Source organism: Argentina anserina, chromosome 6, assembly GCF_933775445.1.
Source record: "Argentina anserina chromosome 6, drPotAnse1.1, whole genome shotgun sequence".
Taxonomy (NCBI): domain Eukaryota; kingdom Viridiplantae; phylum Streptophyta; class Magnoliopsida; order Rosales; family Rosaceae; genus Argentina; species Argentina anserina.
The window spans coordinates 26,460,035-26,574,908 of NC_065877.1; the positions used below are offsets into that span (position 1 = coordinate 26,460,035).

General features: G+C 38.5%; 8 protein-coding genes across 16 annotated transcripts; 4 read left to right on the forward strand and 4 right to left on the reverse strand.

The window, feature by feature from the left end:
- Positions 1–3,968: 3,968 nt before the first annotated feature.
- On the reverse strand, positions 3,969–5,635 carry LOC126800972 (mitochondrial import inner membrane translocase subunit TIM23-2-like). The gene is made up of 2 exons (XM_050528402.1): positions 4,943–5,635; positions 3,969–4,243 (listed from the first exon to the last, which is right to left on the reverse strand). Exon 1 carries the CDS (start codon positions 5,561–5,563, stop codon positions 4,991–4,993), a length of 573 nt encoding a protein of 190 aa, XP_050384359.1. The 5' UTR covers positions 5,564–5,635; the 3' UTR covers positions 3,969–4,243; positions 4,943–4,990.
- Positions 5,636–6,540: 905 nt separating this feature from the next.
- LOC126797179 (U-box domain-containing protein 35-like) lies at positions 6,541–9,922 on the reverse strand. The gene is made up of 8 exons (XM_050523849.1): positions 9,748–9,922; positions 9,235–9,332; positions 8,857–8,978; positions 8,557–8,775; positions 8,209–8,482; positions 7,873–7,974; positions 7,365–7,793; positions 6,541–7,269 (listed from the first exon to the last, which is right to left on the reverse strand). The coding sequence occupies exons 1-8, from the start codon at positions 9,920–9,922 to the stop codon at positions 6,541–6,543; spliced, it is 2,148 nt and encodes a 715-aa protein (XP_050379806.1).
- Positions 9,923–29,379: 19,457 nt separating this feature from the next.
- LOC126798772 (protein phosphatase 2C 16-like) lies at positions 29,380–33,179 on the forward strand. Of its 3 annotated transcripts, none has more exons than XM_050525824.1 (5): positions 29,380–29,533; positions 29,642–31,151; positions 31,872–32,231; positions 32,324–32,429; positions 32,597–33,179. In XM_050525824.1, exons 2-5 carry the CDS (start codon positions 30,306–30,308, stop codon positions 32,935–32,937), a joined length of 1,653 nt encoding a protein of 550 aa, XP_050381781.1. In that variant the 5' UTR covers positions 29,380–29,533; positions 29,642–30,305; the 3' UTR covers positions 32,938–33,179. The 3 variants fall into 3 exon arrangements, with proteins under 3 accessions (XP_050381781.1, XP_050381782.1, XP_050381780.1); XM_050525825.1 differs by having other exon boundaries at positions 29,419–29,533; positions 29,638–31,151; XM_050525823.1 differs by having other exon boundaries at positions 29,420–31,151.
- Positions 33,180–33,510: 331 nt separating this feature from the next.
- Positions 33,511–36,253, reverse strand: LOC126799319 (uncharacterized). The gene is made up of 4 exons (XM_050526500.1): positions 35,795–36,253; positions 35,428–35,577; positions 34,401–34,712; positions 33,511–34,120 (listed from the first exon to the last, which is right to left on the reverse strand). The coding sequence occupies exons 1-4, from the start codon at positions 36,221–36,223 to the stop codon at positions 33,713–33,715; spliced, it is 1,299 nt and encodes a 432-aa protein (XP_050382457.1). The 5' UTR covers positions 36,224–36,253; the 3' UTR covers positions 33,511–33,712.
- Positions 36,254–36,386: 133 nt separating this feature from the next.
- On the forward strand, positions 36,387–39,858 carry LOC126799028 (60S ribosomal protein L18a-like protein). Of its 2 annotated transcripts, none has more exons than XM_050526137.1 (5): positions 36,387–36,537; positions 37,770–37,824; positions 38,317–38,443; positions 38,520–38,637; positions 39,384–39,858. In XM_050526137.1, the coding sequence occupies exons 2-5, from the start codon at positions 37,815–37,817 to the stop codon at positions 39,450–39,452; spliced, it is 324 nt and encodes a 107-aa protein (XP_050382094.1). In that variant the 5' UTR covers positions 36,387–36,537; positions 37,770–37,814; the 3' UTR covers positions 39,453–39,858. The 2 variants fall into 2 exon arrangements, with proteins under 2 accessions (XP_050382094.1, XP_050382093.1); XM_050526136.1 differs by lacking the exon at positions 36,387–36,537 and adding an exon at positions 36,554–36,893.
- A 5,330-nt stretch (positions 39,859–45,188) lies between these two features.
- Positions 45,189–47,017, forward strand: LOC126797180 (formin BNI1-like). The gene has a single exon (XM_050523850.1). It carries the CDS (start codon positions 45,290–45,292, stop codon positions 47,015–47,017), a length of 1,728 nt encoding a protein of 575 aa, XP_050379807.1. The 5' UTR covers positions 45,189–45,289.
- Positions 47,018–72,499: 25,482 nt separating this feature from the next.
- On the reverse strand, positions 72,500–78,020 carry LOC126797809 (aminopeptidase M1-like). The gene is made up of 19 exons (XM_050524537.1): positions 77,546–78,020; positions 77,298–77,443; positions 77,034–77,136; positions 76,654–76,840; positions 76,485–76,578; positions 76,211–76,364; positions 75,974–76,078; positions 75,732–75,848; positions 75,502–75,615; positions 75,149–75,331; positions 74,782–75,076; positions 74,421–74,542; positions 74,235–74,332; positions 73,939–74,116; positions 73,731–73,845; positions 73,554–73,621; positions 73,393–73,470; positions 73,147–73,224; positions 72,500–72,972 (listed from the first exon to the last, which is right to left on the reverse strand). Exons 1-19 carry the CDS (start codon positions 77,768–77,770, stop codon positions 72,790–72,792), a joined length of 2,643 nt encoding a protein of 880 aa, XP_050380494.1. The 5' UTR covers positions 77,771–78,020; the 3' UTR covers positions 72,500–72,789.
- A 3,172-nt stretch (positions 78,021–81,192) lies between these two features.
- On the forward strand, positions 81,193–112,503 carry LOC126800472 (midasin). 6 transcript variants are annotated; one of them, XM_050527842.1, is made up of 74 exons: positions 81,193–81,643; positions 81,742–82,058; positions 82,878–82,962; positions 84,054–84,334; positions 84,933–85,127; positions 85,244–85,443; positions 85,972–86,081; positions 86,155–86,274; positions 87,115–87,193; positions 87,734–87,856; positions 87,932–88,031; positions 88,108–88,204; positions 88,290–88,424; positions 88,503–88,550; positions 88,651–88,827; positions 88,914–89,039; positions 89,128–90,927; positions 91,269–91,318; positions 91,408–91,603; positions 91,756–91,860; positions 92,205–92,972; positions 93,173–93,308; positions 93,510–93,608; positions 93,719–93,819; positions 93,929–94,018; positions 94,098–94,163; positions 94,275–94,439; positions 94,520–94,727; positions 94,812–95,695; positions 95,840–95,978; positions 96,012–97,336; positions 97,424–97,604; positions 97,684–97,743; positions 97,836–97,924; positions 98,034–98,282; positions 98,591–98,726; positions 98,801–98,886; positions 98,962–99,047; positions 99,742–99,886; positions 100,012–100,077; positions 100,414–100,606; positions 100,861–101,015; positions 101,295–101,402; positions 101,891–102,049; positions 102,155–102,337; positions 102,422–102,610; positions 102,764–102,868; positions 102,954–103,160; positions 103,235–103,357; positions 103,716–103,797; positions 103,883–104,013; positions 104,106–104,270; positions 104,481–104,553; positions 104,644–104,759; positions 105,140–105,219; positions 105,314–105,427; positions 105,525–105,593; positions 105,708–105,906; positions 106,459–106,622; positions 106,715–106,812; positions 106,935–107,116; positions 107,217–107,411; positions 107,496–107,705; positions 107,785–107,943; positions 108,035–108,244; positions 108,404–108,700; positions 108,784–108,930; positions 109,142–109,345; positions 109,432–111,156; positions 111,244–111,525; positions 111,614–111,793; positions 111,906–112,013; positions 112,128–112,253; positions 112,337–112,502. In XM_050527842.1, the coding sequence occupies exons 1-74, from the start codon at positions 81,545–81,547 to the stop codon at positions 112,367–112,369; spliced, it is 16,293 nt and encodes a 5,430-aa protein (XP_050383799.1). In that variant the 5' UTR covers positions 81,193–81,544; the 3' UTR covers positions 112,370–112,502. The 6 variants fall into 6 exon arrangements, with proteins under 6 accessions (XP_050383799.1, XP_050383797.1, XP_050383795.1 ...); XM_050527840.1 differs by having other exon boundaries at positions 95,840–97,336; positions 109,435–111,156; positions 112,337–112,503; XM_050527838.1 differs by having other exon boundaries at positions 95,840–97,336.
- The last annotated feature ends 2,371 nt before the right edge of the window (positions 112,504–114,874 follow it).

Consider the following 114,874-nt stretch of genomic DNA (forward strand, 5'->3'; position numbering starts at 1 on the left):
GATACTCGTAGTATACACTTTGTGGACGCCACTTTTCTTGATCTTATGTTTACATGTTCTATTATTGTTGATCTTGCTGAGATTGTTCACTTTGTTATATTTTACTTTGATTATAGTATTTTACAACTTCATCTTCACCCGTCCCTTGAATATTAGTGTTACTTAATACTGTAATTGATGATTAAACGAATGACTGAGATTGGCAGGGATAATCTCATCGTTAAAGTGTGCCATGGCCAAGTTGCTTCTAATAAATATATTTTGCATTTTGAATTGGCCGGCAGTAGGGGTGTAAATGGGCCGGGTCGAGCCGAGTACTTGATTGTTTATGTTTGACTCGTTTTCATTCGATCGAGTTTGAGTCGGGTTAAAATTTAATTTTTTCCTTCATGTTTAAGCTCGGCTCGGCTTGAAAAAACTCGAGTTGGGCTCGGGCCGGTTTGAATCATTTGAAATTAACATTTTAAAATCAAGAAATTTAAAATTTGATATCATAGCATCATATAAAATCTCTTTTAATTTAAAAAGAATGGAATAATAGAATACATGTTTGTGGCTCTATGACGAATTAACGATGAGAGTTGTTTGTTTATTTAGGGTTTGACCATTTGGGGTGGTGAAAAATTTATGGAACTGATCGAATTATGGCTCCTAGTAAACACTATTTATGTAGTGTACACTAAGATTAGAGTTTCATTTAATTATTATTTATAATACATTTTAATAATATTTCTTATATATAAATTATACTATATATATTATAAAAGTTATTAAGTCAAGCTTAATAAACTAGCCGAGTTTTTAACGAGCTCGAGTTAGTTCGCGAGGTCAACGAGTCGAACGAGCCGAATATTTGTTGTTCAACCTCGGTTTATTTTCAAGATTGGGCTTAATATTGAGCTCAAGCTTAGTTCATTTAGCTTTACGAGTTCGAACCGAACTGGCTAAAATCGAGCCGAACACGAAAGGCTTGAGCCTACTTACAGTCTTAGCCGGCATGGATAATGAAGCTGATTTCCTTAGTGAAATTACTACAAAGATTTCAGCAGAAGTAGCAAAACGAAGTTATTTAAATGTGGCAAAATATCCAGTTGGAATAGAGTCTCGTGTACAAGATATGCTTGAGCTTTTAGATGCCAGGGGAGATGATGTTCGCATGGTTGGATGGGGTATTGGCGGGATAGGCAAGACAACAATTGCTAAAGCTATATACAACATAATCCGCCATAAGTTTGAAGGTTGGTGTTTCTTGGCAAATGTTAAAGTAGCTTCAGTACCCCATCCGGGCCTAGTTTAACTACAAAATAATCTCCTTTATGAGATTTTAGGGCGTCAGGAAATAATAAACTATGCTGATAGAGGAATTGTGGTGATAAAGGAAAATTTATGTAGAAAAAAGGTTCTCTTAGTTCTTGATGATGTGAATGAACTGAATCAGTTGGAAACATTAGCTGGAGGATTGGATTGGTTTGGTCCTGGCAGTGAGAAATTGCGTATCACTGGAAAGAATTTCAAAGCTGAAAGCTATCAAACATATTGAAACATCAAGAATCACAAATGTTTTGGGAATATATTGGACTTGAGCAACTGCTGGAGACTGTGACAATCTGGTTCGGGAGGAAGAGAAGAAAGGTTTTTTTTGTAAATGATGATCCTCAGGTGGAGGCTAATCTGTTCTCTCTTTTTCTCTCCTCTCAGAAGTCTACATTCAGGGTTGTATTACCACGAAGAAGTCACGAAATCTCAAAGTGGTTCAGCTGTCCAATGGATTTCAAAGGGAATGGACGGTCTTAATTTCATATTCAAGTCCTTACAATTTTCAAATGGGAGAGCACAGGATTGGCTTTATGTGTTGTTGGCGAAAATATGCTACATATGAATTTTGGAATTTTCATCAACGAAGTACCGGTGACGACTAACAATCTTAGTAATCATATCCAGTTTGATGGTGAAGCTGATTTGGCGCGTATGTTGCTGCTCATCCGTTTGGTTATAAGCGTCCGGTGCCACCTTTTCAATGTCGGGTTACTATTTATCGAAGTGTCTATACTAAGAAGGCTCCCATGAAAAGCTGCGGAGTGAATCTGGTAATGCCACCAAATGAAGCGTGCATGAAACTATCCCAGGCACTGTGCCACACCGATACAAACAAAGCAGGTATTTTTAGTTATACACATGCATATTGATCGTAGTGTTTTCTCAGTTGGACCAGTAATGCGCGCTGGTCTGATAACTTCTTCCCTTTTTGAAACAGAGGACGTGTGTTGATGAAGTCGAATCAAGTGACGACTATGATGATGAACTTGAATCAAATGATGACTGTACTGATGAACGCGAATCGAGTGATGAGTATGTCGATGAATAGCAATAGAGAAGAAGGGCCGTCAGGAGTCCCATCATTAATTGGGTTAGTTCTTCAAATTTATCACCATTCCTAAGTGTTGTATAGATCTGTGTTTTTAAAAATGTAGAACGTTTGAATTTGTATGGATTTACCCATGCTTTGAGCTCTTTTATGTTCCAATCACATTCGCTGTGTAGTCAATTTTATGATCCCGTTATGTTCCTTGAAATAACTAGGAGCAGTTTTTCATCACCGTATTTTAAAATTCCATGAGATTCTCTGCATTATGTTTTGGTTTCTTGGCCTGATACTTGTTGCTTATCATGAAATTGACTTTTACAACTGCAGATTAATTGGCTGGTCACAGCCTCACATGATTGCTGGTGATGAACGACCAAGTGTAGCCAATATCTGTAGCATCAGCTGCATCACTGCGCTTGCTTTAATGCATCACTAGATGAAAGCGTAGGTACTAATTCTGTCTTCAGTCTTGTTAATCAAGTGAGATGTTAATCCAGCGTGAATTAATGTACGGACACTTTCAAGTTTCAGCAGTGTTGTGACGTCTCTGTATCACAATGTATACTCGATTGTTGCCCGCGACAGCACAATCAAGATCCTCTTCTGCTGGATTTTCTTCAGGCTGTAATTTTGTTGGGATCTCTTGTTTGGTTAGGACTTATGAGGTTTATGTTTTAGCTTCTTTTATATGCACCCAAGTTCGGTCGTGTGCAGTCTTCTATTTTATGAATTGAAACTCTGTTCAATTAGTCACCGAGTTGCAGTTAGATCTATTTACTTCCTATCACAGCTCAAATATGCTGAAAATGATTTGGTTATAACCAGAAGGAAGAATTGCTCTGAATCAACTGTGCACATGAATGTACTTGCTCATCGCAAGGTTAACAAAGGACAAAAGAGTTGAGTGAAATGAACAAAGGGTGAAAGTGGCCAGAATCAGGTTAATTTTCCAACAGGTTCAAGTATTTGATCAGTGCATTTGATGTTGTTACCACTTACTAATCACAACCTAAAACCCTTTGTTGAAAACATCGCCACCAAAGCGTTTATCTTATATTTCTGTTTTCATATGCAAACCATCACGAATGCCCCCCTCCTAGGTTTGTCTCATTCTCACCAAGAAAACTTGTCAAGGAAAGGAAACTGATAACATACATGCAAAACTCTCAATCAACTTCACCCTATTAACTTGGAATCTAATTTTTAACCACAGCAGGATGCCAAAACCTGATAATTCTATGAAGTAGAACCGTGCAAATATTTGCAAAACCCTAGCGTTCCTCGCATGCCAGGAAAACAGCAGTTAATGATCAAAGGTGTGACACTGCTTTAGACTAGATCAAGTCTACTGGAGATAAAGTAAATATTAAAGATAAAGACACTATAATCACAGCATGTGATTTGTGATAGAGTACTGCAAGGTTTTTTGGTACAAACAGAGTGCTGCATGTTGAATAAACAGAACTCTACAGATGACCAACAGAAATTCTTGATTCAACAACCAATCGAAATATTAAGCTTGTTTTCACATTCTATCCACAGCACCTACAGTAGCTAATGTATACTTTCATGTCCTGGGAGTAATGACAAGTGGCATAACAAGAAAGTTACAGCTTATTTCAAACCAGCTTTCGAATGCCAAGCTGATTCAAGATGCAAAAAAATTGCAGATAACAAAGAAATGACATGATTCAACATTTGTGGCAGAATTATGAAAGTAGTTCATGTTTGTATAGACATGCATATGCCTGGTGTTTGTGCTTGTGTGTGTTTCACTTACAGATGGATGCCATCTACCATCAACAGAAAACCATAGAGAAAGCAACTTATCATCCATCGTCACCGAAACTCAGTGTCCCCTCAAACGCCACCTGTAGACTGCAAGCCGTGCTCGGTAAAATTTAGCTTTATCCGCCATCCCCGATTTCATATGATCAAATTAACTAGACCTGACCTTCAGGCCTCTATTGCTTTCTGGTGATATAACTACATAAGATAAATCTATATGATGAAAGACCATCACCCAGAAGACATTCAAGTTTTCTGAGATTCATAGAGACACACTAAACAACACTGCCTAAAGATAAGAGCTAAAGAAACCCTCTTTATCAAGCATTCATACAAGAAAGTCCTTCAAAAAAAAAAAACAGGTACAAGGCAAGTCCCTTAATCAGAACAAGCAGGAAATTAAATGGGAAGCTATCAACCAGCAGAAATGAAACAAAGGCACAGACTTTAACCAGCCATCATCCACAGCAGAATCAAAACTCGCCAAATTTATACGACACACTAAAGATTGCATCTTTGTATACCATGAACACCCAGTACTCTAATTGCATCCCAATTATTCATTATTAGGACAATTCGACAGATTACATCCAAACTCTAACAAAAAAGAAAAAACTACAACTGCATGCTCAAACTACTTGTAAATCAATAATTTCATTTTAAATTTAAATTCCAGATATGATTAGCAATATCAAGCATTGCCCCAATGTAAACAAGTTCATCAATTCCAGATGCCCCTAATTGGTACTATCAAAATTGCTCGAAAACTAAACAAAGCAAAGCTCATACCATCACTCACATCCAAACCCTCTTCTCTTCTCCTCAATCTTCATCATATCATATCGGCACGTATCGCTTCAATGCCTGCTTTGCCCCTACAGCCAATCCCACCAGAGCTCCCCCAACCGCTCCGGCCACCGCCGCAGACCTCACTCCCCTCGCCGCCCTGTACACCGCGCCGGTCGCCAGCCCCGCCGCGACGCCGTTCCAGACATCGTCAGTATCCCTCATGGCCTGAACGCCGCTCTCCATGCCCGCATAGAGCAACCCGATCACGCCGAGGCGGTTGGCCCAGACCCGACCCGTGTGGCCGGAGGAGTTGAGGATCCGGGTGACCTTGAGCTTGGAGGTGTCGCCGGCCTCGAAGGAGCGGACGCCGGAGACAAAGCCGGCGGAACCGCCGCCGAGGGCGCCGGCGAGGTAGGTGCAGCCGGTGTAGAAGGTGAGATTCTCGCCCCAGGAGCGGCGCTGGCGGCGGGCCTCCTCGACGAAGAGGAACTCCGGCGAGGTGGGGAGCTTGTAGAGGTTTTGGATTGGGACTTGGAGGTCTTGGTAGGGGTTGTAGAGGCGGGTCGGGACCGGGTCCGGGTTGTTGTGGCGGTCGTGATCCGAGGAGGTGGGGTGAGACATGGTGAGAGAGAGAGATTTAAGAGGGGAAGAAGAAGACGAAGAAGGCTTTGGTGTTTGAGTTTAGGGTTTGAGTTTGGCGAGAGAGAAAAAGGGGTTGATTTTTCGTGCGAAAAAAGAAAAGGAGGAAATTATAAGGAAAATGTGTTGGGGAATCATTTTGGGCCGGTGTTAAAGACTTAAAGTGGGTCGGGTCGGGTCGAAATGAGGGTGTGTGCTTCGTATGACGTGTTTCCATCAGATTCTGATGGAAAAAATCATGAAACACTTGTTTAGTTAGTGTTTAGAGTTTAGGTTGTGTACTTGTGTTCTTCATTCTTGAAGTTTGATTTGGATTCATGGATTTTTTTTATGAAGTTTTACTTTTCATGACGGCAAGTTTAACCCGGTGTAACATTGTTATTGTCCAGAATAGGTAGATATAAACAACAAGAGGTTTACAGATTATGGACAGTGAAGAAACTAAACGCTGCACTTATTTATTTTTAATTATACATAATAATTAAATTATACTTGAGACTATTATTTGAAGTTACATTTGCTTTAGAAATGCTATCTCATCTAAATGTCAATGTAAAGCAACATGTAAAACTAATCAATCAACCCTAGCTGGCTCTTTCTCATGTATATGTGTCAGCTCCCCTCCTTCAAAAGCTTGCTCTAAAATCTCTGTCGATCAAAGATGGTTTTTAGTTTTTCATACAAATATAACAGATAACCTATCATCGGTTTACTAAGTGGCATGATTGTTCTTTAATTTTCGATAAGAGTTTGTGGTTAAGTTGAGAACAATATCAGTGCAACAGAAGATGCGGCATAACTAAAACTAGCTAGTCATGTCCGGCCTAAATTATCATGTATGTGCTTCAAGGAAATCAGTCCAGTGACTTGTTTACTAAAGGCAAATTACTGAAATTAGTCTTGTTAATTTACATAGAAACTAGCCTGACTTGTAGTTGCGGTTGATCTCACTACTGGTACTAGCCTTCCATGGGAACAATGGCATAGTTACTGGCTTCCTCCCTATTCCCAAGATCTCTTAGCCGTTTCAGCTCAGGCAAGATGACTGAACCGAGATCAGGTCTGTCTTTTCTCCTTAGCTCACAGCACTTTAAAGCCAGTTTTGCAAATGACAAAGCCTCTTCAACAGGCCAGTCTGCCACTACAGGGTCAAGTATATCCTCAAATGTATCATTTTCAATGGACTCCTCAACCTTGTGGGACAAGCCTATTGCAGGCCTTGATGTAATGATCTGTAACAGCATGATTCCCAGGGAATATATGTCTGATTTTACGCCTAACATTCCTGTTTGCTGATATTCCGGGTCAATGTAACAAAATGTACCGGCAGCTGCTGTAAGGCGGTATTGAGTGACACTATCAGCTACTGATGCTGGAACTAGCCTGGCTAAGCCTACATCAGCAATCTTGCTGACATAGTTCCGGTCTAGTAGAATGTTTGCCGGCTTGAGATCACGGTGCACAAGGGGTTCTGGTTTTGTCTGGTGAAGGAAAAGAAGGCCAGTGGCAATTTCTGCAGCTATTTTGAAACGGAGGGTCCATGGGATTGGAGGTGTATCACCCTTCTGAAAGAGCCGGTCTTCTAAGCTTCCGTTTTCCATGTACTCATATATAAGGCATCCATACTCGGGGCAGGCACCTACTAAGAGAACCATGTGTGGATGCCTAATGCAGCTTAGAACATCAACCTGCATTAATATAATGCTTATACAGTTATACATTTGTTTTGGACAAATGTTACACCATCTGCCTTCTGTAATAATGAACAAATAACATGTTTTACCTCTTGTTGGAATTGTTTCTTCCCCTGTGACATGTCTGGCCTCAAGACCTTGATGGCAACTGCGGTGTGGTTAAGCACACCTTTATAAACAGGTCCATATCCACCTTCCCCAACCTTGTTTGACATATTAAAGTGATCTGTTGCTACTTCGATTTCTTCAATGGAGTATCTCCTATACATAGCTTGGTTGTGTGACAGATCATCCATTGCTTTCCTTCTTTGTCTAGACTCCTCCTTAGCTCTCATTTCTGCCATTTTCCTCTTCTGTGTCTCCATCTCTGCTAGCCTTTGTGCCAACCAAGCTGCATCCATTGCAGCCTTGCTTTTTTGCCTCTCCATGTCTGCTAAGGCCATAGCAGCCTCTTCGGCAAGTTTAGCTTCCTCTAACTTGCGCTCTTCCTCTGTCTTTCTTTTTTGGAGATCCCATGCCTGAATAACAATTTTTATGTAAGTGTTTTCATTGAATAAAATATAAGATAATGATAACCATCTCTCTACACATTCTTACTCTCTTCTTAGATGCTAAAGCTTCTTTGCAAGCTGAAGTGTACAGGTCCATTGTTTGCTTCAATTCCTGCCTTAATCTCATCATCTCAACTTCCAAGCCAGACTGTAAACGTATGTAACAAAAGAAGTTCAAACGATGAAAACTGACACCTATGCAAGTAATTGTCATCATCGCTCATTATAAAATAACTTTCAGGCTGCTTCAGTATTCACTGTTTTTTTTTTCTTCTTTTACAGCGTTAAAGACTAATTTGATACACTCCGGTATAAAACTTATCGTCCGGATGTTCTAAATGATAAAAGAGATGCCCTAGAACATTAGGGATGGTGTACTTACCTGAGTTTGTGAGCATATAGAGTTCATGTTAACCTCATTGTTATCTGAGCCATTTGATTGGAAGCTAAGTGGCCCTGAAAAATCGCTGCTTGATCGTGAATGTTGATGGGACGAAGTTTCTGATGTAAGGCTGTCAACTGATAATATTGGTGAATTTGTTGATGACCGTCGCACTTTGTGGGGAGTTATCGGTTTAAAGTCAGAGAGCCTATCAAAAGATATTCTGTCTGAGGAAGTAGTTTTTGAACTTGAACTTCCATGACTAAATTGTGATCTGCAATGCAGGATAAGTTCACCACCAAGTGACATAAACTGATCGAAGGTAGTGAAGTTGAGGATATTATATACCTGCTGATGTCTTCAGAGTCCGGTCCATCATGAGTATGAGGATGGAGATGGTGGTCATAAGAATTATCTCTGGGAGGCTCTGCGTCACATTTCGGTGTTTGAGGTTGAGTTGCAGCCCGTTTAGTGTGAAGTCTTCCTTTGGACGATACAACATATACTGCACAGGTATCCGGTGCATATTTTAGTAGGCTACTTGGCACATCAAAGTCTTTAAATTTTCTGCACAAAACCATGATTGTTAATCCCAAAAATGTGCTTTTTATCACAGCCAAAATGAACTCAGAAAGTATCGAGAGAAACCTTGTTAGAGCATTACGATTGGAAGCGCCTACAACAATATTGGAGATGGAGTTGTGAACAATATAATGAACAAGTGCACTTGGAACATCAATGTCATGGAGGATCACTTCCTTGGCTGTAATCTAAAATGCTCCGGGTAAAAGATTGAGACATCAGGTCACTTTGATCTTAATATATCAGGCAAATATCCATGTTAAAAAGATTTAATCCATTCACACGTACAATCTGTAAATTGATCACTTCCTTATCTCAAGCAAAGATTGCATGTAATTATTCTTCCTCTTTGAAGTGCAGACTTTTCAACTAGCTAGCTCTAAGGTTCAAAATAATTTAGAATCAAATGGTTGGTTTTTGTATAATACTGAGTTATATACTAACCCCTTTTCGTGCACAGAATCCTCGGTAGGGTAGAAAGAATTGTTGCAACTCGGCTTCAGTTGGTGGGCGACCTTCTTTGGGGATTGCACCAGCATCTTCTGCAAAACCAAATAGTATGAGCTGCAAATATCTTAAGCTGTTAATAAGAAACAAGTCAATATTAATCTCTGTCAGCCATGATTCGTATGAACACGATACGAATCTAAGGGTGCCAATTAAATGAGGCAAATGCCTTAAACCCCATAATTCTCAAAGGCCTAGCTAATTTTTCTTCCATATTTAACTTAGTATACCACGTGAATATATGTGATTTGTGAAAGATCGAGGGCCATGCATAAAAATATGGCTTCTCGATCGTTAGGACCGCAGAATTTAGGATGCGCGCGCCTAAAACCAAGTTGATTACTTAAATATAGATGTAATCATGTAATGTCTCCCTATATATGTCTAGTAAAACATGACAAGGGTGGTGGTGGTGGTGGTGGTGGTGATACCAAAGAGAGGGATACCTACGAGGATGTAAAAAGCTTTTGTTTCTAACATGAATGAGGATGATGCAGTTGGAGGTTCTAATCAGATTATCAACTGCCCATTTGACTGCACATTGGCTGTGTTTATCTTTGTCGATGGCCACCAAAGTCAGGCCGGTGTCCTGAGCCCCTGAAATTGATCGGAGAAACGCCGCCATTCTATCAATCAACACCTTTCAGAACCGCCACCAAGACTGTGGCTGCGCGCAAGAGGAGGATTAAGAAACTAAGAAAAATGGAAATGAAAGTAGGTACGTAAGTAGGTAGCAAGCTGACGATATGGATGTTATGTGACTATTAAAACGAGGAGAAAAACCAACTCAAACAATCTCACCGCGTCTTCTTGGCTTATCTTGTTACTGAATTCGGTAAGTGGTGCCAACTGAAAACCTATTTGAAAACCCTACGGGCCATTGCTAAAAGCGCGTGAAGTCCACATGCCCCGACGTACATTTGAGAAATGTAGACAGTAGTTTTCACGCGGTTTCTAACTGATCAAGACTCAATTACTCTTGATAGTGGAGCTTTTTTTTTGTGAAATCTTTTTTTATTTATTTAACAAAGGAGGAGGAGGGGAGTGGAGCTGTTCTCTAAATAATATTAAAGTGATTTCTTTTTATAGTTATACTATGTTTTTCTGGTCTAGGCCTTCTGCTGGTTGATATAAGTTGAATATTAATGACACTAGAATTTCTAACTCTAGGAAAATTGGTGTTGAATGGGTGATTAGAGATCAACATGGGCATTGGATTTATGGTTTTCAAATGAACTTGGGGATTGAGGAGATTTTGGATGCTGAGGCTTTAGGTTTATTTTTTGGTCTGAAACTCATTGCCAAACATTACAGTGGAAATGTTGAAATTGAGTCTGACTCTGTTATTCTTATCCAACTTATGCAAAGGGATAACACTTCTATGCATCATCTTGGGTCTCTCTTGCTAGTTGTGCTTCTATGATTTCCAAACTACAAAATGTGAAACTCTCTCATATTTTTAGAGAATGTAACAAGGTTGCTGATGCCTTGGCCAAACAGCATATTTCTCATGAGTTTGGGCTGATTGAGTTTGTTGATCCTCCTACACATGCTGCGCAAGATTTCTTGAATGATCTAACTAGTGTTGCTAGATGTATGCGCACATGAACCTGCTTTAATATTTAGTCTCTGTGTTTTTTATTTCTGGGCCTTTTAGGTCTCATTTGTAACAAAAAAAAAACTCAATTACTCTTAGATGAAAAGAAAACAACTCTATTTTAATATAATTTTTGATAGACCTACTACGGTGTCATGGAGTGTCGAGTTCAAGCATTTCTCATGGTACGGATTTTGGTAAAACATGTATTGGTTTCAATTTAGTGCTAGGCTAATACGTAGAAAAGTTAGAATTTTTTGTTTATCAAATATAATAATAAGTATGCTACATGTGACCTCTCACCTACGAGAAGAAACTTATATCACTAAGCTGATTGATACTGGGCATAAAAGTTAGAATCCATGTGTATATTCTTAATTTTTTTTATAAGATATTCATAATATTTTAGACTTTTTATAGATAATATTATGAGAAAACCCACAGTGTTGACCTAATAGTCAAATTCTCGAGTGCACGTAGCTTTTACGAAATTGCAAGGAAATAGGGGTGTTCTTTCTTGTGAATTAATTAGGAGGTTTTTACAAGGAAGAGTTGACCTCTGGTGCGTTTCATTCTATGATTATGTATAAAGGTAAGCTTGGAACGAAAATGTCATGCAGACCGCATACGCCATATTCTGATACACACATTACACCGGCAGCAGGCAGCAAACCCAGTTACAGCTTGAGAATGGCAAACAAGAAGCAAGTTTCATTTTCTCCATTCTAGTACTCGTCATCCTTGCAATGCAACCGTCGACGATGGGTAAGGCTGAACTGCCATCTACCCTTCCGCATAAATCTGTTCCCTTCAATGAGACAACTTACGACGATATCTCCTTCGCCAAGTTCGACAACATCAGGTGAGTATGGTACATTAGTATCCACAAGTTAATCAATCTGAATCTGCAACTTAATGAGAATAATCGATTTTTTCTTCTCTGTCAAACGCAGAGCATTGAAGAGCTAGCTGATCGTTTTGTCGAATTCCCACAGCCTTATGGCGGTATTCAGTCTGGTCTTTTTTATCCCCTTGACCCCTTGTGAACCAGGGGATTTATATGAGCGTCAAGTCTAAGTTAGATACTGGGAAAATTACAAAATAGAACCAGGCTGGAGCTGTATATTCCGCAACAAACTAGGCCTTGTATAATTCCGTCATCGATTGCTGTTACTCAGACACACACGTACCTTTTGAGTTAAGACATGTCATCAGTTTTAGTTAGTTCTTATCCCATGCATATGCATGTTGAATTGTTCATTGAGCTTGAAATTTACATGTCTGTGTATGTTCTACTGAAATCTCTTAGTACAAACTAAAGTAATTGCATGTATCTATCATTTTAAATATTGGATATATATATAATATATTATATATATAAGGGAGGATCGAGAGTGGACGTTCGCAAGTGCGAACATCGGCGATTCTGGCGACCGCCGACGCGAATGGTGTCAGATGTGCTCCCCTCCTCCCGACGCTCATGTTTGTACCGGCCAGAGCTCCATTGCCGGTACACAGCAGCCGGAATTTACAAATTTCGGCCACTATAGGCCGACGATAGAGCTTCCAACCGGCAATGCGCAATGACGGCGCGAATAGTGTTGATCGTGCTCCCTCCTCCCAACACTCCTGTCTGTACCGGGCGAAATCTGTAAATTTCTAAAATTATCCGCGCCGTCGTTGCGCATTGCTAGTCGCCGGAATGAGCGAATCAGCACCGTACAGACGTCTACTCCTAAACTTATATGTATATATATGTGTGGCTTCTCGGCTGCAGACGTCTGCACCGTCTGTACGGTGCGGATTCAGCGATTCCTGCCACCGGTGACGCTCAATGACGGTACCGACCAGCATAACGCACTCCCCTTCTCCTGGCGCTCCTGTTAGTGCTGGCCGAAATCTCAAAATTTCAAGTTTCTGGGCATCGTGCGGAGATTTCGAGATTCCGACCACCATAGGTCGGCGCTACAGCTCTGGCCGGCACATACAAGAGCGCCGGGAGGAGAGGAGTGCAATTGTGCTGGTCAGCGCCGTCGTTGCACGTCGCCGGTGGCTGAAATCGCCAAATCAGCACGTTGGATGTTGAGCTTTGTCTCCTTGTATCTTCTAATGGTGATCTGGGTTTGTAGGAAGAGAAGATGGGAGCTAGATAATTTAATTATCGTTCATACTTCGATTGTTTGTCCGTTATTCTAGGTTCATCAATTGGAACTTGTAAATACAAAATTTCAAATCAATCTCTCTGCTTAATCAACAAGGGCATAAATTCATCGAGGCCCTCTTCAATTGGGTAAGTAATATAATTGGGTTTGGTTTATGAAATTGAATCCTAACAACCCAGTTCAACAATTTACTAATTTAATACCCGTTTAAGAGGGATTGATCATTGATGCCTCCGGCTTCTTTCTTTAACCTTTTCATTCACTGGTATGGGTTCACAACAAGCTTTTTGAAAGCTTGAGAATTATCAGGGCACCATCTTCACCTTCATTCATGCTCTCTGACGTCTTTAAATCCAATTAATTCCCTGGATGCCCAGAAAAGGTATCGATGGAGCGTCGGCATCACTCTTATCTTCTGTTGAATTCCCCAAATAAAAAAATAAATAAAATAAATTCATTATGAAGAACAAAAAGAACGATAAAATGGTAAATCAGTCGTTCGATCGTCAAAAACTACTAGATGTCAATCTCCGTTTCGGAACTAACGGAGCTAACAGAGCCAAACACTAATGTTAGATAGAAGATAAAACGTTAGATACCATTTTGAAATTCTTAAAACGTAAGACACCAAAATGCATATTTTACAAAAATGGATGTATAATATCTAATTGTGTAACGACCCTAAAATTTCAAGCTTAAAAACTCAAAATTCCAAAGTCGTTAAACACTAAACAATTTCAATGAAATCGAAATCGAAATCATTTACAATGCACAGCGGATCATTACTGAGTTCTCAATACAACTCAGAAAACCAATTATTACAACCCAAATTTATAATTCAACATTACATAAGATGGAAATGTAATAATCCTCACAATCTCTCACAAAACTCACAATAACTCCACACCAATTCTCACACTCAAATCCACGCTAGAAACCTCACCACAAGCAGGATACGAACGACTTCGAGTCTCCGGAGTCATCTCTCGATCTTTACTAATCAACACCTGCGGAATTATCCCCTACACCATCGAATTGGTGCACCGGGATTGTAAACACAAACCCGGTAAACTTATAGCTCGTATGAGTAAAATGAAAATATAATTCGCATATCAATACATACGAAAATCACAAATCAACAAATATAAATGCTCTCATGAGTTAATGGACAGCCCATCTGGTTGTCCCAAAAACAATATATGAAATGGAAGTGCTCATGAGAAATCGGGCAACCCTTCTGGTTACCCAAAAACATTTAAAATACGGGTACTAATGAACGCTAGTACACATCCGTTACCCCTCACGTAGTACACCGCTGAAATTGGATAGCCACCCGCTACCCAACATCCAAACAATCTGAGTACCCATGAGCCGATAACCACCCGTTACCTCACATCCAGTACTACGGCAGACATACTAGAGCTCTAACTGTATCGTAACTTTCGCCTGGCCAAAGGCTAGGTTCCGACTTGCCAAACACGTACAATAATCTCACATCATATTGTACAAACATCAAGTCCGAAGACATATCAATATTTTAACAATCTCCATGTTAAAATCACGTACAATAATCTCACATCATATTGTACAAATCAAAATCACATGCTCGATAAAATCTTGTCATCGAAATGACATCATCACGATAAAATCATAACAGTACATTATATAGCAAACTATATATATATGTACTTATTTACCATTTATACAATATATATAATCCACTATATCGTATACGTGTCATAATTCGTAAACACGTCCGAAGACAAAACGTTTAACAAACAAATATTAAAATCACATACAATAATCTCACATCATATTATACAATTTAATTCACATGCTCGTCATATAATTCTCGTCATCGAAATGACTAATTCCAATAAATTCATAACAGTATATAATATAGCAAACTATATATATAAGTACTTATTTACCATTTATACGAATATATATATTCCACAATATCATATACATGTCGTATTTCAATATTTAAAACTCTTGCAAAAATCTTGAATTCACCGCAAGGGTAGATTCGTAAATATGTGAGATTTTACTCACCTTATCGACTCGAGCGTAATTCCACAATTTCCGAAGATAATTCATTTTCTTGATTTATCAATCACCTTGAAAAGATAAGAAAAGAATTTAGAAACGTTTCGTAAACCTTTAAATGCCGAAACAGTAATAATCGGTTACTGTTCAGCATTTTTTGGTTTTACGAATTCACTGTTCACTGTTACAATTCACTGTTACTATTTACTGTTCACTATACAAATACACATCCAATACGTATCTCTGTACGAGTACATACTGTTTATGTATTTCTGTACGTATAAATACTATTCAAATGTACGTACGGTCTCAGTAAATAATAATTACCGAATTACCCTTCCAAAATTACTTTTTACCTTTACTAAAAGTAATTTACATTTACAATTAACGTACGTAAATAAAATTTACATTTACATTTACCGTACGTAAATAAATTACAAAATTACCCTTTTCGGAAACACTGTTCACGCCGCCGCACGTGGCGGCGCGTGGTGCTCACGCGCCACTCACTGTGGCAGCGCGTGGGGCCCACGCGCCGTGCCCAAAACCGGCGCGTAGCACGCCACCGCCGCCCCATTTCTCTCATTTTCTTCCTCCTCTTCCTCCCCAGGGCCTCACGCCGCCGCTAGGGCACTCCACGCCCCTACACGCGCCGCCCTAGGCGGCGGTATCTCCCCTCATCCTCCTCCTATGATTTCGCCACAAAACTTCATCAAATCGATCCCAAAATCATCCACAAACATCACAACATCGATTAAAATGGATTCCTTACCCGTATAATGCCCTTAAATGGTCGGAGAACTCGGAACGTCGGTGGAGTCGAAATCGAGAAATCTGCGATTTTGGGCGATGTGATTCAAGCTCCGGTCGCGCCGTTGGTGGCTCTGGAAGTGAAGAGTGGCGGAGGGGATGAGCACCGAGGTCTGCGTTGCATGGTGCGGAGCATGCGGCGGCGAGAATTGTAGGAGGCTCGGGTGTTGCTCGCTGCTTCACGATGACAAGGCGGGTGTCATGGGCTCGGGGTCCGACGCGGAGGTCCTTGCGAGGTCGTGTGGCGTGACGGTGAGGACCACGTCGCTCCGTCTGAGGAGATCGCCGAAGGCGATTTGAGGGAGAGGTGAGATCGGGGAGAGTGAAAGTCGCGAGGGGCGAGAGAGAGGGAGGGGGAGGCGGATGAAGAGAGAGAGAGGGTTTTCTAATTATGGAAACCCTAATCTCAAAAATACTCTATTTATACTTGTTTCCAAAATCGGAAACTAACTTCCGTCGTTAATAACTTTCACGTCCGACTTCCGATTCGGACACATGAAGTGTCCACGAACTCGTAACGACGAGCTCTACAACCTTCGTGAAGGATATTTTCACAAACGATCGACGGAGAAAAAATATGGTAGATTAGCGGATATTTATATCAGTTAATGAAAGAGCCCAAAATCTTTAACCCTCCCCCCTCTTACTAAGACTACAGAATGTTCTTGTAAATTATGTGGGGTGACGGAGGGATCGTACCATTCGAGCCTTTTTTTTTCATGTAACTATTTTACGTCTTTGAGCACGTATAAAGCCTTTAATTAGGTCTCCTAAAAAAAAGATAAAATTATAAGAATAATTTATATTATTAACGAAAACCTTCTAATTCTGCAAATTGCGCCAATTCCAATTTTAGCAATTACTTACTGTTAGTTCTCTAAAATTGAATTTAATAGAACTTCTTCAATGAACTTCTAAAATTAAAAAAAAAGGGCGAGACAACCAGAGGCGGAAGGAAAAATACGGGGTACTTTATTGTTAGACAAAAGCTTAGAAAAAAAGCATTTATTCGAAATTCTTTTTTATTTCTTTTTAGCCTATTCTTTTTTTTTATGCTTATGGACGAATTCTGCCTATTTTTATATTTATGATTCATTTTCTAAAATATGCATTAGATTTAATGAAAGAAGGAGGAGAATTAAAAATGCGAGATTAATCCGTTGTACGAGTTTTTCGTACCGAGGGTTCGAATCCCTCTCTTTCCGTTTGAACATGCTCAATTTCATTTGATTGAATAGTTGACCCAGCTCCTTGTTGCATAAAATAAAAATAACAGGTACAAATATTAAATCCTTTCCGGCATCATCCCATTTCGAGGGCTCAATAGTTACATACAAGTCTATATAACATAGAAAAGCGGGATGCCCATGACGAATTGTTCAACAAACAAGTGATCCATTTTCTCGATACCGATAGATCCATATGATCATTACGCTTAAACCCGGTTATTCTATTCCACCTCTTAGCAAAAATTGGGTGCTATCATATAGCTTTGTATCCGCTAAATTCGCGAGTTGGTAGTAAGGGGTCTAGCTCCGACACTTAAATGGATAAATATCCGCAATGCAGTTCATCCAACGATAAACTCCTCCAAAAATAACTTCCCCAGTCGGAGAGCGCATTAGATATTTAAGAAGTCCGATGGGAGCAATACTTGAAATGGCAATCCATAAAAAAACACTATCTTTCTAAGACAAAAATGAATAATTCTCCAATCAAAATATTTTCTATCCAAAAATGGATTTTTTTGGAGTAATAACAGTATAAACTAAATAATGTGAATCGGTTTAATTCAACGCCATTATTCTTGAACAACTGAACAACTTGGCATGAAGAAATTAACGATACTTCTTTATCTTTTGAGTTGTTCTGCTGGATCGGTCGCTCTTTTTACGTCGCGGAAACGTAACGTTTTTCTAAATAAACGTTTCGATAACGTTTCCATTTTCGATTTACCGCTTCGCTAGCAACAAAATTCGTTTAATTAAATTTCACCAATTTATAAACTTAAAAACTATCTAATACTCGTTCCGAAAAATCGGGTTATTACAAATTGTAACTAGACAATTTGAAATTAAAACTCAACACTTTAAAGGTAATTAAGTTGAGACAATATCAATATATTTGTGATCCACATGTCACGCTTGTTCATGTGCAACACCGGTTATCTTGTATGGAGAACTTTCAGCCAAACTCAGGTGCTCCAAGCAATGCAGTTTCTTCAAATGTGAGACCCCAACCACTGTACGTAATTGATAGAACGTTCGTTTAGAACGTCTATAAAATACCCTGAAAAACATCATCGTTAGTATAGAATAAGCAGGGATCGTTCAGTCCGGGGAATCAAAAGGGCCTCAACACTTATCATGTTATTGGGGGATTTGATTTGGATTCTAAAACTACAACTTAAAATAAATCCTAAATTACTTATATACAATTGATCAACCATTCATCACATAAACAAAACACGAATTTCACTCAAGAAAACATGTATGACACGCATAGAACAACATATAGGCAGCAAATTATTTCGATTCTTTCTAAGTCCATTTCAATTCCAATTCTAATTAGAGTCCGAAGCGGTTCATCTAATCGTTAAGACTTCTTATTTATCTAGAATCAACGAAGCGTTCAATCCTAAACATATGCTAAAGAGAGTTCAACATAACGAAGCGTCTAGTTAAACAACAAAGTAGCACATAAGCACATTAAGTCGAATTGGAGACATGTTACACAAGCATGGCGTCACTCATCTTGATTAAACATGCAAATTCCTAGAACTATCACAGCCCTATATAAGTATCCATAATTGAAACACGAAGCGCATATTCAATCGAAGAACACTTTGGTGAATTAAATCGCAACCCTAGGAGAACCATGGCCTTGGCTTCCTCAAGCATTGATTTAGATGTACAAGTTCAAGGAACTAATTGAAATAAAACCTAAAATTATTTCGAGACCTACTGCCCCTTTGTCATTATACACGGCAAACATACAAATCTCATGAATTCATACAATCAAAACATAAAACCAAAGAAGTCTGAATTTATGTTCTTCATATATAAAACCGAAAATCACATCCAAGAATTCATACAATGAAATCGAAAATTGCAGAAAACCAAAAGAAAAATTACAAGCCATGGATGAATCACACTTTAGAAACCTTCTAGGATTCGGCAAGAATGGATTCGATTTGGGAGAGGAGGAAGATGAGCACGGTTTGGTGATGATGGATGAAGGTTTTGTGGCTTGAATTTTCTGGTTGTGTTTGGGCAGCAATTCGGCTAGCTTTGTGAGAGAATGGAGATGAAAAATATGAAGGGAGGCCGAGCTATATATAGAGGAACCAAGGGAGGAGGCTGCTAGGGTTTAGGATGGGCTGATCCATGTATGCACGGCTGGGATTTCTTCTTTTTAATTGGATCCAATGGCTGCCCTTGCTTTCCTTGTAGAAGAAGCTCTTATCTCCTTGTTTCTCTAGGGTTAGCATGGCATGGGCTGGGCTCTCTCCTTGGCTGATTGGAAGGCACGGCTGAAACTCCTTCTCCATGTAGTACACGGCCTCCTTAATTCCCTCCTTGAATTATCTCTTCAAATCTGAAAATAAGAAAAGAAAAATATAAGTAAAAGATAATTCATTCGAAATTCATGTCTTAATCTAGACAATTGTTGTCTTAAAAAGACACATGTAATAGATGAGCTCAACTAGATTAGGAAAGTTTCTAATTTGCAAAAAGGAAACTTACTAGAATAAGGAAGTTACTAGAACAAGGAAGTTCATTTAGGAAAGTTTCGTAATAAGAGTTTGAGTTCAAGTAGGACTTTCCAAAATGGTACGTTTCCTAGTCTAACAAGGATTCCTAATGCAAACATGACTCTCAAGATATCGCCAATGCGACCAAAACATAGAAAGATGAAGACTCCTAATTCAACTAGGTTTCCTAGTCCTATAAGGATTCCTACTCAAACTAGGACTCTAGACCAATTCTTCGTTTTAAACTCGTTTCAGCACAAAAACACATCCATAACCATCCAAGACTCCTATTGTGACTCAATGACTCGATATTACAACAATAAGGGTTAAGCAAAGTACAAATGGAGGTAAAAACATATTAAGAACGTAGCACAAAGTGCTCCTATCAGTAATACATTAATATAGTTCATCCCATCAAGGATCAATGTCTTTAGGCCTTGTTTGGGGGTAGGATTTTAACTTTCAAGCATGAAGGTACGGTAGTCCCAGCAGTGCTTGGAGGGCATGCATGGTTTGCTCTCCACCGCTCATAACTCTCCCTGATCGCAAAATTTATCTTCTTAGTTGTCCCTTTTGAATTTATATTTCTAAACCTGTGTGGATCTCAGGTTGGGGTGGTACTTTGGGGAACCATATTACAAGGTAAGTCAATTTGTCGAACCTTCTTAAGTGCGTAAATTTTTATTTCTTTAAATAAAAATTGAAGAAACAACTCAAATGTTATAATGAACTCTCAAGTCTCAACCATGCATCCACTTACAAACTCATTGCATCTAGTCACTAGGTCTGGGTGTGTTAATACTTAATACTTAATAGTATTGCTTACTGAAGTATAATATATTTGGTGTTCCGGGAGAATTACTATTCTACCCTTGTATGTGTCTTAGCCTAATAGGTTTCCTGTTAAGAGATATAGATTAGCATCTCCGTAATAGATTAGGACTCCTAATCCTACGGGATTGTGGTTTTGTAATACCTATATATAGGCCCCCATATCATTCAATAATACACAATTATTTCATCCTGAAACACGTTATCAGCACGTTGCTCTAAAACCCTGAACTTTTAGAGCCCTAGAAATTTTTTCTCTTCTCCACCGCCGGCCACCGTCGTCTCTGGCCTCCGACATCTTCCCGTCGACGTTCCTCGTCGGCGCAGCCCCTGCTCGCCGTCGCTGCAGCCCCGCTGCCTCTGCACGCAGCCCCTGCGACCCCCCCAGCTGTCCCTGCACGCTGCCCCTGCAGGCCCCCTGCAGCCCCGCATGCAGCCCCTGCATGCTGCCCCTGCATGCTGCCCCCGCAGCCCCGCGCATAGCCCCTGCATGCTGCCCCCGCAGCCCCGCGCGCAGCCCCTGCATCCTACCCCCGCAGCCCCACACGCTGCCCTTCCCTGCAGCCCCCGCAATGCAGCCCCTGCATGCTGCCCCCGCAGCCCCGCACGCTGCCCTTCCCTGTAGCCCCCGCAACGCAGCCCTGCACGCAGCCCCACACGCATCCCTGCACGCACCCCTGCTGCCCCCGCATCGTAGCCGCATGCAGCCCCGCACGCAGATTCTGCCATGCGGCCCCTGCTGCCCTGCAGCCCCTACGACCCCCCCTGCTGCCCTGCACGCAGCCCCGCAGGGTATCCTCCGCATTCGCTCCGCAAAAACATCTTTTTGCCCCGAAAAACCCCGCATCAGAGGATTCAAAATTGCTCCTCCCGCATATATACGCAATGAACGCGAACTGCACAAGCAAACTCTTCGCTCAAGAGAAGCTACTCCCGTCTTCTCTACCCTTTTGGGCCTTTAAACTATTTCTCTTTTTTCCTTTTTATTTTCCTATTGCTTATTAAATCGTTTATTTGCACGTTTTCGTTTTCTAACTATGTTTCACGTGCTTACATAGGAAAAGTGATCACTCGTCGTACTATGGTGATGACATTCATGCCGAGATGGACGATACTTTTGTCATCTACATATGATTTTGATCGTATCCTCCCAAGATTTTTATGTCATCGGACGAAGATCGAAAAGGAATTCAACAAGCAACTTCATGCATGACGATCGATTTGCAGAGCAATTTACTTATATGCGGTCTATTTGGCAGACCAACAAGTATGTTTTTCTTAAAGTTGCTGCTTTTGAACATATATATATAAATTATCGGGCGCTATTAGCCTTTTTTTTTCATGTCTTCTTTTCCGGCCTTTCTTATAACGCCGATGAGACCAAAGAGGGATATGATTCCCCTCTTGGTCGACGTTTTTCGTGTGACGGTCCTGGGGGAGTCACGTTATTATTTAAAAAGGAAGATATCGATTTCGTGTGGTCGCCTGAGTGCACCGCTGTTTTGGGTGCGATCATGAGAATCGCCGATATGCATCGATTATTTTGTGACCATATACATCACAACCCTTCTAATTCCGGTTACATACTTGAATAGTTTCGATTATTTGAAACCTATACAACCCTCGTTTCTTATGGATGCGTCGCCATCGCGACTGTTATTTGAATGTTTGAGTTTTCTTAAACTCATGTCTATAAACGATAATCTCAAGGTCTACGTACTCATTTATTTGAGTTGATTCATTACTCTGATGCAGCACTATTTGCTGACAAAAAGATCCCAAAAATAACGAATTCTATGGGACACACTTAAAAGTGATTTAATGAACGTCTATGACGACGTATTACCAGAGTTGACCTTGAAACATGCTCCACATCCGAGAAACACATGTCATTTATTGGCACCTGTATCTATTTCTCGAGGGAATTTTGGAGATGGAAACGTAGCATTCTTCCATTCTCAAGTAAGAACATTTTTGAGCCTCAGGCTAAGGCTCCGCCCAATCAGATATGCAAGATTTTGTTGCTACAGACTTTTGATTAGTCAATCTATTTTGACTATGTCTTCTGCTTACTATTTTTCAAGTATGACGTTGGCATTGCCATGATTATTGCTCGACTTTAGCTTAAGTCGTCTATTGGAATTGGAAGCTTGTTTGTGTTGTATTAAATATTGACATATTCTATAAAATCTCTCGTATTTCTTGTTTACAAGATTGACTCGTGAGAATTTTATTTGCCTTGGCTTAGCATGCATGGTCAACGTTGCAACTCACGTGGTTTTTAAATTGGCCGCTTTTGGGTTACATGGGACCCCAATAGCACTACATTGTGATTTTGGACTTTGAAATTTGGAAAACGGACCTCGGAACGTCAAAATTGACGTCGTTTTTCCCGGTTACTCTTCCGGCGTTTTCGGAACGTTTTTTGACGTTTTACCGGCGTATTCGCCGCCTTCCGGCCATATTCCGGTGTTTCCGGCACCGCCATCCGGTTCCGGACGGCGTTCCCTGTCGGACCTGAAGTTATGGCCTCCATACCGGCCAGGTCCGGCCACTGCCGGCCACTGCCGGCCGGATTTCCGGCTATCAGTGCCGCCGGCTTCCGACGTTTTTTTTTCCGTCGTTTCTCATCATGTTTTCCGCATATTTCAGCAGTTCTTGCTGTCACGTTTTCCCAGTCCAAATTTCACCCGGTTTTGAGTTAATTTGACATGGTTTTCCGGTTAATTTTCCGGTTTTCTCCAAGTCGTTTCATAGCTCAAATGATTTTATTATTATTGGTGACCACCCGCACCAAATGGAAGGTTTTCCACCGTAATTGTTTGGTATTCAACTGCTCCAATACCATGTTTTTCCAACTCTTGAGTTGAAGAATGTAGTTCTATTGCCATGTGATACATTCGATGGGATTTCCATTTGTTTCAATCCCCTCTCTTACAATATCCTACGGCGTATTGTGTAGAGAAGTTCACCGCGTTGTTGACTCTCTTAATCTTCATTTTGAAAATGTCCCACCGTGAAATCGAGTGTCTTGCTAATTGCGTAACCACTCACACTGTCCTACGGCGCAGGTAGTTGTTTTACGGATCTCGTGCGGAGATTGTGTTGTATATCTTCGTGCCTTGCTAAGTTTTAAAGGCCATTCATGCCAATGATGGATTTTCATCTTGATATTTGTGTTAAGAATGGAGAGGAATAAATCTGTCAGATTTCATTGACAGTATCTTTTTCAAGCTTCGACAGTAGCTTTGTTAGCCTGGAGACATCGTTTTGCTTGCCTGCAGCAGTAGCTTTATGTAACTCAAGATTCTTTTGAATCATGGGTTCAGTTTTACTGTCTTCTCGGTTTTGACATGATCGTTTTTTGGTCATTTTGAACAAGATATGATGATTCGAGTTCTTTGAAATTCACATTATCATCTATTTTTCATGTTCACGAAGCGATTGGAGGACCACCTCACCCATGCTCCACACGGTGAGGCCGAGCCTATCCGTGCCATGCACGGTGAGGCCGAGCCTGCCTATTTCGGCGGCTCCATGGCATTAAGGCCGTCGGTGGCGGCATCCCCTCCTTCACATGAGCTTGTGATGCCTCCCGTGTCTTCTAATGCCTCCATGACAATCTCTGATACCAATCGCTCATTTTGCAAAGCTTGTTCTTTTACTAGATTTCAAGGAAGCCCTTATTTGCTAAGGCTCCAACCGAGAACATTCCATTCTTACAAAGTATTTAAGGTGACATTAGTGGACCCTATCCAACCGAATACGGACATTTTTCGGTATTTTTATGGTATAGGTTAAGAGCATCGACGCGTTGGTCACACGTCGCTTTGCTTTCCACAAGAAACGCTGCATTCGCTAAAGTTTTTAGCTATGATCATCATACTAAGGGCTCACCACCCTTCCCATCCTCTCAAATCTATTTGATTGGATACCGTTGGAGATTTCACCTCCACGACTTTGATGATTTCGTTTTGCATATCTACTGGGATCGTCGTTGAACATATTATTCCTCATGTTCATTCACTGCACGATCTAGCAGAGCTCGGACTTGGTTATGGGTACTAACCTGCCGATTTTTGCATGGGGATATGTAATGATGTTGCATGCAGCGACACTTATTCGTTTTAGACTCACAACTTGCCAAGCGTTTAGTGTGTACCAGATGGTTATTGGATACGATCCCAACGTTCTTTTCCTTAAACGCCTATTTGGTTAAAGTTGTTTATGAATCACTTACACTTGTCGGCTATTTCCAATCTACAACCGTTGATCTCTATCATGCGATATTAGCAGACGGTCACTTTGATGAGACATACTTCCCGTCGTTAGGGGGAGATATGGAATGCTCCCATTCTGGTTTTAACGCCAGGAATTGACGTGGTGTGGCACTATATCTCATTAAGATCCCGCACTACTCAAAGTGAGCAAATGTGCAACGCATTATCGACCTCCAGAAAGTCAAAGATTCGATGCTCAATGACTTTACCGATATTACGAAAGTGACGAGATTGCACATAAATGTTGTGATGTGCCGGTAAGGTTGGAACTCTCAGAATATGAGAGAATTTCATATGACCTGGTCCTAGCACCGTTGGCACTATCCCTGACAGTGGGAAGGAAGCCGGCGATGGCACCATCGTACGCTGTGGTGTTGTCGGCGCCCGTGGCATTGCACCACAAAACAAGGGCGGCAAATGCAAAGATGGACTAGTAAGGGTCATAGCTTCGGTCTTGGCTCCTGCCTAGATGAGGGGGAGACCATTATTCTCTAGAATCAAATCTAGAAAGAAGCGAAGTGCGTAGGCACAAGTATTTCGCCCATCATCAAGAGATATCCTCTAAACATGTGTATCAACTAAGTTTCTGTGGGACGCTACAGACTCATTTTGTTGATGTTAGAGAAGAATAGAACTCTCACGAATTGATCGTATACAGCGCGCGCGTGTGTTTAATGTATTGATCTCCCATGATTAATGATGTATTCGCTTATGCTCTTATTCCGTTGTAAAGCATCAATGATGAGCAATTTGACCGAAGTGGAAAGAATCAATACATGCTGAACTAGACTTGTTATGTTGGTCATTGTTCGTAAGTGTAATGAGAAAGATGAAGTCATGCGATATACGCAGGACTTATGGTGCAAACATTGTCTCATTATCCTAGTATTGAGTACGATGAGTTATATTCTCTCGTTATGGACATAATTGCTTTCCGCTACTTGATCAGTAGTAGTGTCCATGAAAACTGATTTGCAGCATATGATAGTGGTCATAGAATATCTGTAAAGGGATCTTGACGCAGATATGAGAGTGCCTGAGGGACTTTAAATGCCTCCAGACCACGGAGAGCTTATGTAATCAGATTGCGACATTCGAGAGAACGTAGTACAATCGGTTGCAAGAACTCATACCCATATGTGTTCATATGAAGCTAATTCTTGATTCTCTATTCCGTCTAAGTATAGACGATGAAGAGATTCAATGAGCTATAAATTCATACATGCTAGTGTTGTTGGGACACTATTGCTTTCATTATGACATGATTAACTATGCGCCAATGCATTGTCATTGGACTTGCATTGCTTCTTTGACATGGGTTTAGTTCTACACTTAGTGAACCAACACAAATCTTATCCACACCAACGCCGCCAGCAGCTCCAGCAACATCAACATACGCCTTGGTGTAGCAGTCGACACTGGTAGCGTAGAGGATGCGTACGGTTCCGTCTTGGACCAAAATCAGTCCTTCATTGGTCCATTCCCCCATTCTTTTCGCGAAAGACACATTAAATGTGACAAATCAGAATCTGTCCAGTTTCGTAAGTCAACTTCAACGAGACCTACAGGACAGCTCGCTCGATGAAATATGGTGAAATTAGTACCGTTGGAAAGGTCTATGTGTCTACTTTCCAAGGACACCAACCATTCGTTCATACCTATCATATTGAGTGAGTTATGGCCGTTTTAGAAAAGTAGGACAGTCCTGTCCGGAAATTTGCAAGTCAGTCAACTTCGATAGAGCATTGTGAACTGCTCCGATCGGATGAGGTTGTGAACCTTATGTCACTGGAAAGCCACGGGTGTCTACTTTTCATAACATTTTACGGTTCGCTGATATCTATTTTGACGAAGAAGTTATGGCCGTTTAAATGAGTGAAGGTCATTCTATCCGAGAATCTGATTTTCATTGCAAACTCTTGTTTTGAGTTGTTATGCAATCTTGTTTCATAAGATCTAAGTTTAGCTAAGTATAGCATGAATGATCTAAGGATGTGTGGCTAGATTAATGATTAATCATTAGCCCAAGACTACGTTTGAGAAGCATGTAATGAACGTTGTATACGTTGTCCTTTGTACTCCATGATTATGGCACTAATCATGGGAGTTGTTTCGTAGACTTCAGGGGGAGTCTACCTCACATGATGCTATCAAATGTAGACGGTGTGTTGTGCTCTTTTTCCCTTCGATCAAGCTTTTGTTTTTACCCAAGAGGTTTTTATTTTGCTTGACAAGGTTTTTACCGAGGCAACGATGTGTGCACCATGCAACCTAGGCATGCGACACAAGGGGGAGTGTTCCGGGAGAATTACTATTCTACCCTTGTATGTGTCTTAGCCTAATAGGTTTCCTGTTAAGAGATATAGATTAGCATCTCCGTAATAGATTAGGACTCCGAATCCTACGGGATTGTGGTTTTGTAATGCCTATATATAGGCCTCTATATCATTCAATAATACACAATTATTTCATCCTGAAACATTTGGTTATTTTTATTAAACAAATTAATTTTTTTTCGCCAGATTAATACGTTCACTAGCGGCCGACTCAAGCCAAGATAGTGTCATAGACAAGCCCATACAGATACTCCGATCCTAGAACATTCTCTCATCTATCATGCCCTGCATTACAGTTCATAGAGAAAAATTGATGACTGAGTTCAAATTTTCCAACTCTACATAGCTAGTTAGTTTCACCAAATCGGTCAAACTCATGAACATTCATATAATATAAAATCGAATCTTGGATTAGGAACCAACACCGACTATTCTAAACGCAACAAAATGAGTTGATAAGTCCAATGAATTGATCTCCATTACACGTTGCAATACATAATAGAAAAAACACTTGACACAACAATTTAGTACAAAACTAGTCCACAAAAATTGGTCAAAAATTTGTTTTGGGAAATTGGGGGCATGTTGCCTGTGGCCTTCTCCCCTATCACCGAAAATCCTTCCCAATGTTCTAGATTGTGTAGACCTGATCCACAAGATAAAATTTGTCCGGTAATATTTACTTTGATTAGTAATTGACCAAAGAAAATTTCACTCGATCACTCATTTCTCGATAATGATTATGTTAGAAAATTAGTGAATTTCACTATTTATTCTAAATCAATTTAATTAAAAGAATTTGAGTGTATGCACTTAAATTTGTAATGATAATATGAACTTGGATTCTATGGTATTAAGAGCTACAAAACTTATATTTATCTAGTTAAATTAATTATAATGTGAATAAACAATTGTCACAAAAAAATGAAACTATTTGAATTCTGGAATGTGTGACGACTTAAGCACTTTGATTTTGTAATGTCATAATTCAATACGATTAAATTCTATAACGACAAATGTAATGAGATTGAATTCATTGTGTAACAGTTGTAACGGATGAAATGAAATTCATTGAGATAACTGTCGTAACGTTTGAGAATTCATTACGTAACGTATGAAAATTCATTGAGATAACCGCTGTAATTTATGATAAGAAATTCAATTCTGAATTCATGAGAATTCATTTAGTAATCCAAGTTTCCCTCTATAAATAGCGATCCATTCTTCCATTCTTGATAATAGATAACAAAAAACAGATTTAGAACTTGATTCAGCAACACAATTTAAAAACACATTTAGATTGAGAAACTTAGTCTCTCTCTCTCTCTCTCTCTCTCTCTCTCTCTCTCTCTCTCTAAAGTTTCATCATTAGTTCTCTTGTTCTGGTGATATAAATGGTTCATTCAAGTTCGCTGGTATTGTTGTAGTAGTGCAGTTTCAAGGATTTGCAAGTCGTTGTATCTTGAGAGAATAGCGTCATTGTAGCGATAGAGGCGGCATAATTATCTTAAGGACAATATGGTATCATACACGACTCGACTTTTCATTCTATTTGTTCGGATTTGGTTGAGTTATCGTTTCTAATTCTCTTAATCTTTTGTTCCCGCATAGTTATTTTCTTATTATCTTTATTTCATAATGTAATGTATTATTTATATATTTACAATATCGCGCCATTTTTATTTACATATTAGGCTTCATCGACTCAAACCCTATTACAAACTTACAATCAGAATTTATTAACTGATAAAAATCAAACAACTTCATAGAAAAGAAGTCATTATATCTCACGTCTAAACAACCAATTTAATTACTTTTAATATGAAAAATGAAAATTAAACGATTGAAAACAAAACAACTGCCTCAAGAATATTTTATCCACTCCGATATACTTATAGAATAATTAAGCATATATTCGTATTCGTTACTATATTATTTGATGCTAGAAAATTTGTAACTAATGTAACGTAATTAGGTACCGACCGACGAACGAGGAAGGCAGCGGTCACTATATGAAAGGGCGTGTAGTGCAGGTAGTAGGAAGGTGCATATATAATTAATTGGTCGTTCCCAAATGTCCTCGTCACATTTGTCAGTCCCCGGGGACACGTGTCCACCTAAAAGTTTGTCTCATAAAAAGTCCATGGCGTGGGGGTAGTTGCCTTCGTGTCAGCACTGTCTTCTCAAAGCTCACCATTTTCTGTGTCGCTAACACATCCCATGACCTCACCAACAGTACGTGTACCCTTCATACGTGTGCCCCCTTTAGCAAAAGCCTCTCTCTCTCTCTCTCTCTCTCTCTCTCTCTCTCTGTTGCCCCCAAAGAGAACAAAAGAGGTTAGGGGAAAAGAGGAGAGGGGGTCTTTCTTCACTGACAGCTAACTATTAAGGTTAGTCCTGCTGTTCTGTTTCACCTGGTAAGATTAACTTAAAAACCCAGTTTAAGGTTCTTGTCTGATTTATGATCAAGATCATGTTATTATTGCATTAGCTCAGATGGTGATTTGTGTTGTTGGTTTAGTCAGATACTGTGATGATTGTTGGTGATTTGGGGTTGACTGTGGTTCTTGGGAGGAGTAGGAGGAGGAGGAGAAGGAGAAGAGATAATGTAAAAGGAGATTCTTTAATACTAGATTGAGATGGATTGCCTTTAGATCCAGGATAACACCCCCCCCCCCCCCCCCCCCTCCAGTTCTATGCGAAGAAAAGGTGGATCCTTTCTTGTGATTTTGATTAGAGTTGTTCTTTCTCATGATCCCTTTGCTTTCTCATCTTGGATTTATAGATATGGATAGAATCTGGATTGCAGTCATTTTCATGTATGCGTATGTGTATATTTGAGGGTTGGTGGTGAGGATAGGTTTTTGGTCCTATGTGGCTGAGTCTTGGCCAGAGGGAGAAGTGTTTGCTAAGCTTTATAAGGAACTCAATTCACCTGTGAAGTCTTCATATATGTGTCGTTTGGAGTTTTGATTTGTTGTTGCTCGTCAGATCTGTTAACCCTTTTTCATTCTCCTCATGTTCATCAAGTAGCCCCATTTCCTGTTGGATCATAGTGGTGTAGAATTGTGTTTGTATTACTACAGTTGTGAGAGAATTAGTGAATCCTGCAAAGAGAGGGGTTGTTGTCTAAACCTTAATAAGAATTGTTAATTTACCGAGGGGGGTTTGGAGTGACTGTTGAATTGTATGAAGACAAGGAAATTAATGGAGGACATGTCTCCAGCAGTTGCGGTGACACTTAGTTTAGGTAATACTGTCTGTGATAATTCCGCAATTGCAACCAACGTGGAGTTTGCATGGCTAAAGCTAGTAACAGAGCCGGGAAATTTGTCATCGGATACCACTACGCTGGCGCCTTTGGAGTTGATTTCAAATGGAAGTGGTAATGATGCTAGGACTGAAATTAGTGTGGTAACAATACCATCACTAGAAGATAACATTGGAGGAGCTGATTTGTTGAAGTTGCTCCCAAAGAATGGAAACAGTTTGGGTCGGAAGGATTCCATGGTTAAAGAGAGTGAGGAAGAAATCTTATCCTTTAGATATGAGACTAATGAAATTGTTACTGAGCAATTGGTAACGTTAGAGGTGGTCTCTGAGATAAGCTTGACAGATGTTGTGGAGATAGGAAAGTCTGGCGAGGATAAGATTGTTGCAAATGCTATAGTCTTGGTAGAATCTACTATAGGGCAAGTGCCTTCTGGTGAAGTCATTGTGGCAGCAGTAACTCCAGTTTCTGAGATTAAATTAGCAGCCTCTACAGAAGTAGTTGTGCAGTCAAATGGGGAGAATAATGTTTGTAAAGCAGCCATCCGAAGTGTTTTTGAGCTGGACTGTACTCCTCTTTGGGGTTCCGTTTCAATATGTGGAAGAAGACCAGAAATGGAAGATGCAATTGCTGCTGTACCTCGGTTCATAAATATTCCAATTAAAATGCTTATCGGCAATCATGTGTACAATGGAATGAGCCAGAGTTTGACCCACCTAACCAGTCATTTTTTTGGCATTTATGATGGGCATGGAGGAGCTCAGGTATATATACCTTCTTCCTTACATATGTATTCTTTGTTGAAGTTTATAGTTTATCGCTATTGGATGTATTTCACTAAGGAAAATACTTGTATCCATACCAGTATGGACGTGTGTGTCCAAACTCTTCTTATTTCTATACTTCTGGTAATGTGGATACAAAATTTTAACCGTTCAAAAGTTTTGTCAATCAATAAAGATCACTTTTGTAAAAAAATCAATGTAAACAAATATCGTTTGTTTAGCCGATTGTATCAAACAAACAAACGGCTGATTATGAGACCACTAACTTTCACAATAACCGTTTATTTGTTTGATTTAATCGACATAGCAAACGATTTTTGTTTCAATTCATATTTTACAAAAATGATCTTTATTGATCGATTAAACTTTTGAACGGTTAATATTATGGAATCACACTACTAAAAATATAAAAATAAGAGAGGGTATAAACGTGTGCATCCATACTAGTATGGACACAAGTATTTTCCTTTCACTAAATCTTTGGGGCTTATGTGTCGTGTATTTTTTTTTGGTTCAGTAATTTAAAAAAAAAAAATTAATACCAGGGTGGTGGAAAGGCATACTGGTAACTAATTGAAGCATAATGTATACTAAACAGATAGTGATGGCAGTACAAACATTTAGGTTCAAATATCCCTTAATGGAACACCAAACAGATTTATGAATCTGTTAACCTGATCGCCATGGACACTCTTGCAGGTTGCTAACTATTGTTGTGAGCGCCTTCATTCAGCTTTAGCTGAAGAGCTTCAAATAATTGAGGATGATTTAACCGATGGAATAATGGGAGAAACTCAGCAGGTGAAGTGGGAGAAAGCATTCACTACTTGCTTCCAGAGTGTTGATGATGAGGTAGGAGGAAAAGCCAGCATAGGCATCAATGGAAGTAGTGAGGATGCTTCCGGGCCCAGCTTTGAGCCAGTTGCGCCAGAAACTGTGGGATCTACAGCTGTTGTTGCATTAGTCTGTTCTTCTCATATTATAGTTGCAAACTGCGGTGACTCAAGAGCTGTTCTCTGTCGTGGCAAACAAGCAGTACCATTATCAGTAGATCATAAAGTAAGTGCATGTTTGTGGTAGACTATTTTATTATTGAAAACCCAAGTTTTATCATTTTATAAGACTTTTTTTTATTTTGTCACTTCAATTAGCCAAACAGAGAAGATGAATATGCAAGAATCGAGGCATCTGGAGGGAAGGTCATACAGTGGAATGGACATCGTGTATTTGGAGTTCTTGCAATGTCAAGGTCCATTGGTATGGTCTATACTCTACCCTGGTGTGCAAACCTAAAAGAAAAAAGAAACTGTTATCATCTGTTCCTTTGAGTTGCTTGAAATGTCTGAACAAATGCATGCATATGTTGTGAGGGGCATCACAGATTTAGAGTGACTTTGTTTCTTTCTTTTATTATTCATCTACAGGGGATAGATATTTGAAACCCTGGATTATTCCAGATCCAGAAGTTATGATAGTCCCTAGAGCCAGAGATGATGAACTCCTCATTTTGGCTAGTGATGGATTATGGGATGTGATGACAAACGAGGAAGCTTGTGAGGTAGCTCGTAGGCGCGTACTGCTGTGGCACAAAAAGAATGGAGTAACTCCACTGGCAGAAAGAGGCACAGGTGTTGATCCGGCAGCGCAGGAAGCGGCATCATATCTTTCAACTCTTGCCCTTCAAAAAGGAAGCAAAGACAACATCTCTGTAATTGTGGTTGACTTGAAAGCTCAAAGAAAATTCAAGAGCAAAAATCTTGAATGAAGGTGGTCTTGTGGCCTATTTTCTTATATCTAATATATATAAAATTATATTGATGGTAGTCTACTCCTTTTCCTCGTGGGCTCTGGGTGTGTACAATTATAGGAATATGAATGTACTATGTACTACTGTACCAATTGTAATGCAATGGCATATGTGCTTTTTGTGTACTTTGCAACATTCTAGTTACGCTGTATCTGAACATATACATATTCACTCGAGTAATGTAAATTATGCATTTTGCATTGTTGTTCCCTGAATGAGCCTACTTATACACTGAACCACATGCAGCACAAGAAATGTCAATAGCATTGATAAAGCGAGACCCCAGAGGTCATTCTCTTTTTTTTTTTCTTTTTTTTTTCTTTTTTACAATTTATGCATATATTTATAAGTTGTGTCAACAGGGTTTCGGGTTTAGAATGCGAATTGTTGCTAGTTTCGAGAAAGGGTTAAATATCGGCCATAACGAAGCAAAATTTGCAGCCATTTTCACCATCCATTTCAAAGAACCATGGATGTCAAACTCAGATTTGTTTGTACATGAGCACAATGCCGATATGCCTAGAGAATAAGAGCCAATAAAAGAATGCATTGACAAATTCTATATAGCAACGAAAGGCAATGCCAACCGTCCATTAAAACATACCGCTACATAAAAGCACAGTAACATAAAACATACAAACAGATTATAAAGGTAAAAAACATGTTCTGAGCCAAGAACCAATATTCTTCCATCTGCTGTCAAACGATCACAAAGACAAAAATTGTACAGAGATCACTTGTTCCGTCGCTTGAGCCTCGCTGTTGGAAATTTGAGGGGCACAGGAAGGGTAACGGTTGATACATCGTTCTTCTTAGACACCTTGCAACCCAAGGTCTCGTAATGCGTCCTTATAGTTGCATTAGTCATTCTCAGATCCTTCCCTATGTCTGTCATACTTGTTTGGAATTCATCCGCAAAAAGAGTGAGCACCAACACATAGCTAATGAGGAGATTATTTTTCTCAGTTGATAGCCTCTTTGACACTGCATCAAACATGGTTGAAAACTTATCCTTTATAATGGGCGGGAATCTGTGGCCCTTTGCAGACGTATACCCATCCATGGAATGCAGATCTTTGAACTTTATAAGATGCGTAATATATGAGAAAATACAAGAAAGCTTATTCTTCTTGTCTTCATCCTACAAACATAGAAAAAAAAAAGAGAGTTCAACTTATTTATAGTGAAACTGATAAGAGGAAACACCATGATTTCTTAATTCACACTAGATCAAGAAGTTACCATGGCTACATAATAATTCTTTCCTTTTCTTAAGCTATTAGATTGCACTGTCCATATTGACATGAACATGCAAGCCTTAAGGGGCAACATTAAAAACTGAAGTTCACAAGAACAAAAATGCTGGAAAAGAATGCTGCAGTTTATGGTAAAATACTACAAATAGCATTTTCACCCTTTACCTCGATCAGCTGCAGTTTATGGACCCGGTTGCAAACAAATGCTGGAAAAGAATCCCGTGATATTTCTGTTCCACCTTCTGAAAGCTTATAAATATCTTGTAGGAATTTCCACTCTCCTGTGGCGATGATCTTATCCAGGGGATAAGCATCCCGGGGAGTGGTGGCAGAAGCATTAAATGGTGGGGTATTGCGATCTATATGGGCTTCAGAGGCTTCAGAATCCTCCCTTTCCATCATAACTTGTTTGATTGCATCCAAATCATTTTGAGCATCAGGATCATCTTGTTGCTTCAAGGTTTGCATTTTCTTATTCTGCAATGTCAAAGAAGAAAAAACTTTAACCAATGCTTCTGTTCAGCTTAAGATAAAGTTGGACAAAGAATTAGAAAAAGTCTCAGTTGCAATATCATGAACCTCACATAGATCTAGTTGATATCAAGTCCTTTGACACATTTCTATATTAAATTTTAAATCATTGAAAAACGAGTAAATTCAGGAAGAGAGTTACTATCCGTAACATCCACTACATCATGTATTTCTAATTAACATTGGTTTTTTCACATATATTTTTTCTTTAACCATCTTTTTGAACAAAATTCTCAATTCTGGCGAAGTCAGAAATAATTGACCACCAAACAACTCAGTGCACAAATGAAGAGTAAGTACATCAGAAACATGTCCATACAAATAAAATAAAAAATAAAAAACATGGTTTCCTTTGCAAATAATAATTTAAATGAATAGCTTTAATATAGTTTACAATCACTATAATAAAATGAATTCTATGTTACTAAAACAGACATCTTGTCACTATGTGAAGTACAATTTTATCAGAGGCATTATTTCAAGTACAAAAAAAATCCTATTGTTGTGTTTATTTAATTCGAATCACTGAATCTTTTTACTTTCTTTTAACTGAACTACATTTACAATTACGAACAGATAATCAGACAAGACACCTGGAATTTCACAAATGCCAGTGAGAGATCCCTTAAAGAACTACAGCATTGAGGATTTGAGGTCTTACCTGCCGTATTGACTTCTTTGTTCCATAACGATTATGAAGGTCTATACGTTTCGCTGCCTTCTCAACTGCAGAAAGTTCTCCAATTGCTGAACTTGCTGGCTCCTTACCAGCTAAATCAAGGCCTTGAACCTTTGGTTCCAATCTAAATATCTGAAATTTCACACACCATGTAATATCACAAGTTATATCCTCACAATGACATCTCCGAAAAAAAATCACTCATTAGCCTATATAACACATGCTCTTCTATCCTAGCATTTTCAAGTAAAGTTCTCATCTAACATCACACATCATACAACTAAACTCAGATTAAACACACATAAACAAAACAAATCAGATGATGCAATAACCATTGGTCCTAAATTACCTTGTTGCCAGCAATGGGCACAATCTTCAATGTCTGGGTGGCCTTATCAAGTATCCCAAGTCCATAAGCGCAAGCCTCCCCAGCCTGAGCCTCACCAGCATAGCTAGTCCCAACAAAATCAACCTTAGACTCCTTACTTGGGGTCACCACAACCTGAAGCCTAGTCCCACCTCTCTCCTTGTGCCTAAAGACCCCAGCTTTGGTCGAACCCGGGCCTTGGTTCCGGGTCGGGTCGAACCCAGATGGGAAATAGCCCACCAGAGGTGGGATCCGCTCTGGGTTCCCGGGTATGATCCTAATGGTGGCTTGGACTTCTGGGTCGGGTTCTTCTACCACCTTCTTCCTCTTCTTGTGCTTCTTTGATGGTGTGGATGGCTCTGCTTTGGTTGCCTTCATTTGGGACCTGGTTTCTTCCGTGTCTGAATCCATCGGGGGCACCAAAGGTTGAAGCTTTGAGGGTTTAAGAGCTTATAAATTGGGGGTTTTGGTAGGGTTTGTTTACCTCATTTACGACATGCCGTTTTTGGTTTTGTTCTAAAACTGTTGAAGCAGTGGATTAAAGTAAATGGGGAGAGAGAAAGAGAAAGAAAAAGGTTGGTGCTTTTAAACAGCAGGGGAGAAAACCACTTCTTACCCAAAATCCCAAATTCCTTGCTTGGCACCAGCTATTGCCTTTTCTATCAGCAAAAAGCTTAATCTGCTCGATGTGGTGATTGATCTCTCGGCTACTGTTGGCTTCTCAGGTAAAGTTTCAAACTTTCAGTCTTTTTTGGCTCAAGATTGGAAATTTTGAGTTGGGTTCGTTTCTGTTGCTTTTGTTGTGTTGATTTTCAGGTCTAGTGGTGAATTTTGATGTTTTAGGGTATTTTATGGTGTTTTGGATGTGGGAATTCTTTGCCCAAATGTGGGTTTTTATGTTTTTCTTGTGGTTGCTGAACATAATTTTGTCTCTTATTTGAAGTTTGTTACTGTTGCGTTGTTTTCTGGTTAGGGATTTGCATAATTATTCCATTCAAAAGTCTGCTATGAAAATCTGAAGCAAGGTTTTTGGGTATTGATCATAATGCTGTTTAGACCTACAGAACACTTGTGTTTCTTGGTATGTTTGTTTTAAATCGAGTGTTTGTTTATCAATTTCTATATACTTGATTGATTCTCAATTAATGTCTTTTTTGGGTGCTTGAAACAAATAGTTTGATTCCTGAATATGTTCTACTTTGAGTGGCTAAAGAAGTGAAGTAAAAATCTTTCATTTTGGCATATTAAGCCACAGCAACTCAGCAAGAGTGGTAGTTTGGAGAGCAATTAGATAGAAGTAGCTCTTTTTTCTTTTGTTTTGGCATGATGCTACTAAGGATCAGAATTGATAAATTCGGGTAATTGCTACATATGACAGTATGAGGGGAGTAGAAAAATGTTTTTGTAGTTATTTGAAGTACAAGTCTATAAGTCTATGTAATCTATTAACATAGTAGGGTTCTGTAAGTCAAAGATGTTAATGCAGTTACTGTACCAGTTGTGAAATATTAGTAGGCTTTGAATGGGATGATTACATTTTAGTGTTATAGATGTTAATGCACTTACTGTACCAGTTTGAGTCTTAGTATGCTTTAAATGAGATGTTCACATTTTACTGTTTTAGTGGTAACTGAAAGGGTAACGATCTCTTAAGAGTAAAAATTGCTTCAGTTATTATGATCTCATGTCAGATATTCAGTTACCATAATTGGAAATATATGCATTCTAAGACTTGAGGCTTAAAAACCAAAGTGATATGTGTCACATGGTTAATAAGTAATTTGAATCTCTATTAAATAGCATGCCTGCTTTTTGTGTGAATATTCATTTCCACAACTATATGGGCCCATTTTGTGTACTCACCTCCTTTTTATTTTGTCTTGGATGACTGATGCTGTTTACATCTCAAGTGCGCGCATACTTTAACTTATATTCACTTGTATGATTCTTCATGTAGTGGTTACCTCTGAGGCAGAGAGGAGAACTGAGATCTCTCGGACACATGGATCAGAGTACGACTTCCTCCTTGCTGCTATGTTTGTATAATTTTCTATGCCCATCTATTGGTAGAAGGAACACATGTTTTAAATTTTGCAAGCACCCACCATATGTGGTTTTGTACCCAAATATCTATGATCAGTTTTGTTTATAATTCCCAATTGAAATGCTGTTGTCTGCTTCTTGTTGGCTCTCAAGATTCAACCTCAGTTGGCATAAAAGCTATTGGGGGATCTCATTTATATAGGATGCTTATTTCGGTATTGCCTAAAGGTTATTATGCAGCTTCCCAGTCACACCATTCACTTAATGGTTTTCGGAAGACAACTAGAAGTCCTTAACATCTGGGAAATTTCAAAACATTTACAATATTATATATATATTGTATAAGTATAATAATTGGTGATTAAGCGTGTACAAGAAAGAATATAATAATTGATCATCTTAATGATAATTTATGGTAAGATGTTTTAGGTTAATTTCTGACTGTGATTTTGTGAGCACAGAGCTTTCAACAGATGCAGTGAACCGTAAAAATGGCAACTATGTTCTTATTGGTGGTCCAGAGAACCCGGAGTTGGAAAAGTTCGACAAACCACTTCCTTATTGTGGTTGTGGAATTGGATGGTTTTCGTGAGTCCTCCTGCTTTCACTGTTCTTGTTTTCTCTACTTCCTGTCTCTCCTTCTCTCATGGATGGGCTTTTGCAGATTTCTGCTTGGATTTGTATTTCCAGTGATGTGGTACTATGCTGCATTTCTCTACTTCTGGAAATATTATGATAAAGATCCGAGGGAACGATCTGGGCTCGGCGCTTCAGCAGTAGCTGTAAGTTTTATGCTATAAATATTGAAGTTGAATCTATTTATATCCTTCAACTCCCTGCACCCATGAGATAGTGTTATACTCAAGTTTCTCTCATTTATTCAGGTTTGAACTCTGAAAAAGATATAAAAGATTATCTTATCCTCTTCTCCTTTTCTCCTGTTCCCTTCTCCCTTGGAACCTTGGTTTTTTGTATGGGACTGGGTGTTGCCTGGACCAGGCAATTTATAATATTTAAAATTAGGAGAAAATACAGAATATGAGAGGTTAAATTATAAACTTCTAAAAAACTTTTTGTGTGAGGGTATGATGAGGATACAAGATACTAGAGCGCCTAAAATCAAATTATAAATTGTATTGAGCAGTTATAAATGATCTGTTGTAATCCTGTCTCAATTCTTCCTTTTGTCCGCAAGATCTATGTTTTTTCACATTTGAGTGTTATAGCGCTTGGCTTCTTTCCTCATATTTATACCTTTATGATCATAGTGTGGTAGAGAGACCTTCACTAGTTAACATCTTCTGTGCAGTGAGACTGGCATACTTTATTAATGAAGTAAAGCACCATGTAGTAGTACTTCCTGTCATGGGGACTAGTCTTATTTTTATGCTTCCTTTTTGGCTGATAACCATGTCGTGTATCGAAATATGTCTTACCTATTGAACTTAATAAAGCAACTTTGTAATGGTGCGGATTATGCTCTGCATCACCCTATCACTGAGAACACACGTCGGGATTGTTGTTGCAGGCTTTGGTATGTACAGTTGGTGTCTTGGTAGCTGCAACTGTCATTGGTACTAAATCCTTGCTGCCATAAAAGTGGCATCAAATGAATATCCCAAAGATGATGTTTAGATCCAGCTGTCCTCCCATCATTATCTTATGGCCAACAACGCAAAACTGGCATCATGGAATGTTAAGGTACTAGTTTCTGAAGATTGTCAGGCTCTATGTAATTAGTTTGCATGATGCAAACCCTGTACAGTAGCGTGCTACGGCTTTAGCTCCCATTTAGTGGGATATTTATGTACAGACAAATTGTAGAATAGTAGTACTTAATTACAACATATTAGAGAGAAACTTTCTTTTGACATATTGCTCGATCTCTTTTGTGAAGCAACTGAAGTCAAAGTGCTAGAAGCTGCCACTTTAATCCTTTTATGTGTAGTTCATATTTGGTCCATTGGTAATTATCAGCAGCTTAAATATAATTCCATTATATTCTCTCCGGCCTACTATTCTTCTGGAAAGGCAGACAAGCCGGGATGATCATCTCCCATGGTAATGGGATCCTTCATTCTGTGATGTGACATATTACAGTATAGAAAATTTAGGATAAGCCCCAGTCTTGAAAATGTTGCTTTTGTTTGATTACAAGCACCTAAAGTTCATTTCCAAAAAAAAAAACACCTAAAGTTGTTTTCCACTATTTAATTTGAGCTATTGTGAAGCCCTGCACTCCCTGCTCTTTCAGTTTTCAACAAATCTGAAAGCCAACTCCATAAGATACCTCCTCATTAGTAGCCCTGCTCTATTCAAATTAATAATAGTTAATTTCTTTGGGATGTTATGCTTTTCGCATGTATTACATGCAATGTTTTAAATATCCTGATATATCCTTGATATATCCCCGACAAGGAACACAATCTCCCCGATATCTCACATTTTTAAAAAAACTATATATCTTAGGGGTAAATATCTTATTTTTTCCCGTATCTGCGATATTTCTCCGATAACATAAAATATCTCCAATATTTCTCCGATATATCTTCGATATTTTAGAGAAATATTTGAAAATTTTCACTTAAAAAAATTTAACTCAATTTGAGGATGTCTGAAACTCTCCTTGACCTGGATTTTCTGATTAATTAATCACCTCGAGACTCGAGGAATATAAAAAATAAGACTAGAAGAGTAGTTTTTCAATCGGCTAATTTTCAATTTTTCGTAAAAGATATCGAGAAGAGGAGTGAAAGTTCAAGTCTTAACTCTTAAAAGTCAAGCCATATCAGTGACCAGTGCTCTCATTGACCTTCAGATAATCCAAAATAAAGGGTCACAACATAGTCTCACACTCTCATGACGATCATAAGAGAATATCCGGAATTTTAGTAACAAATGTTCTCCTCGAGGAATATAGAAATAACAGTAATCTTTATCTTCTTGACGTCTTCTCAAAGGATATCTAGATAAGGAGTGTTCTCCTTGAGCACTATTGGAGAAAGTAAGAAAACATGAGTCACATTGTAGTCTTTGTATCCTAGAAGTTCCCTCATACCTTCATAGATTGCTAGCAACATGTGAACCCATCATGGAAGGATGATAATACTGAAATTTGACATGCGTATTTTAGCACAAACGGCTTCCTCTTCTGCTTGTGAAAGAAAGTGAAGTACTTTTGCTCTTATTCATACAAAGAAAATGAACCGTCTTGCATATCAAAAGTTGGAAAAACTCTTATGCTACTACTATAACACGAAGTTACGACTACGTGATAAATGAGCAAAGGATAATGTGATCAATGAAAATAACTATATCGATCTACTTCATGTTGCTATGAACCACTTCAGAATGACATTGATCATCTTCATGATTGGATTATGCATGTCACCTTGATGATGAAAATGACAACCCTCCTCCACATGTCGTAGAAAAGGCAACTGATTTTGGAATTGATGTAAACAAGGTATTATCTGATGAAGTTGGAGACCCGGGAGATGATTCTGATATTGCTAGTGTGTGGGGCGGTGTAGCAACTCTAGATAGTTCAGATAGTGATGATGGTGGTGGTGGTGGTGGTGGTGGTAATGGTGATGGTAGTGGTGGAAGTCGACAAGGTGTAGGAGATACAAGGTTTGGATATGGACAATTTTATGTAGGTGGATAATTTGAGCAGTTTACTTGTGAAAGTAATTTTGATCATATTACCCAAGATGAGAATCATGGATCTAGAGCAGGCGATCATGGTGCACAACAGAAAAATATGTGCAGGAGGAGGACAAAAGGAGCCATTGATGATCAAAATATTTCATCTGATGTTAGTTCAGTTGCCTTAAGTTTTGATTCTATCAGGTTAGGCACATAGCACAGTGGGATGTCAAACGAATCACATGAAGGCAACTATCAATCTAGTCATCCTATTTACAATTATGGTCAGTTTGGAGACGTTTATGATCAATTATCGAGTTGGGTTCATCCTTACTATCTCATTCTCGGAGAAACTATTAGTAGCTCAAAAGAGATATATGACTATCATGTTAACCATTACAATTCGTACTATATGGCTCGTATATCTTGGGCAAAGTATTGTAGTTTTGTTGACCAACGTGCATCTTTTCAAGCACCTATATATTCTTTCTAGTACTAGATAAAATTAATAATTGTATTTGTTTGTATGTAATTCAATAATAAATAAATAAATAATTTCGGAAGAGGAACAATATTTTTTTTCCAATAACCCCGATATATCCGATATCTCCATTTTTTAAAAAAACGATATATCTCCCGATACCGATATTTTGAACCTTGATCCCCGATATATCACCGATATTAAGAAAACGATACGATAAGTTGCTTATCGGTCTATTATATCGGTCACCCGAAAAATCAAGTCAAATGACGATATATGAGGTCAAACCGAGTTTGACCCGATGTATCAGTGTTTTTATTTTTATTTTTTTAAACCACGTCGTTTTGAAAAATAATTTAAAAAAAATGAAAGTTTCGTCGATGACATTCGATGACGAGAGAGTTTATGATGAATGATCACCTATATTTTTATTAATTAATACTATTTATGTATTTTAATTATCAAAACAATCAAATATTTTTTTATGAAGTTTATTTAGTACATTTACTTCTATAAGTTTTAATTTCTCAAGTTTATTTGGTATATTTTGATGTATATGTTTATAAATATATTAAATTTAATTAAAAATTAGCAAAAACGATAAATCCGATATAATCCGATCAGTGTTCTAAATATCGGGATATATCGGGGATATATCGGTGATATTTAGAAACCGATAGGATAAATGCCATATCGGCTTAATATATCGGTCAACTCAAAATATCGGGTCAACATGCGATATATCGGTTGATTTTTTTTCGTTTGACTTTTTTTTCGGTGGACTTTTTTTTAGTGGACTTTTTTTTTCCGTTGATTTTTTTTTTCGGAGACTTTTTTTTTCGATAATTTTTTTTCGTTGACTTTTTTTTGGTGACTTTTTTTCTTGTTATTTTTTTTTCGGTGATTTTGTTTAAGGAGACGATGTCGTTTTGAGGAATTTCAACGCAAATAGACAGAATGTGATTTATGAAGATGATTTTATCTCAAAATATGAGGATGAAAATAATGGAGAAGATGATTTTGACTTTGATTCTGATGATGAGAGAATTTATAATGGATGAATGCATAATCAATATCTCAATCTATCTTTTGTGCACCTATTTTTGTTCAATTAGTACTTAGTAGTTAATATTATTTGGTATATTTTGAATATTTTGAAGTATATGTTTATAAATATATTAAATTTAAATTAAAAATTAACAAAAACGATAAATCCGATATATCTCGATATATCCCCGTTATATCCTTATTTTACAAAACCGATACGATGCCGATAACCGATAATTAGACCATTGAATCCGATATATCTCGATATATCACTGTTATATCCTTATTTTACAAAACCGATACGATGTCAATAACCGCTATTTAGACCATTGATTACATGCAGGATTATCTAATGGAGTTTGCCTTTCAAAATTGTTAAAACTGATCTGTCATGATACCTAACCCCTTTACCTTCATCACTAACTTCACTTGTGCCCCATCAGACACATAAAAATATCATGGTCGGTCGATTTGAACTCTCTTTTCTCTTTCGGATGGGGCTTTGATCGCTGCTTTTCAACATGAATGGGACAGTAGTGATATAATTAAACAAAAATCGAAATGATTGCCCTTTTCACTTTGTGAGAAAACATAGCGAGATAGATTTACATTTTCTAATCTATTTTCATATCATTATGATAGTGAAGCTCAGAGATGCAAAGGCAGTAAATCTCATTACCTCTTAGGTGAATGTAACAGTTGATGTTTGTTTTTGTATGAATATTAATTCGAATTCTTTAACAAATAGTAAGTTCAATCAAAACAAGTAATTCACCCGATACTTTCACTACAATCAAAACTAGCTTTTCAAATTTTGATACGGTATTATATGTCGTTAATCCAGCAACATATACAATTTAGCTAGCCAGAGTGCTTGAACAAAACCATGGATTCATCACGGGAGCTTGGACTTCCAGCTCCGGCAATATGTATTAGCTGTTAGTCTGACGCCGCAACAAACCCTTGCTTTGGATGGACTCTAAACTCCACAGATCATATCAATGATATCATATCCATGCTGTCGTCTACTGATATCCATTATCTTCCTTCCTACCTCATCTGTATGAAGAAAAATATCATAAAAGGAAAATAAAGTACTTAATTTAATTAGGTCGTTTTCATCTTTTAAATTTTAGCAGTTTTGATTTCCATGCAATGCAATGCAACGCACCCTCTTTTTCTGCGGGTTTTGAAAGTCGGATTTATGCCACCCAGCTGGGATAGACGGTGTCTTCAAACACAAGTTTACTATTGTTGCAAGCTGTACTACTTACTACTCGTTCTTCTTGCAAACCCGGGTCAAGCTGGATCTGGGGCAAGAGTGTAAGGCACCTCCCTATTTTCACTCAAATTAGATGTCATTCTTTCGTTTTAGAAACATATATACCAATTGTTTCTAGAAGAAGATTCTCAATTCTAACCTGGATGAGAAGTGCCCGACAACTGCACAGCCTGAAAAAACAAATATGGTCACAACTCACATACATCACGTCTAATATAAGATTGAGCGATTAAATCCAACTTCAATTGTTTTTTACGTAATTGCGCTTCTGTCGCAAGGTACATTGCCGAAACTGATTAGTAGGAACTCAATTGTAGCAAAATGAGAACATAAACACCGTATGCCTTGGCCATTTCTCAGACCAAAAAGTCCCAAATCCATGCATTTCGTGCGGCCAAAGCTTGCTACAGTAGTTCAACATGAAATTCTTAGCATATACTATAAAAAAAAACTAGATGCTTTCAGATTCGCAACAAATTAGATGATACATGGTACTTGGAGGAGCCTCAACAACTCCCTAAAATTTCTATAAGCCAATGCACTTAGGCACGTCACTTCTAGTATTCTAATTCTATATCATATTCTATTTCTATTTCAATATATTTTAGGTCATTACCTTCTTCCCTTGAACAATGATTGCCCTTATACGCGGAATGTGTATGACCATGAAAAATTCCAAGAAAAAACTAATTTATCACATGCTTTACTCTCTTGGTTACGAAAACAAGCAATTTCTTCTTGCTGTCATTCGAGTAATGTAATGACAGGCAGCACACACCTCAAGCTTCCCTTTCCTTCTTGCCTTGCTTCTCTCCCTATTATATAAATTCTAAACCCCCCAAAAGCATACCATAAAACCAAACCTAAAGCAAAACACCAGCACCATTATTCTTTTCTTACTCACAAAACCTCATAAAAGCTCCCAACTTTCTCACCCAAACCCAAAACCAGCAGGAACCCAGATTGAGTTTTCGATATGGAAGAAGAAGAAGAGACGTTTTCACCGTTCTGGCTCCGGCAGCAGCAACCCAACACCCCCCGCCGCCGCCTCCGCCGCTCCACCTCCTCTCTTCTCTTCAGCTCCGGCGCCTTCGTCCTCCTCCTCCTCGCCGTAGCTCTTGCTTTCATTTTTGTCGTAATCCCGTCTCTGCATTCCTTTACTTCTCAGATTTTCAGACCCAACTCGGTGAAGAAGAGCTGGGATTCTCTCAACTTGGTCCTTGTCCTCTTCGCCATTGTCTGCGGCTTCCTCGGTAGGAACACCGCCGCCAATGACGACGGCAGCGTTTCGGTTAGTGCGGCTGCTCAGCCGGAAGAAGAGGTGGTCAAGTCAATCCCGTCAACGCCGCGCCAGTGGTACGAGTATCCAGATCGGACGGCGTATAATGATCGCGCTGTGAACAGAGTGAGCTCCATGAGAAGCAGCAGCTCGTACCCCGATCTCCGACAAGACTCCGATTGGATAGCCAGAGATGACAGGTGGCGGTTCAACGACGACACCCACGTCAGCAACTATCGCTTCCCTGACCCCGGTCAGGTCAGGCCGCAACACCGCCGTCGTGCGTCGTGGCATGAAGAATATGACGTCAGTCGCACAAAGAATATTCCGGTCGACAGATTTGTGATCCGTACCGAGCAAGCTTCTGCATCATCCGCACCAAAATCTGATGAATATTCTTTTCTTCCTCCGCCGTCACCGTTGCCGCAGTTATCTCCGCCTCATGAGGTGGCTCAGCCGCGTAAGAGGACATACCAAGCTGTTGGGCAGATGGAGACTGTAAATGATGATCTGGATGTCAAGAGTAGTCTCCGACAACCACCTGCGCCGGTAGCGGCTTCACATGCGGCGCCTAAACCGGCGGCATTGCCGGTGTATGAAGAAGTGGTGGAAAAGATTCAGAAGAGAGAGAAGAATGTGAAGAAGAGAGGAGTTGCAACTACTAAAGAGTTCTTGATCGCTTCATTAATGAGGAAGAAGAAGAAGAAGCAGAGACACAAGAGTGTCGAAAATTTCGAAACTCGTCTCAACTCCGCCGCCGCCGCCACTTCTTCATCTACAATGCCACTACATCCACCGCCACCTCCGCCACCCCCACCGCCGCCGCCGTCAGTATTCCACAGCCTGTTTCAATCCAAGAAACCGAAGCCCAGAAAATCTCATCACCCACTTTCACAACACCCGCTGCCGCCGCCGTCACCGCCGGTCACTTCCGCCACTCGGCTCTCGAAGAACAAGGCCCAAGTCAGGCCGATGATGACGGCCCAGAAGCCGCCATTGCCTGTCAAGGTGAAGAGCTTCCACGTTGTAGAAGATGAAGCAGCAAACAGCGGAGGGGACTCGCCGCTAATGTCTCGCATTCCGCCGCCGCCGCCGTTGCCGCCGTTTAGGATGCCGGAGTTGAAGTATGTGGTGCACGGCGACTTTGTTCGAATTAAAAGCAACAACAGCTCAAGGAGCGGGTCACCGGATTTAGAAGATGGAGGTGAGGATTCACCGACAAATGAGAGTAGCCCATTGAGTGGAAACGAGTCGCCGGCAAGACCCATGTTCTGTCCGAGCCCAGATGTGAACACGAAAGCTGATACCTTCATAGCGAGATTCAGAGCTGGTCTGAGGTTGGAGAAGATCAACTCTGTGAATGAGAGAGGGAGGTCTAATTTGGGCCCGGATTCTAGTGAGAGGTTAGGCCCGATTGAGGATTGAAGATTTGGTTTTTTTTTTTTTTTTTTGGTTGAGGGATTGAAGATTTGGTAGATATGTTTATATTTGAGAATTGAGATTTGAGTTGTTGTTTATTATGGAGTTTTATGAAACACACAAATAGTACACACACAAATAATATTTAAAGCCTTAGATACGAATTTGTAGTTCTTGGAGGGTACAATTCTTTCATTTTAATTTGTGAGCCTGGAAAAATTCATGATTGTCAAAGCTTGTATAGAATTTTGTATTTCATGATTTCATGATTGTCAAAGCTTGTATACAATGGCAACCTTCTTTCATAAATAAAGACAAGAGACCTTTATACATACAAAACAACAGGTTTTCGTGACAGGATAAATGAGTTGAGCTCATGTACATGTTGAATAAACCCACAAAGCATCTTGCACACTTCATTGGGAGCTAGGAGATTGCCATCTACGGTGTTTCGAATTAATTCTTTTGTTATTTGATTAACTGATTTCATGAATATAGATAAAAAATCAAAGTCTTTTGCAAGTGAGCTAGTACAATAGACGCGCATTGCTTTAGCCTTTAGGATTGCATGGTGACAAGAGTTCACTAATGCATGATTGATAATAACTTTAAAAATGACGCTAATGCTCCCGCAAGTTATACAACTAAAACTCAAAGAAAGATTGACAATAACAAAAGTTTTCGAGAGCTGAATAGTTTGTTCAAAAGGATTAGTGACCCTAACAAGAAACAGCTAAACAAACGGCTCGATCTGATAGTTTTAGCTGCTTTCGAAGCAAGCAAGGCAAGAACCAACTCAAGTACTCGTGTTTTATTTTTACAGCAAGAAAATCATCCCGTTTATAATCCATACGTATTAAACACAATTGTTTTTTTTTCCTGTGGTAGATAACAGTGGTCACTGACTCACTGGTCAACAACTGTACTTTTATTAGTAAATTTATATTGCATACATCTAAGTTTTTTATGGACCAGCAACGCATGGCAAGTGACACCAATTAGTTAATTAAGAAGAAGCAAAAGAAACTCAATTAATTATTAGCATCTCAATTTTCATTTGTTGTTTTTGGTTTGACCATGCAAGACAACTTGAACAACTACTTTTGTTGATGGTAATCATGCTATTCGAATTAGTAAGCTAGCACCTGATCAAAACATACGAATGTTCAGAAGTGAAATATATAACTGACAATCAATATTCATTAATTTCTTGTCCGGCGGATCGATGCACACCGGCTCACAGAAATGCATAGTTCGATCCTATAGATATGTCTAATTTAGTTATTAGCTAGAAATGGTCTCTAATCTAAAGAGAGTGCGCGCTCATAATTTGATAATAATTATAACGAACTTCCTGAATGCTGACCATGTGCACCTAATTGATGTTAAGGGAATCAGTGGTAAATTTTCTTTTTCTTGGGTTTAGCTTCATGGGAACATATATATTCGTGGCTTCATTCATCCAATCCTCCCAAAAGATAAGGTGAATGATCAAATAATAAAGTTTCATATTGGTCGTATATAGATGACACTATAATACGTAGGGCACAATTCTGAACCATGTTTAGTCGAGTATATGCGCACGTAAAATGGTGGAGAAAACTAAGAACTGCAAAGCTTTGCACAATGCAGTTAACTTGGCTGTTTTCATTGGTGAAGTGTTCTCGATCTCAAGGTCAAAGACAGTTTTCAGCTAGCAATATGTATTTAGACGTACTAGTTTTGTTTAATTTTTAATAGTTGTTTCTCGATTCTTATATTTGTGGACAGTGTGGACCAAACGCAAAAACCAGGGATAGAGAAGGGAAGTGCATGCATAGTGTAGACACATGAAATTTTAAAAAATAAATCATCTTCATTAAATAATTAAATCGATCAAGAACTTGATAAAATTGCACACGTGGCCCAAAAATAAACAAAGTTAGTGCGGATCTGAATAAAACTCGTGTCAGCACATAAACGGATGATCGTAATCGAAGCTACGTGATTCCGACTTAAACCGGAAAATTGAATGTCATTGACGATTCGAAATGGTAATCGGACATTTGATTAAATTAATAAATTTCTTAACGGTTATAATTAAGTCAATTATTTTCTATTTAATTTAGTTATGAGAATAACTAATTTTAAATTAATCGGAAAATGCATATTGATTTAATTATACAATTAAAGAAATTTATTATTTTAGTGTCATTAAAATATTCTATAAAATATAAGCCTTGAGACTATAAATACCTCTTCCAACATGAAGAGAATGAGACTTGAGAAGAATAGAGAAAATCACTTGAGTAAGATCACTCTCGAGAAATCCCGAAGTCTACTAAGTCCACGAAGAATCATCAAGCTGCTGAATCGATCGTTATTCATCAAATCCAAATCCAAACTCAAGTCCATGAAGAATCATCAAGCTGCCGAATCGATCGTTATTCATCAAATCTAAATCCAAACTCAAGTCCACGGAGAATCATCAAGCTGCTGAATCGATCGTTCTTCATCAAATCCAAATCCAAACTCAAATCCACGGAGAATCATCAAGCTGCCGAATCGATCGTTCTTCATCAAATCCAAATCCAAACTCAAGTCCACGAAGAATCATCAAGCTACCAAATCGATCGGTCTTCATCAAATCAAATCTCAAGATCAAGTGCACGTCACCCTTGAGCCAAGTCATACACGGAGATAGAATCAGAGGAGTTCACAATGATTGTAACCCCGCGCTTGATTATAAATAAATCACATTTTATTTGTACACGTGTTTGCATTCTCGTTTGTTTTCAGATTCTCGTTCTACAAATTGGCACGCCCAGTGGGATATTTTTGGCCTCTCATCTCCTTCTTCGAAGAAATCTTAAAATTCGTTTGTGCGATGGCTTCTAAGAACAACCAAGCCGTTCCATTGACGAAATCCAAATCCATAACCGCGAGGTTAAGCGGAGAGGCCGATCTGGTCAATAAATCCAAACAAACATTCTCCAAATCAAAGAGTGAACCGATTTCCCTTGTCACCCAGAGCGTGGCTAGAGCTCAACCCACGATATTTATGCCATTTTCTAGTAAGCCTCGTCAACCAGTTATCACCTTGGAGAGCTTGGGAGCAATAGAGCATGCCTCTCAAAGTGGGAAGAAGCATGTGTCAAAGGAGAATGAGCCAAATGAGCAATCTCTTCTACCCGTTTATGGTGATGGCCCTATCCTGAAAGACGTTTTCTCTGATGACAAATCAAGCACGGCATCATACTATGGAAGTCCCAAAGAAGATGGCGATAACTTTCATTCTATGCCGCATGAATCCTCTTATGACAATACGCAGGTCTTGGTGATAGGGGCATCCACAATCGAGGAGCAACTCTCCAATCTGTTGGAGATGGTTGAAATGCTCACCCGAACGGTTGAAGAAAAGGACGTGCAAATCGCTGAACTTTATAGCAAGTTGGAAGATCACGATGTTGAGAACTCTACCAAAAGGTCGCCTGGCAGGAGCAAAGTAAATGAAAAGGGAGAAACGTCCAAGAATGATGGCGACTCGCTTGGTTCCTAATCACTCCAGCAATTGCAAGACATCATCACCAACTCAATTCGGGCTCAATATGGAGGTCATTCTCGTGACTCCCTCACTTTCTCCAAACCTTACACTAAGAGGATCGACAGCTTAAGGATGTCACTGGGGTATCAGCCACCAACGTTCCAACAATTTGAAGGTAAAGGGAACCCAAAGTAACCGTCGCCCACTTTGTGGTTACTTGTAGTAACGCCAGGACAGAAGGTGATCACCTTGTCAAGCAGTTTGTTCGCTCGTTGAAGGGAAATGCCTTTGAGTGGTATACAGACTTAGAGCCGGAGTATGTTGACAGTTGGGACTAAATGGAGCGCGAGTTCCTCAATCGATTCTATAGTACAAGGCGGACGGTGAGCATGATAGAGCTAACTAACACGAAGCAACGAAAGGATGAACCCGCGGTCGACTACATCAATAGATGGCGCTTACTTAGTCTTGATTACAAGGACCGACTATCAGAGGTATTAGCCGTTGAAATGTGCATTCAATGCATGCACTTTGATTTGTTATACATCTTGCAAGGAATCAAGCCTCGTTCTTTCGAAGAGTTGGCTACTCGAGCCCACGACATGGAGCTAAGCTTGGCAAGTGATAAGGGAAAGAATGAGTCCCTGGTTGACCAACGAAAAGACAAAGTCTTCGGAAGCAGATTTGACAAGGTTGTGAAGAAGCCTTCCAAATAATCAATAGTCATCAATACTGCACCGGTTACAATCTCTACGCGGGATAAGAATGAGTTCAATAAGGTGGAACCTCCTCGAACCTACGATAGGAGTAAACGCACATTGAAGGAGATGGATCAAAAGACGTACTTGTTCCCAGACTTTGATGTGGCGGGCATGTTAGGGGATATGCTCGAAAATAAGATAATATGTTTTTCAGAGTGCAAGCGTCCAGAAGAAATGCATCGAGTCAACGATCTGAAGTATTGCAAATATCATCGCCTCGTTAGTCACCCAATAGATAAGTGTTTTGTTCTCAATGATTTGATAATGAATCTCGCCAAGCAAGGGAGGATTGAGCTGGACGTTGACGATGTTGCTGAAGTCAATTGCACTACCATAACATTCGGGTCGTTCGAGCCAGTTCCACTCCATTTTCACCCAATAAAAGCACCGTCCCATTTCACAAAAGAGAGCGCGAACGTAAAAAGACCAAAGAAGTTAAAGAATATCCTGCTTCCATGCCTATCCTCCAAGTTTCCCCTAATTCTGATGATGAAGGATGGATATTGGTCACCCGGAGAAGAACTCACAAAGGTATGATGTCAAACTCACCGGTTACCCGACCAAGTCATAAGAAATCACGTCCACAACGGGAGGAGAACGGACGAGGACGTTTTGAAATGAAAGTCGTTCCGTATTGGTGGAAGCCTCTTCGCCGGAACTTGTCAATAGAGCAATTACCTACGAAACAACCGAATGTCATTTCAATGGCCACAAGTTGTGAAGTTAACTCCAAAGAAGATGAAAAGCCTGAAGCAAGAGAAATAGGTGCAAGTCAAGTGTTAAAGAAAAATGAGGTGTTGAAACAATTGGAGAGTCTACCTTTCCAACTTAGCCTCTCTAACTTGATGCAATTGCCACAATCAACGAGATGCGCACTTGTGGAGTTCCTTATTGATGTAGGAAACACTCCACAAGCATGAAGGAATGTGGCACGTGTGATGCATATTTTGATACCATTCACTTCACAGATGATGATCTCCAATTAGGCTCTAAGCCACATAATCGGCCTCTTTTTGTAACATGGTACATACGAAAGCGGAAGTTGAATCGCATGCTCATAGACCAAGGGTCACCAGTAAATATCATGCCCAAGTCAACCATGTCTCAACTCGGCATCACGTTAATGAGTTATCAAGGAGTCGTCTCATGATCCAAGATTTCAACCAAGGAGGACAAAGAGCGATAGGAATAATCAGACTAGACATGGACATCGGAGAGCTAAAATCAAACACCTTATTTCATGTTATCGATGCGAAGACCTCATACAACTTGTTGTTGGGACAACCATGGGTACATGAAAATGGCATCGTGCCATCCACTTTACATCAATGTTTCAAGTTCTATCGCGGAGGTGTGAAAACCGTGGTAGGAGATACCAAACCATTCATAGAAGCTGAATCATACTTTACGGATTCTAAATTCTACACATATGAGGAGTCAATGAAAGAAATCCTTCCGGTCGGAGTACCCTCCATGCAACATATTTCCAACTCGCCAATGTGCAACATATCAGTGTCGAGGTAGTTAAAGAGAAGAGTCAAGAGGTTAAGTCAACCCCTCGCATTTCGTCGTTCGATCACATTCGTCTAGATTCTCGAAGAGCAACATCTAAACATATTGAAGGATCAATCACAAGGATGTCGGTTTTTGACCGTGTGAACATGACAGTGAATAGAGGTTCAGTCTTCAATCGCATCGGTGGTACAACCACTCGGCCTTTTGTATTCAAAAGGATGTCAAGTTAAGACAAATATAAGAAATAGTCAAACCTCATTCTGCGAAATCCTGCATTGGAAATGATCCAAGCACCTAAAGAACGACAAATATGCAAAAGGAGAACGACTTGTAGTCAAGCAGAGAGCAAATAAATCCGAAGTCTTATCCCGTCACGCATGAATAGGCATTGTGTGTTGGAAGTGGATTACACGGATCAACTCAAAGTGAAGCAACATACCATCATATTCACTGGCCAAAAAGGAAATAGCAACCTCGATAATGATGGTGAGGATGACATTGTCCAAACCACTTACCATGTCACGGTGGCAGAAGCAGATGTCGTAAAGGAAGACGATCATGAAGATTTTGAAATTGAAGTAGACGAAGCTCATCCAGAACTTGAAGACGGGGGGCAAGCCACTATGGACGAACTTAAGGAGAATAACTTGGGAACATAGGAAGACCCAAGACCTATTTTTTTTAGTGCGTCTTTAAGTTCCGAAGAAGAAAAATAATGTCTTGATCTGTTGCTCAAGTACAAAGATGTCTTTGCTTGGACGTACAAAGAAATGTCCGGCCTGGATCCAAAGGTAGCGGTTCATCGACTTACTGTCAAACCGGAGGCTCGGCCGACCAAGCAAACACAAAGACGCTTTCGAACAGAACTTATTACTCAAATTAAAGCAGAAGTTGATAAGTTGATTACTGCAGGCTTCATTAGAGAAGTTCAGTATCCTAAGTGGATCGCAAACATTGTTCCTATCAAGAAGAAGAACAGACAAATCCGCGTTTGTATAGATTTTTCGTGACTTAAATGAGGCATATCCAAAAGATGATTTCCCTTTGCCAATCATAGAGCTCATGGTAGATGCGACAACCGGGCATGAGATTTTGTCATTCATGGACGGATCATCAGGTTACAACCAGATACGGATAGCCTTAGAGGATGAGGAACTCAATGCATTTTGAACTCTCAAATGAATTTATTGCTATAAGGTCATGTCATTCGAGTTAAAAAATGTTGGTGCAACGTACCAATACGCTATGCAAAAAACATTCGGTGACATGCTGCATAAGTATGTAGAATGCTATGTTGATGATTTTGTTGTCAAAACAAAGAAAAAAAGTGATCACCTGCAACATCTACGAAGAGTGTTCGACAGGTTATGCAAATACCAGTTAAAAATGAATCCTTTGAAATGTGCCTTCGGTGTCAGTTCTAGAAAATTTCTTGGATTCATCGTGAAGCACCGAGGCATCGAGGTAGACCAATTCAAAATTAAAGTCACCCAGGGAATGCCATAACCAAGAAATTTGTGCGAGTTGAAAGGCCTCCAAGGGCGATTTGCCTTCATCAGACGGTTCATATCGAACCTGGCGGGCCGTTGCTAACCATTAAGTCGACTCATGAAGAAAGATGTTTCATTTGTATGGGATGAAGCTTGTCGCAATGCCTTTGAGGAGCATAAAGAAATACCTGGCGAATCCTCTGGTGCTGGGTGCACCTATCACCGGGAAACCTCTTATCCTTTACATCGTGGCTTAAGAGAGATCACTTGGGGCCCTTCTTGCCCAAGAAAATGAAGCCAAAAAGGACAAAGCCTTTTAGTACTTAAGTCGGACGCTCACCGGACCTGAGCTAAATTATCCGCCGATAGAGAAGATGTGTCATGCACTCGTCTTCGCCATTCAAAAGTTGAGGCATTACATGCAAGCTTACACAATGCACTTGGTAGCGCGAGCCGATCCAGTTAAGTTCATATTATCTAAACTAATTTTAACCGGGCGCATGGCTAAGTGAGCGTTACTATTGAACAAATACGACATCATATATGTGCCTGCTAATGCAGTGGAATGACAGACGTTGGCCGACTTCCTTGCAGACTACCCTATTCCAGCGGATTGGGAAATCTCATATGAATTCCCGGACGAGGAAGTCTTCCTTGCAGAGGTCCTCCCTACTTGGAATATATTTTTCGATGGCTCATCTAAGACAGACGGGGAAGGGGCTGGTGTTATCTTTGTCTCTTCACAAAAACAGATATTGCCTTATTCTTTCACTCTTGGGGAACTGTGCTCTAACAATGTTGTAAAGTACCAAGCGTTGATCATGGGATTGCAAACAACATTAGAAATTGAAATCCAAAGTCTCGAAGTGAATGGAGACTCGAAGTTGGTGATTGATCTACTGCTCACTAATTACGAGGTCAAGAATGAAGATTTGGTACCTTATTTCCAACTCGCCACTCAACTCTTAAAAAGCTTTGATAATGTTACACTCATACATATGCCACAGAAAGAAAATCAAATGGCAACGCATTAGCAAACTAGGCGGCGACTTTAGCATTGTCTGGAGATGAAATTTTGGACATCCCAATTTGCCAAAGGTGGATCGTGACAACAAAGCCTTCACTCCAATGTGCCAGTTCTCATGTAGTGTCAGTTTACACCATTGATGTTTGAAGATTGGAGGCATCCTTTTATCGACTATCTTGAGCACAAAAAGCTTCCCGACAATTTGAAGCAAAGGTGGAGCATCAAGCGGCGAGCACCATATATCGGACGTCATTTGACGGAGTACTCCTTCGCTGCTTGGGAAAAGATGAAATGATCAAAGCCATGAAAGAGGTTCATTCTGAAGTGTGTGGAGCACATCAGTGAGGACCAAAGTTACATTTTTAGGTAAGACGACTAGGGTATTATTGGCCCACCATGGTCAAGGATTGTATGGAGTATGCGCAAAAATTCCAAGTTTGTCAGTTTCATGCCAACTTTATTCATCAGCCACATGAGCCGTTGCATCCGACAATTACTTCGCACCCATTCGACGTCTGGAGAATGGATGCAGTCGGACCCATCACTCTGAAATCATTGGTTGGTCATATGTACATTCTGGCAGCCACATATTCCTTCTCAAAGTGGGCAGAGGCGATACCGCTCAAAGAAATAAAGAAAAAAAATGTTGTGGACTTCATTACGGGAAGCATTATGCAACGCTATGGTATACCGCAGTGCATCATCACAGACAATGCCAAGTATTTCTTGAATACCGCAACAGAAAAGTTGAGCAAGAAATTCCACTTCAAGCTTCACTTATCTTCGATGTACAATGCCCCGGCAAATAGTTTGGCAGAAGCATTCAATAAAACGCTTTGTAACATTATGAAGAAAACTGTCAGCAAGAAGCAGAGAGATTGGCATGAGAAACTGGGCGAAGCCCTCTGGTCTTATAGAACAACGTATCGGACAACCACAAATGCTACACATTATTCACTCGTCTATGGTGTCGAAACTGTGTTACCATTAGAGAAAAAAAAATCCCGTCATTGAGAATCACTTTGCAAGAAGGTCTCACAAATGAGGAAAATGTCAAGTTGCGCCTTCAAGAGTTAGAAGCTTTGGACGAGAAGAGGCTTGATGCACGACAACACCTGGAATGCTACCAAGCTCAGATGTCACACGCCTTCAACAAAGGTGTTCGACTATGGTCATTTCAAGTTTATGATTTAGTTCTTTCTGTTCGAATAGGCTTGATACACAACAACAAGACCCATCATTATGACGCACAAGACTAGCTCCAAATTCAAGTCAATGTGGGATGGTTCTTACGTTGTCAGAGAAGTATACACCAATGAAGCTTACAAAATTGTGGTGGAAGACGGTCTGAAGATTGGTCCCATTAACGGGAAATTCTTGAAGAAGTACCATGCTTGAAAATGTCAAAGTATGCTCCAAGTCTGCACGAGCCTAAACTGCGCCTGTATGAGCTTAAACTGCATGAGGCACCAAAAAAGAAAACAAAACAAAAACAAAAAAACTTTGAACTACGTGATGACTTAATTCATTCTTTAAAATGATACATAGGCAGCTTGAGAATAACAATATTAAGTTCGGTCACATCAAAAACAAATATAATGGTTTGATTGAAAAAAAAAACAAATCATGATCATTCAAGCAAATTGTCAAATCCGGGTCAAACCCTTGAAGCTACTCCGACGTTCTTCAAAACTGGCTCGTAACTTCTTTGCCTCTTCAATCTCTGTTGCAGTCAGTTCTGGAATCTCTCGGATTTGGCACTTCTTCTGTTCTAGATCAACAAGTCTTGCATCGTGAAGAAAAAGGTATGCATCTAGCGAGTCCAACGTCTGCTCTAGCTTCTGTTGTTCTTCCTTCAAGTTCTCAAGGGACTCAAGCATAGATTGACGTTGATCAAAAGTATTTTGTCGAATTTCTTGGGCTGTCGTGATCAAGCGAAGTTCTACAAACGTCTGAACTTAGCACCTCGTTGCCTTACCTGGGCATTTGGAAGCTGGCCACTTGACGATTCACTGTGTAAGTCTACTGCGAGACGGGAGTTGAGCTGCCATAGAATGGAGCTTTAAAAGTGAATGGCCCGGTAAGAGAGGAATATACGGTTAAGGAGGTGTCATTATGTTGCTCATCTTCAACATCGTCGAGGATAGTGATTGTCCCGTCCTTGAAACTCTTGAAAGCCGCCATGCTGAATGTGATGCGTAAAGTCTAAAATGCTTTTATTGAGTGATATCAAGTCTATGAAATGAAAACAGTCAAGCGATTAGGTCGTTTACATTCTTCAAACTCTTGAAAGCTGTCATGGTGAATGTGATGTGTAAAGCCTAAAACGCTTTTATTGAGCGTTGTCAAGTCAATGAAATGAAAGCAGTCAAGCGATTAGGTCATTTACGTTCTTCAAACTCTTGAAAGCCGTCATGGTAAATGTGATGCGTAAAGCATAAAATGCTTTATTGAGTGTTGTCAAGTCTATGAAATGAAAACAATCAAGCGATTAGGTCGTTTACGCTCTTCAAACTCTTGAAAGCCGTCATGGTGAATGTGATGTGTAAAGCCTAAAACGCTTTGATTTAGTGTTGTTAAGTCTATGAAATGAAAGCAGTCAAGCGATTAGGTCGTTTAGGTTCTTCAAACTCTTGAAAGCCGTCATGGTGAATGTGATGCGTAAAGCCTAAAACGCTTTTATTGAGTGTTGTTAAGTCTATGAAATAAAGCAGTCAAGCGATTAGGTCGTTTACGTTCTTCAAACTCTTGAAAGCCGTCAAGGTGAATGTGATGCGTAAAGCCTAAAACGCTTTTATTTTAGTGTTGTCAAGTTTATGAAATGAAAGCAGTCAAGCGATTAGGTCGTTTACGTTCTTCAAATCCGCCAGAAATCAACTCGTTTCGAAAGCAGTCAGATGGCTAGATCAACCGCGACTCTCAAATTTGTTGTCAAAATCCTACAAAACAAATTAGAAACAAGATCGCATCATAGCCGAGCCGAGTTGGAGTCGCGTTGGAGCCGAGCCTAACTGGAGCCGAGCAGAAAGGGTGACAGCATGTTTGTTTGCCTTTAATCCGCAATTGGTGGTGCGCCTTTTAAGAAAGAAAAAAAAGGAAACCCGGTCAGTCAATACCCCATTCCTACCTCTCCCACTGCACACTTTGAAACACCCAAACCTTTCTCTCTCTAAAAAAAAGAGCTGTTTCGTATCACAACTCAACATATTTGCTTTAGCAAGACCACAAATTTGCTTTAGCAAGACCACATCCACAATTGACGCAAAAATGGGAAGAAACCCGGTCCCCCTTTCTCTCTCTCCCTCGTCATCATCTTCTTCTTCTCCTCATCTACGCCATCCCTCCATTTCTCTCCCTCACTTCCCACATCCTCCAGCCCACCGTCTCCGTCAAGAAAAGATGGGACTCCCTCAACGTCCTCCTCGTCATCTTCGCTATCCTCTGTGGCGTTTTCGCTAGAAAACACGATGACGCCGGCGAGGGATTGCCTGACGTCAACAACCCTCACGTCCATATTCATATCCAACCCTCTACTTGGTTCTCCCATCAACAGAAACACCTCATCTCCACGATCAGATTCATCAGTTCGTCTTACTCTGCAACAACAATAGTTTGGATACCCGGAGAGAACTCCAAAGATGCATGACATTACTCCAGTTAGGACGCCGGAAAACGTTGGTGGCGACCGTTTGAGGAGAAGAAGCTAAGTCTCAGTTTCGTTTCTTTGATGACTTCGAAATCAGCAATTACGGAACTCACCGACAGCACAGAGAGACAAGCTCCGTCGATGTCAAGGAGATTCCAGTCGATACTTTCGTACTTCAATCTTCACCAATGCTGGTTAAGTCGCCGCTAGCTCCCACTACCGCCTCGGAGATCAACCAACGCATCTTAGGGACCAGCAACTACATCAAATAGAAAGAAACATTAGGAGAGATTCAAAAGTTGATGCACTCACGGCGGAGGTTTGTTGATAATGCATGGTCTCTGCCATTGTTCTCTACTTCTGTTGTTGTCTTTGTTGATGAGATTGATGATGAGGACATTTCATTCTTGTTGAATCACACTGCTACTTATTTGTGAGCTAGGCAAGTATGATGAGTGCATTACAGACTGTAACAAGGCTGTTGAAAGAAGAAAATATGCTAATCATGTATTTTAATCGAATTGGTTGGCCTTCATCATTGCCCATTACTGATAAGGAATCATTTGTGAAAAAAAATGTTCTGCAAAAGTCGTAGAGTTCGTCAATACGAGTTCGTAGACGCGCGACACGCTTTAATCAGATGTCATATGTGAAAGTTGTTAGCACCAGAAGTTTGGTTTCTGATTTTAGGATGAGTATAAAAGGAAATAGAGGAGATTGAAAATCAGAAATCAGTTTTTCTCAAAATCAGCTCGGTTACTGTTCACCCGAGCTCGGGTACTGTTTATGCGATTTTTCCCTCTTTGCTACCGAATCTTTCTCCGGCCATATCTCCGTCGTCCGGCAACGAAATTGAGTGAGAACAGTGGCGTTGGAACCGTCTCTTCGTCCTCTACCGATTTGGGTTAGTGTTTGTGAGAGATTCAAGCTGTTTGAAGCCCATAGATGAAGAAACAATACGGTTGTTCCGTTTGAAAAGATAAGGAGAACTCTATCCTCCGGCAACCAATCAAGGTGATTCTTCTTGTAATTTGAAGCTTTATGATGTATATCAACCCTCTAAAAGAGTTTTATCTATTTCAAAACACACAAGGAGAATCAACGATTTCTTTTTCTATGGTATGTGAATAGTGCCAATTTTATGTTCTTCGTCGATTAGACTGTTTAGGCTTCGATTTAGACTTGGTGTCAATTAGAAAGTTGTTGGAAATGCTGTTTAGATTTTGGTGGTAAAGTTTGGTGATCATTGGTGGTCACCAGAATGGTGGCGGCTCATGAACATTGTTTTATGAACATTGTTTTATGAACAATGATTTATTAATAGTGTTCAGCTGTAATGAATCATCACTTGAGATTTTACGTATCGTTTTCTAAGCACTTTATCATGCTATTAGGTGACCGACGAAACGAGTGAGAGAATCGCTCTTGGTGTCGTGGAAGTTGCACACATGAAGTAAGGTGAATAAACCTCACAATGATCATCATGATCGAAGTAGTGTTATAATTATTGAATTTAATTTGAGTTGTTAACATAGTCATTGCATCACTAGCTTAAAAAAATTGTTCTAAAAATATGTTTTGGTTTAAATTACATGAACTTGATCATCTATTGTTTATGGGTAAGTGAAACACTATTTTAATAAATGATTTTAAAATATTTTAGTGATTATGGAATATGGTGAATGTGAGTAAATCTCACTATGACGAATTTACCCTTGTCAGTGACTCATATTTATGATTTCTTAAAAAGACTGAACTGTGACATCTATATAATATAGTGGGTTGTGTATGTGTACGAAATGGTAAATACGATACATATATATGAGTTGTTATATTATATAATGTTACAGTGTTTATTTAAATTATGAGGTTATATTGTATTCGATTAATTGTGGTGGATGAGACCAGAAGGGAGATAACGTACCTTCCAGTATAATGGATTATTGGGGTGACTATATAAATATTGTTGTGCAAGAGTTGCTTGGTTGTAGTACAATAACATGTGTGGATTGTTATATTGTACGTGGTTTTAACATTGAGTCTTGTTAAAACGTTTTTTTGTCTTCGGACGTTGTTGGCAGTAATCGAAATCAAGCCTTGGCCGGGTGTTGGTTACGATTCAGTTAGAGCTCTAGTTTGTCTGCCGGTGTACTGCATGAGGGGTAAAAGATGGGTTGCCTGGGTCTCATGAGTACCCATGTTTTTTTTACTAATATTGGGTAACAAATGGGTTGCCTAGTGTATGTCGGTGTACTGCATGAGGGGTAACAGATTGGTACCTGGGTTTCATGAGTACCCATATTTTTGATGATTTTGGGTAACCAGATGGGTTGCCCAGTGTCTATCGGTGTACTGCATGAGGGGTAACAGATTGGTACCTGGGTTTCATGAGTACCCATATTTTTGATGATTTTGGGTAATCAGATGGGTTGCCCAGTGTCTATCGGTGCATTGCATGAGGGGTAACAGATAGGTTGCCCAGTGTCTCATGATTACACATATTTTTAAATGATATTAGGTAACAGATGGGTTGCCTAGTGTCACATGAGTACGTTTGTCTTTAAATGTTATCTGTCATATTTCCTTTGTATGCGATGTATGTTATACTGTTGGTTTACTCATACAGGCTGAAAAACTTACCGGGTTTGTGTTTACAATCCCGTTACACCAATTTGATGGTGTATGGGATAGTTCTGCAGGTGAGGATTAGCAGATTCGGAGGACTTACTATGAAGATTTCTTTATTTTGTTTGTGGTGGGGATTGAGTGAATTTTACATTTTCATTGGTTATAATACTGAGGTATAAACTGGTTATGTATTGATTCAACTTGACTGAGTCGTGTTGTGAACTCAGTTTCGATACACTGTTATTATAAGATGGTTTCAGTATATTTGAGATTGTTTTAGAGTTTTCATGGTTTCGAATTCGAATTTTTATTTTTCAAAATTTCGGGGTTGTGACAAGACTGATTGCACCAGAGTGAATTCGGTTAGTGCAATTCTATGAGGTTAATTAGTGATATTGTATGAGTACAAAGACAGCTTGTGAACTTTTAAATATCTGAAATCTTTAGCTATTTACAATGGTAACTTATGCAAAGCAAAGTATTGATCCATTTGTAATAGTTACAGACAGCCCAGCACAAATGAAAAAGTACTCCCCCTTGTACACAAGGCACCCTTGTAAGTTGTAACTCAGAATATATGAATGATTGATGTTTTTTTTTTGTGAGAATTTGATTTTACTTTTCCGTGAGCAACAAGTAATTATGGGCGTATGCATATCCCTGAAATCTTATCATTCCTTGAGCAAGTAGTATTAATTAGGACTATAGCTCTAGAAGAGACATAGGAGTCCACTCTCTATAAATAGGGAGTAGTAGAGGTTTCATGACAAAACAAATTCAATTCAGTTCTTTCGTCAAGAACCAGTACTTTGAGATAGCTGGGGATACCCCTTATGGAGATACAACCAGTCGTTACTTTAGATTTTAATAACTCGCCGTATTTCGGAGGCTCAAGAATAAGGAGGCGGTATCGTGAGTAATTTGTGACTTTTGTTGATGATTCCTTGAAGAGAAACCTCCCAGCTGAACATGAAGACCAGAAAAAGTTCGTTCAGTTCGGGTTGACTATTGATACCCTTAACAACCAGCTGAAAGACTCCGATGTTGTCGACCGCTGGATTAAGATGATTATGAAACACTACGTGACAGAGTTAAAACTTAAGATCAGATACGCACCGAAGATTAGGTACCAATTTCCTCCTGATGGTTTTGATGTTGCGCAATTAGTTGTACCGGATCTAATGCATTGTGTTTTGAAGAAAGCCTTCATTCAAGAGGATTCTATGTTTCTTCCAGTCATTCGGTTAAAAGAGTTCAGATTCGATCATGTTGATTTCAATGAGGTAGCCGTCGGGGAGCTCCTGTCTAGATGCCCTTTGCTCGAGACTTTGAAATTACGTTCCTGTGGAAACATAAAACATCTTGAACTTTCTGATTTTCCAAACCTCAAGAAAGTTGAACTTCAGAATGATGATGGTTTCACCTACAAGATCGACTTACCCTATTTATTATGAGGATTGGAAGCCAATGGGCAATGGACGTCGAAGCAGTCTCTTGCAACAATTTAAAGAAGCTGCATATAGTCACTCTTGGCTCTACCACCTCTCTAGATATCAAGAAAATATGTTCCAAATTTCCTCTTATTGAAGACTTGATCTTAAATGCGAGATCTTTTGGATCAAAAAGTGATGATGAGATTAGAATTTCGGGTGATCACCTCAAGTCATTGATAGTTTGTGGACATATTTGCGAACATGTGATCATCAATCTGGATGCACCAAATCTTCTTCGATACCAACGCGAGGATAGGGAAGTTCCACCCAGCTCCTTCATGTTCAATTCTGTGAAGCTGGAATCGGCCAATTGTATTGTATCTGGAGATTATCTTAACAGTACATGGTTTAGGGAATTGAGAGAATATCTGGGGAAGTTCACGGCTTTTGATCATCTTCGCTTCAGAATATTTAATCGGAGGCCTTGCAAGACAGTAAGTCTACCTGCTACAATCAGCTCGATCAATTTATTCTTTTTCACATACCTTATAGGCATGAGATATCATATATGCAGTGTGCACGTATATATATGTTATAAAATTTTAATTGTCTTCCCTAAATGTCATGCAAGTCAAATTTTCTTTTGAGGAATTACAATAAAAACTTCCTTCTTTGCCAATTAAAGTCAGGGAACTGGTTCTGCTAGATATGTTCCACTTCCGGGAGACTATACAAGTTTTATTGATGGTGTACTTTGGAGTTGCCATCCACTCACCATACCACTACAAGCATGCGGTGCACTAAACCGTCAATTTATAAAGGTACTGCTAATATTCTGTGCGTGATAAGTTTAATTTGGTCTGTGCTCTAAATTTAATTTTAATCTGAAGAACTTAGAAGTGTTTTGTTAGTCATGTTTAACGTTCTTGTTTTTGTGGTACGTTTCAGTTCTTATACAAGATGTTAAAGGATAGGGAAGAGCATCCTCCATGCTGCAAAGAATGCCGTGTTAAATGTTGGCGGCATTTCTTATCTTCTGTTAAGATTAAGGATATCTGTGACAGTGAAGAAGACGAAGTTAATGAAGAAGACGATGAAGGAGAAGATGAAGATGAGGGATCAGAAGATGCAGAATTGTTAAAAGCATTGAGGCGTCTCACATTGAGGGGTCTCGGAAACAATTATGTTTTTGAGTTACAATGGTCAACGTCGGAAGAGGATGGCATGGAGAAGTACTAGATAATTTGGAAATTATGTTTTAACGAGATTAGGCTTTTCGTATCATCTCAATAATATTTTTTAATTTGTAGTTTTCTTTTTAGAAGAAGAATAATATAGTGCATGTTCCTTCATGTTTCTCTTTTTCTTTAATTCTTTGTAAAACTTGCATGCATGCAATACTAAATTAATAAGATTTGTTCTTTCAAATCGCATGATGATCATATCTAATTTTCTTTAATTTTCTCTGAAGTATGTTGAACAGCATTAGTTTTCTTGCTTTCTAAAATTTACGGAGAACGAGTTATCACTATGCATGTACTTGATAAATCTGTATGGATATATTTCACCAGTAAAATGTTTCCTGCATATACTTTTCCCCCTTGATACATGGAGAAAGCCTGAAAACAGGCCTAAAACAATAAATTAGACAAACAAATACGTACATAGCCATTTTAGCTAAATCCCGGATCGAATTCATATAGGTCTTGACACTCAAAAAAGTCTCTAAAGGCAATTGTGTCGTATATTTAGTGCTGGAAATATATGAATCCTATATTGAAAAAAAAAAGACAGATTGCATGTGGTTTTATTTGTAAGAGTTTGGATCACTGATATATCATCGCCTATAGGGATAGTCATGCAATCACATGCTCGATCAATTATACTATTGGCAAATAGCACATAAATAAATCTTTTCCGACATTGGCTTTCCGTCCAGCAACAGTTGCCTTCCTTCAACGTTTACTGAAGCGACTGTACATCAGATGCGAAGAGGTACGTACGTACATTAGTACATAATCAGTATGCATCAATGCATGCATCCCTAACCAGCCAAACGTTGTAACCCTACATCAAAAGACACCTGAACATATATAACGCACCAATGTCCATGGGGCTTTAGAGGCGCGCTTTGATTCAGAAGTTAACTCGATCCGGAAACACACAGTCATCCATTATCAGGAGTTCGCGTAGAACTATGGATAACGAAGGTGAATGGGGCTTGATTCAGATTTTGGTGTTCCTAGCTATCGCGGCGACCATTCTGTTCTATCCAATTTTCGTGGCTACTGCCAGCCCGCCCTCTTTTGCGGTCATGTTCCTCATCCCAGTGATGCTGTTTGCAGTCTATATTATCCTCCACAGCCTCACCAAGTGACATTGTCACATTATATGTATCTATATATCTCGGCTAGTATGATTGTGTGCCTTGATTCAATAAGTATCAAATAAAATGACAGCAATTTATTTGCCTGCCTACGTACTAGAGATTGCGCTTGCCTAAATGCAAACTTGTGTATATATAAACGAAGAGAAATAGTGAGGAGAATTGGGAAACTCGAGGGCACAATTCCACAATTAATTAATGAACGATCATATTGCTCTAGTTAGTTTTTCTTTTCCAAAATGTGATTAAATAAAAACCACCGGCCATGTGAAAATCTTGTGATTGATCTGTATGTGATATGCCGTTTGAAATTAAACTAAAGCATGCAGAAACTCATATACAGTACGTTCCACACATACTAACCATTAGACCAGCAGTAAATTAGAAAGGTTTCAATTTCCTGTACAATATATTGTCTTTTGCTACATGGAAGAGGCCTGAAACACAAGAAAACTAGACAAAACAAAGACTACATCTGGGATTTAGCTAAAAAGATGAGTGTGCCATATAGTTCTGCTTGATTAGTGCTATTCTCGGCCATAGCACCAGCAAGTCCAGCGGACATGCATGCATGCATGCAACATATATATGTTGCGCTCTCTGAAACTATGGGTGAGAAAACATTCTCTAAGCTAGCTAGGTCTCCATATATGCTACGTCGTCCATCTGTGCATGGCGTCCTCTCAATCACATTCACAGCAAAAGATTGTTAATAATTAAACAGTATATTTTAGTTCTTAATTAGTGTCCACCAAGAAAGAGCATCTAATATTTCTCACAGCAGCAGCAAAGAAAGATTGTTTCTGGTTTATAATTAACTTAAGAATAGGCTGGCTCTCCGCTCTCGTGGCCCGTCAGTCAAATGGAAACGGCCATTTTCCGATCAGATATGAGCAGCCTTCCGCCCGGGGCGACCGACAATATATATATATATATAGTTCCATTCCCTCAACCATAAACTAAATCGAAGCGACTGTGTATTTGATGCGAAAGGGTACGTTAATCAGTTTGCATGCCTATTTAACTGGTCAAACGTTATAACCCTACACCAAAAGGTACTATAAAGTATAAACACCAACGTCCGTGGGTTGGGATTCCTCATTCCATCCTTGAAAACTTTGACTCAGCAGTTCACTGCGGAAACACACAGTCGTGCATTATTTGGATTTTTGAAGTTGGAATCATGGAGAACTAAGGTAGTTGGGGCATGCCTGAGATAGTGCTGTTCCTCATCGTTGCTGCGTGTATATTGTTCCTTCCACTGATTATTGGTCCTGCGAGCCCGCCCTCGATTGCTATTATTATCCTAGTCGCGGTGGTGCTGGTCGAAGTGTTCTCGTTCGTCCATTATGCATGCCTGATGCCTCCCAGTGACATTGTCACATTTCTGTATCTGCTGTGTATCTCTCTGGCAGTATGGATGTTTTACTTGTTTGTATTGATGATTAATCATCATGCAAGTATTAAAAATATGACAGAAATTTATGGTTGGACCTTTGTGTAGACACATGAAATTTAATGAATTAAATCATCTTCATTAAATAATTAGATCAACCAAGAGCCCAACAAAATTGCACATGTGGCTCAAAAGTCAACAAAGTTGGTGTGGATCCGAATAAAACTCATGTCAGCACATAAATGGATGATCGTAATTGAAGCTATGTGATTCCGACTTAAATCGAAAATTGAATGTCATTGACGATTCAAAATGGTAATCGGACATTTGATTAAATTAATAAATTGCTTAACGGTTATAATTAAATCAATTATTATTTTTGTTTAAATTTAGTTATGAGAATAACTAATTTTAAATTAATCAGAAAATATATATTGATTTAATTATACAATTAAAGAAATTTATTATTTTTAGTGTCATTAAAATATTCTACAAAATAAGAAGCCTTAACACTATAAATACCCCTTCCAACATGAAGAGGGGGGACTAGAGAAGAAGAGAGAAAATCACTTGAGCAACATCATTCTCAACAAATCCCGAAGTCTTCCAAGCCCACGAACGATCATCAAGCTGTCAAGTCGATCGTTCTTCATCAAATCCAAACTCAAGTACACGAAGAATCATCAAGCTGTCAAGTCGATCGTTCTTCACCAAATCCAAACTCAAGCCCATGAAGAATCATCAAGCTGTCAAATCCATCATTCTTCATCAAATCCAAATCAAACTCAAATTCTCAAGATCAAGTGCACGTCACCCTTGAGCCAAGTTACATACGGAGATAGAATCAGAGGAGTTCGCAAAGATTGTAACCCCGCGTTTAATTATCAATAAATTACATTTTATTTATACACGTGTCTTCACTCTTGTTTGTTTTCAAATTCGCGTTCTACACTTTGTATATGGTTTCTAACTTCTACTTTTATAATTTAAAACGCTAGATTAAGTGTTACAAAAGAGTTTGTTGATAGATCGTTGGTTAAAATGTCTATAATAAACCATGTAAAACATCATCGTTAGTATAGAATAAGCAGAGATCGTTCTTTCCGGGGAATTGAATGGAACTCTAAACTTTTAGTGTTAACAAATAATAGGGGGTTTGAGATTGATTATTAACTACTAAAATAAAACCTAAATTACTATTTACATGATCGACTTCTTTTTAACAAACTTAAATCAAATTTACCATTACACCACATAATTACAAGTTCAAACCTATCATGCATTCTAATTTGACCAATTACATATTTTTTAGACACCAATACAATTAGAGCTTTAGGGGATCATCTAATCATGCAAGATTTCAATTAACATTTAGATTGACTTAGGGCCTAATCTAAATTTGCATGCAATCGAATTCAATAACACTTAGAGTATAAATCAAATAAGATTACATTTAAGTACCAAATCTTTGTTGGAGACATGTTTCATGTATGGCGTCACCCACCATGGTTTCACATGCAAATTTCTAGAATTTTTACCACTTTTAATCAACACAAACCGAACCTACTTAGGGCATGATTCGATTTGTGTCAATATGGTTGATGAATCTAGCACTCAAACACAATCTTAGGGACTGCATCCAAGCACTAAATTCATATGCACATATCTGAAAATTATCTAAAAGTATGAGAAAGATGATTAGAACACAACAATAGAAATACAAACTCATTAATTATAGGAAACCATCAATTCGGCAAATATCCAAAAATCCAATAAAACAATCTGAAAATTTTGATTCTTGATACAAAACAATAATCTCACACAAACACCATACTACACTATTTATAAAACAAAGTATTGTAAAAAATCAAAAACGAACAAACCCGTGGAGATGAGTTGCGAGAATCACACGTTGTAGGAACCTTGGAGGTGTGTCTTCAATGGTGATTTTCGGTGGAGATGAAATCTGTATATGAGGGAGAATGACTTGTTGTTTTGATGAATGATGTTTGAGGTAGTATTTTGGTAGAGATTTGGCTCTTGAATGCAAATGAGAAGTGATATTTCTCTTTGTGAATGATGTGCTATTTATAGAAGAGTTTTGGCTCTTTGAATATTATAGCTTGAACTTTTTCTCCTCAATTTCTTTCACTTATTTTTGTCATTGGTGGGTGCAATCTCCAATTCTCCATTGATAAATTCCTTTTTTTTCTTCTTTTTTTAGTGTTTCCTCCTTTCTCTTTTGCATTATCTATTTTTATTCTCTTTCTTTTCTTTCTCCTCAAATTATTTCACTTATTTTTGTCATTGGTGGGTGCAATCTCCTTTGATAAATTCTTTATTTTTCTCCTTTGTAGGTGTCTCCTTCTTTCTCTTTTGCATTATCTCTTTTTATTCTCTTCCTTTTTCTTTTTCTCTTTTTCTTTCACTTATTTTTGTCATTGGTGGGTACAATCTCCATTGATAAATTCCTTCTTTTCTCCTTTCTAGGTGTCTCATTCTTTCTTTATTTTCCTCATTTGCTTGACTTTTTCTCTATTTTATTTTCCTTCATTGTACAATCTGAAAATAATAAAAGAAAAGATGATTCATATAAAAAGATCAAGTAAGTTACTACAATAGGAGAGTAAGATTAGGAAAGTTACGGAATAAAAGTTTAAGTTCAAGTAAGATTTTCTCAAATGATACGTTTTCTAGTCTAAAAAGGATTCCTAATGCAAGAAGGATTCTCAAGATATCGCCAATGCGACCAAAATGTAGAAAAATGAAGACTTCTAATCCAACTAGGTTTCCTAGTCCTACAAGGATTCCTACTCAAACTAGGACTCTAGACCAATTCTGCGTTTTTAACTCATATAAGCACACAAATGTATCCAATACCGTCCAAGACTCTTAATACGACTCAATAACTCAATAGTACAACAATAAGGGCTAAACAAAGTACAAATTGATGTAAAAACATGTTAAGAACGTCGCACAAAACGCTCTTATCATTTGTCGATCAATGAAACTTTAAGGAAGATGACGTGTGGTACTATTGACATGACACAAACAATTAATTAACTTGGTATATAGAAATCGAGCACCACCATCTTTGGTGAGGATGGTCATGGTTAGTAGATTTGCATTCATAACCTGAAAAGATTTACCTCGGCAACTTGAGTTTCAAGAGCACAATTGCTCAATATGGCCGTTACCGGTTTCGTGCATACGGATTCCCATATATGTTTCTTCAGGGTGGGAATTGGCGGATCCGAGATCTGAAATTTTAAGTTTGGTTGGAAATGATGTCGACAATTTTCACGTACGTACCTATGCATGGCTAAGCCGTTCCAACTCAACAGACCAACTACTCGATGATGACCCTTAATTAATTGAACGAAACTATCATAGGAAAATTGCCTGATACTTTTAACGTGATAATAATATACAAGTTGCAACAAAGCTCTGATCTGTTCCCCCTTGTAACCAAAAAAAAACTCTGATCTGTAGAAATATGCACAAAAGCCCTGATATGTAGAAGAAATAACTTAAAAGTCCTGTGGCATGGACTCAGTATGCACTGCCAGAGTGTCAGACTAAGATATTGGGGAAAATTGAAAGTGCCTAATTACTATTATATAGATGTCAATCAGCGGGGAAGCCCCGTAATCAACAACTAAAACCCTAACAACTAAAAATTTATTTCGTACACAATTCAAAACTCGTAAAAGTGATCGCGAATAGATTTTGCTATCAACTCGGCACACAATTATTATGGCATTCACAACCTGTTCTGGCACATCTCTCATCTCTTCTACCCAGAAGTTCCACAAGCCCTCAACCCCCAAATTACTTCAAGTACATGATCTTGAGATTTGGGATATCATATAAAGTAAAATGTAACCGGATATACATAGGGTTAGTGACTTAGAGTTTGCCCATTTGTATATTTTTTGTATTTTGTTGTGCAATTTATGACACCTTGAGCTGACTAAATCAGTTCTTTTGCTGAATTATTTATTTGTTCCCATCGTCTTGTGACTCTTTTCTGTGAGTGTGCAAGTATTGTAATTTGACTGAAAATTCTAGCGTCTCCAATCGATTTGCAGACTCTAGATCAGGGTAGGCTTGATTATCATCGATCGATGACTAGATTTCTTATACGTAACCCGTTGAACTAATCTATTGAATCCTGTGTCATGCCAGTTAGTGACAATGTTTAGGCTGATGGCTTAGGAAGCTCAGGATTGAGGACGAACAGAAGGGTCAACGAGGTTGAGTACGCGGTACCGCAGCAGGTAGACTTGGGATGTTGGATATACAAGCTCTTGTAATTTGTGTGATTTGTTTTAAAAGTGGTTGCGGATTTGGACCATCAGCTTACCTGCATAAAATAACCCTCCAAGCTATAGACGAACCTGTTTGACAAAAACTTGGCCTCAGGAACTTAAATAGTCGAGAGGCATTGCAATCACTTGCCTCGAAAGCTTAAGCTGTCGAGAGGTGACAGAGATCCGAAGACTTCATACATGCAATCAGCTCAACTCTAAGATACCAAGTTGGATTTTGATGGTTTATCACAAGTGAAGAATCAAAGGATTCAGAGACTTCAGTCCTCATCCAACAACATAATATGTTTCAAGCTCAATGAACTAAAATAAACTTCCAACGTACACAGTTCCATCCGACGTAACAATGATAACAAGAAGTACTGATAAAAGGATTTGTTCTTTCCAATAATCAGGTTCAAGTTTACCATATTTAGTAGGGTGGGTTCGGTACAATACTGATTTGTTTTTGCCTATATCATCTACCAACCAATTCTAATTGGTAAAGAGAAAATTGTTACTATTACTAACACTGGCTTCTCAGTATACTAAGATTTTCGGTTGATACGGTTGGTAATATAATTTAGGGTCAATTATGTGAAAAACCCATACCAATTTTTCGCTGAAAAAAAAATTCCTTGTGATTTTCAAAATACAGATGTTGGCATAGGCTTATGCCCGCCATAATCAGCACAACTATCAGCGCATTAAGGCTAATATATAGCACAGTCTTACAATACTGACAGCGAGTCAGCCGCACTAGCTACGCAATGGGCCTCCCCGCGGTCCAAACTGACTACGGACGCGCCCTCACGCGCATCTCAAAGAAGACTCCAGAGAACACCTTAATTGGACCTCGTCCCACACCGAGAGATAGGTAAACGATCTACCTCAACTCAACAATAAAAGGTCAAACTCTTGACCTCATAAGGAAGGTACATTAAATCCCATACTGTAACTCTGCATAAATTACCATCATCCTAACTTAAGCGTCGGAGAGTTGAAGACCACGCCGCCGTGGTCTTTACTTTGACGACGTGTGCCACTTGTGACAGGGAAAATACCAGGAGTACGGCGTAGCTCATCCACAAGGAATACGGCGTAGCTCATCCACAAAGAATACGGCGTACTAAACCGAGTGTTATCACAACATTAACAACAGACAAGTTCATACAAAATTTATATTAGATGTTCATTCAACTGACTCTAAATCTCTATTGAAATATTACAAACCCAAAAAAAAGACATTAAATTTTAAATGGAAATCGGCAATATCAATCTATTGGTATTAATGAAGAGTTGGGATTACCTATTGGTATTAAACCTATAAAAATGAATGGGTAAGATTGATATAATAATAATAATAGTTTAAGAATATAAAAATTTGGTATGGTAATATCAAATTTTATCAAAATTATTACCATTATCATGCCAACTTCCATATATTTATTCGGTATTACTGTACCAACACTTTGGTAGCTAAGATATTGATAACTAACAATATTTGGTTCGGTTGGTAGGTGTTTGTTTGGCACAATATTGCCAGCCCTAAATTATTTAGACCCCCAAATGCAGGTGATGCTTTAGCAGCTTATCAATAGTTCAAAACACATGTTCACAAGCGCAATATTCAAGATCCAATTATGCACACAACAAGCAGTATTCACCGCTTGCCTACCAACTGTGTGACTAGCTCTTGAAGAGATTGCTCCTGCCTGACGCTTTGAACCCACCTTGCCTTGATTCGGACTTGCTCAATGCTTTGCTTCAATATCATGGAAATCGAAGGATACACCCGGATTGCAAAGAATTGTTCAACCTCCTCAGCCTTTTCATTGCTACAAAACTTTCAATGAAAGGAGTTTGTTAGTGACGCCAAATGGAATATTAAGCGGCAAAATTTTCTATGCTCTCGTAAGTAATCATACAGCTCTTGGACCTTCCAACATTTGAACGTATCATACTCTAATGCTTAAACTCAATTATCTAGCACCGCAAATGCAGACGTGATTCTGCTTACCGGTGTTACAATTTCTCTTATGAAATGAGAGAGTAGCAATCCAGCACCATATTTGGTGAGGATCCGGTCCCAGTTATCCTGCATTCATAACCAGACAAATTTAAAACTCCAGAGACCAGAGTCCAGATTCCAGATTGTAAAAGGTGGCTTCTTAAAACCAGTTACAGAAAATGTGGTATTGAATGATGTAAATCATGTAATATATATCATCTGAAACATATATTGAAGAAGTCATGTGCCCTGTACCTTCATCCAGTTCCATGCTGTTTCACGGCATTCTACGCTTATACCAGCGAGTCCATATACAATGTCCTGATCTCGAACCTGGAAAATTTACTGAGGTGAAACAGCTGTTACAGTGGCAAAGAAGGTGAAAGTGTATACCAAGTCGGTATACAAACAGATACCTCATCAGACAAGAAGAAGTTCAGAACTTCAACAACTGTTTCTGGGTCTGGTGATGATGCAAAATAACCTGTAAAGAAAATAAAATCAGAATTGTAAGTCACTTAAAATGACAGACAACCAGCAACATAGATTTGAAAATGCCAGAAAAATGCAATTCTATTCACTGTTGCACTCACGTAAAATTCTTTCCTTTTCTTGCACTGTACCAGCTTCTCTGTAAACATTTAATAGAGACTCAAAGCCATCCTTGTGCAAGCTGCTAGCATTCCTCATCACTGCAATGTAAGCAGCCTACAGGACAAGATTTGGATCATCTATCAATTAACCTTTAAAATGCCAAAAAGAATGAAGAGGTGATATACATATTTCAATTTGCTTAATTACCGCTCTTGTATCTGCAGTAAGAAGCTGAGTATTTCTATCATTTAATAATTTCTGAAATCGTTCTAGTGCTTCATTTTGAGTTTTATCATGGCCAAATGTAACCAAGGCCTGCAAAACTTCTGCCCTCAAAAGTGTATTGAAGTGACTCTCTCCCGGTATTGGTTCCCAGCCTAATTTTCTGTGAAGATACAGTCAAACAGGTTTGAATTTGGTAGCATAAGAAGCTCATCGGCCAATCCTCATTCAATTTAAACAAAGAGCGTATAGCCATAATAAAAGTGGGCTAGCAATGTTACTCTGCTGGAAACATGAGAAGATTGCTGAAAATTTGCTTCAACTCATTCACAGAATCAGGGATGGCCTCGTGTGCTACTTTAATGACGTTATAACATACCTAGCGCACAGATAAAATAAGACATATACCATTAGAAGTTGGTGCAAGTGAACTGATAATTAATCACCCAGAAAAGACTTATACTTACGTCTATAAGCTTTGACAAGACAATATAATCAACTTCTTTTCTATATGCACCCATCAACCTAAGCAAAGATGATAGTGACTGTTCACAAGCTTCGCAAAGGGCATGTGCATCATCCAGAATGCCTGCAATGATATGTGGAGTTAATACTTATACAGAATCCTTATTTAATTATCATATATGCAATAAAATACAGTCAACAATGTAAGAACAGAATTAGTACACTAGAACCAAAATGCTTAACATACTAAAATATTGAAATTGGCCATTTCCTTTCTAATCAGCAAAAATCAATGTTCAGTGATTATCTGAATGAATGCAGCATACTTAATATAAGACAATCATCACTAGTGGATGTACATACCGAATTTGTCTGTTGCTTCCAACCTATTATGCTCGATAGCCTTCTTAAGTCGAGCTGCTAGCCTATCGTCATACTTAACTCTATAAAATCCACTCTGCTCGGCATTAACCTTGACCCAAAATTGTTCATCGCTTGTTTCCAAATTAGTAACGCATGAGTCAAGAAGATCTGATAAGTCCACTTCACTGGACTTTTTTTCCAAAAGAAAATTCTTGCGTCTCTCATATGAACCAAGTGAAATAGTTATTGGAACAATCCATTTCCCATCAAGCAAACCTGCTGACAGAAACTGTGCCTGATAAACCAAAACTCTTGCATTAGAATTTCACAAATAATAAGATTGGCCGACAAAAGTGATCGATAATACCTGCTCAAATTCTAAAATGTGATCCTTTGCTTTTACAGAGATCACAGGATATCCTTGTTTCTTAGTCCAATCATCCATCATTTCACTGATTTTGAGACCAGATTCCTCCGAAAGAACACTCCATAAATCTTCTGTCTTTGCATTTTTCCAAGAATATTTTTGCATGTAGGAAGTTAACGATTTCTGATTTGATAACGAGGTGACAGGGTTAAAGTAACGATTTCCATGTTTCTTATTCATTACAGATACAATACTGCAAACAAGAATGACTTCACAACAGGCTGGACAATTGGAAGAGCATAAGCTCCACCATGAAAGCATTCTACTACATAAGGACATTAATATTCTTGTACCTGGAATATGTCATCACCCAGATAAGCCTGGAGCATTCGTATAACAGCAGATCCCTTTTTATAGCTAATAGCATCGAATATTTCAATAACTGAACGTGCATGGTTTACCTCAACCTGATACAATGCTAAACAGCATTACCTAGATGATGGCTCGAAATTTTCTTTTCACAAGATCTCAAAATACCGTGAAAATTTTGAACCCTATATTTACATTAGCGTTTGATAGATACCTGAATTGGATGTGATTGTTCAAGGGCATCCATAACTAAGCCACCATTAGTTTGTTGAAGAAATTGAGACCAAACTTTCCACTCAGGAAACAAAATATCAGTGACCATATAACTTATCTGCCAAAACAAGAACTCTCAAACAATAAAATTCAGAAAGAGGAAAAGAAACCAAGATAGAAGAAAGACAGGAAAAAAAAAAGACCAGAACATTGAAAGGTAAAGGGCTGAAGTCACAAAAGTACCCATGTCGCAAAACCCTCGTTAAGCCATAAATCAGACCACCATTCCATGGTTACCAGATTGCCAAACCATTGATGTGCTACTTCATGTGATACAACAATCGCCATCTCGAAACATAAGAAAAGAGTAATCAGCGTATACTACATAAGAAAACTTGTACTAATGAAATGTAATTCATTGAGAGGAGAGATGGCAAAAGATAAACAAAGCTCAAATCTAGAGTCAGATATCAAACTCACTCTTTGCTTCCTTGCTGCTGTGGAGTGCAAAGGATCGAAAAGCAGTTCATTTTCACGGTACGTGATCAAACCATAATTCTCCATGGCCCCACCAGAAAATTCAGGAACAGCAACCATATCAAGTTTGGGCAGTGAGTAAGGTGTTGAGAAGTATCTAGATGACATAATAGGTCAGAAAGAGTTTAATGCAGCATTGAACAGTGAAAAAAAATTTGCGCATCAGTCTGTATTTTTACTGAATTGAACAGAAACATTTGAGTGTGAAGGAAATTACTTTGCAAAAAGATCAAGGGACTTAACAGCAACATATAGAGCAAACTCCCCTTTATCACTCTTCCCAACAGGGCAATATGCACAAACCTTTACCCCTGCGAACAAAGTATGCTTTAATTAAAAATCGATCAGTCAAACAATTGAACAAAGCTTAATTGCTATATGCATACCTTCAGCTGTTGTATCTTCAATATGATCGAACATGCCAACAACAAAAGCCACCAAATAAGTTGACATGATTGGAGATTCCTCAAAATAAACAGTCTTAACATCTCCATCAAGCTTTTCATTTATAATTGGCATATTGGACAAAGCTGTCAGCTCTGATGGTACATCTAATGCTATCTTGAAGCTCGCCTGTCAAGAGATCAGTTGAAGCAGAGAAGAAAACCCAGATTTAGAAGAATTACCAAAGTGTTTTACATTATTATGCTTGTTTGATAGAATCTGGTAGAAAAAAGTGAACATATAATATTTTCAGAGCTTTTGGTCACATGATACTAGAGTTCAAACTTTTAATTTATGTATGAGATTTTTCAAACTTAAGTACCTTGAGAGCAGGTTCATCCCAACATGGAAAGCATCGCCTTGCATCGACAGCTTCAAATTGAGTTGCAGCCATATTCTTTTTCTCTCCTCCATCCAAATAAGCACTGTGATATTTGTTGAATTAATGATATTATTAGAAACCCAGTGTGTTAGCAAAGATGCTAACATGTATTTCATACTACCAAGTACTTGATAATTTTTTGACATATACCAATTCAGTGCTGCAATTCATAGTTTATCTAGGAATTAAATCGAGCTTTCTTACCATTTATATAACCCCACCAAGTGCGCATTAAGGACTGAAGAAAACTCAATCCCCAAGATTCCCTCATCAATACCAAGTGCTTTATCAAACACCAGAAGAAGAAATTCATCCTCTCCATCCAAAACAACATCGCAGGGGTGGGACTTCTGCAAATTAAGAAATAAAAACTTCTTTTATTTAGTGAAGAACCAAATAAATCAAAAACTAATAAAAGAAAATCATATTGATTCAGAAGTCAGAACTATTACTTGGCCGTGAGAGTTGGTAAACCAAACTTGATGAACATCAAGTTCAAGAGCGTTCAAGACAAGAATCTTGGTCTCTTCAACGATGCTAAGGTTGATCTGCACGGTGCCGGAGAAGGTGCAGGCAGAGAGATCAAGTTTGAGATGAAGATCATAGTGTTTTGGGACTGCAAAACCCGGTAGCCTTGCTTGGCCTTTGAATTGCTCTATGCTTTGCTTCTGTTCCATTTCTTGTGTGTAGCTGAAGCTATTACCCCACCAGTGAGCCGGAAATGTATTCTCTGATAATTATAGAAGAAAAAATTCGGCAAATGATTCTTTGCAAACCCAAAAGAAGACGGTGAGCTCACTTAGCTGATCTTTCAGTTTTGTGCCTGTGCGTAGAAAACTAAGATGACTGTGTGGGCTGTCTTAGGATGATGACTTGTCTTGTCTTGGCTTCTGTCATTTGGTCAACTCATAGACATGAATGGGTGGAAGCAAATGAATCATAGATCCCTCTGTTTTTATAACATATAGTGGTCTAATATAATTGGTGCCATCATTATTAAACTGAGAATGAGAAAAAGAGCCTCGTATTGCTGAGGAGTTTTGCAACCATGATTCAGAAAGCATTAAAAGAAATAGAACTAGAATAGCATATTGATAATTTTAAAACATAAAATTCTTATTTGTTGTTGCAAGTAGAAGCTCATTGATTCTAGGATAATGATTTATTCCCAAAACTAAGGTAATTGTCCAGTCTGAAACCAAAAGGTGAGTTTAAACTTCAACCTCAGTACTCTTCCTGCTCGTCATGGTGTACTAAACAGAGCAAATAAGCAAGTAACGAAGCTATCAGAAGTAAGCGAGTCACAGAATGCGAGTGAAAAAAGGAGAAAACCAGAGAGTTGGAAGCCATAGAGAAGTTGTAATAAGGAAAAATGTGGTGGAATCTATATGATAATGAACTCATACAGAAAAATTGGCAATGCTGCCATATACATGACTCCCTCTCTCCACCATGTCGTGCTGGACGTCGAGGAGGCAGACGATCTCGTCGAGGGAGCAGGAGGAGGAGGAGGAGGAGGAGGTGTCGTCTGGGTCAAAGGGGACGTACTTGGCGGAGAAGTGGTGGGTGTGGGTGGTGATGTGGCGGTGGGCGTCGTCGCGGATGGAGGAGGAGGAGGAGCATTTGATGATGGTGAAATGAGGTTTGGGGATGGAGGGGAGATGGGGTTTTGGGGTTTGAGAGAGATGTAGGGGGATTGGAAGAGGGTGGAGGACGCCATTGTTGAGATTTTGATAGCTTCTTCTTCTGTCAAGTGCGTGAGTGCGTGAGTGTTACGGATGTTAATCTCTCTCCCTCCGTATATATAATTGCAGTGGCTTCTCTGTAGGGCTGAGCCCGGGGAAATGCCACAGAGAAGCCTACTGCCATTAAAATATGGATTTATGATTTCATATCGACAAGAAAAGTAATTGTTGAAATACCACATATTAAATAATTCTGTGAGTTCCCATTTGAGAGACTGCACATTTCATCTACTATACGATTTAATTTTCCAAACCTCTTTTAAAAAAAGAAAGAAAAAGAAATCTGATTTAATTGATCCTCATGTCTACTGAGGATGTACACATTCTAGATCCACTATTGCATGCATTCTAAAAAAAAGGGTGTAGTTGTTTTTTTATGTAATGGAATATTTGAACATGAAAGAGATGTGCCGCACAAATCAATTGCAACAACTTTAAAAGCATTATCTAATTCAATTAAACACATATCAACATGTTGTTGGGGGATAAACACATGCTATATATATTCACTACTGCATGTGTTCTAATTCGAACTTTGTTCATTTCTTTTACTGTACCTAAACATGAAAGAGTTGTTTAACACAAATGAGAATTGCATGCATAGAGGAACAAAACATGTAAGGTTTACCCTCCTGATAATGTAGGCAACCAAATGAATAATCTGAGATTGCCTATGTATTTAAATTCATTTATTCAAGAAACGAGGGGTCTAAACAAATTGAAGAGGAATGAAGAGTTTTGATGTTTGTTAGATGCACAAATGAATGCTTGTCGTATTAGTATATACTGCATCAGTTGATGAGATTTACAAAAAAGAGCTGATAACATATATCTTTGCTGTAGTTGCAACTGATAAGAAGATATTATTATCAGAGAGTTCCATCAGATTGAATACTCTTACTTGAGCGGAAAGAAGTATTTGAATGACTTGGCGTAGCTGATCTATAATGTCTTTTTAAGTTTGGTTAGGATTTCATATGAGCTCTTTCTCAATATTAGAATATAGAATAGTATATAGTAATACATATTAATATTAGTTAAGCTGCAAATTACTAGAGTGAAAAAAGAAATGGACGTGAGCCATGCATCTTCCTTAGGCCATGTCCAACCAATATGGCTATTTGTAGTCATTGGACTATATTGTGGCACACTAAATCATTATTATTTATTGATGTGATATTAACTGTTTCTAACCCAAGTGTGCTACAATGTTTCTATTTAATTTTTTTAATGTGTTATGTATTTTTTTAATTTCTATACTATCATTTAATTACAACTTTATTTTTATAAAATGATAAATTTAATAAATATATTATGAAAAATTAAACTTCAAATTTATTTCATAAAAATTAAACTACATGAAATTTAACAAAAATAAGTTGCATAAATAATGGTTACAAAATACTAGTAATCATTATCATATGGTGTATCGGTCGGCATTTCCGGATAATATGCATCATCAGAAGGAGGGAATAACTCACGTTGCCTAATTTTTACATAATTTTCCTCTTCTCTCCATCATAATACTCATTACTTGTTGGAGTAAAATTGGTGGTTTGCATTGCTATGATTGCGTCTTCTCTAGTGCACTCTTTTTGTTTTTTTTTCTCTAAGCATTCTTTTCTCTTGGGTCTTCATCATAGATTCTCTTATGCCGCATATGTGCTCGCAACTTCCATTATGACTTTTGCTTCCACATCCTTATTTTTAGAAACTATTTATTCTATTTTAAATAACTGCTATACTTTTTTGCTTTTATTTGTAGTTTAGTTAAAAAATGTTAGTATTATATATGTAGTGTTGTTGTATATTGAAGGAGTTATTATACTATAGAACATACAAATTTAATTCAAGTTTAATGTTGTAGTATATATTTCAACAAAGAAAAATATAGTTTTATTTTTCAAATAACGAAATATATATTTACTAAACAATGTTGTTATGTAATTATTCACCAAAATAACAATATATTTTTTAAAATGGGACCCACGTGTATTATTGTTCCAAAAGTAGTATAAAATGGTTAATAGTAATTTCAGGTTAATTCTCGCACACTAGCCCCGTCAATTAGAAACAGAGTGTGCCACAATTCCCACAATAACCTATGGGTTTGAGATGAGCTTAGCATCATTTTTCTTGCCCAAACTTATATAATTTTCTGCGTCCGCCATTTATCACATATCGCAATAAAAAAAGTGCGAAAATAAAAATCAAATTATCAGGGCAAAACCTAAGAAATGGTCTGGGCCCATTGAATTATTATTATTTTGTTAATAGACGTCACCTGGCTCTCCCGTATAAAAACCCCTTAAACCCTAAAGAATCAAAACAATTGAGAGGCTGTTCACCAAGGAGGCAAGGACCACATAAACCCTAGTCAAGCTTCTTCTCAGCTCAAATTCCTTCTTCTCCAGAAAACAACGCAACTCTCTACGCCCAACCCTAATTCCTCTTCAGTTTTGATCAATCTCATTCGTCAATTTCTTTTCAAACTGCAAAAAAAAAAACTGGCTTTGTGTTTTGAAAAAGAAAACGAATTTCAATCCATTTTCACTGAACTCTATCCAATAATTTTTGTTTCGGCTTTGATTTTGGTTTTGGTTTTGGTTTTGAAACTTATATATATAGTAGCTACTAACATATACATATATAAACCCAGTAGAGTTTTCATTTTTGATTATTTACAATTGAGTATTCAAAGCCGCCATGGATGGGAGTTTCAGACTCGATTCTGCACTGGAGAAGTTCCTCTCTCGTTGCCCAAAGCTGCGATCGTTTCCGGTCTTCGATTGGCTCTCCAAAAAGGTACAACTTCCATTCTCAATTGTCCCGGTTTGTTTCGGTTTTCGAAGAAATCGAGGAACATAGATTGATTAAAGTATGAATGGTATGAATGTGTGCAGGGAGACAAGGTTACTGAAGAAGAAGTGGTGAAAGCACTCGTCGACGTGTTTGTGAATCCTAGCTATACTGTTCCCCTGGTCGGATGTTTTCGGCCTATTGTTGACGAGGTTGTGGTCAAGACTGTGGAGTTGCTCCGGCTGGTGCCCAGTTTGGGGAGGAATGCCGACAGGGGGGATGGAAGTCTCGAGGAAGATAGGGATTTGAGTGAAGTGTACAGTGTTGTTGAGTTCTACAGTAGAGCTGGGAGGGGATTGGATCTTCATGAGCATGCTTGTTTCGCCTTCTCTCGCGCCCTTGATTTGGCTCCTTGTTTGGGGTAGGTTCATCTGATTATTTGTTTTAAGCTTAATGTTCTGTGCGTGTATATGTGGCTTTATTTATATCTAAGTTATTGGAACATAAACATAACTAGATTTAACTTATATATCAAATATCAATGAATAGTGAGCCCTAAATTAGGAAAATGAATCTACCCAGTATGGAACAAAGTCTGAATCTGTAGATTTTCTAGTTGTTGTGGACATTTCTTTGGCTAGGATGAAAGGGAAGTGTCGTATAGACTACTATTATAGCTGTGCGTATCTCTGCTACTGGATGTATTTGAAAGATGTGAACATAGTTGTTCTTGCGTGTTGGGTGGCAAAATGGTGTAATTTTTGCCGGAGCAACTACCTTCCTCTGCAACCCACCCGCAGAAGGCTAGTGGATAAATCCCTTTTTATGGGCTCTCTCCTCAGCTATTTAAGCTGGTGGTAAATTAGGGTAGCCTCACAAGCCCTCCTTTTCTAAAAAAGAAAAAAAGAAAAGAAAATCTGGTGGTAAATTGATAACGCTAATACTCCTTAAAGGGTAATTGACTCGTATACCACAAAGATATCACTCTTTCAGCCTAAAGAGAGAAAAGAAGTTAGAATCTCAGTGACCTTACAAAAATGCGAGTAATTGATTTGTGAAATACTTTTGTTTATTCGTCTTTTGTTTGGTTTTTGACGTGGAGTGATAAATTTTTAGAAACAAGTTCTTGAGCATTTAAAGGCCGTCGGAGAATGTTTAGTGTGCTATCAACTTGATGTTTGAATTTTAACTATTTAAATTGTGTCTTTTGTTCCATCTATATCTTTTCCTATTTTTGCAGGTCTGTGGAAATTTATTTCAAATTTGCTCCACCACCATTTGAGCGCATTTTGAGAAGACTGAAAAATTCTGATCTGTCTTTTGAGGTATGTAAACTTTTTTTGCAAGTGTTTCTGTAATATGGAAAATAATGTTTTTCTTGCCACCTCCTGAAAGAATTAAATAGATTTATGAACTGTTTGATCTATCGTTGTTTTTGTATATTTTTTCTTTCTAATTTCAAATTTCACATGGTTTGTTTAGCTTTTTGATTGTTTGTAATTTCGTACAAATCACCAGGAACTGGGGATCATCACTCACTTTTGTACTTGCTCTTTTATTTTCCAATTATTTCTATATGGGTCTACGGAGATTGGATAGACAAGTTCAAAAGATATTTAATTTTCACATATCATGTTGTTATGGCATTCCCTCTTCCAAATCATCATCTGTGATATATTTGCCCCGAATGATATCAGAAACATAATCTTTTTGGTGCTGCCTCACTCGGCTTATTTTCATGTGTTTTTTCATCGTATTATAGAATTGTATCCAAATATAGCAGAAATATTTTCTTGTTTGTTGTAAAAACAAAGATTGTAAATGCATGATTGTTTAAACTTGATGGAATAGTTTTCTCTAGATTAGTAGATTCTCATCAGAGTGCTTCAAGCAATATATCAAAACCTCAGAAAACAGTTTCATCATAGGTGGTCAGAATATACTGCAACATGCCTTTCTCTAACGATTATGTGCCTCCATCTTCTATGTGGTAGCCTTGTAGTAATGTAGGATTTTCTTCGCACGCTTGGATCTTGGTTTCATTAGTGTTCTGTTATTTCAACTTGAACTTCTCAAGAAAAAGAAACTATTTCTGTTCAGTGAGTGGTCGAGATATGGAAACAAGACATAATTATATTGGTGGCCTTTTGAAAGTTGGCTGATTGTTCCACATTGGTCTATTTTATCATATTTCATGCCCTTGCAGCAATGTAGGATTTTCTTGACTTAGATTTTTGGTTCAATTAGAGCGTTCTGTTTCTGAACTTCAACTTTTCATTAAAAAAAAAAAAACAAAATTTGTTCACTGAGTCTTTGAGATGTAGAAACAAATCATAGTTACATTTTGGTGACCTTTTGCAACTTTCGGCTGATTGATTCACATATATTTAACATATTTCTCATCTGTTTCTTGTAGGTTGGAACTAGTGTATTGTATGCTGTTCGGATATCTTACTGCCTCCTCTTAACGGAACATAATAAATTCTCAAAGTTTTGGGACTTGGACTTGTCTTGTTTCTTGGATCTTGTTAGCCATTGTGCTAGTCTTGATCTGCAAAGTACTTCAGATATTGTGGAGGTTATCACAGACATAAGATGGTGTGGGCTGCAGATTGTGTCACTTATGCTTAAGCTCAGTGATGAAACATTTTCAAAATTGGGTATCAGAGATGAGGATGCATTTTCATGTTTATTAAGGTTGGTTTTGCTCACTTTGAAAAGTTAAAATAAAAGACTAGCAATAAGAATGCAACAAAAGCTAGCCTTACTTCACCTCTAGCAGATAGATTGTAATAGAATGATAAACTCACTCGATTCCCATTCAGTTTCATCATCACCCCCTCATAAACCTCAAAATTCCTTTTTTCTTCTCCATATAAAGCTGCTCCTAGTTAACAGCTCCATTAGACTTTATCTGGTAAAGGCACCCAAAAGCTCATACCACCTTTTTGGAATGATGCAGCGAAAATTAATCTACCTAATCAACTTTCAGTAGAGCCAATGGAGAAATGCATAATCTTCATTGTCCTCCCCATCACTGAGGTAAATGACACAGTAGTCCTCCTTTGGAAGAGATCTTTCCCAATAGCCACCTGCCCCTTTGGGGGAGTGGTCAATTTTCAAATCAGAGAAACAAGAAAGAAATAGGGACTTCTTTATTTGTAACAGTATGCCAAGGCATTTATCTAATATTCTTCATGATGTTGGAGATTCGGTTTGATGTCCACCCCCTTCCCCTAGATAGAAAAAATTAATTATGTGTGGTTTGTAATTTTTATGTATTTCATTATTCTAGGTGGAAAGAATTTTGTTGGGATGTCTCTTTGGAGAATGCGAACTCGTATGCTGATTCATTCAATCGAGATGAATTGGATTCACAGAATGGAAGCAGTGGTTACTGTCAGAGAAGCTGTATGCTGTCTTCTAGCTTTAATACTCTGCCTGTTTCTTCACAGTGCTATGGAACTGAGCCACAAATTAAGAGACAAAGGTGGACTACATGGTTTTCCTCTTTGAGAGACAGTTTGATTGTCAAGTTTCCGCCGTATAAATTCACAACTGTTCTTTTGTGTCTTACTACTGCATGTCGATTTTTTATATATGCAGGAATGAGAGATCGGCTGCATTTTCTTTGACCAATGATATGTCACGTGCAAATCCATTTGTCTTGACATCTGCTGTGAAGAAAAGTTATGAAATGATGCTCTTAGCTGTGAGTCAAAGGTGGCCTATTCTTCTTTATGGTCCTACTGGTAGCGGGAAATCTGCTCTCATCAGCAAGTTGTCCCATGACAGTGGCAATCAAGGTATGTGCAAGTTGACATATAGTATCATATCATCTAAACCAAAATTTACATGTGAATTTGGAGTACTTTAGGGTGGAGCGTGGAACGATTAACTTATATTTATAGATCTGGTTTAGGTCACGGGCAAGATAAAACTCTTTTAAGTACCAGTATATATTAACTTCTGCATGTTGGGAATTAAACTGTTAAAGTAGAGCCTTAACTATTCTGTGTACCCTTCTTTAAACACAATATCCCTCAACGTTATTGCCTTATTGGTTTTTGGCACAAAAGCTAAAATTCTCTATTTGAACTTTTTTCTGTAATGAAAGTTAAAATTCTAAATTAAGCATAATTAAGTGTTCTAGAAATGTTGATCTGAGATATCTGGTTATGACCTAAGAGTCCTAGGGTAGTGTTGAGCATGCTTTAGCTATGAATTTAGAGATTTACTTGTTTGGCATGTGTTTCTAGTTTCATGCTCTAAAAATTTGGACTCCAATTTGTGGTCCAGTTTCTTGTGTGACTGGTTCTGCTCTCGTGTTGCAGTTTTATCAATTCATATGGATGATCAAATTGACGGTAGAACACTCATCGGCAGCTATGTCTGTACTGAAAAACCTGGTGAATTCAGATGGCAGCCAGGGTCACTTACTCAGGTTTGTATCTTTTTCACATATTCTCTTTTATTCTGTGTATACATGTAGTCTCTAACCCCAACTTCTCTAACAGGCTGTTTCTATGGGGTATTGGGTCGTCTTTGAGGATATAGATAAAGCACCATCTGATGTGCATTCTATCATATCACCCTTACTGGATGGTGCACGCTTTTTTGCAACAGGGCACGGAGAGGTTATTCAGCTTACTGTGAAATGCTATCCTTCTTTTACTGCCAACTCCACAGTAAAATAAATCGACTCTTATTGCCAATTAGTAATCAGTATTATTATTGGGCCTTAGTTCATGGATCACGTTCACAGGACACTAAACTTTCTGTAGTCAGAGGATGCGTGTGATGAATTCAGTGAATTAGAATAAATTTATGGGATCCCACAATAACTCCCTGTGGATTATGCCAGCCACTGTACAAAATTTAATAAGTTATCTGAGGTGCATAGACAGTAGGTTAGTATAACAACATCAGGACTGGAACACTTTTTATTTTAAGAAACTAATTGTAATTGATTGCGTAGCTGCGGAGAAGTTTCAAAATTCAAGGAACAATCCTAGCAATATATGTTAGACACCCTCAATTGACCTTTTACTCGTAAACAGTAACCAAATTCATTACATCCTGTTGCAAAATATTGGTCCCTCTGTTTAGTAGACAGACGTGAGGAAAGTAATCAATAATATCCCTAATATGGTAATGTCTGATAGAAATAAACAATTTTTTTGCATCAATAACAACATTCAGTCGGTGCATTGACTCTTATTTTAGTCATTGGTTGTTGTAACTATATGGTCTACCTATATTGCTCTACAACTTGTTTCACTATACCATGTTTTTTGGTTTCATTTTCTTTTCCTTGGTTTCTGTCCCTGATCACTTGTTTTCTCAATTTGATCTATGCTGCGAGTATTATGTAATTATTTATGTGGTGAAAGTGGTTTCTTCATCTGTGCATGGGTTGCTTGCGTTATATTTTAGCCATTAAATGTTCTTAAAAGTATTTTCTGGCACATTTGCAGGAGATTAAGGTGGCGGAAAGTTTCAGACTTTTTTCCACAATTTCAACTTCAAATCGTGATGTATCATGCATTGCAGAAGGTTTGTGACCTTTTCCTTTTTGGCCAAAGGCTCAATAGTTGTACATAGCTCTTTGTCATGCAATTTAGTTCTCGATTAATTGTTTGGGCATTGAATTTTTATCGCTTAGTTTGCACAAGTAAATCGGACAACAGAGTTTATAGATTATTATTGTTGCCTTATAGAGAAATTGGTGGAAATTTGAAATGATCCTTTTATTCTCATGTTTTAAGGACTTTTCTGTTTCTTTAGTTGGCTGGACTGAAATGCAGTTGTGTTGGAATGAGTTAGTTAGATGTTCACTTCTTTTTGTCTAAATGTTGGAGCCTAGCTATTCTAGGATATGGTTTTTTATTTTTCACGGCTTTTACTCAATTTTTTGTTGATCTTGCTTTTTATGTGTGTTTATTCATATATAATTTTTTATCTTTTATTTTTTATTTGAAGAGAGAATCTAACATTGTCATCCATTTTGATTAAGAATGGGTTAGCGTTGAAACAAGTGTTTATATATATATATATATTTAATTCATCAGTTCACGTCGAATTCTTTTCCGGCAGGTGGGAGTTCACTTTCTGCTGTTTGGAGGAAAGTGATGGTTGCACCTTCAACTATTGATGACTTGCAAATGATAGTGAAAGTGTGTTATCCAAGTTTAGAGTCTCTCACTGTCAAGCTCACAGGTTTGCCCTATAACATGTTGGAAATTGTTTTGTATAACATGATTCTCACAGACTGCTGACTAATGCCTGTTCCAGAAACTCTTGGAAGTGTCAACTCTGTCATATTACACCAAATTGGCGGATATCAGCAAGCAAACTCCGCTTCTGGTAGTTACCCAAGTAGATTCTCGTCAAGGTAAGTGGAGTTGGACTCTAAATTTTGTTTAATTCATGTGGATTTTTATATTTACTTTCAGCGGATTTAATAATAGGGATCTCCTTAAGTGGTGCAAACGCATAGAAGGGCTTAAGTTAAGCTTTTATGGAGATAATTTGGATTGTGATGCGAGAGTACGCATCTATGAGGAGGTGATACTTGTATAGCTTGCTTCTTCTTTTTTTCCTTTAATATTATTCATCACTAAAGGTTGTGAGCATTGTCGTGTGGTAACAGGCTGTAGCCATATTCGCTGCTTTTTCAACATCTGTGAGAAGTCGATTTACTATAATGAAAGAGATTGCCAGATTGTGGGAAGTGCCATCAGATTATTCAGATACCTTGTATCCTTCTAACAAACACAAACTCCAGGTCTAATTTAATTGCAGTGAAGTTACTTTATTTATTTGGTGGCATCATCAGTTTCTCATAATACGATGTGTACTGCAGGAATTACTCTTGGAATTAAGAGTCTCCCTCCGACACTCTCATAGCACTGTTAGTCCTGAGTTTTTCCCCTTGTCTTGATTTTTTTTTTGGTGATAAAATTTGAAAAGTTGACTAGAGTTTGATTTCTTATTTTCTATGTACTTTGCAGTTATGTGGAAAACGGAAATCTTTTATAGATTTAGATAGGTCCATTTGTTTGCTCGAGAGACTGGCTTCATCAATAAAGTGGAACGAGCCTGTTCTCCTGGTTGGTGAAACTGGGACCGGGAAGACTACCCTTGTTCAGGACCTGGCTGGGAGGCTTGATCAGAAACTAACAGTTTTGGTACTGTCACTACTCTCCTTGACCATTTTTTTCCTAATATATGGTAATCACCTTATGTGTCCTAAGTGTGAATATGTTTTTGTCAGAACTTAAGTCAGCAAAGTGATGTCACCGACTTATTAGGGGGATACAAACCCATGGATGAAAGTTTTGTGTACCCTCTACTGTGTAAGGAGTTCGAGCATCTATTCAAGAAATCATTTGCTGTTAAGGTACAATATGTCCAACCAAACATTCTTTGCTTGACTGCTTGCTCGTTAGAGTGCTCTTATAACTCGTGTTGCTTATGCTCATATGCAGAGTAACAATGATTTGCTTATGGATATGCATGTTTGTCTTACCCAAAAAAATTGGGAAAGGGTTAGAAAAATCTTTATAAAGGCTGTTAATCATTTCCAGAAGTCTGTGAAAAAAAGGATGGAGTTGATAAAAAAACAAACAATTGATTCAGTTGAAGAGACAGGAACTGAGTCTCGTAGAAAGCGGAAACGGATGAAACCTCGGACTGATGAAGAAATCAAAGCCTGGGAAAATTTTAAATTCAACCTAGAGAATGTACGTGGAATGATATTTTCATTTGTAGAAGGAGCGTTTATCACTGCAATGAAAAATGGTGAGTGGGTTTTGCTTGATGAAGTGAATTTGGCACCTCCGGAGACCTTGCAGAGGATTATGGGTGTTCTGGAAGGAGAGCATGGGTCACTCTGTTTAGCAGAAAGAGGGGATATTAGTTATATAGAACGACACCCTAACTTCCGGGTATTTGCCTGTATGAATCCTGCTACTGATGCTGGCAAGCGGGACTTGCCATTATCTTTAAGGAGCAGATTTACCGAGTATTTTGTTGATGAGGTTTTAGATGATAAAGACCTGGAACGGTTTGTCGAGGAGACTTTTGGAGACTTAAAACCGAAGGAAGACTTAGTAAAGAAGATAGTGTGCTTTTATAAGACAGCGAAGAAACTATCTGAAGAAAAGCTACAGGATGGAGCTAATCAGAAACCGCAATATAGTTTAAGGTCTCTTTACCGTGCTTTAAAATATGCAGAGGAGGCAGAAAGATATTTTGGATTTGAAAAAGCAATTTATGATGGGTTCTGTATGTTTTTTCTCACTTTGTTGGATAGAAGTAGTGCTGTAGCCATGGAGAAAGTGATCTTAGAACATTTGTTGGAGAAGAAGACTCCAAAGAGAGTTTCATATGATCGTTACTTGTCAAAATGCTACACCGTTGGGGAGAACTCTAATGAATTTAAAAAGAAGTACATCATAACTGCAAGTGTGGAGGAGCACCTCAGGAATCTGGCTCGTGCTATTTGGACAAAAAATCAGAAGTATCCTGTTCTCTTGCAGGGTCCTACATCCAGCGGCAAAACTAGCCTTGTCCGGTATCTTGCTGCAGTAACAAATCATAATTTTGTACGGATAAATAATCATGAACACACAGATTTGCAGGAATATCTTGGTTCCTATGTAGTTGATATTTCTGGGAACCTCGTATTCCAAGAAGGTGTGCTGGTAAAAGCTGTACGAAATGGCGATTGGATTGTCCTGGATGAGCTTAACTTGGCTCCATCTGATGTGCTGGAAGCATTAAATCGATTATTGGATGATAACAGGGAGCTTTTTGTGCCTGAGCTGCAGGAAAGTATTCTTGCACATCCCAATTTTATGCTTTTTGCCACCCAAAATCCACCCGGTTTGTATGGTGGTCGTAAAATGCTTTCTCGGGCTTTCCGCAATCGTTTTGTAGAGATCCATGTAGATGAAATACCTGATTCCGAGTTGAGCACAATCTTAGAGAGGCGGCGGCCTGGAATATCTCCAAAGATGGCCAAGAACATGGTTGCTGTAATGAAGAAATTGCAAGAGAAGAGGCAGACAAGCAACATTTTTGCCGGGAAACATGGGTTTATTACTCCACGTGATCTGTTTCGATGGGCTGATCGGTTCATAGAACTTGGGGCTAAGCCAGAGGATTTGGTCCGAGATGGTTATTATCTTCTGGCAGAGAGGTTGCGCGATGAAGGTGAGAAATGTGTTGTTAAAATGGTTCTGCAGGAAACCTTCCTTGTTGACCTTGCTGACTTGTATGGTCAGGTACCTACTTTCTTCTCCTTATTATTTATGTTTGTGTTTGCACATCCTGCTTTGAGATTCTTTGACTTTTCATGGGTTTGAACTTGTATTTGAATTTTATTTTTTAGTCAGCTTGCTGCGTATCACTGGCTTATTTTGACGTTGGGTCACGTCAATATCCTCCCAATTAATAAGAATTATTATTTCACTTAAGTTGTAGTCTTTACTATGTTTATGGAAGAAATTTCAAATCCCCTTCTCTTTTGGTTAGCAGAAGATTACTAGCTGTGATAATTTTTTTTTCTGAATATCACAGTAGTTCCTTAGTAAATCTTCTTCTAATTTATTTATTTTCATTGCAGGAGCATGTTCCTAACTTGCCTAACTGTCCTGAACTACCCGAGAGCCTCAAGTATGTACTTAAGTTTTATTTAGTTCTAGTGTTTCTGATTGTTGTACGAATACTTTTTTCACTCACACTAGTGATTATGTACAATGTAGTGTTAGTTGGACAAACAGTATGAGAAGATTGTACTTTCTTGTGGAGCGTTGCTATAGAGTGAAGGAGCCAGTACTTCTTGTTGGTGAAACAGGGGCTGGAAAGACCACCGTCTGTCAGTTACTGAGTATTATTTTGCATTCAAAATTGCACATTTTGAACTGTCATCAATACTCAGAGACCTCAGATTTTCTTGGGGTTGGTTATTTTCTGTATTCTTTTTGCAGCTTAATTTTATTCTTATTTGGTATTCTGCTGCAGTATTATTTCTGCAGACGCTTTAGTGTTTTGTAAAACTGTAGTCTCATTTTACTGTAGAAAATGGTGGTAGTTGATAAACTTTTTTGCAGGGGTTTTATCCTATTCGAGATAGATCAAGACTAATGTCAGATTTCAAGGAAGGAATTGAAGAACTGATGACTGCAGAAGTTTCTAAACGCTTCCACCTGTACCCTGTAAGCATCTTATGATTTATTTTCTATTTCTACGGCACCTGTATGTGGAATGTGGTATTAATTCAGACTTGAGAGTGTGCTAAGGAAATGTGGACTATATTGGTCTAGGTGTGTAGGTGCTTTCATTTATCCTCTGCAAGGAGATTCAACAAATGGGATTTTTTTTTTTAAAAAGTATTGTGTCATCTATTTATGAAAGCTTTCAATTATTTCTTGTGAAAAGGGCGTCTATCTTCTTACTGAATTGACGGTGCTACCAATTCTGGGTTCACCAAAATTTGAGTTTGCTCTTGTGGAGTTTTATGTAATATTATTGTTTTCTCATGTATTTCTTGTTTTTGTAGGGTCTCTCTTCAGACATAGGTCAAGCCTCTTCAGTGCTGTCATATCTAGACAAGATGTTCAGAAATCACAAAGGCAGTTCTGATGTCACGAATGAAGATATAAGGACTTTACAAGAGATGATGTTCAAGCTCTCAAAGATGCACCAAGAGTGGAAAAAGCCTTTTACGTGGCAGGATGGGCCCCTCGTTCAGGCAATGAAGAAGGGTGATCTATTTCTCGTGGATGAGATTTCCCTTGCTGATGATAGCGTACTTGAAAGGTTGAACAGTGTCTTGGAGCCAGAAAGAACTCTGTCTTTAGCTGAGAGAGGAGGTCCTGATCTGGAGGAAATTGTTGCTCATGAAAATTTCTTTTTGCTTGCTACAATGAATCCTGGTGGTGATTTTGGCAAGAAGGAACTGTCTCCAGCTCTTCGTAACCGGTTTACAGAGATTTGGGTGCCCCCGGTAGATGATATAGCTGAGCTCAGAAGTATTGCATCAAAGAGGTTGTCCTCCGAGAAGCTCACCTGCATCCTGGATCCTATGTTGAGTTTTTGGAAGTGGTTCAATGACCTAAAACTAGGGAGGATGCTTACTGTGAGAGATCTGCTGTCTTGGGTTGACTTTATCAATGTAACTGAAATCACATTGGGACTTCAGTACGCATTCCTTCATGGTGCGTTCCTTATTTTGCTTGATGGACTAAGTTTAGGGAGTGGGATTTCTAAAAGTAATGCAGCGGAGCTACGAGAGCAATGCCTATCGAATCTTGTACTGCAGATGCAGGTGTGTGGTTTTCTTTTGTAACTCTTCTTTTCCTGCTTAATCTGTCTTAATATGTTAATACATTATTGAGTTTTAAATGACAGAAGGATGTTTTTTTTTCCCATTCTCTTCTTTACCTCCAAAACTATCAGTTTTGAGTGTGTGATATCAGTGTTTTCACGATAAATTAAATCTGACCGTGCTTCTGGATGGTATAACAGGGCACTGATAAACAGGCCTACCCAATGCAAAATTTTGGTTGGGGTGATCTTGAAACAGCTAGAAGCGATTTGGGTAGTAGTGATACCATGCAGTGTGACAACAGGTTTGGTGTACATCCATTCTTCGTTGAAAAAGGTAACTATGTCTTGCATGATTCAGACTTCAGCAAAGAAGATTGTTTTTAGTTGTCGAAACAATGACACAGGATATGTCTAGCCTACCCCTGCTCACTCATAAAATGATTCTGAATTCCACACTCTTCTTGATGGTTGTTTTTTGTTTTTGATATTTTCGATCTGCTGTCTTATACATATCGTATTGCATTACTGTGTATAGGTTCTGAGAATTGTGATGCTGAAAATTTCGAGATTTTGGCACCAACCACCAGGAGAAATGCCTTGCGTGTTCTACGAGCTATGCAGCTTTCGAAACCTGGTAATTTTTTTCTTCCATGTGTGCCTCTTCTCAGTGTCCTCTTTCTATTGAGTTGTTCTGTTTGTTTTTATTCTTACCTTTAACATTCCCAACTGTTTTATGCATTCCAGTTCTATTAGAAGGTAGTCCAGGTGTTGGAAAAACGAGTTTGGTAGTTGCCTTGGGAAAATTTTCTGGTCACAAAGTTGTGAGGATAAATTTATCTGAGCAGGTATGCATTTTTCTTTTACTTGTAATGCTATATTCATTGCAAATGTCTGCATCACTCTCTTCTTGCCTCTTCCTTGCATCCCATGATGCTTCTTCTGCTGCTGGTGCAGACGGATATGATGGACTTGTTGGGATCAGATTTACCAGTTGAAAGTGATGAAGGAATGAAGTTTGCCTGGTCAGATGGAATCTTACTGCAGGTTAAAACATCTCAATTTGTAGATTTTACTTCGTGACTCGATTTTTCATGATTCTTATTCTTATGAGCAACTCTTGCAGGCATTAAAAGAAGGTTCTTGGGTTTTGCTTGATGAACTTAATCTGGCACCGCAGTCTGTATTGGAGGCATATTTCTCATCCTTTATTTTCCCCAAGTTACTTATCTTGCTTTTATTTTTGTTTTTCTAATTTATTAATTGATGCTCATGATTGTTATTGGGGAAACTATCTTCTCAGGGTTTGAATGCTATTCTGGATCATCGAGCTGAGGTCTTCATACCAGAGTTGGGCTGTACTTTTAAGTGTCCATCATCGTTCAGAATATTTGCTTGTCAAAATCCCTCTCATCAAGGCGGAGGCAGAAAAGGCCTTCCTAAATCCTTTCTCAACCGTTTCACTAAGGTACTTGTTGATTTACCTGCATGTGCATCTGATGCTTATATCATTCAATCAATTAATTCATGGCCTTCAAATTGTTTCAGGTTTATGTGGAGGAGTTGGTTGATGATGATTATCTTTTTATCTGTAGTTCACTTTATCCTTCCATCTGTAGATCTCTGCTTTCAAAACTTATTTTATTCAATAAACGGATGTACGAAGAGACCATGGTGCACCGCAAGTTTGCTCTGGATGGCTCTCCATGGGAATTTAATCTACGGGATGTGATTCGTTCCTGTCAAATAATAAAGGGTTTGAACCACTTTCTTTTCTTGTCGTGTCTCTTTAGTATTCAAGTAATTTTGGTGGTTTCTAAGATGTTGCATTCAATCTCAGATGCACCCTCAAAGTCCAAAGATTATTGCTTTTTGGATGTTGTCTATGTTCAAAGGATGCGTACAGAATCCGACAGGAGAAAAGTCCTCCAGTTGTACGAGCAGATTTTTGAGATAAAGCCATATATAAATCCTCATCCACGGGTTCAGCTTAGTTCTCAATACTTATATGTTGGAAATACTGCTGTAAGGAGGAGTTGTTCTCAGTCATCTGCACTCCCTAGCAATGCACTGCAGATTTTGCCTGTAATTCGTAAGAGCTTGGAAGCAGTTGCATGTTGTGTAGAGCATCAATGGATGTGTATCCTGATTGGTCCAGCTTCGTCAGGTAAGACCTCGTTGATTAGGTTACTGGCGCAGCTCACTGGAAACGTGCTAAATGAATTACATCTGTCATCTGGGACCGACATCTCTGAATTGCTTGGATGCTTTGAGCAATATAATGCCTTTCGGAACTTACGTTCAGTTATTTCTCAGATCAAGTTCTGGGTAAACGAGTTTTGCAGCTTGCAATTGGAGTCGTCAAACGTATCTATCATTAAAGATAATTCTATATCCAGATGGTTTGCCTTATTATCAAAGTTGGATGAGGACTCTGTTTCTTGTTTCACGTCTTCTCGTGTGGAGGAGAGAGAGAGATTTTCAAGCATTCTCACTCTGTTGGTTAAGATTATGAAACACTTAAATCTGGTCTTGGAGAACAATGACGTGTCGGTAAGTTGGTCAAGCAAAGAACTCGATAAGGTCAGGAACACAATTTTCAAGTTGCAAGAAGGATATGAGAGACGCTCAGCGAAGTTTGAATGGGTAACAGGCATACTAATAAAGGCTGTAGAACGAGGGGAGTGGATTGTCCTAGAGAATGCAAATTGTTGTAATCCTTCGGTACGCAAGTTCTCCTGTATTGATGATTTATCTTTTGTTTCTTGTTACTATACTGTTGTCCTATGTAGTCAAAAGTATCAATTCATCAATGTTTACTTACCTTCTCATGTGTTTTTTTTGCTTTTTTTTTAAAAAAAATCCTAGGTACTTGATAGAATCAACTCTTTGGTGGAACCCTCTGGATCCATAACACTTAATGAGTGCGGGATAATTGATGGAAGGCCAGTTGTTCTGCAACCACATTCTAATTTTCGCGTGTTCCTCACAGTTAACCCAAGGTTTGGTGAAGTCTCCCGAGCAATGAGGAACAGAGGAGTTGAAATATGTGTGATGCCACCATATTGGCTAATGGATGAGAATATGAGTAGTCGTGGAAGAATTGAGCTCAATGATGTGAAAAGATTTCTTGTTCTATCTGGTATTCCCTATTCTAAATTGGTGTGCGCGATGGCCAAATCACATATATATGCTAAGGATGAAGGATTACGCCTTAACATTAGTATCACATACCTTGAGCTTTCTCGCTGGGTTCAGTTGTTTCAACAACTTCTCAAAACTGGCAGCCAACCTTTATGGAGCCTACAAACAAGTTGGGAACATATTTATCTTAGTTCATTTGGTGACACCGTTGGTGAAAATGTTATCAATCATGTAAAAGATACATATTTATCCTTGAGTGACTTATGTGAATCTGGCTCATCTCTGTCTCCATATATGTGTTTGCCTGGAGGATTGCCGACGTCTATGACGCCTAGAGATCTTGTGTGGCACGCAAAAGAATCTTCTGTGATGAATAACTGCATGTACCTAGAGTACTTGGGGGCTAAGTATGCATCATACAAGTTACATCTGGCCAGGAATAGGTGCTCTAGTTACCAGAATTTACCTTCCTTGATGGGTATGATGATGGTAAGTGAAACTATGATTCCCAAGACTCCCCAGTTAAGTACTTTAACCCCCAGAGAGAATGCCGATATTGACAAGGTATTGGCAAGGGTTGAGAAAAAGCTATCATTTGCTGCCAACTGGGTGTTTGAACAAACTACTGAAAATGATCTCAAGCTGTATCTTCTGTCTTGTAGCTGGTTCCATTATTTGTTACAGCCCTTCTGTTACTTCTTTGATTCTTTGGTGAAGTCATTCACACTCACCATGGAGCATAAGATTTGGAAATATGTGTCATGTCATTACCATTTGGGTACATCTCTTTTCCAAGTAGATGTTAAAAAGCAGCTACTGCCGATGTTATCTTTTGAATTAGTTGATGCACCAGAACCGGAAGATGATATCAAGCTTCTCCAAAACGCCATGTGTTGTATTATGCCGCTGAGGGTTAGTTATCATCTGTGGATGTCTGAGGACAACTACTTGTGTGAAAAACCTAGCTGTTTTAAGGACGTTTTAAATTCTTTGCGGAAGTTGGAGGAGCAATTTATCAATAAGGTCCTTGATTTATCTCTCATAGAGTCTCCTTGCAATGCACGTATTGGGATGTACACTGACCTTCTTGAAGATCACATGTTATTTTGGGATGGTCTTGAGTCATCTGAATTTGAACTTTCGTTACTATCCTGGCATATGGTACTAAAGCGGGCTAAAAAGTTGAAGAATATCTGTCCACAAGAAGTAGATGACCTGATGGTACGTTGAAAGTAATATGCTATTTTACTTCTTCTGTTGTGTATCTTGGGCTTAATTTTTTTTCTTTTTCCTAATTGTCTGATATAGAAGGAGAGCAAGAATCTGGAAAAGATCTCGTCTTGGCGATTTCACTCGGAGAAGTCTTTGCTGTGGATTCATGGTGGTCACCCTGCATTGCCACGCTCTGCTAAATTATTTGAAAAGCAACTCCTGATTTCAGAACTTTGCGAGTCAATTTGGCCAACATCGCCCAAATTACTTGCGCATGGTAATAAAATTTCTTGTTGCTTTGGTTAATGCAACTTTTTTAGTTGAAATAATATGATCATTGATGTTTTATTTTACAGTTACAGTTAATGATTCTATTGGCTTTGTGTCATCGGATATACGTTCACGTGTTTTGGAAGGTAAGATCATATCCTACTTGCAGTTTCTCTTAAACACATTTATTCACTGATATACCATCTGAATTTCCTTTTAATATTTGTTATTCTTGTAGGTGTTTCCATCACATCATGCATCACTGGAAAATCTGATTCTGTTGAGGATGATGACCACCTTTTGACGCGGTTGAACGCTATTTACCAGGTTTTGGTTTGTCATATGTATCATTTCTTTTTGTCGAGAGAAAAATGTGCACATTATTCTGTCAATAACGTGCTAATATCTATTTATGTAATATTTCTTCCTTCTGCAGACGCTCCTGCAAATGTTTGAAACGAAAAGAATCAAATTGAAGGAGATTTCATCATCTAACAAGCTTTTCACCGGTTCAAATTTATCTCTGTGTTGTTCTTATTCAAATGAGGCACTAGGCCACAGATCTGGGTATGATACTTGGCGGGACACCTCTCCCCTAGTTGACAGCACCAGTTTTGCCCTGGATATGAAGCTACTTCTGGAGCTATCACATGTTCTTTCAATTGATCCCAAAAGAATGCAGCCAGTAAGATCCTCTATATTTGTATGCTCTTGGTATATATAGTTATAATCTATATATGTTTAGTGTTTCATTAGTTCTGATTTTTTGCTGATCAATTCTGAACCCCTTGGAGACAATATCAATTGTTTGTTTGAGACCATTCTATGAATTTTTGGATACCCAATTCTTCCTGGGTTTTGCTTTTCAAATTCTTTTTGTGGTTAAGTTCTTGTTTGATTAACTGTTTGATGGACCCAAGGAGAGATTGCTACCTTAGAATACAGTTCGTATTTCATTTCGATATCAAATGTTTACTTATCTGTAAACAACAGGTTTTAGCCAAAGTTTCTGGCCACCTGAAGTATGCCTTAGATTTCTCATTGGACTACTCATCAAGACCGCCTCAAGTGTTTTCGCCACATCAAAAGATTTTGTGGATACTGGATGAGTGGAGTTCAGTGAATGCAGGTAAGTGGATTTGCTGTAGATATTTTTTAACATGCTCTAGCATTTGAACTCCTAATCATTTCCTTGTGTTGCAGCAAATGTAAAAATGGTCAGTTTTGTGCTTGAACTGTGGTTCAGGTGGCATCAATCTTTGTGGAGCTATCGCCCTCTTTCAGTTGAGGTTAGATATCAGATGATTCTTCTGTATCGTTATGGTATTGTTATGTTTCATTGATGGACTTCCTCTTTTTTACAGAGTTTCTCAAGGACTGATGATTATAATATTCGTGTGCCTGATATGCTCCTTCTGCCCGTGGTAACCGCAACGGTCTCCGAGATAGTGTAAGATATTTATTTCTCTTTTCAGGATTTCTGATGATATTTTATATTTCCTTACTGATGATCCTATCTATCTGTAAAAAGATTGGGAATAAATAAATATATATAGCGCTTCTCGGCTGCGGATGTCCGGACGGTTTTTCCGTCTGGATTTCCGCCGTTTCTCCTCGATCCGACGCCGGCGACGCTGTTTCTTCTCGCCGGAGTGACACCACAACGACGGCGCGGATGGTGCCGGCCGTGCTCCCGACGCTCCTGTCTTTGCCGGCTGGAGCTGCAGTGCAGCCCATGCTGGCAGGTATCTCGAAATTTCCACACGTTGCCCAAAAACTTGAGGGGGGGGAGTGCGGCCATCACCATCTGTCCCGTCGTTGCGTGTCGCCGGAATCGCCGTATCTGCACTGTGCGGACGTCTGCAGCCGAGAAGCCCTGTATATATATATACATACACACATCTAGTGGAGTAAACAGTGTGTGTGTGTTGTTCTTCTGTTGTTTGGTCAATATTATACTGCTAGGTTGTTGGTCAAATAATTTCCAGTTATCTTCTAGCCGGTTTAAAGTCTTGCTGAAGAGGAGCTGCTTTCTCTTCATTATATGGACAATGTTTGACATTTGCATGATATTATATGCCATGCAAATTTTTAGTGTATATTTAAATAGATTAGTTTCATAACTCTGTTTGGTGTGCAAATAGGCAAAGCAGCACCTCTGCTATTCAGAATTATTATGCGGGTTCTCTAAAGCTTAGAGTGGCATCATCTAATCTTTGGCACAACTCACTCCCTGGAGCGAACTTACCTGATTTTCTACTATCTGCTGCCCACTCGTTGTTCCAGCAGGTAGACTATTTTCTATGACTTCCTCTGAGCTTTTGTTTCCGCTTTTGTTCTGTAGCTTTTTTCTTTTGTATTATATCAATTTATTTATGGAGTTCTCTTCATCTAAGTCTTCTGTTCTCTTGCAGATTGTATATGCGCATGAAAAATCTTTCAGTACTCACCAGTTTGCTGAAATTAAGTCTGTATTTGAGGTATGTTGTTTAACTAAAAGAGTAGTCAGTCTGTGCAGGAATGCTTGTAAAATTTGTTTACTGTTTTGCTTTTACCTCTTTTATGCTCCAAAATTGCATTTCTAAGACTATATAACCTCTCGATGCTGCAATTATCCATATGGGTATAGTGTTATACAATTCTGCATTTATATAATTCTTGAAACTGCATAACTGGTTATTATGGTAGTTGATGGTACTTATATGTAGAAGAAATTTTACACCAACCATATTGACTCTTCTAAAAAAATTGGAAACCCAGTTGATTTCTAAATTTAAAAAATGTTGACTGCACTCTACATGTTCTTATGCTAACAGAAAGGATACATTCTTCTGGAGTCTCTTCTTTCAAAGTCGATACACAATGGATTAAAAGAGTTGGTGGAAAACTTTATTGAGGGAGTGGGATCCTTGATTTCGGAATCAAGTCATCATGGGCTCAAAGAGTCTGTGGATAAGTTTATCAAGCCACTGCTTTATAACCTTTATCTGCCGCATTGCTTATCTAAAGGTCAGCTTTCTTTTACTTGTTTGTTCATGTAAATTTGTAATGTATAGCAAGCATGTTTGCCTATTCTTACTATCTTTCTGGAGTTTATTTTTCGTTCACCAATGTCTTACCTGTTTCAAGGGAACTAATTGGATGTTACCATGATATCATACTGATCATGGGAGTGGTTTCTTTTCAGCTGTATTTTCCTTAACTCCTCTTCATAGTTCTCATTTTTATCTTATTGTTGACGCTTAATTATTTTCTGACCCCAGATTTTCACTTCAATCATGGGTGTGCTTGGTTGCGGCTTGGAATATTACGTTTAAGACTACTGCTTAGCTCTGATGATATGGATCCTGCCATGAAATACTTTTACAAGCATTCACAGATAGCAGAAAAAATTTCTTCACTGAAACTTGAAATTCAGGTTGCCCTCTGTGATGATAATTCTCTAGTCCACTGTCAGTCTTTAAATATTCACTTGTTATTCATAGGCCAAGTTTCTGCAATTTATTTTCAAAATATTAAGTATTACTTGTATGGCTCTATGCATGTGTTTGTTGCGAAATAAGTTTGCGTTGGTTCTTTTAGTATGTAAAGTTTATCAATTGGCATATCCTGATCAAATAAAAGTTCAGCTTACCTGGGCTCTTTAATTTTTCCCTGGTTAGAAGAACATAAAGGTTAATCATTATTTTTTGTGTAGGTGCGACAAAAATGTGATTATTTAGCTGGACATATTGGTGACAGAGATGAAAAAAGGGTACAGAGATTGAAAAAGCTTGAAGTGGATTGCAGAAAGCTGCAGAGAAAGGTTTTTAATTTTATTATGTATTCAATTACAATACCAGTGATCTAAATTTCAATGTGTTAGATAAAGCTATGGTATTTTCCAGATCTCGGTGTATAGCAGTTCATAACTTACATCCCTTTCGAGTTTTGTTCAAGGCATTGGGGAATGGGTAAAGCAAAAAACTTTGTGGATAGCTCATTTTTAGGTTATTCGGGTGTTAGACATCGTAGAATTGATATAGGGGATTAAAAGATTGAGATAAAGTTTTTGATCTTTATGGTCTTCAGTTACCACATATTTTCATGGGATTTTCATGTGATTTGCTGGCTGTGGGGACTATGACATCAGTGGTTGTTAGCTTTGTGGGGTCGAAACAAAGTTACCACTGATCTTGAGAACAGGGAGGGAGTACCAGTTTTTGTCATATACTCTCCGGTAGTAGTATACTGCTGGTTCTTCTCTTAGTTGTCCTTTGCTTTTAACTAATGGTTATTTTTTTCGTGCCTCAGATCATCTTCCGCTCCGATTTTCGGAAATTTAAGGGGTTAAAACATGAATGTGACAAATTTCTTGAACGTGTCACCTCTGATTTATTTTTTCAACATGTTACAAATGAGAATGCTGCCATAAATTCACAACAGCTTCTAGATCAAGGCTCCAACTGGCAGGTATAATCATGAATATATGTTGATAGTAATCCTTTTTTATTTCTTTTCTACGCTGTGGAGCTGTTACTAAACTGCTAATTTTTGTTCGCATTATTTGGTTCCCAGCAAATGGCAACTGGTTTTATTGAACAACTGTTATCAGAGAAGTACATCGAGTACAGCGACTTTGTTCAACCCATTCTGGTTGCATTATACGAAATGAAATTGGGCTTATCACTGATTCTTGCAAATGTACTACAAAAAAGAATCCTTAAAAGAGTTCCGCTGGACAATACAAATATGATTTTGGTACGTCTTGGACTGTTTCAAACATTTAATGGCTTCAACTTATAGGTCTTGTGGCTTTAATTATTTGACTGAAAATTCTTGCAGGGATCTATTTATTCATTTATGAGGTTCCCTAGGGTAGCTACTTCCAAGATCATTTCTGTCAACATAAACAGCGTTTCCAGTGACTTTCCTTCTTTCAAGTTGGATATCCCAACAATCTTTGATGCTGGCGATATAGAACTTCTGGAGAAGTTGCTTACCTCTTCCAGCGACGTTGGGTCTATTAATCGAGTATGATTTTGTGCTACACGTGTTTTGTTCTTAGAGTCTCATAGTGGTTGTCCCTATTTGGCTTGTTCCTGCTGACTTTTTCTTCTAGTTCCGTAGTATGATCATCGCGAATTGTGGATGTCAGTTGTGATTCTTACATGCTTCTGTTTGTAGCAGGTGTCTGTTACACAACTCAAAGGTGCTCTATATCAAAACATTCTTGTTCGTGTTGCCCATTTTGTTACCAACGCAAGACTGATCGATTGTGAATCTTTTAAGGTCTGGTTTTGCTTTTAGTTGTCAATGTTATTTTTGTAACTGTTTTGGAAGTGCTTGCATCTGATTATGTATTTTTTTGAATCAGATATTGGATAAGATATTTAGTGAATCTGCCGAGCATTGGATGAGTACAAAGATTCACATGAAAGCCAAACAAGACTATGCTTCTCAGCAATACAAGTTTAGGGCTCGTGCATTTAATCTCGAGAGTATAATTGAACTAAATATATCATCTCTTGAGACGTATGCTAATGAAAGATTTTTGGAATGGAAGGATTTTCTTGCTGAAGAGGTAAAAAATTTCCTTAGTAAATTTATAATGGTACATTTTTCTTACTTTTCTTTTTTCCTTCTCAAAAAACTCAGGATGAAGTCTTGAACGAACAAGGGAATTCGGAGGAAGAATTGGACTATATGGAGGATGCTAGTGTGAAACACGTTGTTGACATTCACAATCAATTATTTGGGACAAGTAATCTAGTCGAAGCGGTAAGAATTTTTAGAAAGTCAATGGAAATTCACTTTTACTGCTGAGAAGTTCTCATATTTGGAAGCCCTATGTCGTGTTAGTTAGTATATTAATGGCTTCTTTTTTCCCTTCTATATGCGCCATTCAGTTAATTGTCTGGTGACCAAAAGATGAAACTCTTGTTTAATAGACAATAACTTTCTTTTGACGTGGATGTTAGTATGGTACAATATGATTCGGGAAAAAGTTATTGGTTCCACCATTCTGTAAACTTCAGAATGATATGATTCCTATGAAAAAGTAGTGCCCTTGTTTTCTACATCTCTTATTGCGATTAGAACTTTTAGGTATTGTAATGATTTTATTTGTTCAATTCAGCCTGGTCATTATCACATCCAAGATTCGGATAGAGTTCTTTCATTCACTGCTTCACATACACTTGGAGTGGGGATGCTTAAAGGTATGTTGGTCGAAAATTCCATTTTTTTTTGTGGGATGTTACTACACTACTTGTTTGCATTTTGTGAACTCTCTTCTCTTTCCAGGTTTAGGGTGTGCATTTCTTTCTAGTGTGGATGCCCAATTGGTGCCAGAGAATTTGTTTCATATTTGTTTGGAGCATGAGCAGATATTCAATTCATCGAACAAATCATCCTTCAGATACAATTTTTACAAGGTCTGGATACATCAAAGCAGTCATCTGGAAGATTAATTGAAGTTAAATCAAATATTGATTTAATTTGTTGTGTGATTCCTTCCCTATTGCAGGATCCAAATACCACAAAGATGTATGAAATGGTGGAAGCACTTACCCCTCTTCAGCAGCGAATTCGTTCCCTTTTAAATGAATATGAAGATCATCCACAGCTTCTGAAAATATTGGATATAATTGAAATGCTTTTGAATATTCCATTCCGCACCTCCTTAGCTAAGGTATTGTTATGACTTATGTGTTTTTTTTAGTCATGTTAGAAGTGGCTCAATGCTTTTGTCGCAGGGATATACTTATTGTTTGTTTGAGATTGCTTTATGTTTGTATGTGTGCCTCAACATATGTCTCCATGATTTTTTTTTTGTTGCTAATTATCTTATGTGGAAACTGGCAAGAATTCTACTATTTAATATTTGTTTTTATTTTTCCAGACTCTCTCAGGATTGCAGTTTTTAGTTAGATGTCTGGATTCACTACAAGATGGCTCAAAATTCTCTTTTGCTGGTACCAGTTCTTGCTCAATAAACATTTCCTTTCTTTTCTTAAATATGCTGTGTTATGTACTTTTTCTTTCTTTCTTGTGACTGCTTATAGATCATGTGATGGAGCCCATTTATGATCTTGTGAACTCATGGAGAACGTTGGAGTTGGAGTCATGGCCAGCATTGCTTGACGAAGTGCAGGATCAATATGAGATCAATGCTGGAAAGGTAAATCCTCGACTGGGTCAGTCTGGCTACTTCATTTGGGAATGTTGAAATGCCAGTTTGGCTAAGAGCTCAGATTGTCTACAGGTTTTTGGTGAAATCATAAACTAGATCTAGATTACGTTAAATTTGCACAAAACCAATGTGTTTCAGTGCTATTTGTGTATTGGCTCACATTTCAATTCCTTCTACATATCAAATGAATGTTCAGATTTTACAGTCGTAATAGACGGAAGTCTGTAGCATAAATTATCAACCAACTTACATGTGTATACATTAGGTTCTCTATCTTTGGCGTCATGAACTATGTTAGTCTTTGTATCAAAGCTGCCTGCATTAAGTTATAATTTGTTTGCACCTAATTTATTTCACTTTTTTTGCAGTTGTGGTTTCCTCTTTACTCAGTTTTACGAAAGTGTACTTCTCAAGAGGCTGCTGTCCATAAATTATCTACTATGGAAAGGTATGTTGAGAGTAACTAATTACTTGAGCAATGAAGTTGTGTTATGTCTCTTTTAATAATCTTTGAGGTATGTGACGCCATTGTAACTTTACAGTGTGGAGGATTTCATTCGCACATCCAGCATTGGTGAATTTAGAAGAAGACTTCAACTTCTTTTCGCTTTCCTTGGCCAAATAAATGCCGGTGTATGTCTGGAAGTTTACTCAAGGTAAATATATGAATACTTCAAAGATTCCTTGCTGTTTGATTAAAGATTCCTTGCTGTTTGCCTCGTCCCCACAACTTACAGGTTATAATTTGTGCAGTTGTGATGAAAAAGAAAATGAGGAAATTCTGTACAATGCATTTGGGTATTATGTGCAGTTTTTACCAAAGTGAGTGGCTAATAAGTAATAAGTTGATGCATTATCATTAGTACTCTCTCTCTCTCTCTCTCTCTCTCTCTCTCTCTCTCTCGGGAGCATTGATATATAATCTATTCATTTTAGAATTATCACACACCTAGAATCCGTTAGAAGTGTTATTGGGAAGAAACTCGAAGATCTTCTCAAGCCATATCGCTGGGAGCTTCGGGAGAATTCTCAGGAGTCCAAGAATGTTAGTGAGAAGAAACGCGCAGTTCTTCTGTCCCTTGAAACCTCCAAATCGAAAAGGCAGAAGCTCAAGAAGATTATACAGGAGTACACTGTAAGTACACATGAACTCTTTGATCTATTCTCATACGTCAGCTTGAAGTAATTTCTTGAAAAAGAAGAAGAAAAAAAAGCGGAATTCTTGATTAGTGATCCAACTGGCAGTGTTCCTCGAACCAAAATTTGTAACTCGATAATTTTTCCCTCAGTATTTACTCCTATGCAACAGCTTAATTGTTTCATCAATGGCTTCACAAATTCATTTTTGTATGTTGAAAAGAAGTGTGCGTATTAGAGTTAGTATTTTGTACATGGTCTCATAAGGTAAAAATAGTTTTGATTAGACTTTTGCTAATCACGTATTTTGCACAACTATGGTGATTAGACTTTTGCTAATCACGTATGTGAAATTATGATGCAGAAATTCTAATGTTGAAAGTGTTTATAATGTATTTATAGAGAAAACATTTTGTCAAGTAGTCTTGATCGTGGTTTATTAACTACACTAAGTAGTGAAGGCGACTATACTCCCTAGTCATGTACCTAGTCAAGTGCTTTCACACATTACAAGAAGCAATATAAATCATGTGTTTTGCTGCCTATATAGGTTCTGCTGGAACAACCTGTGGTTGTCTTCCTTGAGCAAGATGCTGCGAAAGGAATTGAAACTTTTTCTCATCAAGGTCATAGTTCCATCTTTGATGATGTCAGCAAAAAGATTAAGTTGATGGATCCTGCTTTTGATTGGGAAGTTATCAATGATGAAGACAGGTAAATCATCTTACTTTTTAATTGTATCTATATGCTTCATTTAAAAGTGCAAGTAGTCTTCTAATATTTTGGGCATGATTACTTTATAATAGGTTTGTGTGGTATACTGGTTGGATCGAGAGAGCAGATTCAGTTCTGCGGAAATTACAGCGTGGTATATTAATTGAGTTTGGACATAAAGATTCTGAAGGTGCTGCAAGTTTTTTTCCTTTTTTCTTTTTTAATTTATTGTTTTCTTATCGTTTCTTTTTCATCATCCTTGCATATATAATGTACTTCATTCTGAGGTCTTATTAACTCAATGCTCACTAGTTACAGGAATTTCTAACCAATGGAGTGCTGTGTGGGATACACTTCAAAGAATAATTAAGAAGGCAATGGATTGTTGTGAGCTGTGGAAGGAGGCAAACAAGAGTCAAAAGAAGGGACGGTGTTTTTCTGACCTTCTGAATCTATTAAAAAGCAGTGGTTTATCCAGAGATGTATTTAGTGAGGTATGAATGTTATATGGTACTGTTAATTGGTTTGTCTGAGGACACTTTATCTCAATCTTTACGCTTATTGGCTTTTTACTTGCTGATTTGCATTTGGTAGGAAGAAGTTAATTCATGGTGGTTCGTTGAGCCATCATTTGATGTTCAGCATTTGCTGCTGACACCAAGTAGACTGCCCCATCTTTCTGATACACCTCTTCCAACCAACTTTCATTGTAATTTTGTTACGGAATGGAGGATGACCAATGCATACTATTTCACAAGTGTAGAATCTGTTCTTTTCACGCACCAACAGGTAAATATACACCAGGTTCAAAAGTGAGGCTTGATGTTTTGTGTTCTCCCGAGGTTTTTTGTTTTAATATCAGACACTTTGCAGGTTGGTATACCAGACCCTTATCTGCAACAATTCATCAAGATACAACAAGATCAACACCGAGCTGCTAATAAGTTTGCGGAGAAATTAAGGCGTTTGAAGGAATGCATAAGTACTTTTGAAAAATGTATTCATTTTGATGATGAAAATGGTAGCAAGTGCTCTATAGGTCAAAATCAACATGCCACATTGGAATGTGTGTGGCAGCAGAAGGTACCTACTTAGCTTTGGATCTCACTATCCATTTATTTGATATGTTTTGACTTTACTCATAATGTATGTCATGTCGCAGCATCTATTTGATAGTCTGTATGCGATGACGCATGAAGAGGTCTTGTTGCTGAAGATATTTGAGAAAACCCATTTAAAGACTTGTCATACTATCAAGAATGAAGTGAATGATTTTGTTGCCTCTGTTGAGAAATTTATACCAGAGGTCCAAAAGTCTAAGGTCTGTGTTTTATGCTCCCTGTGTGTTCTAACTTCTAACTGTAAATGTGGTAACTTTAAAACTAATTTTTTTTTTTGCATAATTGTAACAGGAATCCTTAGACAACTATCTTCTTGGCTCAGAGAGAACAATTCAGCCTTCTCAATCATTCATTACTTCAAAGCAGATGGAAAAAATGGTGATTCAAAATTTTGACGTTATAAGGCAATTTGAGGCTCATCTTCTTGCTTGCCATGACCAAGATGTGAAAAGCTCTGTCAAAGATATTTTGCTCCATCATCTTCTGGAAATATTTGAGAAGGTACTTCTGAGTTTGTCCTTTCCTCTTGATTTGATCTTTATCTAATATTGTTGGTATGTCAAATGGATTTTTTCGATCAGAGTTGATTGTTTCCTGAATATAAATTTTAGACACTATTGGAGAGGAACTCAGCATTGTTTGTTTGGTTTAATTTTTCAGGTGAAATTGTTGGAAGGTGTATTTCATTCGGCGATGGACAAGGAAAACAATTCAATCAGTGAACCTGATATGGACGATTACTATAAAATAGATGCTGTATATCAGCAAGCTGTAAGAAGTACAAATGAACATATTGTCGGAGCTATGCAGAAATTGGGTTCACCAAGTAATGGCCTGGTTCATCCGGACAAGTCTATGGGGCAAATTACCTCCTGGGAAAAAGTATTTGACATATTTGTCGAAAATCTGAGCTTGGACCAATTATGTGATAAGCTTCAAAGAACAATTTTTACTGCCGTGAGTTCGATCACATTTTATTTTTGTCTATATGTTACTTACTGAATGAATACCCAATGACTCAGCTTATGTGGTATCATCAGGAGAAAATGGTGAATCACAGGGGTGGTGAGTCTAGCAGTATACTTGTCCAAGTTGAAGCTGATTTTAGGCAGATGCGCCTTTGTTTGGACATCTTCATGGATTTTGGCCATGCTTTGTTGAAAGAGCTTTTGGCTATGAGGAAAACTGTAAGTTGGTCTTATTTGAATCTTCATCTTGAGTTTATCAAATGTGATCTCTTCTTGTTCGTCTTATTTTCATTGTTGAACGTCGTGGTTGTTTTATTTTACTACACAAGACTAATATTATATTGAATGGAAGTTGTCCATTTTTGTTTTTTTATTTTTAAAATGTGTGGTTCTTCAGGTTCTTATCTTAAATATGCACGCTTGTGTGCAGGTATCTCTAACGACTCATATACTCGCGAATCTTCTAGCTTTATATTCAAGGGGACCTGTAGTATGTCCTGAGGACAATGTGGATGATGCTACTCGTGATGGTTCTCAAGAACAAAATGGAACAGGTATGGGGGAGGGTGTTGGACGGACGGATGTCAGTGATCAGATTACAAATGAAGACCAGTTGATTGGACAACCAGAAAAGGTATTGATTTGAGCACTTGATATATTCAGAAAAAAAAATTGGTGGTTTGCCTTGAGCAGTTATTAATTCTCCTCTCATTTTCTCAGCAGCCTAGTGACGAAAAAGATGCCCCAGCTCAAGTCCCAAGTAAAGATGATGAAGGGATTGAGATGGATCATGATTTTGATGCTGAGAAATTTAATATGAGTGAGGAATCTGAAGAAGATACCGATCCAAATGATGATGAGGATGATGAGCAGTTAGAGACTGAAGTTGGAGAAACTGGGGAAGATGGGACAGCGGTTGACAAGAAACATGGGAATAAGGATGAAGATGAAAATCCCAATGACGCAGATGAGAAGTATGATCCTGGGAGTTCTGTTGTTGATAAAGATGCAAGCTCTAGGGAGCTAAGACCAAAGGGAGATAATGATGCCACTGATGAACTGGGAGAGCTTAAGGACGAAGTTAATGAACTGGAGGGTGAAACTGGAAGCCAGGATGACCCCACGGAGAATGGTGATGAGATGAACCAGGATAAACAAGCAGATATGGAATCTACAGAATTAAATCCTGATGGTCTTGATGATCTTGATGGGATGGATCCAAATTCTGCAGTAGATATGGAGGCGGATGATCCTGAAATGAAAGATGAGAATTGTACACATGAAGATGATGAAAATGCTACACATGAAGACGACGAGGGATGTCCAACTGATGAAACCATGGCAGAACCAGATGCAATGGATGAAAAAATAGATCAAACCTCAGTTAGGGATGACTCTGGTGGAGATGTTGAAGAAAATACTGAGATGAATTCTGGCATGAGCAAAGATGTGTTCGAACCAGGATTATCAGACTCCATCAGTGGTAATGTGCCTAATGCAGAAACTCCGACGCAACTAAAATTTGACTCAAATACTTCAGATGTGGGGAATGTAGCACCAGAGTCAAACTGGGCAACTAGCAATGAAGTCAATAATGAACTCACTCCAATCAGAGATTTACCTTCCAGTAATACATCGGAGATGAATATGATGACTTCTGACTCATCAAATAATGGCAGAAGTGCTGGTGAGCTGCCAAAAGGTCAACAGCCTGAGCAAGAAAGGCCATCTATCTTTAAAAGTCAACCAAATCCTTACCGTAGTATTGGGGATGCACTGAAGGAGTGGAAGGAAAGAGTTTCTGTAGATCTTCAGGAGGGTGATCCAGAGGCGCAGGATGATATAGAGAATGAAAACGTGGAGGAGTTTGGATATGTTCCTGAGTATGAAAAGGGGACTGCTCAGGCTTTGGGACCTGCAACGTCAGAGCAGGTTGACAAAAATGTCACTGGTAACAAGACCAATGAAGATGGTAATTCAGCACACAAAGATGAGATTGTTCCTATGGAGATTGAGAAGCTACCAACTGAAACAATCCCTAACAGGAGTTCTGACTCGATCCGTAAACATAAGGTAGAGGATCAGATTGATCTTTCTGGTCTAGAGAAACTCCCTGATGAGGGATTTCAGCGTAATCATGATAATGATGGACCTGAAAGGATGGTCGAGGATGTGGTTTCTATAGAAAAATCATATTTGATTGATGACCTACATCAGCTTTGTAAACTGTCTGTAGAAGATGATGACATGGGGAAAGCACAAGATCTTGGGGAGGTGTCTGATGAAGTTAAAACAAATGCCACTGCTCTCTGGAGTAGATATGAGAGGGTCACAACAAGGTTGTCCCAAGAGTTGGCTGAACAATTGCGTCTGATCATGGAACCTACCTTGGCCAGCAAGCTAGAAGGAGATTATAAGACTGGGAAACGTATTAACATGAAGAAGGTAAATTAAAGATAGCCCTATTTGTATAGGTTATGTTTATTTGCATAGTTTGTTGAATATTCGTGTGATGTTATGTTTATATATTAGGTGATTCCCTACATAGCAAGTGAGTACCAGAAAGATAAAATATGGTTGAGACGGACCCGCCCTAACAAACGTGATTATCAAGTTGTCATTGCCGTTGATGATTCCCGCAGTATGTCTGAGAGTTGTTGTGGGGATGTTGCTATTGAAGCTATGGTGACAGTGTGTCGTGCAATGTCACAACTGGAAATGGGCAACCTTGCTGTTGCAAGCTTCGGAAAGAAAGGCAACATCAGGTTGCTGCATGACTTCGATCAGCCCTTTAATGGAGACGCTGGAGTAAAGGTTGGTAACCTTTCTTATCAATTTTACATCTAATAATTTGACAATACCTTTTGGGGATGAGGCTGAATTTACTTTTGTGATGGCCCAGATGATCTCTGGTTTCTCTTTCAAGCAAGAGAATACTATTCTTGATGAACCAGTTGTTGATCTGTTAAAGTTTGTGAACAACAAGTTAGACGCAGCAGTTGCAAGATCAAGACTCCCGTCTGGAAGGAATCCACTACAACAGCTTGTTTTGATTATTGCAGATGGTCACTTACATGAGAAGGTAACTTCTATTTTCTTTCTCTCTTGACTGGCCAACAAGCTATTAATGCCGCTTGTCTTGTTCAATTTCAATGTTTCTTTAGTTCATTATCAATAATAATCCAAATGTGCAGGAGAGGTTGAAACTTTGTGTTAGGGATGCATTGGCGAAGAACCGCATGATTGCCTTTGTGCTTGTTGATAACCCACAAAACCCACAGGATTCCATCATGAAAATGCTTGTAAGAATCTATACTTTTCTCACTGTTAAATTTGTGTATCTCTCTAAAATGCGTCTTCTTTTCCAAATAAGGGGATCTGTTTCCAGGATTTAACGTCTGTGCCATGTCCTGTAGGAAACATGTTACGAGGGTGGGGAGGTCAAAATTAAAAAGTACATGGAATCCTTCCCCTTCCCGTACTACATTGTACTAAGAAGTATTGAAGCACTGCCTAGGACTCTTGCTGATCTACTAAGACAGGTAAATCATTTAAACCTTTTTCATATATTTTTGTTCCCACCTGGGGTTCCAGTTGTCTGAAAGCCTCTTCCTCTGCTTTGCAGTGGTTTGAGCTCATGCAGCAGAGAAGGGACTGAAATACAAGTAAAAGCAATTATGATCCTCAACCAGAAGGAAAACGAAGATTTTGTATAGTAGATCATGATACATGTAGAGTACGGGAAAATACTATGCTTGTATTGGAAACTGTTACATTTTTAAACTGATCATCAATGGAGATCACCAATTTTGCATCTCTCTTTTTACGATGTTCTTTTTTTTTTTGGTTACAAACGGGACCTAAAAGGCCCAACGGAAAAACAAAAGCAGACAATTAAGTGCTAAAACAAGCACCAGATCTCCTGGCTCTAGAGACAGAACCAAGATCATCAAGGTATGCTTGAGAGGCATACACAGGAGGACTGTCAAATTTCACCAGACCAATCTCATGACTAGTGCTAAACTTGGCCAAAGCATCAGCAGTCATATTACACTCTCTAAAAATATGCACCAACTTCACATTGTCCATAGACGCCATCAGATTATTGCAACTTTCAAGCAAAGATCCCAAAGGATGGTTGGATAGGTTGGAGTTTTGTAACAAGTGAACCAACACTGCAGAATCAATCTCAATCTCCAAATTCTTGATATTCAAGTTAACAGCAGCCTTCAAACCAAAATAGAGGCCCCAAGCTTCTGCATCAAGAATCTCACCAATTCCCAAATTCACTTGAAATCCAGTGATCCAAATTCCCAAATGGTCTCTAATTACCCCACCTGCACCAATTTTGCCTGAGGCTATAGCTCTAGTGCCATCAGTGTTGAGCTTGAAAAAAATTTCAGGGGGCATTTTCCAAGATAGCATAGTATAGCTGAACATAGAACTAGAGCTAGATCTATTTTGAGCATTTTTCCATTCAATTGCATACTCCCAGATGATCTTCTCAAAACAAATAGGCATAACAAAATTTCTCTCAAAAATTTGCTTATTTCTCCACTTCCATATGAACTAGCAAATAAAAATGAAAAGAATACACCACTGAATATTATCTCTAACCAAAGAGTGGCAGTGCAGCTGAGCATAAATCCATCCATTCCAGTCCAAGGTGAAAGAGTTCAACAAGTTACCAGGTTTTAAAAAGGATTCCCATTTGTCATTCTAGGACAATCCCTTAAGAGATGAAGCAAAGTTTCATCACCAGAATGACAAATGGGACATGTTTTATCATGAGTGAAGCCCCTAGTAGCTCTCTGAACATTAGTAAGAAGCTTTTTATGCAACTCAGTCCAAAAAAAAGTTTTCAATTTAGGAGGAATACTGAGAGATCAAATAGTTTTCCATTGAGGGTTCACAGGTTCAGTCAAGTCAAATAAAGAATTATAAGCAGACTTGACAGAAAAAGTACCATTAGAAGTAGAGCCCCAGATTCTAGAGTCAGGAATGGAATCATCAAATGCAGCAGGGACATTCATGATTAAACCCACAATATCAGTAGGCAAAGCAACACTAAGGAGAGAGAAGCTCCATCCCTCATCATCCCAAAAATCACTAATACAAGTATAATCATTGACAACAGCATCAGAGATAGCAAACTTTCTCAACCCTTGAGGAAAAAGCCAAAAGTCATACCAAAATTTGATGCATTTGCCATTACCAATACGCCATTTAAGATTCCTATTGATCAGAATAGCTCCAGCCATGACACTCCTCCACGAACTAGAACAGTCCGAAGGAGGTTTATAGTCACTTTCAAACAAACTACCATGAAGAAGATATTTAGAAGAGAACATATTAGCCCACAGACCACTATCTTTCAAAAACAATCTCCAACCAATTTTAGCAAGTATAGCTTGGTTCATTTCTGCAGTTTTTTTAATTCCTAATCCACCAAGCTGCTTGGGCCTGCAAATAGTGTCCCAATTCACCAAGTGCACTCTCCTTTTGTTTTCAATATCACCCCATATAAAATCTCTGTTCAACTTATCAATTTTTTCACAAAGACTAATAGGCAGCTTTGCAGTTTGCATTGCATAAATAGGAATGGCAGAAGTGACCGATTGGACCAAGGTCAATCTACCCGCCATAGTAAGCACTTTACTTTTCCAACTTGAAAGCCTATTTTGAACCTTATCCACAATCCCAATATAGGTGAATTTGTTGGTTCTAGAGTGAATTAAAGGCATTCCCAAGTATTTTCCAAGGTCTTTAGTAGTAGGAGAACCACATGTCTTACTGATGGTATAAGCAATGTTCCTACAAGTGTTAGGAGAACAATAAATCATAGACTTTTCATAGCTTACCGTTTGTCCAGAGAGAGCACAGAAAGTATCTAGACATTTTTTCAGAATGAAGGCTTGGAATGGAGTGGCCTCAGCAAACAACATGAGATCATCAGCAAAGAATAAGTGTGAAATCTTTGGCCCAGATTGAGAAGCAGAAACAGGTTTCCACTGATGGTAATCAACTGCAGACTGAATCAAATGAGATAATTGCTCCATGCAAATGACAAAAAGATAGGGTGAGAGAGGATCACCCTGTCGAATACCTCTTTGAGCTTTAAATGATTCGGTTAATTCACCATTAAAAGAAATCTGGAAGCTAG

What these genes read in the sequence shown, in the direction of transcription:
- LOC126800972 (XM_050528402.1), bottom strand. Translation starts at nt 5,563, where the DNA reads ATGTCTCACCCCACCTCCTCGGATCACGACCGCCACAACAACCCGGAC.
- LOC126797179 (XM_050523849.1), bottom strand. Translation starts at nt 9,922, where the DNA reads ATGGCGGCGTTTCTCCGATCAATTTCAGGGGCTCAGGACACCGGCCTG. An exon ending in GACTCTGAAGACATCAGCAG is followed by an intron (nt 8,483 to 8,556) that starts GTATATAATATC and finishes CCTGCATTGCAG; the next exon opens with ATCACAATTTAGTCATGGAA. An exon ending in AGAAACAATTCCAACAAGAG is followed by an intron (nt 7,270 to 7,364) that starts GTAAAACATGTT and finishes ATATTAATGCAG; the next exon opens with GTTGATGTTCTAAGCTGCAT.
- LOC126798772 (XM_050525824.1), top strand. Translation starts at nt 30,306, where the DNA reads ATGAAGACAAGGAAATTAATGGAGGACATGTCTCCAGCAGTTGCGGTG. An exon ending in ATGGGCATGGAGGAGCTCAG is followed by an intron (nt 31,152 to 31,871) that starts GTATATATACCT and finishes ACACTCTTGCAG; the next exon opens with GTTGCTAACTATTGTTGTGA. An exon ending in TGCAATGTCAAGGTCCATTG is followed by an intron (nt 32,430 to 32,596) that starts GTATGGTCTATA and finishes ATTCATCTACAG; the next exon opens with GGGATAGATATTTGAAACCC.
- LOC126799319 (XM_050526500.1), bottom strand. Translation starts at nt 36,223, where the DNA reads ATGGATTCAGACACGGAAGAAACCAGGTCCCAAATGAAGGCAACCAAA. An exon ending in CAAAGAAGTCAATACGGCAG is followed by an intron (nt 34,713 to 35,427) that starts GTAAGACCTCAA and finishes TTGACATTGCAG; the next exon opens with AATAAGAAAATGCAAACCTT. An exon ending in ATAAACTGCAGCTGATCGAG is followed by an intron (nt 34,121 to 34,400) that starts GTAAAGGGTGAA and finishes CTATGTTTGTAG; the next exon opens with GATGAAGACAAGAAGAATAA.
- LOC126799028 (XM_050526136.1), top strand. Translation starts at nt 36,858, where the DNA reads ATGCTGTTTAGACCTACAGAACACTTGTGTTTCTTG. An exon ending in CAGAACACTTGTGTTTCTTG is followed by an intron (nt 36,894 to 37,769) that starts GTATGTTTGTTT and finishes TTCTTCATGTAG; the next exon opens with TGGTTACCTCTGAGGCAGAG. An exon ending in TCGGCGCTTCAGCAGTAGCT is followed by an intron (nt 38,638 to 39,383) that starts GTAAGTTTTATG and finishes TTGTTGTTGCAG; the next exon opens with GCTTTGGTATGTACAGTTGG.
- LOC126797180 (XM_050523850.1), top strand. Translation starts at nt 45,290, where the DNA reads ATGGAAGAAGAAGAAGAGACGTTTTCACCGTTCTGGCTCCGGCAGCAG.
- LOC126797809 (XM_050524537.1), bottom strand. Translation starts at nt 77,770, where the DNA reads ATGGAACAGAAGCAAAGCATAGAGCAATTCAAAGGCCAAGCAAGGCTA. An exon ending in GGAAGCAACAGACAAATTCG is followed by an intron (nt 74,543 to 74,781) that starts GTATGTACATCC and finishes ATATCATTGCAG; the next exon opens with GCATTCTGGATGATGCACAT. An exon ending in CAGCATGGAACTGGATGAAG is followed by an intron (nt 73,225 to 73,392) that starts GTACAGGGCACA and finishes TTATGAATGCAG; the next exon opens with GATAACTGGGACCGGATCCT.
- LOC126800472 (XM_050527838.1), top strand. Translation starts at nt 81,545, where the DNA reads ATGGATGGGAGTTTCAGACTCGATTCTGCACTGGAGAAGTTCCTCTCT. An exon ending in TTGCAACAGGGCACGGAGAG is followed by an intron (nt 86,275 to 87,114) that starts GTTATTCAGCTT and finishes GCACATTTGCAG; the next exon opens with GAGATTAAGGTGGCGGAAAG. An exon ending in TCCATTCTTCGTTGAAAAAG is followed by an intron (nt 93,309 to 93,509) that starts GTAACTATGTCT and finishes TACTGTGTATAG; the next exon opens with GTTCTGAGAATTGTGATGCT.